Source organism: Malaclemys terrapin, chromosome 2 (genome assembly GCF_027887155.1).
Source record: "Malaclemys terrapin pileata isolate rMalTer1 chromosome 2, rMalTer1.hap1, whole genome shotgun sequence".
In the NCBI taxonomy this organism is placed as follows: Eukaryota; Metazoa; Chordata; order Testudines; family Emydidae; genus Malaclemys; species Malaclemys terrapin.
In genome coordinates this window covers 126498893-126625185 of record NC_071506.1, presented here as the reverse complement: position 1 = coordinate 126625185, position 126293 = coordinate 126498893, and the positions used below count along the sequence as shown (strand labels likewise).

Sequence of the window (126293 nt, the reverse complement as noted above, 5' to 3'; positions counted from 1 at the left end):
ATTCTAGCTCTTTTCAAGGAGAGCGATGGGGAAATCACTGCACACGCTCAGGAGACAGGCAGCATCTCTGCCTGGAAAACAGAGGAGACTGCAAGGGACGTGCCAAGTACCGGAACAGAGAGCGGCTCAGCAGCATCCTTCTTGAGCGGCAAGGGGAGGGGAGGGATCTTGGCTGTGAATGGAAGAGAGAAACCATGGTTTCTATCTGCCTTTGGTTACACAGCCTCAGAAAAGTAAACCGCAGTCCGGCTGGCTCCTGCCCTGCCAGGTGCCACCCAGCAGAGCACGAGCCCTGGCAATGAGTGCCGCTGGGAACTTTCCGGGATCCCCAGTGAGCGCCAAATGTGTCAGCCCCCTTCACACCATTCATAGATTCCAAGGCCTGGAAGGACCATTGTGACCAGGAGTTTGACCTCCCGCACAACGCAGGCCAGAGAACTGCCCCATAATAATTCCTGCAGCAGACCTTTGAGATAAACATCCACTCGTGACTTCAAAATGATCAGTGAGGGAGAATCCACTGCGGCTCTCGGGAAAATGTTCCGTGTGCAGGTTTCACCTCTGTTCACCTGCCAAAGCTCACAGCTGCGAGCATCCCCATGTAGGGAGCTGGGTCCCCAAACCAATCAGCCCCAGGACCTGGGAGCCCCTTAACTCAAGGCCTTGCAAACTTTTCCACAGTCTGGACTCACTTCTTAACAGAGACAGTGTCTCACGGACACCTCTGCTCCCAGTCACCTGTCACTCTGTTAGCCAAATGGGCTCGTTTCCCCCTGGAGCTGCCCAATTACCCCAAGGAGGCACGGGAGTCTAGAAGACGGCTTCAAGTTCTTTATTGATCAGTCAGCTGAGCGGGTGTCCCCCTCGACTCATGCCAGAGGGAGGAGCACACCTTACAAGCGGAGAGCAAGCCTTTTTATACCCAGTAACAAATGACTTAACGTGCATACATTCTGCTGACCTAAGGAATTTTAAATTCCTTTCTAGGGGTATATAGGATACATCTGTTGGGTCCCCTTGATTGATTGCCCTTCCAGGGTCCAGGGGTAGGGGTAATGGGATACATCTGCTGGGCCTCCTTGCTGTTGGGCCTCTTTGATTGATTGTCTTGCTATACCTTTATATATGGGAAAAACAGCTGGGATAATAGGCAAGTATTTGGCCTTTATTCTAACAAGGTTCTCCCCCCTTAAAAGCATTTTGAGAGCCTTATGGCCCCCAATCCTCAGCTTTTACCGGTTGATATAATGCCATCATGCGTTGGCATACAATTTGATTAGCCATTCGTCGGACTAATGCAATTACACAGGGAGCCACTCTTGAGCCCCCCACTTTTGGGAGCTTCCAGCAGTCAATGCGGAATCAACGAACCGCCTCTCCCTAATCAAGTCGTCATATACCTTAATTCCTAATTTATTTCCCTGGATTTGGGGTAGTAGAAAGAATAAGGGCCTAATGTACCCAACATAACATATTCCTGACCAATTTGGAGGCAAGCTTCGATAAGCGTATTGCCCACATATCCAGTAATGGCCTTTTAGGGCCCATTGTCCATTCGCAAAGGGGCCATCCCAGGTTTCGGGATAGTCCTTGGGGCCTGGTTCTTCGTAATACAAAGAGTTACCCATCTCCAGGGGTCCCCCTAATACAATAGATGTACCGTCAGGATTACAATAGTCACATTTCCAAGGCCCAGCCCCTTCCTTCCAAGCGCAATTACAACCAAATTTAGGGCTATTGGTAGTAGACCAAAAATGATTAAAATGGGTTACCTGAGTTCCATTAGAATGTTGCATGCCCACTGATACCAGCGTACCACGTGATCCTTACTGTCGGTATTATCTCGCTGGCAACTTAGAAAGAGGGCATCAAAGAACCCATCTTGTCCAACTGCCTTACAGCCCTCGCCGGTATGCTGTTGGTAGGAACAACTTACCCAGCTATGATTAGTGAGTTTTACGTGGGTATGGTTCCACCGTCCTTGATATTTAGAACAGTCATACGTATGGCAACTAGGGTGATCATAGCAGTCAAATCCTAGAGATAGGGTCCAGTCACATCGGCTTTTGCCCACATACACCCCTTCTGGTTTTGTTCGGTTTAGACAAAGGATCCCCATCTCAGAGGAATAGAGTCACCAAGGGCTACTATCCTCATCCCAAACTTCTGTTCCTTTGTGGACTATACTTAAATTACTGATCCACCATTTAGCTTGCACTGGCTGGGCTACCCAAGGCCATTCATTTCAATCCCCTGGACCTCCACAAACCCAGCAGCTACTAAGATTGAAGGAACTCGCTATTATTTCTCCCAGTTGTATAAACCTATTCTCCCAACCATAACCAAGATAGACACCTATGAACAGAAATATTAATAATGAGTTCATTATTGCTTTTTCCTAAACAGTCCTTTTAGCCCATCGAGTCCTTGATACTCCCAGACGGTGTCTTCGCCCGTGCCACCCCGGACTTCCGGGGCCGGGGTGGGCAGAGGGCCGGTGTCCTCTTCCGTGGGATTGGTTCCCTGGTCAGGATTCAGAAACCGCTTTACCCGGGTGTGATGTGTCCATTTGTCGCTCCCGAGAATTTTAACTGCGGCCTGGCTAATGAGCGAAACGGTGTGTGGACCGTCCCACCTTGGCGTAAGGGGGTCGCGTTTCCACTTCTTGACAAGGACCTGGTCATCGATCCGGAACGGATGCACGGTCTGGTCCAAGGGGAGAGCCTGGAATGGCGCCGCGTCGATGCAGCTGTAACAAAACAGATTGCAACCCGGAAACCTGTTTCCATAGTAAGTCATTTCCCACTTCCCAGGTTACATCCTCCCGGAATCCTGGGATAAGTATTCGGGGAGGGAACCCAAAGACCAGTTCAAATGGTGAAAGCTTAAGACCCTTACGTGGGGCCCTTCGAATGCAGTTAAGGGCGAGTGGTAACGCATCAAGCCACTTTAAACTAGACTCTGTGCATAGTTTAGTGAGGGTATCCTTGAGAGTTCTATTTATTCTTTCCACCTGACCCGAGCTTTGCGGCCTCCAGGGTGTATGTAGCTTCCATTGTATACCGAGTGCCTGGGACACCTGTTGCAAGACTTCAATACAGTCATGAGTGGGGCTGGTCTCATAGGAAACCCAAGGGTCAGGCAATAGGGTAGCTAGGTTGAGGGAGCTAACTGTCCTAAAGGTTAAGTTAGGGGCTAGCAAGGGCCCTACCTCATATCTGGTATGTCGACTGGGATTTAAATGCTTTTCCCCAGCGCCCGTCCCCAGTATTTGAGGCACCCCGTGAGGAACCACAACCTCAGTGTCCCCTCCCAGGGTTAATTTTTCAGCCTCTTGTACAAGAAGAGCGGTTGCTGCAACGGCCCGTAAACAGGCAGGCCACCCTTGGCGACAGGGTCCAACACCTTTGAGTAGTATCCAATGGGTCGCCAGGTTGGTCCCGACCTTTGGCATAGAACTCCAGCAGCCACCCCTCCCCTTTCATGAACGTATAGAGTAAACGGCCTCCGAGGGTCGGGGAGGGCTAGAGCAGGAGGCTGAACCAAGGCTTCTTTTAGCTCTCGAAATGCTTTTTTCATCTCTTTGGTCCACGTCCAATGGAGCAGACCCTCTTTAGTTAAGGATTCATACAGCGGTTTGGCTCTTCCCCCGTAGTCAGGGATCCAGAGTTGACAAAACCCAGTCAACCCCAGGAAAGCCCTCAACTCTCGGGGGTTTTGAGGTCGAGGGTTATTGAGTATCACCTGGATTCTTTCTTTACCTAGACTACGACTTCCCTGGCACAAATGATACCCAAGAAAAGTGACCTGTCGCCTAACCAATTGTGCTTTTTCCCTTGAGACCTTATACCCCTGTGCCCCAAGGTAATTAAGGAGCTTTACAGTCTGCTCTTTACAAGCTGCCTCTGTTTCAGTACTTAAGAGCAAATCATCGCAATACTGGACTATGTTACATGAGGGGTGTCTAGCCAGGAATGGGGCAAGGTCCCTTCTCAACTGGCTGCCAAAAATCTCAGGTGCACAGGTAAGTCCCTGTGGGACCACGGTCCAAAGGTATTGGGCCTTATAATGAGTATCTGGGTCCTCCCACTTGAAGGCAAACAGTTTTTGAGATTCCAAATCAAGGGGGATAGAAAAGAAGGCATCTTTTAAGTCTATTACAGAGAACCAACTGTGCTCTTTGGGAACTTGGCCCAAAATAGTATGGGGATTTGGGACGACTGGATAGGGAGCCTCTATTAACTTGTTAACCTGTCTCAGGTCCTGGACCAACCGATACTGCCCATTAGGCTTAGGCACTCCCATTATCGGAGTGTTGTACGGGGACGTGCCTTCCCTGATCCACCCACACTGCAGAAACTTTTGAATCAGAGGTTTTAACCCGATTCTAGTGGTCAGCTTAAGAGGGTATTGTCGAATTTGGACCGGGCTGCTTCCTTCCTTAAGGGAAATATGCACTGGTGAAGCATTCCGGGCTCAAGCGACACCTCCCTCCTCTGCCCAAACCTCAAGGTTAACCCCTGACAGCTGGCTTTCTTCATTCCTCCCCAGCATTCCGGGAGGTGATTTCCAGCGCTTATCAGGGTCATCTGGTAATTTGAAGACTGCTGCTTAGGAAGTCTAACTTCCATAGTCCCTTTATCAAACGAGATTTCTGCCTGTAGTTTAGTAAGAATATCTCGTCCAAGCAGTGCGATGGGGCAAGAGGGGCTGCAAACAAATTGGTGGGAAATTTGGTGGTCCCGTACCTTTACTAGGAGAGGCAAAGTTTTTTTTTCAAAACTGTAGTTTGTCCCTCTATCCCCTGTACCATGGCACATTCCCGAGCTCTACCTCGGGGAGCCTTACTAAGGGGGAGCAAACTAAGAGTGGCCCCAGTGTCAATAAGGGCTTCAATTGGGCGGCCCTCCACATTAATTTTTACCGTGGGATCCAGACTGGCAGCTTGCGCAGCCAGGAGGGGCCGCTGGGTCCCTCGGCTTCCCTATGGGGAAGATCCCTCCCCTGAACGTCCCGTGTTGTTGTAAAGGATGGGAAGGGACGGGGTTTTGTTTTTACGTTCCTTTCCCATGGCCTGTCGCCGGGGGCATTCATTCTTCCAGTGCCCCTCTTCCCTACAGATAGCGCACTGGTTTTGACCCAGGCGGGGGTCCCGTCCTCTCCCAGGTGGCCCTGGCTTCTCCTTAACCTTGTCCCCCCTTTCTGCATATCCTTCTCTCAGGGCCATGGCCAAAACACGGGCCTCTTTCTTTCGCTCCTCATCATCCCTCCGATCATAAACCTTCATGGCTATTTCTAAAAGTTCCTCTATATTCTTGCCCGAAGCCCCTTCCAATTATATAGCTCACTAGTGGTAAAGGGAACATATACCATAGTGAGATTACCCTCAGGGGCTACAGTTTCCTGCAGTGGACACAAATAATTCTGTTGCAGGGGCCCTTGGAGTACCGGGCCACCCTTGCTCCTGGTGTGGTTAGACACCGGGGAGCTCAGAGAGATCGGAGGGGGGTCCCGTTTGGAAAAATCCTGGTTGCTTGGCTCACTCCTTTCAGCTGAGGCATTATCCTCAGAGATGGGGGGGGGGATTTCAATTGAGGGTACCGGAGCCGGGAGGCCAGGATACAAAGGGGGAGGGGGCATAGGATCAGGGGCAGAGGGAATCACAGCCCGCAGACAAGATTTCTTAACAGGGAAACAGGGTTTCCTAACAGGGGCACGGGCCATTAAGGTTTTAATAGTTTGTGATCTACATTTTTGCAACCATGGGGGATGATTGGCCACAAGGTCCTGCCAAATATCTATATAGGGATATTGGTCCCAATGCCCATCCCAGATCACAATGCTATGTACTGCTTGTACAACCCCTGGTTTCAGCGTCCCGCCCTCGGGCCATTCCACCCCGAATGTCATCCATTCAAGAGTACAGAATTTTACAAGCTTGTCTTTACATAATACAATTCCATAATTAGCCTGGCGTCTAAACGCCTTCCAGTTATGCAGCATACATCCCAGGGGTGTCCAGGAGAAGGTGCTTTGTCCGGACCCCATTATGCTTTACCCAGAGTTTTCCGAGACAGAGATATCAAGAGGGGGAAGAGGTATAGATCTAGTTCTAACTCAGATATCCGCTGGGTCACGAGGTTCGGCTGACCCCCCTTGCAATCAAGATATCCTGGTCATCGGGTTTCCCCTTGCAGGAGTCTTGGGGCGGCTGAAGTCAGCTTAAGCCTCAGACCTGTCAGCAGCACTCATTCATCTTTCACACAGATCCTTTAATCAGTTACAATCTCGGTTTCCAACACACCATTAAGAGGAGAAACAAGATTACCCTTCCTATAGACAAGAGTAATCCCTGAGGTTGCTCCAAGTCCCAATAATTGTTAAAAACGGCCCATGGACTTGTGGAGTTAGTTACGTTACTCATTGGCCGTTATTTGCTTACCCTTTAACCAAAAACACAACAACAAGACATTTACAAAGCTACAATAATGTTAACATACCTTCCCGTATACAGGCTGCCTAGGGGATTTCCACTGTCCAACCCACACCTCGGGGGCGTTATTCCTCAAACCCAGGAGGTAAACGCACTTACCGCCCGAAGTGGCCGCGTCCGGCAGTCAGACTTCCCCTCCTTCTGAAGCCGTCTTGCTTCCGTGTCCTTCAGAGTTCTCTTTAGAGAGGACACAGCCGCCCCGGCCGATTATGACGATCCGAGGCCCGAGCAAAGCAACAGCTCGAGGTGGCCACTCCTCGGAATCGCCCTCGGCCGTCGGTCAGTGCCCTCTACAGGGAGAGAAGTCCCGGCGGAGTCGCCATTTGTTAGCCAAATGGGCTCGTTTCCCCCTGGAGCTGCCCAATTACCCCAAGGAGGCACGGGAGTCTAGAAGACGGCTTCAAGTTCTTTATTGATCAGTCAGCTGAGCGGGTGTCCCCCTCGACTCATGCCAGAGGGAGGAGCACACCTTACAAGCGGAGGGCAAGCCTTTTTATACCCAGTAACAAATGACTTAACGTGCATACATTCTGCTGACCTAAGGAATTTTAAATTCCTTTCTAGGGGTATATAGGATACATCTGTTGGGTCCCCTTGATTGATTGCCCTTCCAGGGTCCAGGGGTAGGGGTAATGGGATACATCTGCTGGGCCTCCTTGCTGTTGGGCCTCTTTGATTGATTGTCTTGCTATACCTTTATATATGGGAAAAACAGCTGGGATAATAGGCAAGTATTTGGCCTTTATTCTAACAACTCCTCCACTCAAAGCTTCCCCATCAGCACCCCCTTGCTTCTCTACCGGTGGTTCCGCCATTGTCTCCCCCTCCCTCTATCTCCCCATCCATCATGTGCCACCCACCCCACTCCTGGCCTCTGCACCCCATCGCCTGGGCCCCCCCACTACCACTTCTCCTCCTGTTCTCATCTGCCTGCCTGCCCTCTGTTCGCGATCACGCGGGTCATGGAAGAGTTGATGGAATGGAAAGATGCATAGCTCGGAGTTTTCCAGATGGTCTCTGCACTGCATGGGTATCTAGAGTGCACCCACTGACCTCCCAAAGTCCTGCCCCAGCCTGCACAAGGATCAGTGTAAAACTTGGGACGGACCTTTTGGGGCAGCCTCTTGGGTTAGGAACATGGCGGTGACGTTGCTATTAAACCGGGGGCCAGCTTCTATCTTTGTCCATCCAGCAGGGGCTTTTCAGGGACCCTTCTCATTAACCAAGGTAAAAGTGACAAATTAACCCTTCCCAGAACAGATCCTTCGCTGCAACTCCTGGATTCGAGCCCCTTTGTCCAGTAGGCCTGGGCTCCGCTCTTCAGAAGCAGCTCCCCGTCCTGGCGGCTCCCCATGTAGTCAATGCCTGTTTGCATGCCCCCTCCCCATGCTCTGGGATTCAGAGGGACATCGTGGAATGCTCCGAGCCACGGGGTCTGCATGCACTGCGCTGAGAGAGGAGGGATCAAGCCCTGCAGTCCCTGCACCTGTCTCCTCATTACACTTGGGCACTTCACAGACAAATGACAGGCCCCAGCCCAACCAGGAAACCTCATTCCTGGAGCCCACTGCCACCAGAGCCAGGGAAAATCCATTGTTCCTCAAGCTAACCCTCCCTCCAACCCGGGTGTTGCCTGGCGCCTTTTCCTACCATCAGGGCACAGGTCACTTGTCTGCAACCTCACAGCCACTGCCCATGGAGTTGGGTTACCAGACAGCAACTGTGAAAAAATGGGACAGGGGTGGGGGTTAATAGGCGCCTATATAAGAAACCCCCCCCCCAAAACAGGACTGTCCCTTTAAAAACAGGAAATCTGGTCACCCTACCCCAGTGCAGTCCTGGCCTCTGCAAGCCAGGAACCCATTCACCAGGATGGGTAGAGTGGAGCCTCCATAGCACCAGTGAAATCACCATGCAGGGCTCAAGCTCAGAGAGGGGAAGCATCTGCATGTGACTGTAGCTACTAGCAGCTGCAGGAGCAGGATGCTGCAAAGGATGATTTAGGAGCCTTCTGAAGAAGGCAAAGCAGAGCTGATCAATCCCAGACTGATTCACAGCCTCCGTGCGTGCTGCAAAGGGGCTCTGGCACTGTCCCTGCATTAGCAGCGGCCGCTTTCTGATAACTGTTTTAGTGAGAGAGAAAGTGAAATTGCCGCTGCAGCAGTCACCATCCCCTAGGCCCTGCAGCGTGAAGCTGGAGCAGCAGCTGCACCATTTAGCTGCATTCTCACTTGCTCCCATCTCCTGCAGCAGCTGCCGTTAGCCTATACAGAGCCCAGGACAGGACTCCCTGGGCAGACAGATGTTAACAGCGTGGCTGCAAGAGGACAAATGGCCCCAGTGAGGCACCTGCAAGGCTGAATTCCACAGTCCCTCTCCCCATCAAACGCAAGCTGCAATTCGGAGGGTTGCATTGGTTACAGAACAATCCCACAATGCATCATTCCACAATAACAGAAAGAGAAAGTCACCTGAGGCCAGTTCAGGTGGAAACCTCTGAATGCTGGCACTGGGGGCTGGGCTCTTTGCACGTTCAGAGGTGGCCGGGTGAATCGGGGCAGTGGTGAGTTGAGACTGGACAAGGACAGAAATAGAATTCTGGAGACTCAGCAGGCGTCAGGGCTCAAACTGCTGAGGTCAGAAGCCTGAAACTCAAGATTTGTTCTCTGTAGCGCTTGCCCTAGGTTTTTCCTTAACTGGCAAATAGTTCACACTCAGAGCCTCTCCTGGGGCTGGCTCATTATGCACACTCATCACATCCCAACAGCTGCAGAACTGGCTCCCCTGTCTTGTGATGTGCTCCCTGGGCTGCTCCAGAGGAAAAGCCCAGTGAAGAAGAGCTTAACTTGGGACAGAACGGGAAGGAGGCCCCCAGCTCCAGACATGGGCTGCAGGCTCTGTACAACAGTGAGAATGGGATCAAAGCAAGCCGGGCTCAGCTTGATCCTCCTGCCACAGCGAGATGGCCGACAGGCCGAGCCTCAGGAAAATGTTGCAGCAGGAGAGCTGAGAACAACCCTGGTCACAAGCCGTTTGCTGAGATTGGAAATGTCCTGAAACACTTTTTATGTTTGCGTTTTGTAAGTCTGCTGGCCCCTGGCTGGCTCTTGCACCTCGTCCCTGGGGCACCAGAACTGTCTTGTTCCCTCAGTCTGTGTCACAAGAGATGTTTGTATGGGAAAGCCACCCTGCTCCTCAGCCAGTCCGCTGCTCTGCTCCCCGCTCAGCAGTCACACCACGCTCGCTGCAGGATCCAGAACGCTCACGGTATTGCAATTAGTGTTATAGCAACCCAGCATGACCCGAGAGGTGCTGAGCACCTGGCGCTCTGTTACACCTTCCCAGCCCCAAGGCTCAGCTCCGGTAAACCTTCCTCTCTCTCTTCTCTGTCCCACCAGAACTCCGGCTCTTGATTCCCTGCCCCTTCATACTGCCCCCACCCCATCACCAGCCTGCCTCTCTGCCAATTGGCCTGTTAGAGACAGCTCTTAGCCTCCCTCTCTTCCTGTTCTTGGCATCCTACTGCCTGCCTAAGGTGCCAGCCACCCTCTCCCAGCACAGCCCACGGCTTCTTCTCCAGCCCTGTTCTTCCCACTCCCCCTGCTGTATTCAGTGCTGACAGGTCTCCTCCCCAATTCCCATGACTCCAGGAGCTCCTGATTCTCATCCCCACCATGCTGTCTTCTTCCTGAGGGGCTCCTCACCTCCCCTCGCTCAGAGCCCCTTCCCTCTTCACTCTCTGCCTTGGCAGCTTTATGCATGGCTCGGGCACCAGCAACCGGCTTTGTGTAGCGAACATCAAACCCTGCCTCTCAGCCCAGCCTGAGACGAGTGGGGCTGTTCGGTGCATCAATGTGACAGAGAATAGGCACTGGGCCAGGGAAGGTCTCATGACAGACGAACAACAGGGACAGCTAATGCACTTAACACTAAACTTCAAAGGCAACACATTTAAAACAGATTAAAGGAAGCATTTTAAACTCAGCAGTTACTCTGTGGAACTCATTGCCACAAAATACCATGGCGGCCCAGAGCTCTGTAGGTTCAAGAGCGGATTGGATGTTCATATGGACAATGAGATCACCCTGGGGGGACATGACATAGGATATTTTATAGAACAGATTAAAAAGCCTCTTGCTTCAGGGCAGGATTAAATCACTAAGTGACATGGGCTACTGACCTTATGGGCAGGTTCCACCAGCATTCAGAGCGTGGGGCATCTTTCACCTGCTCCTGGCCACGGTTAGAGACAAGACCGGCCTGGATGCATCCCTGGTCTGACTGGGATAGCAGCTCCTATATTTTTGTGCACCTCTGCCCTTTCTCCAGTGTTTCACCTGCAGAGGCCGCCGGCCACCTCTTCCTTCGAGGCTCAGCTTCCATCACACTGTCCAAAGGAGAATAAAACATTAACCAAAATAGAAAACAGGAAAGAATTAAACAAATTAAAAGAGAGTTAAAATAGAGCCAGGCAAGGGAAAACCCCCCCCACCCCCCACACACACGTAAGGGGCTAACACAGGGGTACACATAGGATGAGGCCTATAAGCCAATATGAGATAACGTACTGAAAGGCAAAGGATAATAAAAATAAATGGGAAAAACAGGCATGAAAAGGGGAGAAAGAAGCAATGGAGCAGCTGGAAGCCTGACTGAGGAGGTACAGGAATACAGCCGCACCTCGCAGGGCACCACCCCGCACCCTGGCAGCTGAGCAAGGGGCGCAGGTTAAGGAGTTATCCCCTGACCAGTCACCAGCAATGTCATCAGAACCCTACCTACTTCTGTCAATGGGCTGAAGCCTTGGGCATGACCAAGCATGTGAATGCACAAACCACCGCGTACATCTACACTGCAGAAAGAGGGGTGCTCATAACTTGGGTCATAAATGGCAGTGAAGACACAGCAGCTCAGCTTTTACTTTGGGTTAGCCCCTTCAGTTCAACCCCAGGCCCAAGTAGGCCTTAACTGGAGCCCCTAACTCAAGTCAAAAGCTGAGCTGCTGTGTCTTCCTTGATACCTTAACCTGAGCTAGCTAAGCTGAGTTGGGAACACACCTCTTTTGCAGGGAGACATATCCACGGCAGGGTTTCCATCCACTGTGCATTTCAACCACGCTGTCCTTGCCTTTGTCCTGGCGTCAGCCATGTTGTAGCCAGTGCCCTCCCCCAGCTGCAGTGGTAGGGTGCACTTGGATCAGCGATTAGCACCAGCCAAGCCATTGCTAGCAAAAGAGCGAAGCAGCTAGAGCATTTCATTTGCTCCCTGTCCAGATCCTGACAGTCCCTGCTGGGAAGGAGAGAGACTCAGGGGCCCTGCTGGGAGCTTTTCAACATCACTGATTAACCTGAATATGCATCCGAAGAAGTGAGGTTTTTACTCACGAAAGCTTATGCCCAAATAAATCTGTTAGTCTTTAAGGTGCCACCAGACTCCTTGTTGTTTCTGAATATGAAAGAGAAGGTGCCACACGTGGGGAAGCATTATAGAAATCTTCCTGAGTGTGCACCATGGGGACAGAGTGGGTGAGAGTTAGGGCAGGTCTTCACTACGGGGGGGGGGGGGGGGGGTTGATTTAAGATACGCAAATTCGACCTATCAGAGCCAACTTACCCCGCTGTGAGGACAGCGGCAAAATCAACCTCCGTGGCTCCCTGTCGACGGCGCTTACTCCCACCTCCGCTGGTGGAGTAAGAGCGTCGATTCGGGGATCGATTGTCATGTCCTGACGAGACACGATAATTGGATCCCCAAGAGATCGATTTCTACCCACCAATTCAGGCGGGTATTGTAGACCTAGCCTTAGAATGCTGGAGCAGAAGTTGTGAGATCAGGTTTCTCGGCTCTTGATTGCACTATGTGATCTGGGCTGTCAAGGCTGTTTCCCCACTCTGAACTTTAGGGTACAAATGTGGGGGCCTGCATGAAACTTCTAAGCTTAACTACCAGCTTAGATCTGGTCCGCTGCCACCACTCCCAAATGTGCTAATTCCCTTCCCTGGGTAGCCTTGAGAGACCCTTCACCAATTCCCTGGCGAATACAGATCCAAACCCCTTGGATGTTAAAACAAGGAGAAATTAACCATCCCCCTCCTTTCTCCCACCAACTCCTGGTGGATCAAGATCCAATCCCCTTGGATCTAAAAACAAGGAAAATCAATCAGGTTCTTAAAAAGAAGCTTTTAATTAAAGAAAAAGGTAAAAATCATCTCTGTAAAATTAGGATGGAAAATAACTTTACAGGGTAATCAAACTTAAAGAACCCAGAGGACCCCCCTCTAGCCTTAGGTTCAAAGTTACAGCAAACAGAGATAAACACTCTAGCAAAAAGGTACATTTACAAGTTGAGAAAACAAAGATAAAAACTAACGCGCCTTGCCTGGCTGTTTACTTACAAGTTTGAAATATGAGAGACTTGTTCAGAAAGATTTGGAGAGCCTGGATTGATGTCTGGTCCCTCTTAGTCCCAAGAGCGAACAACCCCCAAAACAAAGAGCACAAACAAAAGCCTTCCCCCCACCAAGATTTGAAAGTATCTTGTCCCCTTATTGGTCCTTTGGGTCAGGTGTCAGCCAGGTTACCTGAGCTTCTTAACCCTTTACAGGTAAAAGGATTTTGGAGTCTCTGTCCAGGAGGGATTTTATAGCATTGTACACAGGAGGGCTGTTACCCTTCCCTTTATAGTTATGACATGGGCTAACTCACTTTCCCCTTTCTGTGCCTCAGTTTCCCATCAGTGAACTGGTAACAGCACTGGTCCACCCCACTGAGGTGGCAGGGAGAGGGGGATTGGATACATATTTATTAGATGTTTGTAAAGTGCTTTGGGCTTGCTCCTCACGGGGGCAAGGTTAGCAAAGGGTGACGTATTTATGGTTAATTATTGTCCCAGAGGGACCCCTTGAGACTGGTAGGTCCCCAGCTGAGGTCACGTAGAAGGCGGATTACTCTAATGCAAGGTGGATGACCACTGACTGTGAGAGGAGTCTTCTTCCTTACCAGCTCCAAGGTCTCTGACACCCAAAGCCACCAACCAAGAACATATTCAACTAATTTGAGGGGAGGAAAATCAGTGTGTCCAGATTCACCCCAGCAAACCAGGCATGACCAAGAGAGGGCAGATTCCTCTGGTGGCACTTGACTGTAAAAGCCATTAGCATTGCACGGTTCCTTATGAAGGTCTGTGTGACCCACACTAGGAAACCAGGGGCTTGCACACTACAGCAGCCAGCCATTTGCTTAGGAGCATTCAGAGACATGGCCTGCAGGGTGACACTGGATCAGCCAAGCGCCTGTCATTTCCCATAGGAGAGAGACCAGGTGGGTGAGGCAATATCATGCATTGCACCCACCTCTGCTGGTGGGCGAGAGGAGCTTTTGCACTGCACAGCACTCTCCTTCAGACGCCTGCTCCCTGGGGGAGCCAGAGAGAGAGAGCAGTGGAACCAGCAGCCGGAGAAGCCCACGCTCTCAGAACCATGATGTCAGTGGAACTGTTAACTGCACCCAATAGCGACCTGGCCTGGGGGATTGGGAGCAGCAGCCTGGGCGCATGCAGTGCAGAAGAGGGAGGTAACAGGGATCAACACGCTCGCTGGTGCTGATGAAATGAGGGAGGGGGGTAGGGCACAAGGGGGCATATGAGGTCAGTTGCAAAGATCTGACCTTGCAGATGTGCCGTCTGTCTGGCCAGCATATTTAAATTGTAGGTTCCTCCAGGCTGGAGCCATGTCTCCCTGTGCATTAGTGCCATGTGGTACCTGATTGAGCCTAGGGCACTGCTGGAATAAAAATGACAAACCACCCCTCTCCCGGCCTGCCCAGCAGGTGTCAAGACTCCCATGGAGCCAAGCCTGAGCTGGCATCTAGTGAGGCCCCAGGTAGAGACAGAGAATGCACCAGCTGATGGCAGTGCACAGACTCTCGCACTGGCCCTGCACTATTGGGGGATTCTGGGAAGGTGCAAGCTGGCTCTCCCTGATCTGGCTGTCTCTACAGGGCCATGGTACCTCCTGTGCCTTGGACAGGACTCCCCTCATGAGCCCCAGGAGGCTTCACTCCCTGGGCACAGAGACAGCTGTTGTGCCTGGTCCTTGTGTGGCATGTGCAAAATGTGAGCAAGAGGGGCTCCTCGTGCTCCTACAAAGACCTCCTGCCTCTGGGGCCTGGTCCAGTTGGGCCCCTCCCCCAAAGGATTCCCCCCACCTCCACCCAGCCCAGTCAGGCTCCTCCCCAAAGAGACCCACTCTACAGCTGAGCCCAGGACCACACTCAAACCCCTCCCACCAGAGTCCCCCCGGGGGGCACAGATCCAGTCAGGCCCTTCACTGTTAAATTAAGAGGAGAAATATCTCAAGGCCCAGCATCCCCCTTGCATGCTGGTTTGTCAGCGCTGAGGACAGAGTATTGACCTCATACCCCTGCTGGATCGAAGCTGTGGGTATAGGGACTATGAGGCCATCTAGGCAGCCTGTCTCCCTCCCTGAGCCTCACCTGCTCTGGGGGCAGGGACCGTGTCCTTCCCTTGTGCGACATGCCCGGCCTTGCATGCGAGAGCAGAGATACTGTCCTGACAGTGCAGCGCTGGCTTCGTTCCTCCCCCCACGGGCTCTGCCCTCTCTCTCAAGGCGCTTCCTGGAGGCCGCGTTCTCCGTGATCCTAAGCGTTCCCTGACACAAGCACAAGGCCCTGGGGGGACGGTCGCTGCGGTAACCAGCTCACTTCGGGGCTCAGGATCTGTGGCCCCATGCAGCCACGAGACCTCCTTGCCAACCCCCTCCTGGCGCTGGCTAAGGTGACTGGCCATTGCACAGGAGAGAGGCTGGACGGGGAGGTGCTCTGCTATTGTGGGCCCGTTTTGCTGCTCCCTTTGCTCACGTGGCCGGGCCGAGCGCCTCTAGGCCATGGCCGCTGGCTCCCTAGACACCTTGCAGCAGCAGTGGGCGCAGCCGGGGTTCTCTGCTCGCTGTCCCCATCGGGGCCCCTGATTTGGCCTCTGACCTCATGCCCGTCCCTGTTCTTCCTCTGTTGTCCCTTGAACTCGCTTGAGCTGCAGATCCAGTAGCTCCTCCCGTTTAGCTGGGGGAGGGGCCCTGAGATGTGGTCGGGCTTGTGCCCCCTCCCGCCCCACCCCCGGATGTCAATGGGGCCTGGCTCAGTGTCAGGAAACAAACTGTGAAGCTAAGAGGCTGCAAAGTGGCAGGCAACAGGTGACGGGCGACACTTTCTGTCCCACCAGCCCTGTTCTCCTGCTGCCACAGTCCTGCTCCCACGGGGGGTAGCTGGGCTTGGAAATTGGCCGTCAGGCATTCCCTCACACAAGCCCCAGGACAGTGAGGCTCAGCCCATGCCAGAGACGCCTGTATCCGCCGGTGAAGCCACGGTGGCTTGGAACAGCCGTTCTGCTGGGGAACCGGCCCCTCACGGGCACAGTGGGCTGGAGCTCCAGGTGAGGAAATCGGCCGAGTGTTCACAGCTTAGCCCCTCTCAGGTAGAGCTGAGCAGGGTTTCAAGTAGGCACACCTGCAGCGCTCTGGGGCCAACGGGCCCACGCACATGCCCCACCTCTCCCAGTGCTCTGAGTCCAACGGGCCCACGCAGGTGCCCTCCTCCCCTCCAACGCTCTGGTTCCAATGGCCCACGCACGCCCCCTCCTCCTCCCCAACGCTCTGGGTCCACACATGCGACCGCCCGGGTGCTCTGAGTCCAGCGGGCCTGCACATACACACACCCAGGACTACAGGTCCAACTGGCCAGGGTATGTGCACATCTCCACAATACTCCGGGTCCAAGAGGCCCACGCACACACACCCCCAATGCTCCAGGTCCAGCAGGCCTGTGCACGCACGTGCCTGCAGTGCTCCAGGTCCAACAGGCCCGCACATCCACGTCCCCACAGCACTCTGGGCCCACACACAGGCCCACAGGGATCCAGGTTCAACAAGCCCGTGCACGTGCCCCCATAGCGCTCTGGGTCCAACAGGCCTGTGCTGTGGAGCTTGGAGGCCAATGATGCATTTGCTGATGGCTCTTTTGGGTCACAGACACTGAAGTGTGTTTCTGGAACATCAGGTTTGCATTTTCACACCAAGACTCAAGTGTCTGTTGTTAGGTGTATCTCTCCATGTCACTGGACAGGGCATTTCCAGACTCTCTGATGCTGAGGGTTTATGAAATGCAACATGAAGTAGTGGATAACTGAAATTGGGTTTCTTTTGTGCTCCGGCCTCCTGGTCTGGGAGAAGTAGGCCACAGGGGCTGCTGTATGTAAGGGAAAAGAAACCTCCACAGTCCTTACTACAACAGCATGGCAAGGATTGAGGAGTGAAAGGGGGTAGGACTTGCAAAGTGTGCTTCCTAAGAGTTCTGTTTGTCAGTCAGCTCACCCTCCTCTACTCAGAAGGTATTTAGACTGATGAAAAGCAGGGTGGAGTAAGGACTTAGGCAGTGGATGGCTCATAGCTTTTTGCTGCTTGCTGTGACACAGAGACCCCTTGGCAAAGGATCCCCTGTTCTTTGCAAACAACTCTCACCTCATAAAGAATACCATGTAAGTATATCTACAGAAAGCTAATCACTTGTCAAGCTTGACAATCATTGCGAGATGTATGTACAGGTAATATCTCAGGAATAATGTATTTACATTGAGAGTACGCTACATGGATTTTGAAGTAAAAAGTAAAGATTAGTCAGCAGGAGGTCTCAATAACTGGACATTCAGGCAACGGGAGTTGTCACTCGGCCCTGTCGGGCCTGTGATGCAGAGCAGGGCACAGGTGTTTGGCCTGGGACACTCCAAAAACTTTGAACGGGAAACCAACAGAGGCAACAACAAACAGTCAAAACCACATAAAGTAAAAAATAAACTGTACAACAGGACAGTTGTTTGCCTCATCTATAATCAAAACCAAAGACTGTTTTCAGTGTAACAGTGTGGGGAATAAGTATCAGAGGGGTAGCCGTGTTAGTCTGAATCTGTAAAAAGCAACAGAGGGTCCTGTGGCACCTTTGAGACTAACAGAAGTATTGGGAGCATAAGCTTTCGTGGGTAAGAACCTCACTTCTTCAGATGCAAGTGTGGGGAATGATGCTGCACCCAGTCAGGGCCGGCTCTGGCTTTTTTGCCGCGCTAGGCAAAAAAGCTTCCGGCCACGCCCCCCCCCCCCCCCCCCAGCACGGCGAGCCCGCCCGGGGCTCCGCTCTCTCCGGTGGCCAGAGCGCCGGGGGGAGGGCGGCGAGCCCCGGCCATGGCCCCACTCTCCCCGGCAGCCGGAGCCGGAGCACCGCACCGCCCCCCTCCAGGTGCCGCCCCAAGCACAAGCTTGGTGGGCTGGTGCCTGGAGCCGGCCCTGTGCCCAGTCACAGAGGAGACCCCAGGAGGAGCAGGGGAGCATTCATGAATGCTTGGAACCTAGTTAGTCTGAACCCAACCAGCTCTTCAAGAGACTGAACTTTTGGTGAAAAAGATCTACTCCATTAGACAAGAAAAGTAACCATCAATAAGTGTCCACCCAGGTTTGCATGTTAGATTTTCTTTTGTATATAACCATTTGCTTCCACCACTCTCGCTCTTCTAGTCAGTCATTTTTCTTTCTTAAATAAACCTATCTTTGCTGTATCATAAGTGCTCACAAAGTGCTGTGGAGTTTACGGTAGAATTGGTAAGTTGGGGTACACTGCACTTTTGGGTGCAGAGGATCTGGAAATGTTGTGAGAAGCAGTGCCAGGGGCTGGATACCACAGGCAGGGAGCTAAAGGATCAGGGTGCACCTACTGTTAACCTACAAGGCATAAGAGGAGATTGTTTGAGTGGCCAAAGGGGTGGCAGTGTCTGGGAGTTGGCACCCAGCCACTACAAGAATGAATCTCTCTTGCTGGAGGTAGGAGGTAACAGTTCTCACCGTCCTGGGTACCCTGAGACCCATTACACCTGTTTCCTAGTGAGCAGAGATAAGAGCAGGCTAAAGTGCAGGCTGGAGGGAGGGGAGTTCGGAGAAATTAGGCAAATGTGCTTCTCTCCCTGGCCCAAACACACAAAGTGCAAAAAAAGCAACCTGTGGGTGGCAGTAGGAAATTGTTATTTTACAGGAACATTTTGGGCTCTAATTCAGAATAAAAAACTTGTACCGTTTCCCCCCCAAAATACAAAGTTTTAGGATTTGTATTGCAGTGACACCTAGGGACCCTAATCAGAGGTCACCAGGATCTCAGTGTGCCAGCCCCGGGACAAAGACAAGACAATGGTGTAAGCAGCTCCACTCGCTGCTGTAGCACTTCTGTGCCCTGTGCTAAACCTCTCTCTAGCTACATCTTGTGTGGCCCAAGCCCTTCATCCAGGTCTCCCTTTTTGTTCAGTCCCCTTTTGGAGTAACGATTCCAACTAAAGAATCCACACCAACGTCCAAACAGAAGATCCTTCTGCCCCTGGGGAGCTACATGGAAATTCCCTGCTCGTCACCACTACTCCCAGGGACTGTAGCAGTCCTTCTTTGCTCCTTCTGCTCAGCACTGCCTCCCTGCTTCTTACAGCCTCTATCCCAGAGCCTCCCACAGGAGCCTAACCTATTCCCTGTGGTTCTCTCCAGCCTGCCTCAGCACCGGCCCTTCTCAGAGAGCAGAAACTCACCTTGTCCCACTCTCATGGGTCTCCCCCTCACAGAGTTCTCGCTTCTCCCTACTGATCTTTCTGACCCTTTCACAGCTGGGAACTGTAACTGTAACTGAGTGCAGATCAGGATCAACAGGGTTTAGCTGCAGGGTCACAGGCAAGGCTGAGCGCATCTTCCCTTAAAGAGCCAGACAGCCTGGGATGGATGGCCTTGAATGGAAATAGTCAGACAAGGGAGTACAAAGAAACACAAACAAAAATGAGAAAGCCCAACGTGTGCTGCCACATACACTGATCTTCTCTGTGGACAAGAGCTCCTCTACTAGAAGAGGGAGAGGAGGAGGAAATTGTGCTTTGTGTGTTCAAGGTGCTGTGCAAATATTTAATTAATTTTGCAACTTGTGAGAGGGAAGCTGTAGCCTTAGCCCTGCCCTACCCGGGAGGGAGCTAGCTCATTCAATTAAATTGCTAGGGTGCCCTGTGTCAGGGCAAGAGGCTTTTAAAGTCTAAAGCTCAATTTCAAGGTGTTATTTTTAGCCTAAATTATTCTGGCTGACATGTTCTGAAGATAAAAGATGCTGCAGGCCAAACCTTAGCTGCTGTAGGCTTAGCCGGCCTCGGTCTGTCTGCATTGCCCAATTACTGCAGTGGCAGGACCTTGGTGAGGAACTCTCTCCCTGAGTTGGGAACCTAATTAAGATGGTTCTATTCTTTTTAGCCTTTCCATAATTATCTCACTGATGAGATTTGAGAGCTGTCAGCCCCCTTTAAGATCATTCTTCCTTTCTATTAGCCTCTTTCAAAGCCACACTATTGATATCCTGGGTGGAAGTTCATACATTGCTGCCGGGTTGCACTGCAGCTCCTCCCTGCAAATTGAAAGAGTTGAGTGGTGATGGTTTTGGTCCATGTATCAACGTGATTGAGAGAAAACCTGCTGACATCAAAGACCCCCCCCACAGAGTGCATATTTTAAACGCACAGCAATACACAGACTGCAGTGGCAGCTGATCAGGCCAATGCTGCAAGAGACTTACAGTCTTACTTTATTGCTGTCCAGTTTCAGCTCCAGTGCAGCTCTGGGTCCTGGGTGCAGTTCTGAAAAGCCTCCTTGATCTTGCTGTCACTGAAAGGTTTGATAATAGTTTGTACAATAAGATTCTAAAAGAAAAGGTCACCTGATAGAATCATAGAAATGTGGGATTGGAAGGTACCTCAGTAGGTCAGCTAGGCCAGTCCCCTGCAGTGAGGCAGGACTAAGTGTTATCTAGACCAGTGCTTCTCAAGCTATCTGATGTGGGGGACCGGCAATTTTTTTTTCCAATGTGCCAGCGACCGGTGCCATATTATTATCCTATTCGACACTCTTATGAGGAAAACTCGCCACGGACCGGCAGCCGATGGCTCGCGGACCGGCACCGGACTGCGGACCACCACTTTGAGAAGCACTGATCTAGATCATCCCTGACAGGTGTTTGTCTAACCTGTTCTTAAAAATCCCCAATGATGGAGATTCCACAGCATCCCTACAACACTTCAATCTGTTCCAGTGCTTAGCCACCCTGACAGTTAGGAAGTTTTTCCTAACGTCTCACCTAAATCTCCCTAGCTGCAATTTAAGCCCATTGCTTCTTGTCCTGGCCTCAGAGATTAAAGAGAACAATTCATCACTCTCCTCTCTGTAACAATCTTTTATGTACTTGAAGACTTATCATGTCCTCCCCTTAGTCTTCTCTCCTTCAAACTAAACAAACTCCGTTTTTTTTCAATCTTTCCACATAGGTTGTTTTCTAGACCTTTAATAAAGTTTGTTGCTCTCCTGTTGACATTCTCCAATTTGTCCACATCTTTCCTGAAGTATGGTGCCCAGAACTGGACACAATACTCCAGCTGAGGCCTCAGCAGTGCTGTGTCGAGTGGAAGAATTATTTCTCATGTCTTGCTTACAACATTCCTGCTAATACATCCCAGAATGATGTTCGCTCTTTTTGCAGCAGGTTTATTTTGTTGACTCATATTTAGTTTGTGATTCACTAAACCCTCACATCCTTTGATGCAGTACTCCTTCCTAGGCAGTCATTTCCCATTTTGTATTTGTGCAGCTGATTATTCCTTCCCAGGTGTAGTATTTTGCATTTGTCCTTATTGAATTTCCTCTTGTTTATTTCAGACCAGTTCTCCAGTTTAAGATAATTTTGAATTCTAATCCTGTCCTCCAAAGGCTTGCAACCCCTCCCAGTTTGGTATTGTCCACACACTTTATAGGTGTAATCTCTATGCCATTATCCAATAAATGTATGAAGATATTTAATAAAATTGGACCCAGGCCAGATCCTTGTGGGACTCATTCACTATGCCCTTCCAGCTTGACTGTGAACCATTGGTGACTACTCTATGAATATGGTTTTCCAACCTACCTTATAGTAGGCTCATCTAGGGTATATTTCCCTAGTTTGCTTATGAGGTCCTGTTAGACTAGATAATACTTAGGCCTGCCATGGGTGCAGGGGACTGGACTAGATGATCTCTCGAGGTTCCTTCCAGTCCTACAATATGATAGGATTCCATGAAGACAATATCAAAAGCCTTGGGAAGCCTCCAGTCCTTGCTCCCAGGATCACCCACTCCCATGCCCTGAATGTGGTAATCATCAAGTTAACAAGAAGCAGCCCCTCAACTGAGGATCCATTATAACAACAGATTGACAGAGCCAGAAGGGTACCCAGAAGTCACCTACTACAAGACAGGCCCAACAAAGGAAGTAACAGAACGCCACTAGCCGTCACCTACAGCTCCCAACTAAAACCTCTCCAGCGCATCATCAAGGATCTACAACCTATCCTGAAGGATGATCCCTCACTCACACAGACCGTGGGAGACAGGCCAGTCCTTGCTTACAGACAGGCCCCCATCCTGAAGCAAATACGCACCAGCAACTACATACCACACAAGAAAAACACCAACCCAGGAACCAAACCCTGCAACAAACCCCAGTGCCAACTCTGTCTGCATATCTATTCAAGGGGCACCATCATAGGACCTAACCACATCCGCCACACCATCAGGGGCTCGTTCACCTGCAAATCTACCAATGTGATATATGCCATCATGTGCCGGCTGTGACGAACTGGGCCTGTTCTCACTGTGGTCTGTGAATGCTGACAGGGGAGTGTGGCTAGGATGGTCTGCATTGGAGGATGGGAGACAGCCCGAGGGCGCATACCTGAGTGTGTAACATGAGAACCCAGGAAGGGGTTGAAGGCCAGGTGACTCCTTAGCCCGGGAAACTGAACAAAGGCTGTGGGAGGGGTCGCTGAAGGGAGAGTGTGGGAAGCAGGCTGGAGAGATGGCTGGGAGGCAGAGATGGCTCTGACCTCCCAAGGGGGGCTGGGCTGGGATGCCCGGGGACCCCAAGATGGACCTAACTGAGGGGGTCCCTGTTGTCTGTGCCTGCAAGACCTGTCTTGGACTGTATTCCTGTCATCCAAATAAACCTTCTGCTTTACTGGCTGGCTGAGAGTCGCAGTGAATCGTAGGAAGCCGGGGGTGCAGGGCCCTGAGTTCCCCAATACTCCGTGACAACTGGTGGCAGAGGTGGGATCTACTGCACCCCGTGGACGGCGCTTCCTGCAGTAAGTGACTGGGGAGCAGTAAAACGAAGGGGGATTGACGGGAACCAGGCGTGCTGAAGAGTGAGAGAGAGACGGTTATTACCCCTGGGAGTGTGTGACCAGCGAGAAGGACTTTTGCAGTAACAGGGTCCCCCGGGGGGATCGCAGCGAGTGGTCCCAGGGGCGGAGGAGTCTGCAGCTCGACCCTGGCAGAGAGGTGGTGACCTCGAGAAGGGCTGGCACACTAGGGGGCCCCCTGGGAACTGTGGGGAGCTGTGAGCACACAGGCCGGTGAGTGGCCAGCAGGAAGATGTATGCCAAGCGGCTTAAGAGCGACCTGGTGGAGCTGTGCAAGCAGAGGGGGCTGTGCATTGGGAGGCTCACCAAAGAACAGCTCATTGCCCGGCTGGAGGCGGAAGATTGCGCGAATGAACTGATCCCTGTGTCTCAGGGAAGCAGCCTGGCAAATGCAGCGCAGGCACCAGTGTCTGTCCCAGCTGGGAGTGGTCAGCCGGCTGCTGAGGGCTTCCCGAGACCCCTCCTTCCTATGCCTAGGGGAAGGGTGGGGAGGAGCCCAGCAAATACCGAAGGCGCCGTGACCCCCCCGGCCAGCAAGGGACCCTCCCGGCGAAGCTCGCCGGCCAGCAGAGGATCCTCCCGGCGACGTTCGGCATCCGTGGAGCGGAATTGGCTGGAATGGGAGAAAGAGCTAAAACTGAGAGAGCTGGAGGATCGTGAACAACAGAGACAGCATGAACGGGAGGAGAATGAGAGACAGCGTCAGCATGAAGAGAGACAGAGACAGGAGAATGAGAGACAGCGTCAGCATGAACTGGAACTGGCGAGATTGAAGGGCAGCGAACCCCCGGCTGTGGTGAGTGAGGGGGGACCCAGGACTGCACGGAGCTTTGATAAGTGCATCCTGGCCCCACGCAAGGAGGGGGAGGACATGGATGACTTCCTGGAGGCCTTTGAGACGGCCTGCGAGCTGCACCGGGTTGATCCCGCGGACAGACTCCGGGTCCTTACCCCCTTACTGGACCCCAAAGCCGTGGCATTGTACCGCCAACTGGGAGAGGCAGAGAAAGGGGACTACGAACTATTCAAAAAGGCCCTGCTACGTGAGTTTGGGCTGACTCCTGAAATGTACCGGGAAAGGTTCCGGAGTCAAAATAAAACCCCTGAGATCTCATATCTGCAACTAGCCGCCCGCATGGAAAGATACGCCAGCAAGTGGGCTGGTGGGGCCCAGACGAAGGAGGACCTGATTAAACTGCTGGTACTGGAGCAACTGTATGAGCGGTGCCCATCCGACCTGAGGCTGTGGTTGGTGGACAGAAAGCCAGAGAACCTGCGACACGCCGGGCAGCTGGCTGATGAGTTTGTAAAGAGCCGGTCAGGAGATAAAAGGGAGGAGTCCCACAGGAACAATCCCACCACAACGCAGAGAGAGAGTCACCATGGGACCCCCCCGTGGGAAAATACAGAAAAACCCATCAGAGAGGAGCATCCGGCATCAGGACCATCCGACCCACTCAAGGGGACCCATGGGACATGGGCTGCTACCACTGTGGCCAAAAGGGCCACATACGGGCCCAGTGCCCCAGGCTCAGGGACAGACTGAGCAGGCCGAACCCACAGAGGGTTGACTGGGTAGAGACCCAGCCCGGCGAGAGGCAGCATTCCCAGGGAAGGGGAGCTGGCAGAGTACCACCTGCTAAGGAGGGAGGAGAGCACCAGGCCAGCTCCTCTAGGGGGCTGGATGCTCCAGACTCAGGGTTTTTGGTTTATATGGTAGGCGGGGGGCTGTCCCTCCGGAGAGAGTACCTTGTTCCCCTGGAGGTGGATGGGAGGAAGGTCAATGGATACTGGGATACGGGCGCAGAGGTGACGCTGGCCCGGCCCGAGGTGGTGGCCCCAGAACAGGTGGTGGCCAACACCTACCTGACCCTGACGGGGGTGGGCGGAACACCAGTCAAAGTGCCCGTGGCAAGGGTACACCTGAAGTGGGGGGCCAAGGAGGGCCCCAAGGATGTGGGGGTACACCCGTATTTGCCCACTGAGGTATTGATGGGGGGGGACCTGGAGAACTGGCCAAGCAACCCCCCAAAGGCACTGGTTGTGACCCGCAGTCAGAGCCGGTGAGGGGCACTGCGCCCTGGCCTTGGCGGGGGTGCCTTGCCTGAGGCGCAGGACCCTAACCTGGTAGGGAGGGAATGCCCAGGGACACGGCTCAGGGAGGCTGTAGCTTCAGGCCCAGCGGGCGAGGAAGAGCAGGTGGCCATCCCTGTCCCAGCTGCTGAGTTCCAGGCCGAGTTACAGAGAGACCCCTCCTTGCGGAAGATAAGGGACCTAGCCGACCTCAATGCGGTACAGACCATGGGACGAGGTGGCCGGAAAAGGTTCCTGTGGGAGAAGGGGTTCCTGTACCGAGAATGGGCTCCCCCAGGGAAAATGGAGTCAGGGGGGATCAGGAGGCAGCTGGTGGTACCCCAGAAGTATCGCCGCCAGCTGCTGTGCCGGGCCCATGACATTCCCCTCTCAGGGCACCAGGGAACCTGACGTACCCAGCAGAGGCTGCTACGGAGCTTTTACTGGCCTGGGGTCTTTGTTACTGTCCGACAGTACTGCGGATCCTGTGACCCCTGTCAGAGGGGGAGGAAGGCCTGGGACAAGGGGAAAACAGCTTTAGGACCCTTGCCCAGCATAGAGGAGCCTTTCCGGAGGGTGGCCAAGGTTAAAAAGGCGGCTCTGAACCAAGAGAGCCCAAAGCACAGACCTCCAGACTGGAGCGCTGGGAGAAGACCACAGCCCAGTTGGAGCCCCAGAGGTATGGGGGTGGGGAAAGGGCACAGGCCACATAAACCTTCCCACATGCGAACTGCGAGTGCCATCAAGCACCCCCGACCTAAGGGGGGGCATGAAACTGAAGGGGCCTGGTGTAATTCTCACCAAGGAATGGGAGGGATGCGGGGGCATCCATGGGAACGGGGGTAGGTTCGAACTTCCCCGGGTCACTGGCTAAAGTGACCCTGCTCAGTTCGGTCTCGAAGGGGGGAGATGTGACGAACTGGGCCTGTTCTCACTGTGGTCTGTGAATGCTGACAGGGGAGTGTGGCTAGGATGGTCTGCATTGGAGGATGGGAGACAGCCCGAGGGCGCATACCTGAGTGTGTAACATGAGAACCCAGGAAGGGGTTGAAGGCCAGGTGACTCCTTAACCCGGGAAACTGAACAAAGGCTGTGGGAGGGGTCACTGAAGGGAGAGTGTGGGAAGCAGGCTGGAGAGATGGCTGGGAGGCAGAGATGGCTCTGACCTCCCAAGGGGGGCTGGGCTGGGATGCCCGGGGACCCCAAGATGGACCTAACTGAGGGGGTCCCTGTTGTCTGTGCCTGCAAGACCTGTCTTGGACTGTATTCCTGTCATCCAAATAAACCTTCTGCTTTACTGGCTGGCTGAGAGTCGCAGTGAATCGTAGGAAGCCGGGGGTGCAGGGCCCTGAGTTCCCCAATACTCTGTGACACCGGCATTGCCCCTCTGCCGTGTACATTGGCCAAACTGGACAGTCTCCACGCAAAAGAATAAATGGACACAAATCTGACCTCAGGAATTATAACATTCAAAAACCAGTAGAAGAACATTTCAGTCTCCCTGGTCACTCAATAACAGACCTAGAAGTGGCAATTCTTCAACAGAAAACCTTCAAAAACAGACTCCAACATGAAACTGCAGAACTGAAATTAATTTACAAACTGGACACCATCAAATTAGGCCTAAATAAAGATTGGGAGTGGCTGGGTCATTACAAAACCTAATTTCCCCCATACTAATTTCCCCCTACTGCTACTTACGCCTTCTTGTCAACTGTTTGAAATGGGCCACTCTCATTACCACTACAAAAGTGATTTTTCCTCTCTTGGGATCCTACTGAATTGTCTTAATTTAATTGTCTCATTAGACTGACTTCATACTTGGTAAGGCAACTCCCATCTTTCCATGTATTTATACCTGCTCTTGTATTTTCCACTCCATGCATCTGATGAAGTGGGCTGTAGCCCATGAAAGCTTATGCCCAAATAAATTTGTTAGTCTCTAAGGTGCCACAAGGACTCCTCGTTTTTATTATAACAACTGACACAGCTGTTTATAGAAAGAAGCCACTGCAGCCTATTGGAGCAAAGAATGCCCTTTTAAAACATTTCGAAGTAGGAGTTATTGTTATCAGCTCATTAACTCTGGAAATACAAATTTCTATAATCCAATACGAAGATATCCATAAACACTTATTTTGTGGGGGGCCACAAAGCTGGAGGGGAAGTTGTTACAAACTATTATGTCAAACACAGAGATTTGCTTTTCTTTTTAGAATTGATTGAACCACCTGGAGAACTGGGAAAACCCAGAAGCAGCTGAATTTAAATTCACCATTAGCAGTGACTCTACTCATTCCTGACCTGTTTCTGATTAAGTACTGAACGGATCTCATAAAATGAGGTGAGAGGTGTTATGTACCAGTGCATGTAGTAATACACCTAGACACAAGGAAAGTAGGGAAGGACTTGGAATGTCTTTACGCTTATCGTTTTTTGTTACAAACTTGTTACTTAAAAGTAACTGCACATCTGACTTGCAAAAAGTGATGATTTTACAAAGGAGATGCTAATCTTGGCCATTTTAATTTAAAATACCCACAGCAATTGGACCATGTTTTGGCCTAATCGCTCATCATATTTAATTATTGAAGAAAAAGCCAGTGAGAGTCGCTGGAGGGCAGATAAGTGTCCTCAATTGATAATTATTTTATTTTTAGATTTTATATTGTACTTTTAAAATGAATGATGGCTTTGAAAATTGATAAATAAAAGAGCTCCCAGGCAGAGTTATTTGCAAACAACCGTTCAACCCAAAGCACATTTTAATGGTCAAATTATAAACCCTATGAATTCACATGATGCTTGGTACACAATGCAAAAACATGCAACCAAATAAACAAACATTTTGAAAAACAGTCTTGTGTGCTTCACTCAAAAGGCCCTGAAACAGTTTTGTTTAAAAAATGGGGCTGAGACAAAGACCGAGAAGTTTTCTATAAGGAACATTTTTTGAGAAAGTGATGAAAGACAGAAAAGATTGCTTTATAATATAATGGCTCTTTCAACCTGAACGCTTGCATTGATACTGGGACACTAAATAGATAGCTATATAGGCGCACACACAATATCAGTAGAAATCCTGACAGCCGTTAGCTGTTACATTACTGGAGCACCTTGCTAAGTACAAGCAGTTACTGAAAGCTGCAGTGAGAACCTTTAACTCAGGTTAGCCTATTTCTCTCAAATCTACTTCATGTTTGACTAACCTAAAAACAGTCGGAAAAAAATTGAACAAATCTGTGTCCTGTAAAATTAATTTTTAATCTATATCTTTATTAATGTGTATCTTACAATCATAGTAACAAGTTTAAGGAGACAGTCTGTGACTTCAGGGGCTAGCAGCACCCTGTGTAATTCAGTGTTTGTTCTTATCAGATCTTTGCAGACACTGGAAAGTTTTATTTGAACAGTTTGAATAAAACTCACAAAATCACTTTACTGACCCTCCAAGTCCTTTTTGTTAATATTCCACAAATATTCACAAGAGGTTTTGTTTTTTGTTTTGGGTTGTGGAAAAATCATTCAAATACTTGTGCAAATGTGTCTGTGGAAAGGTTGGGGGTAGAAGTGTCTGAACTTTCAGATTTCCCTCTACTTCCTATTTATGAAAGATTGGCATCCAATTAGGGCACAGAATCCATAAATCATGCCATATGTGACCAGTCACACAAGTAATCAATAGCAGAGCACTGCAGTACTGTAAATAGCGAACAACTCATCAGAAATCTGTTCACATAGGATGTTCCAACAATTTGGAGTAATGAATAAAAGTTTGTGGATAAAATTAACAAACATAAAAAGAGGCCTAAATTAATAAAATTATTTTCTACATAATTTGCACCTGGGTGAAATTTTCATTATAATCACAAAGACGGTTATTGAAACTTTGCCTCCATCTAGTGTAGGGGTCTCAAACTCAATTTATCTTAGGGCCAGTGCCAGTCTTCAAATCCTCCCAGCGGGCCAATAATGTCACTTATGGTACCCAGAACCCGCCCCCCCCCCCCAAACTCTGCCCCCCACCTGCCTAAGGCTCTGGGTTTGGGTGCGGGAGGAGGTCTGGGGTAGGGGATTGGGGGGCAGGCTCTGGGAGGGAGTTTGGATGCAGAAGGGGTGAGAGGTTGGGCTCTGGGAGAGTTTGGGTGGGGGAGGGGGTCGGGGTGCAGGCTCTGGGATGGAGTTTGGGTGCTGGGTGCAGGCTCTGGGCTGCGGCAGAAGGTGGGAGTGCAGGAGAAGGAGGGCTTTGGGAGGAAGGAAGGGGAGGGGTGCAGGCTCTCGGAGGGAGTTTGGGGGTGGGAGGCGGTGTGGGTGAAGAGGGAGGGGATACAGACTCTGGGAGGTGGGGGCAGGAGTTTGGGGGTGGGAAGGGGTATGTGGGGAGGGGATGGGGGTGCAGTCTCTAGGAAGGGGTTGGAGGGTGAGGCGCTTACCTGGGGCTCCAAGGCGCCTCCATGCGCTTCTGCCCCCAAGCACCACCCCCACAGCTTCCCATTGGCCATAGGGGCCCTCAGGGTGGGGGCAGCGCGCAGAGGCACAGCCCTGTCCCGGGGCCGAAGGGAGGGGCCGGCAGCCACATTTAGCGAGCAAGCAGGAAGCCGCTCAGCTCTGCTGCGCTGCCAGTGGTGGGCAGGGCCCCGGGCCATTTTAAATCATCCGGGGGATGCACGGGAGGCGGCAGGCAGGGCCAAGGGAGAAACCCAGCCCCAAAATTGCTGGAGCCCCGTGGGCCACATTGAGGAGGTTACAGGGCTGCACATGGCCCCTGGGCTGGGCGTTTGAGACCCCTGATCTAGTGCTTTAAAAGCTCTTTAGGTCTGCAGGATGCTCATGCCCAGAGCTCTTCTTATATAGCCACCAAATCTAGTAATAGACAAGCAGGAACAGACACTTGTTGAAGGCTCAGCACTCTTGAACTGATCTAATTCTGTCTTAATGTGTTAGGGTCTTTTGCACAGCACATGTACAGTGCCAGTGATTGCTTGGACAGGATTTCTGGTTTTCAGATCCAAATTATTGTCTGTTTTTAATTACCAAAGGAAACTTGGAAGTTCATGAAAAGCTTAGATCACAGGTATTGAATTATTTCTCACTATACTGAGACTATTTTTCTTTTTTCCTCTTTTCTTTAAGCACAAATCAAACCCCTCAAGATGATTTTACCATTGAAAACTGATTCTTGACCTCATTTTTAAATCCATTATATGCAAGCTTGTTTGTATCCTCAACAAAATCTGCTTGTTCTTACAAAACCCCAACAAAGCTCTGAGTTTAAAATCAACAGTACCCAGGGAGCTGAGGGGAGAGTCAGTCAAGAACCAGGGACTGTTAATTGAATATTGCATTACGAGCCAGCTCAGGCCAGAAACTGGGTTCCTACTGATACACTAATTTTTAACTTGTTAACTTTTAGTAATGGTCTGAAAATCCCAGAGGCCACCATTATAGAGGAGGTACCTTCCCCATCTTTCCAGAGTTTATCAAGGTCTCACTGCAGTGCTGACCAGAGACCAAAAGCATTCCCCAAGCTGTAAAAAGGTCTAAACACAAAGTACAAAAACTGGCAAAGTGTCGGTCAGGAGGTTGTTCTCTCCAGATAACCTTCCTGAAGAGGGAGCACTAGGCCCGGTCTGCACAAGAGAGTCATTTAAAACACTTGTAAAAACATGGTCAAGTGGCAGAAGAGTATGGCCTTATGGCTAAGACACCACAGGGTGATCAGATAGCTAGTGTGAAAAATTGGGACAGGGTGATAGGCGCCTATATATGATAAAGCCCCATATATCAGGGCTGTCCCTATAAAATCAGGACATGTGGTTTCCAACATCGGTTTTTCTGTTCACACAGGCAACAGAAAACATGTTGTAACTCAGAGGGGCCACACCCATATTTTCAAACTGTGTGCAATCATTGGTATTTTGTAGCTGAGACATACCAATACCAGGCAGCTTGCAATACCAGGGAACCAACTGGCAGTTTTGTTCTCAATTTTATCATCTGTAGTGAATCAAGTGATTGTGGCTGACAAATATTTCTCGAAATAAAATGAAGTTGCCTATTGTTCTGGTTTTTGCTTTTTTGGGATGCAAATGCCTGTGCAGATAGGCAGCTGGGATGAACTCCTCATACATCTAAACTAGGGTGACCAGACATCCTGATTTTATAAGGACAGTCCCGATATTCAGGGCTTTGTCCTATATAGGCAGCGATTACTCCCCACCCCTCTCCTGATTTTTCATGCTTGCTATCTGGTCACCCCTACTCCTAACCATCCCTTTGGGCAGGAAGAAAGAAGCTGACCATTTCGGCAAATGATTTTCTAGAGCAGGGCTTACACTCTTGAGAGAAAGGTTCAGTTTTCTTTGGTGTGCAGCTTCTACTCAGAGGAGGTAACATTATGGGCAGAGATTGTTCTTGGATTTAGGTGCACAGTCTCCCTAAGGTACTGTACCTCTTCTGGATCAACAGTCATACAAGAGGGAATTAAATCTACAGACCCCTGGCAACAGTTACAGGATTAAATTCTCAAATGCTCTGGAGGAAGAAAAATTCCACATGCACAACAGACATCCAAAATGGCTCAACATAATTTATTTTTTTATGTTAAAATGTACAGAGTTCTTTTGAAAGTACTTGCTAGAAAGGGAAAAAAAAGTGATATTACATACAAGGAGAGGAAGGGAGGCCAGCCGGCCAGGAGCGCATGACATGGAGAATTACAAAGGCATCTAGGCCCCCCTTCCCCTTAGCTTACAAGTCACCATGAACAAAGTACAAAGAGGTTACAAAACAGGAAAAGCAAATATAAACAGACAGGAATAGACTTAGCTTCATTTGTACATGCGGCTTTTAGAGGCATCTGGAGCTCTATTCACACACTCTAGAGATCTCTTTAAAGAGAATTTTTATCTTTCTTAAAATAGTTTTTAATATTCTACAACAAAGATAAAAAATTTTAAAGATGGAATGAAATGAAAAAGCTCTTATTTTAAAAGGCATCAAAGTCACTAACAGTGATTTTTTTAAATTTCTTTTAGAAGATTACCCAAGTTATCTTGCTAAAAATACATTTTTTTTTTAAACAGAAGTGAAAAAATGGTAGGTACCAATATTACTTGTGTTGGATAATTTCTTTTTATAATATAGAAAAGAACTTTTTTTTCTACAATAGTTCTACAGTCACAAAGGCTTGTGGAAAAGGGAGCTGCCCAATTGATTAAAAAAACATACAAAAACCAAACCAAACATAACAGCAAACAAACTAAATTCACAGCCCTCATTTCAACAGTTTCTCCTCCTGTCTTTAACCCTCTCTTTCCCTGCTCCCCTGCCCTCCCTCCCGCAACCACGAAGCAATGACACAGCTGAAGATCTAGGAAGGAGAGGGCAGCACAGTGCGCTTTCTACATGGATGAGTTAAAACCGGAATAGTATATACAGAGAAACGGGATCCTACACAGCCTCGCACATGCTCAAAACAAAGAAATAAGGAGTGGAAGTCCTTGGAATTCTGCCTTTTTATATTTGGCAGTTATTGAAGAAAGGTCCGTTTTAGTGCATCTGAAGAAACCTCAAATCTTCATTTGGATGTTTTTTGTTTTGTTTACAACTAATTGTTTTTATTATTGTCTGTATCTCTACAGAATATACAATAAAAGAGAGAGTTTTACACTAACGGGTAAATAATGGCCCTTCTTTGTATATTTGATGGCATGCCAACAGGTGCAGTCACTCTCTTTTATGATACACAGTTGAGTAGCAGAAAGAGAATAGGAACAGTGGGAATAGCGTGGAACAAGCACACTATAAAATCCTGCTGACTAGGTCCCACTGCTGTTGCTGACTGTCCCACTCCCATTTCCTCCCTTGAGAGGAGCTGAAATTCCCTTCACTTCCCACACACAGACTCAAATGTGATGAATTTCTTAGGCAATGATCTCAAAAGAAACTGGGAAAGCAGGAATGTGCCTGTTTTAACACCATGACTCCCCTGGAAGAAGGACACACCCAGCAGTTTCCCCCCACATGCAGGAATAGTGACAAAGACTCTGTAGGTTTCTTGTCAAGTCACTTAAACGTACGCTTCATCTTCCAAGATTATGTGAGTAAAGGAACAGAGGCAGATCACTGGCAATGGCTGCTCTTGAGCTCAGTCAGACTCCAAGGCTCAGAACCAAGACCCTTAGCATTTCAAAGCAGATATTAAAAATGAGTTTGGGATCTCAGAGTTATGGCTGATTTGCAGGTTGTCAAAACAAGACCCTATAGCCATTTTCTTCTCTTTCTGATGCACAGTAACCATCTCTTATCCTTCTAGTGGCTGCATTAGGGTTCCGTACAGTTCTCCTTTGAGATGCTAATGCTAGTTCAGACTGACAGTGTGTGTGTGTGCTGGAGAACATTTTAAAGTGACATTATACTTTCAGAATGAAACATACAGACTGTATTTCAATTAATTCATCTATGAAGACATCAGTGTGAGAAGAATTTATGTTTACATATAATTCCGAATTGTACTGAGGAGTGAGAGGGTCAGAAAGGGTTAAGAGGAGAAATTTTCCTGCCTCATTGGAATAAAGAGGTAGTTTGTCCTCCATGTCCCGTTCTGAGTCTCCCATAAGTGCCTCCTGCTGGACTTAAGTAGGAAATGCAAGGTGGGGACTAGAGGGATGGGTTTTGTTGCTCTTTGAGATGTCTGACATTTTAATGACTGCAGCATTGGGAGCTGCACACAGAGGGACATACGGGAGGAAGAGGAAGGGGTGGGGAACATACACTTGAAAATAAAATTTAAAAAGATGATTCATTGTTACAGATATTCTGTCTGTGTGGTCAGCAAAGTAAGGCTCTTTTTAAATTATGAAAAGATTTTTGTGCACGTTTTCCCCCTAAAACCATTTTAAAATGACTTCAGCTGTAAAATGTTTCAGGATTCTGAAGGAAACAAAAACCCAAAATGAACGAACGAAAAAAGAATAAAGACCAGGCTTCCTAAAAAATAAAATAAACCAAAGAAAAATCCTCTAAATCTACAGCAATATTTTTAACTGGAAAAAGGTCCATTTTCTCTGGTTCGTCAGTATAAAAGGTTCCTTTATTTATATATATTTAAGTTTTTAGGTTGCAAGTTCATCTCGCTCATCTTCTCATGTACGGTCCGTTGAGCGACTGCTTGGGCACCCCAGCAGCATTCATGTAACTGTGATGGGAGGGGCCAGTATACATCATGTTTCCATGAGGGTTTGGCTGCATAGGCTGCTGGGTATAGGCCTGGCTCCCCATCATTCCCATCTGCATCTGCATAGGATACTGTGCTGTCTGGTTCATGTACGCAGGGTTACTATGGTAACTGCTGTTCATCATGGGCTGTGTCATTCTGTAGCTGTTCATGGCATTCAGGGTGTTCATATTCATGGAATTGACATTGTAGGGGGGAGTTGGCATCAAGTTAACCCCCATGTTCATACCTCGCTGAACAGCTAGTGCACGAGGGCCAGCCTGCATGGCAACTGCCGGTGGGCTGCGGCCATAGAGCTGCTGCTGGTGTGCAGTTGCAGAGGGCAGTGGTGCTGATTTAGAACGAATGGAAATATGCCCCTTAACGGGCATTTGCCCCTGCAACCTTTGTGTGTGGGGGATACCAATGTTGGTAGCAGACATGTTACACTGAAGCAGAGGTGATGTGAGGTTCATGGTGGTGGATGCCAAGTTTGGTGGAGGTGTCATGGTGGCTTGTGCTTGCGGTGTCCCAGCTAATGGATGAGATGGAGCTAGCTGAGCCAATCCTGTGTTGGACAGAGAAACACTGGTTGCATAGGACGTCACAGCAGGAGAATGGCTATAAGGCATGGCATGAGGGTCCATAATGGTGTTTGTCAGCTGCTGCAACTTGGCTAAACTGAATGTGGCTGATGGCTGAGAGTAGCTCCCAGCACCAAAATCTCCTGGAATCCTCTCATAGATACTTATGTTGCCAGTGCCTCCTGATTCAGGTATTTCCATGATCATAGGTGCTGGGGTGAAACTATTATTCATGCTACACTGAGACAGTGGAGGTTGCTGCTGGGGTGGAGGTGGGGGTTGAGGCTGTTGTGACTGAGGCTGCTGCTGTTGCTGCTGCTGCTGCGGCTGTGTTGCTGGTTGCTGGTTGCTTGGAGGCCTTTCTACCACACAGCTCTGAGGTGACTTAATGTTGCAGTTTGCAGCAGGCTGGACAGTGCTCTGTTGCATCATGCTGCAGCTGTTGCCAATGTTTGCCATTTGCTGAGTGACAACACAACTGTTCTGAGTTAGGCTACTAGAGGAGGACAATCCCCCATAGGAACAGCTGCTCTGGGAAGAGTTATTTCCACAAATGCTGCCTCCCATAGTGGAGTCATAACTGCTGGGGTTTTCGTAGTTCTCTGTGGTGCTCTCAATGCTGCCAAGGTCACTGAAGCCACTATCCACCACCTGCTGAGAGTGGTCTGATACAGAAGGCACATCCATCATGGGGCTGGTCTCCATGTTCTGCATAGAAGGTGCGGACAGGGATCCTTGTTCAGGGCTTATCTGGGTGTAACCACTCTCCAGAGCAGGCACGTTGGGACTGCTGACAGAACGCACAGATTGGCTAGGATGGGACTGAACAGAGGATATTGGACTGTTGTGTTCTGAGGCATGGCAATCTTCAACCATTGATATTTGAGGGTCCTCATCAGCTTGAGTGTAACTCTGCAGAGTCTGACAAGCTGCAAGAGTTTCCTCACAGTCCTGGTACGCTACATCATGTTCATTACTTTCCTCCTGCGTCAAGGACTGGACTGCTTGGACAGTTTCTAGATCTAGTTCACTATGAGGAATCTCTTCCTCTTCTTTTAATTCAATTAACCTTTCTTTAGTATTTTGCTCTTCTTCATGATCGTCTTCAGAGCCAGGGACATGTTCTGAGCCCACTGATGTTTCATGGGAAGCCTGCTCTTCCTCAGAATCTGCCTCTGCTTCATTTTTGCCCTTTACTTCTTCTCTACTGCTTTGTATACTTGTTTCTAAAAAAGACTCCTGGACATCAGGCTCCTCCTTTACTTCTTCTCTAATTGGCAGTTCCTCCAATTCTTTCTTCTTTGCAGATTCCAGATGGCCATCATCTTCATCATCTGCATCATGGTCTTCATTTTGGTTTATAACTACTGCAACCTCATCCTCTTCTTCCTCATGGTCATGCTCAGGTTCCTCTAATTCTTGCGGTTCTTCTTCTGATTGCCTTTGCTCTTCTAATACCCGTGGCTTCTCCTCTACTTCCTCCTCTACCTCAGGCTCCTTAACATCTGCTGCTGGACTGCTGCTGCTGTCCATAGGAGAAACTGCTCTCACTTCACTGCTGGTTGTATCTTCCTCTTCTCCCTCTCCCACCTCCTCTGTTTCCATTTGCACATCTTCCTCCTTCTTTTCCTCAGCGAGGGGCTGCTCTTCTTTCTTCTCAAGAGGCTCTTCTTTCTCCTGCATTTTGGGTTTACGCCCTGGTTTTGAATTAGTTACCATGGCATCAACTCCCTCATCCTGAGCAGACACTGGCACCTTTTCCCGGTTCAGTTTAAACCCTGGTTTTCTACCAGGTCTTTTCTTCCAGTGGATTGGTTTGCGACTTTTGCCTTTTGGCCATCCCTTTTTCTTTTTCATGGGTGTGGAAGTATCTGGCTCAAATGGAGAAACCTTTGCTTCACATTTTCTGAGCACAGATACTGGCTTCAAGGTAGGGGTGCCTGGAAACACAAAACAAAAATATCGCTTAAACTTTTCATAATTACTTCAATGTTTCCTTCTCCCTGCCTTCAAAGGAATCCTCCCCGCATTTCAAAGTCCCAAGCATTCCACCCCATTTATTAATTCAATGTTTATGAACAATAAAACAGAACAGATAATTTTTAACCCTTTCCTTCACTTCAATATTTGCTCATTAATAACATATGAAATGAATTGCATTTGCAAAGAACATATTTTTAGAGTTTTGAGCCTTTAATATATAATCCAAATTCAATGACATACTATACATTGGAAGAACTAGAAAGGACCACCATAACTTTGCAAGTACAATTAATGGAATGTGTTTTTAATAGGAAAATATTCCACTTAAGCAAGATACTTCCCACACCTATGAACATACATTGTTTACATTTAGTTCCGTTCTTCAAAAGAGATCTAAGATCCAGAACTATTTCCCTTTCCAGTCATTGCTGAAATTGATTAAAAATCCAAGTAATTATATAGATCCAGTAGAACATCAGAGTTACGAATTCACCAGTCAACCACACACCTCATTTGGAACCGGAAGTCAGCAATCAGGCAGCAGAGACAAAAAAAGCAAATACCCTATACAGTACAGTACTATGTTAAACAAAGTACTAAAAAAAATAAAGGGAAAGTCTTAAAAAAAAAAAAAAAAGATTTGACAAGGTAAGGAAACTGTTTCTGTACTTGTTTCATTTAAAATTAAGATGGTTAAAAAAGCAGCATTTTTCTTCTGCAAAATAAAATTTAAGAGCTGTATTAAGTCAATGTTCAGTTGTAAACTTTTGAAAAAACAACCATAACATTTTTTCTGAGTTACAAACAACCTCCATTCCCAAGGTGAGAATTCTGAGATTCTACTGTAATTTAATTTGGCAGTTGAAGAACACTTTGTTTCTGCATAAATAATAAAAGGAAGCCAATTTTTTCTCTCTTTTGTCTATTTTTTGGTGGATCAATTTTCACATTTAAGCTACATTCCAAATGTTATTATAGATTCATAGATACAAGGCCAGAAAGTACCATTGTGATCATCTAATCTGACCACTGGTATAGCACAGGCCCTAGGACTTCTTTGAATTAATTCCTGTTTGAACTAGAGCATTTCTCTTAAAAAAATATCCAATCCAGATTTAAAGTTTTGAGTGATGAAGAATCCAACACAGCCCTTAATAAACTGTTCCAATAGTTACAAATTTGCATCTTATTTCTAGTTTGACTGTATCAAGCTTCAACTTCCAGCTACTGGATCGCATTATACCTTTCTCTGCTAGACTGAAGAGCCCTCTATTTCTGCTCCCCATGTTGGTACTTATAAATTGTGATCAAGTCACTCTTAACCTTCTCTTTATTAACTTAAACAGACTAAGCTCCTTGAGTCTCACCATGCGGCATGATTTCCAATCCTTTAATAATTCTTGTCTAACTGATCACCGTATTTGAGGTCGGGAAGGAATTTTCCCCCGGGTTAGACTGGCGGAGACCTTGGGTTTTTTTTGCCTGCCTCTGCAGCATGGGGCACGAATCACTTGAAGGTTTTAACTAGAGTAAATGGTGAATTATCTGTAACTTGAAGTCTTTAAACCATGATTTGAGGACTTCAGTAACTCAGCCAGAGGTTAGGGGTCTAATACAGGAGTGGGTGGGTGAGGTTCTGTGGCCTGCAATGTGCAGGTGGTCACACTAGATGATCATGATGGTCCCTTCTGACATTAAAGTCTATAAATCTTGTGGACATCAGACCTGAACAGAATACTCCAGTAGTGGTCGCAGTACCAAATACAGAGGTAATGTAACCTGCCTATTCCTACTCAAGACTCCCCTGTCTATACATACCAGAATCACATTAGCTCTTTTTGCCACAGCATCACACTGGGAGCTCATGTTCAGGTGATTATCTACCTGAAGTACTTTTCAGTCACAGCTTTCCACGACAGACTTCCCCATGCTGGAAGTATGGCTTACATTTTTTGTTCCTAAAGCGTAATTTTATATTTGGCTGTATTAGCACACATATTGTTAGCTTAAACGCAGCTAACCCAAAGATCTAGATTGCTCTGTATCAGTAGCCTGTAGTCTTCATCGTTTACCACAGACATTCTTGCTCTTTATGGACCTGTTCCCACAAGATGCTGAGCACCGTCAAGTAGAGTTTGTGAAATCAAGGGGAAGTTGGAAGTTTTTGACACTTCTATTAGTCTCTCAGCACCGTGTAGGACTCAGTCCTACCCGCAGTAAATCGTTGAAAAATTATTAGTTCCTATATATTTTCATACTTTGAGTTTAAACCAATGGAGTCATTCTAAACAATTTTTCTCTCTCTCTCTTTAGTGTTAAATAATACAAAATTATTTGAAAGGTGTTGTCCTACTTCCCATTCAATTGACATTTAGTCATGCTGCCCCATTTGGTTCTTTAAAAAAAACAGTTACTAACATTCCATAACTGTTGTTCTTCGAGATGTGTTGTTCATGTCCATTCCATGTTAGGTGTGTGTGCTTGCCACATGCACTGGTGCCAGAAGTTTTTCCTGTAGTGGTATCCATAGGGGACTGGCTCTGGTGCCCTCAGGAATGGCGTGCATATGCACTGATATAAGGGGCACCGCCGGCTCTCCCCTTACTCAGTTCCTTCTTGCCGAAACTCCGACAGAGGAGAAGGAGGGCGGTTCATGGAATGGACATGAGCAACACATCTCGAAGAACAACAGTCACGGTGATGAGTAACCGTTTTTTCTTCTTCTTCAAATGCTTGCTCATGTCCATTCCATGTTAGGTGACTCCCAAGCAGTATCTGTGGAGGTGGGTAGGAGTTCATAGACGTGTTGATTGCAACACAGCTCTGGCAAAGCCAGTGTCATCTCTGGCCTGCTGGGCGATGGTGTAGTGGATTGTGAAGGTGTGCACCAAATACCACGTTGCGGCCCTGCAGATATCCTTGATAGGGACTTGTACTAGGAAGGCTGTTGACGATGCCTGAGCTCTCATTGAATGTGCCGTCACTATCGGTGGAGGTACAACCTGCGCCAAATCGTAGCAAGTACAGATGCAGATAGTAATCCAAGACGAAAGCCTTTAAGAAGACACTGGGAGGCCTTTCATCCTGCCAGCCACCGCAACAGAGTTGAGTCGATCTACAGAAGGGGTTGGTATGCTCTAAGTAGAAAGCCAGAGCCCACCTGACATCTAGAGTGTGCAAATGCCTCTCCTCGTTGGACACGTGAGGCTTTGGGCAGAACATCGGGAGGAAAATGTCCTGGTTAACATGAAAAGGCAACACCACCTTTGGAAGGAAAGTAGGATGGGGACGCAACTGAACCTTGTTCTTGTAGAACACAGTGTATAGGGGCTCCGAGGTGAGGGCTTTAATCTCGGAGACTCACCTCGCTGAAGTGATAGCCACAAGGAAAGCAATCTTCCACGACAGATGCGCAAGAGAACTAGAGGTTCGAAGGAGGGCCAGTGAGCCTAGAGAGGACTAGGTTGAGGTTCCATTGGGGCACAAGGTCCCGGACTGGGGGAAAAAGCCTTTCAAGGCCCTTAAGGAACCTGATCGTCATTTCATGTGAGAATACCGATCTGCCCCAGATGTGGGGATGGAAAGCCAAAATGGCTGCCAGGTACACCTTGATCAAGGAGAAGGCGGGGCCTTGATGTTTTTAGGTGAAGCAGATAGTTCAGAATGGACTGCAGAGAAGACTGGATCAGGGAGATCCTCTGCGCCGACGGCCAGCAGGAGAAGCACTTCCACTATGCCAGGTAAGTCGCTCTAGTGAAGGGTTTTCTACTCTCCAACAGAATGTGCTGGACTTGACTAGAGCAGGCCTGCTCCTTTGGGTTCAGCCACACAGCATCCATACTGTGAGGTGGAGAGAGGTGAAGTTCGGGTGCAGCAACCTCCCGTGATCCTGAGAGCAGGTCTGGACAATTGGGAAACGTCCATGGGGACTCTGTTGCCAAATCCACGAGCATGCCGAACCAATGCTAGGGCGATCATGATGACCTTGGCTCGGTCCTCTTGATTGTCAAGAGAGTCCTGCTGAGAAGTGGGACCAGTGGGAAGGTGTACATCAGGTCATTTTTCCAAGACAGGAGGAAAGCGTCTGAGAGTGATCCGCTGTCAAGCCCTTGAAGAGAGCAGAACTGGTGGGACTTCCTGTTCCGCCTGGTGGCAAACAGGTCCACTTGGGGAGTTCCCCAGCTCTGTAAAATCATTCTGATGACCTCCGAGTGGAGGGACCACTCGTGGTGAGAAAAAAATGACCTGCTAAGGCAACCAGCCAGCATGTTTTGGACACCAGGAGATGTAGAGCCTTGATTTATATGGGGTGCCAGATAAAGAAATCCCACAGCCGGAGGGCTTCTTGACAGAGGACTGAGCTCCTCCTTGCCTGTTGACATACAACATGGAGGCCATATTGTCCGTCAACACCTGTGCCACCTGATGGGATAATTGGGGAAGAAACAATTTGCAAGCCAAATGGATGGCCCTGAACTCCCTGACACTGATGTGCAATACCAGCTCTTCCTGGGATCACAACCTCTGGGTCTTTAGTGATCCAAATTGGCTTCCCATGTGTCCAACACTAGCACCATTGTGGGTTTCGGGCTCGCGAAGGGTACTTCTTCGGGCATATTTACTGGGTTGGACCACCATTCCACAGCAGTAAGTACTCATTGTGAAATTGTGAGGACTCTGTCCAGGTGGTACCTGGCTGGGGTGTAGACTGACGCCAGCCACATCTGGAGGGGTGTGAGATGTAGTTGTGCATGTCGAATTACATACATGCATGCCGCCATGTGCCCTAGCAACCTGATGCATACCCTGGCCGTGGTGATTGCGTGACTGATGGGTTGAGTGATTAGGCCGGACATTGCCTTGAATCTGGGTTCTGGGAGAAAGGCCCTGGCTCAGATAAAGTCCAGAACTGCCCCAATGAAATCTATTCTCTGCACTGGTATCAATGTGGATTTTTGTTCGTTTATCAATAGACCCAAGGCTCAGCAAGTGACTTGGACCAACTCGATGCTGCGATGAACTTGTACCCTCGAACGACCCTTGATGAGCCAACTGTCGAGGTAAGGGTAGATCTGAATGCTCTGGCGCCTCAGATAAGCTGCGACCACCCATGCATTTTGTGACCACCGTTGGCGCTGTAGCCAGGCCAAATGGAAGCACTACCAACTGGTAGTGAGCTCGTCCCACTACAAACCGCAGGAACCTTCTGTGTCCGTGGAAAACTGAAATATGAAAATACGTGTCCTTCAAGTCGAGGGCAGTGTACCAGTCTCCAGGATCCACGGAGAGGAGAATGGAGGCCAAGGAGACCATGCAGAACTTCAACTTTTTGAGATATTTGTTGAGGCCTCACAGGTCCAATATGGGACACAGACCCCTTTTGGCCTTCGGTATCAGAAAGTACTGAAAGTAGAAACTTTTCCTTCTTAGATGCATGGGGTCTTCCTCTACGGCCCCTACTCACAGGAGGGCTTGCACCTCTTGAGTAAGAAGTTGCTTGTGAGAAGGGTCCCTGAAGAGGGATGAGATTGCCGTTAGGCACACCCTCAAAATACCCGCTTGCTTCTGGCGGGTAGTGGGGAAGAGCCCATGTGGGAGGAAGGAGCTAATTGTTGGCCTTGACGGCGCTTTTAGCCCTTGCCCTTCTTACTGTAGGGCTCCGGTCAGGCCTGCCCACTTGGTCTTTGAGGTTGTTGTGGCTTAAACCTCTTTCTAACAGAGGCCGGTGTATAGAGACCAAGGGAACGTAGAGTAGACCATGAGTCCTTAAGCCCATGTAACCATGTCTGTTTGTTCTGCAAATAGGGCTAGGCCATCGAAAGGGAGGTCTTGAATTGATTGTTGAGCCTCTGTCGACAGCTGTAGTGATGGACCTGGCCGCTGAGTCCACTGTGTCAGAGGCGGCCTGAAGGGAGGACTTTGCCACATTTCTCCCTTCATCTAAAATGGCCAGGGACTCCTGCCTGGAGTCCTCTGGCAGTGAGTCTGTGAAGCTGGCCATAGACTGCCACACATCAAAATCATATCTACCGAGTAAGGCCTGATGGTTTGCCACTCGTAATTGGAGGCTGGCAGATGAATAAACTTTTCTGCCAAATAAGTCTAGCCTCTTGCCGTCTTTGTTTTTGGGAGTTGTCCCAGGTTGTCCCTGCCTCTCTCTCTCGTTGGCCGCAAAGACCATTAGAGAGTTCGGAGCCGGGTGGGAATATAAATATAAATATAAATACTCAAAGCCCTTCGCAAGGACATAATACTTCCTCTCTGCCCGTTTGGAGATAGGCGGGAGAGAGGACAGGGTCTGCCATAAAGCTTTTACCAGCTTTACCACTCCTTCGTGGATTGGGAATGCCACCCTAGACAGGGCCACCGGGGCCAAAATGTCAAATAAAGTATCAGAGGGTTCTGCCTGCTCCTCTGCTTCCCATTCCAGGTTTGCGGCCACCTGCTTTAGCAGCTCCTGGTGTGCCTTGGCATTGTCCTGTGGCACTGTTTGGGACGGTCCCACCACTGCCTTGTCGAGCGACGGTGGGAGGAGGGGCTGGCTCAGCGTCCCCCGCACTGCATGGGTGGCCTCCACCAAGGTCAGAGGATGCTCCTGGGCACCTTGCTCAGACCCTTCCTCTGAGTCCGGAGGGTGGTGGGAGACTGCCACGGACCTCCTCTCTGATGCCCCCGACACTGAACGGTGCATCTGGGTTTAAACAAATAAATATATGGAGATATTCCTATCTCACAGAACTGGAAGGGACCTTGAAAGGTCATTGAGTCCAGTCCCCTGCCTTCACTAGCAGGACCAAGTACTGTCCCTGACAGATTCCATCCCTCCCATCCCTAAATGGCCCCCTCAAGGATTGAACTCACAACCGTGGGTTTAGCAGGCCAATGTCAAACCACTGAGCTGTTCCTCCCCCACAATGCCATGGGTTCTAAAAGTGCCATGAGGTAGGCCACTGGCCCTGGGGCCATGCACCAGCTGGTAGCTCTGTTGGAACCCCTCCCAGATATGGCTGGGTGTGCCTGGCTTGAGGAACTTGCCATCTCCTCAGCTTCCGAGCCTGAGGAAGAAAGTTCTTTCCTTGGGGACCGGGCAGCACTGACACCATGTCCATGTCCCCTCCACGCCTACCATCCCGGCATCTGCGGCTGGGGGAGAAGTTCTGGGGCTCAGGGTCCCAGTGCTGCCTGTCCAGGGACCGGTGGCAGAGCTCGGTGGATCGGCAACGGTACACTAGCGATTGACGCCTTGTGCTCTGGGAACGACACCAGGAGTCTGGCGATCGACAATCGGGCAACAGAGAACAAAGTCTCTACTCCGGAGATTGGTGCAGAAAGTCTGGCAATCTGCGTCTCAGCTCCAGGGACCATTCACGTGGTTCTGGGGATTGGCGTTGTGGTCCTGATGATCTCCATTGCCCTGAGGAGTGGGAAGGAGCGGTGCCATGATCCCGGGGACCAGTGGCATGCTTCGGCTCTGCGTTGACTGTTCAGCGAGTGATGCCACACCTCGGGGGACCAATGCCAATAGTCTGGCAAATGGTGCCAGGCGCTCCGGTTGTTATGGGCAGGTTGGAAGTGTGTCCCCGGGAATCGCTGCTTCGACGCCAACTGCCGTGGTGCCAGGGAATGATGCTATGCTGATGGAGACCGTTGGCCAGGTCTCAGTGCCAGCTTCCCTCTGGAGATGACGATGTCTTGACGGGGCATTGGTGGCACCAGCAAAGACATGATGTCTTTTGCAGCCTGAAAGGCTTCTGGCCTGGATGGAATCTCCTGGTGGCGGGGACCTCTGCCACTACCTGGGGTGGCTGGTGGGTCCCTAGGAAGGCTGGATAGCCTAGCCAGCTATGCAGGTGCCTGGCTGAGCTTCGGAGATGTGCTATCCCGCATGGGCCTATGCTCTTCTCCGGACTTTCCCTTCCCAGTACGGGATGTCGAGGAGCGCCCTCTCCTGGGGTGCTTTCTCTGCTTTTTAGCAGGTACTGGGGACCGGCGCTGGCAGCGCACTTCGCACGGATGCCATGGTGCTTGGTGAGGAGTCCAATCTTGGTGGCTCAGAGACCAGTGCAAGGGTCAACTCCATGAGGAGCGCTCCTAGTCTTATGTTCCACTCCATTTTAGTTCTTGGCTTGAAACTTTTGCTGATGCGACACTTTTCAGTAATGTGAGTTTCCCCCAAACGCATCAAGCAGCTTTGATGAGGGTCATTGACCAGCATCGGCTTTTTGCGGTGATCACAAGGCTTGAAGCCCGGAGACCGGGGCATGCCACATCCCTGAGCTAAGTCCCTTAGGGGATTATCTAACTTATTTACAGTATTATTTAGCTAACTATTAAGAGAAGAATGAAAACTACTTATCTAAGAATTATTTACACAATGAGTGATAGGGAAAAAAAACACTTCCCAAAGCAAGGAGACCCTCCAGCACCATCACTGGTGGTAAGAAAGAGCTGAGGGAGGGGGGAGCCAGTGGCATACCTTGTACCGGCGCATATGCGCACCACTCCAGAAGGCGCCAGAGCCGGTCCCCTACAGATACCACTGAGGGAAAAACTTCTTGCACCAGTGCATGTGGTGAGCACACACCCCTAACATGGAATGGACATGAGCAACCGCTCTAAGAAGAACTTAAATTTTCCATAACTAGGAGACGTGATAAAATTAAGAGAAGAAAAATATAGGTCAAACATCAGGGAAAACCTGGAAATGTGATGTATTAGTTTATATAATAGTTTCCCAGGGAAAGTACTGGAAGTCTCATAGCTTAAAATGGACCGGATAGATCTTTTCTCATCTCTAATTTCTACCATCACAAAACAATGTTCAAGCTGTAAAATGAATTCCCTAAAACATATGTGATGTGAAACATGCTCAAGTTATTTTTTTCAATCTTAATTATTGCATGTTATGACATTTTGTTATTCTTTCTGCCCAATCCATGTTACATTAACATTTAATTTTAATGTAAGTGGGAATTAACACCATAGGAACACAATGGTGATTGGTGCTATATAAATAGCAAAGATAGACAGAATTGCATCATTACCTCTTCAGCATTTAAGTACTTTTAGGGATGATTCTCCTCTGCTAATGAGAGGCCAGTTGAGTACTATGAATTACTTAGGAAGTTCCAGTAAGAATCACTGAAGGTGGGATGAGAACAGCAAACATCTTTTTCTTATGGTCCTTTATTTTTATTTGGCTGTTTGCCCTCATACAATGTAGGCAATCAAAGAGCTCCCACAGGGTACATGCAATGTATTAGGCAATAATGGAGCATTTAACAACTGTGAATTAGGTTATTAGTGAAATACTTGAATGAGAGATGCTACGTCTATAGTGTTACAGCACACTAAATGCCACAGTTCAGACCAAATTTATTTTTCTTGTCTGTATTAAAGGTTTAGGACCAGAGCACTTTGGGGAAGGATGAGAAATGGAGGGCAAGTATACCCAATATTTAGTCACTGTAAGGGGATGCTGAGTAAGAGGTCGCTGGGATTTGCTTTGCTTTTATTTCTCTAAGAGACACCTTTGCGTAACCATTACTGCAGCCACATATATTTCCTTCACTAAGGAAGTGGAACAGATGAAATATGAAGATGACCTGTTATCTCTTCACATGCTGAGATGATATTTAAATATAAAAATACATTTTTCATATGAGTTATAAATATCAGAGGTTGGTTTGATTGGTAATCTGTGCCTAGTTAGATATTTTGTCTGGAAATTACAGGGCAGTGTATACCACTTCCTGAGGGATTAAGGCTATCACTCACTCAACACCCTTAACTATATCAAGGTGCCAATTCACAGTTTGCTCATGAAACATACCGTTAGTGTCATCAGACTCCTCTTCATCTTTGGACTTCCTCTTAGAGGAGGGTCTGCGCCTGAGGGTATCCTGGGGGGGTAAGTGGCGAAAGTAGCCCCGGGTGAACAGTTCACTCTCATCCTCTTCCTCTTCCTCCTCGATCTCAAAGGTAGGCTCTAATCGGGGCATTGGTCTCTCAGAGTCCGAGTCCTCAAAAGGTTCATCCAGTACCTCTGTGGTCTCAGAGATTGTTTCAGTGACAACACTGCTGTTGTGGTGCTTGCGCTTACGGACTCGCCTCTTCCGATGGAGAATTGGTTTCTGGGTGGAGGGGGGAAAAAAGGCATTTGATCACATACAGCAAAAATAAACCACTGAAAAATGGAAAAAACAAACTTCTGAACTCAACAGTCCGCGTGGGCTCAGGATAGCCTCCCCTCCAGAATCTAGACCAGGGGTCGGCAACCTTTCAGAAGTGGTGTGCCGAGTCTTCATTTATTCACTCTAATGTAAGGTTTCGCGTGCCAGTAATACATTTTAACGTTTTTAGAAGGTCTCTTTCTATAAGTCTATAATATGTAACTAAACTATTGTTGTATGTAAAGTAAATAAGGTTTTTAAATGTTTAAGAAGCTTCATTTAAAATTAAATTAAAATGCAGAGCCCCCCAGACTGGTGGCCAGGACCGGGCAGTGTGAGTGCCACTGAAAATCAGCTCATGTGCTGCCTTCGGCACGCGTGCCATAGGTTGCCTACCCCTGATCTAGACACTACTGAAACCATGGCCCAGATTCTGCCCTCAGTGATTCAGATGAAAATACAGAGGAATACTACTACTACTACTGCCCTGCTCTTGTATAGCAATTTTGTCAGTAGATCTCAAAGCACTTTGCAAAAGAGATCAGAGTCATTATCACCATTTTACAGATGGGGAAACTGAGGCACAGAGCAGTGACTTAGTTGCCCAAGCTTACCCTATAGGCTAGTAGCAGAGATGAGGCTAGAACCCAGCTATTCTGAGTTCCTGTCCAGTGTTTTATTCATTCGGCCACACTTCTATGAAGTTAACTAGATTTACACCAGTGTAACAGAACAGAAACTGTTTGTAAGAGCTGAGGATCAACAATCCATCCATGACCTGCTATTTAACTGTTCGGCAGGTTTACTGTCCAACAGGATCACAGCTAACTAACATCATTTCAGCATATGTGTATGTGAATTAAAACCAACTACACAGATCATGCAGAAAAGATGATTTCTACTTTTTGTTTGCAGCATCCTGCCACTAAACACAAGGTTTTCTTGGTCATGTTTATAGAATTCATATTTCCAAAGTCAGGCATGGTGAAGCCCTCACATTGCAATTTATTTTAAACTTGCTGATTAGTTAACGTTGTTTTGTGAAGCTTCTTTTCCAATTAATGCTATTTCCATGTTTATTGCATTGTATATGACATGACATAGATGTATTTTATAACAGAAGGGCGTTAAAAATAAAAAGCTTAGGGGAACATGGGAAAGCGTAACTTCCTGATACAATAGATGGTGTCTACTAAAAGAATTAGCAAAAGTGTTCTCCACACATTGCCTTCTCTACACATTCGAGAAACAAGGACAGTCTCTCAGATTCTTTGAAAAGATGCAGATCAGATGCTATATTGTAACTTGTGTAGCTTTAAACCAAGTCTCTTCAGCAATGGACCCCAAGATGGTACCAATCCAGGGAGAACACGTACTGCAGCATGCAGCCAGAGATGAAGGAGCACAAGAAGCACGTACCTTTCGTTTTAATGTTGGCTTGGTGAGAACAGGTGGAGAGTTTGAACGAGGACTCACAGGCTCATCCTCCTCCTCTTCGCTACTCTCACTAAAGCACCTCAGGAGAGTCCTATCCCCATCACTATAGCGCCGGGGTAATCTGTCACACTCCTCTGTGAATCTGCATTTCAGGGGCTCGGTGCTGTTCTTTAGCTGCCCCCTCCACATTTCCATGCCTTCGCTGTATCGCCTCCGGGGGGCTGATGACTTTTCAGCTTTGCTATACTGTCCCTGAGGGACTGCAGACTTTTCCTCATCTTCACCATAGCGCCCCCGTGCGGCTGGAGATTTCTCCTCACATTCTCCACATCGCCCCTGGGAGACTGCCGACTTCTCCTCGCATTCACCACATCGCCCCCGCGAGGCTGCTGACTTCTCCTCGCATTCACTACATCGTCCACTGGGGACTGCTGACTTTTCCTCCATGAGCAGTTTTTGTTCCTTCTCACTAAAGGGCTCCTGCAGCTTTTTGCCTTTTCGGCTCCATCGGCCTCTCCGTGATGTCTGGCTGTTTGCAGGAAGACTATCCAGGGGAAGAACTTGTTTATTTGGCCGTGCAGAATTGTCTGGAATTACGTTTGGCTTTTTTTCACTCTCTGTAGGAGAATAAGGCTCTTGCTCCTTCTTCTCCCACAATACAGATTTTACCACCTGAATTAAATAAAAACAAATAAATTTCACATATTTTATTTAAATTATGTTTCCATCCTGAACCCCACCCTAAAAAAGCTCTTGACAAGACAAGGCGACGTCCTGGAAACTGAAGGACTCAGAACAAGGTACCAGGGATGACTCCTGGGAGCTGCAGAATGGTAAATGGATAGCTCTCAAAGGGGTTCCAAAATCCCAGTTTGATAATGTTCTCCCACAAGCTGCCTGACAGCTTATTTCTACCACCAGTGGCCATTAGTTTACTGATACTTGCTGGAATGAAAATATAATAATCTTACACCAAAGCCCAGTATCTGTTAAACCTTGGAGGAAGTGGGATTTAAAAGCCCTTTTTCCAGCTATGGTATATGATCAAAGACAACAGAAGTAATTTTCTATAGCAATATAGAGTCAAGTGCATTTCATAGTTTAAATGCTATAGCAGCGTGCAATCAGCTTGTCAACAAGAGTAAGGTAATCTATTTGGGTCACTCCTCAGTGCTGTTACTGACGCGACAAAGTGCACTGCTTGAGGATATGATGGCCTCCTAGTTTCCCATTGCTTTGTGGGCAATGATACAAGGACAGAGTTACACTGGTTTGGTGCTCTTCACTGTGTATTTTCATACTGGCTAATGTCTTCTGCATTTTTAAGTGTAAACTTAACTTTGAATATATCTAGGTTCTCTAATGTTTTTCAAAAACCAAATATTATTTAAGGAAAAAAAAATCCATAGGAAAATTTCTAAATTACAACAACCTTGGTTCCATTTTTACAGGGTTTGGTCTGGGCATTTCTGTAGGTTAAAAAAAAAAAATAGTAATTGTTTAGTGACAGCAGTCCCTTTGTAATTTCCAACCACACTGCACCAGGATGGGTGCTACTTCCCTCCAGACTATGCCCCCTTTGGATTTCACTTTTCTGATCTGAAAATAGACAAGCAACCTAACCAAAATTCTGATGTCTTCTACCATTAAATAAAACCCCATAGCTTCCTATTTAAACTTCTAGACTTGAAACAAAACACCTGTATTGTCTGGGGAGGTACAAGAGCTGACTGAGTAGGACTCAAATGGCTATGGTCTACATAAAGAGAACAGATTCACTCTTACACTGACCTCTCTTTCCTTCTGGTGCTGCTCTTCATTTTCTCCTTCCTCAGTCTCTTCCTCTTCATCCTCAGAGACAACAGTGTTGGAAACTATAACAGGTGTCCAACGCAGACATTCTGGATCTACATCTACAGGCCGGAGATTCACCTGGAGCTTTGCCATATGATCCTGGATAAGTTTCTCCCGACGAACAATAACAAATCTGGGAATAGAGAAAAATCCCTCAGTCTGCCATACATGTGGTGCACGCTGTAGACACAGACAGAGAGAAACCGACGCAAAGCAAGATATGATAGAAGGACTCTGTACCCTCAATCGATGCCCATCATGTCAGGATTCAGGAAGGAAAGGTAACAGAGGACAGTCTGACAGGACAATATTTTATCATCTGAGATATCCTAAGACTGGGAGGGAGGGCATCTTCAGTCTTTAGAGCAGTGGTTCTCAATTTATTTATCATTGTGGGCCACATATGTGGCCCACAAAGTATTAGCTGGGCTGCAGGCTGAGAACCACAGGGCCCCCCAGCTAACTCCCCCGCCCACCTAACCCCCTATGCTCAGAGACCCCTCCACAGAGTGGGCAGAGAGCTGGTCATGCGGCAGGGACCCTGACCCCAGACCCTGCTGCATGGGGCACTTGGCTGCCTGGACCCCAGAGCCCACCCCACGGCAGGATTGCCTGGAGCCCGTCCCGCAGTAGGGCTGCCCAGAGCTCGCCCTGAGGCAGGGCAGCACGGAACATGGACCCCGCTGCACAGCAGGGCAGCCCGGAGCCTTTAGCACACACTTGAGTTGGGCTGCAGCTATGTGCTAATTGGGCCACATGTTCAAAGCAGCTGCTTTAGAGAGACAGCACTAATGTCTTTCCATTCCTTGCCACTGGTAACAATGATATTGTTAGCTACAGAGCAAACTGCAAGTTGAACATTACAACCTCATTTGATTTTAGGGGTAAATAGTGAGGTGGCAAAGTTTGCAGATGATACAAAATTACTTAAAATAGTCAAGTCCAAAGCTGACTGCAAAGAGTTACAAAGGGATTTCACAAAACTGGGTGACCAGACAACAAAATGGCAGGTGAAATTCAATGGTGATAAGTACAAAGGAATGCACATTGGAAAACATAATCCCAACTATACACACAAAATTATGGGGGTCTAAGTTAGCTGTTTCCACTCAGGAAACAGATCTTGGAGTCATCGTGGATAGTCCTCTGAAAACATCTGCTCAATGTGCAGCGACAGAAAGAAAAGCTAACAAAATGTTAGGAACCATTAGGAAAGGGATAGATAATAAGACACAAAATATCATATGATACTATATAAATCCATGGTATGCCCACACCTTGAATGCTGCTTGCAGTTCTTGTTGCCCCATCTCAAAAAATATATATTATAATTGGAAAAAAGTAAAGAGAAGGGCAACAATGATTAGGAGTACAGAACAGCATCCATAGGAGGAGAGACTAAAATGACTTGGACTGTTAATCTTAGAAAAGAGACAACTGAGCTAAGATATGATAGAGGTCTGTAAAATCATGAATGTGAGGAAAAAGTGAATAAGGAAGTGCTATTTATTCCTTCACTTAACACAAGAACCAGGGGTCATCCAATGAAATTAATAGTCAGCAGGTTTAAAACAAAGAAAAGGATGCACATCACACAATGCACAGTCAACCTATGGAACTTGTTGCCAGGGGATGTTGTGAAGGCTAAAAATATAACTGGATTAAAAAAAAAATTAGATAAGTTTATGGAAGATAGGTGCATCAATGGCTATTAGCCAAGATGGTCAGGGATGCAACTCCATGCTCTGGGTGTCCCAAAGCCTCTGACTGCCAGAAGTTGGAACTGGATGACTAGATGGATCACTTGATAATTGCCATTTTCTGTTCATTACCTCTAAAAGCATCTGACCCTGGCCACTGTTGCAAGACAGGATACTGGGCTAAATGGACCATTGGTCTGACCCAGTATGGCCATTCTTATGTTCTTAGATGAGGGTTTTAAGACTGTGGGATTGGGTGTATATAAACTGGGGGAGAGGCAGCCTAAAATGAAGGGAAGGAAAGGGTGAGAGAGAGACACTCATTACTTAGGGTACATATCAAAGACTTAATGTTACACAACAACACAGTCAAAAGGTTAAGTCCCAACTACAAAAATATGCTTTAACTGTGTTCGGGGACATGAGTGTTATAACCTGAGCAGCTGACCTGGTCACTTTTATAATGTAAACAAGACCTTTGTTGCGGGACAAAGAGTACCTTTGCTCATGTGATTTTGAATGACACCGTACCATACCACCTCCCCAAAGAAATAGGAAAAGTAAAAAAAAAAAACAACAAAACACATCACTGCTATTGTGTAAGAGCTGATGGTATTTTACTTGGCTTTGATATTCAGATTATATATTTGCCCTTCTCAACATTCAGCCAGATTATTGGCATATTACTGTGTGATCTCTCCTGTTAATGCTGTCTGAGCAGTCAGAGCTGGCCCCTGGGGAGCAGGAGAGATGTTACACCACCCAAGTCTATGAATGTGATCCCTCCCACAACTCTATACAGCTGTATCTGGATCCCAGCTGGGAACCAGTGGGATTGCTATACTCACTGGTCCTTGCGGAAGTCAAGCATTCGCAGGTGATGCAGAGTGGAAGTGATGTCTTGAGGGCAGATTCCAGTGAGTTTGCTTAACTTTTTGATGCTGATTTGCTTGTCGTTTTGATGATAAAGGCACTCCAATATTACACTTTTCCAATAAGCCATGTATGAGAGACGGCCCAGATCAGACAATGGCTTCTCTGGGGACCCTGCTTGGCCCTCACGCTTTGATAGCAGATAGCCTAAGGAAACACAAAGCAACTTCTCACAAATACTGGCATACGTAGATACCAACTATTACATCCTATCCCAATGCCAACATTATACTGAAGTTTGTACAGTGGCATTCTTCCAAAAAAGGGATGGAAAGTGTTTGAAAACCAAGACTATATCCTGCATCTACAGGAGACACCGAATACTCTGTCAGATCTTTTCCATCTCTAACCTCCATTATTCTATAGTGCATTCAGAGATTTATAAACTGCATCCTGCTTTGATTACAGATTATGGGGGGAGGGACAGTTCAGTGGTTTGCGCACTGGCCTGCTAAACCCAGGGTTGTGAGTTCAATCCTTGAGGGAGCCACTTAGGGATCTGGGGCAAAATCAGTACTTGGTCCTGTTAGTGAAGGCAGGGGGCTGGTCTTGATGACCTTTCAGGGTCCCTTCCAGTTCTATGAGATAGGTATATCTCCGTATATTTATTTATAAGCTATTACCACTAGATGGCACAATCTGCCTATTTTGAACCTAGAGAGACAAGATGGGTGAGATATCTTTTATTGGACTAACTTCTGTTGGTGAGAGAGACAAGCTTTTGAGCTTACACTGAACTCTTCTTCAGGTCAAGAAGAATATAATGAGAAAGTGCCTTGGAACTGGTCTCTGGATATTGAGCATGCAGTTAAAGTGCAGAAAGCCTTCTAAATATCCTTTTCAAATTTATTTTAGAGTACACTAATATAGCAATTACAAAACAGTGAACTGTTACTCTATTGTTTTTAATCATTAATGAAAGACAAGAGGGAAAAGAAATATTTCATAACTGACTTCAGCCTAAAACAATAGCAACCTTCTCCTCAGAGCACACCCAAATATTTTTGTGCTTGTAAAATTGAATATTCAGGCACAAAACTTGATTAAAATGATGACTGGGGATTTCAAGGGGAAGCACGTATTTCCACCACTTGGCTGAACTAAAAAAAAATCCAAAATTTTTCTTAAAAATATTATGTTGGGAAACTTCAGTTAGAGCCCTGAGCGTCTCATATTCTGGTACTGACCTAGAGAGCTCTAATGGGCCTAAAACTGCCTATCTTCCTGTGATATACTGCCATAGTTGTGATCAGAGGAGGCGAGGATGCTAGATATAACAAAGGCAGTGGCTGGCAGACAAGTCATTCCCTACCAGAGCCAGGGGCTCCCACTCCTAGTCTGAAATAACCCAGATTTGTTGACTTTCAGGGCATTTTGTATGGCCCATGTGTTTCACCTGGTCCTTGAAGAGAGTTAGGACTGGTCTACCCAGGGAAATTTATTGGCAGAACTATTCCAGTATAGTTGTACCACTATAACAACCTGTGTGGACACTAATTCTAGAATAAGAGTGGCCATACAGGGAGTTACCTCAGTAGAACTAGAGTGGTATAATTATACCAGTATCTTTGTGCTGGTAAGAGCAGACAAGCTGACAGTGGAGACTGAGGAACTGACCAATGTAATGGGATGTTATTGTTTGTATTTAGAGCCGCTGGTCAGTAAGAGGAGCTGAATGAAATATGTTTTGAGTTCATAATTTTATATAATTGACAGAATGCTCAGAGCCTGTGTATAGGTGGTTTTGATTACTCTAAATCAAAAGATAAAATAAACAAACTATTATTAGCATCTGCTTGAGAAACTATAAGTCACTTAGTTTAGCTGCTGACAGTTTCAACAAGCAATGTAGTTTTAGGGTTTACTTTATTTCAGAAAGAACTACTAAAGTAGGGTAAGCTTTTGCCAGAAACTCTCCACTGAGCATCTCTACAGCTTTTGGCATAAGGCACTTATGTGGTAAACATGGGAATCAAAGGGAGAATGATGTATTTGTTTTCAGCATTTAGCTTTCCACCAGTTTAAAGAGCAGAGCCCAGAAGTCTGAATGTTTTTTTTGTGCTCTCAGAACAGAGCTAATTCTGGAGAAGGTATTTCACCCAAGAAAGTTCCTGGATACCTGTACATCTGCCCCGTCTAGTCCCGTCTAAAAATATGAAAGGCCAAACAAATATGAAAAGATGAAAAAAATATGAATGTGAAAGTGATCCTTACTGAAGTCAATGAGGAATCTGCCATAGCCCTTACGCTGGTACTGGGGAAGAATCATTATACAGGAAACATTGTACTTCTGTTGGCAGTGCTTCTCCTGATAGAGAAAAGAGAAAGAAACTTGAAAAACAATGGTTTAGTGAGATAGAAAAGAAGCTGCGGTGTGTGAGCTAGTAATTAATCCTGAGCTAAAGGCTAAGAATGAAAGCCCCAGTCACAGCTCCTTGGGGACAGCAATGCGCATCAGCAAAGCATAGTCCCCAATGAGTTAAGATGGAACAGTACCAAGTCATTGTCATTACTACTGAAACAACCACCCCAAGAGGGTGAAAAGACTGAGACAGTGACATCTGCTACTTTCTTCAGCTTAGAAACAAAGATAAAAGTGACGGTCAGTGTAGGAATTTAAGTCCCCACCAGTCACTCAAAAGCACCAAAATGGAGGTGCTAAACACATTGAGATAGATTCTAATATCCAAGTAACATTGGTGTAAATCTAAACCAACCCAAGATTCACACCACTGTAACTGAAATCAAAATCCAAGTCATCGTGTGCTGGTCTAGAAGTTGAAAGATGACCATTGATTACAGCCACTGGGGTTTTTCTGTTTGGTTTTTGCTTTGTTGCTCTGATGGCTAGGATTGCAAGCAAAACAACTACTGCTGGGACAAAGAGATTTGAAAATGTAGCTATTTGAAATCTTATGTTTGGCTTCCTATGCTTGGCTTCTATATGGGGAACACTAAGACATTTTCAGCATCAGTGGAGTCTCCGCATTCCCAGCATACAAAATAAAAGGTTTGAAATGAGGTTCAAATTGCAGACCAAGAAAAGACTTTATCTGCTGAGGAAGAGCTTAGATAGCTTTATGTGGGTAACAATGTTTACTTCACAAGCCGTTCTACCTATCACCATCAAGGGAATAGGAAGTCATTTAAAAACTTCTCCCTTTGAGCTGCTAAGTGCTGTACTAGTTCCTTTGAGGATATGCTCTGTTCAACAATATTAAGAGGAAATTTGGTTTTATTAGTTGCTACATGTCCCTGAATTCTTCATACACAGTCTAAGGCCAGGACTGCCACAACTAACGAAAGATGCTTTGACAACACTATATCTCAAACTGACTCAGAACAGGTCCAGCTCCAAGTCCAAGTCCAAAATTACTCCATGCTAAAATACTTACTTTTGAGAAATAGCCTACAAGGTGGCAGCCCTTGACATCATTCTGTGTCAGCACATAAAAAAGAAATGGCTCCACATCATAATAGAGTGTCTTATGGTCCAGGAAGAGTTTTGCCAGCAAGCACAGGTTCTGGCAGTAAATGGTACTGACATTGCCATCAACCTTACAGAAATAGAGAACAAATGAAGTCATTACACTTATCATCATACAATTATATGATTCTGTTGGATATCTCAATTTATTCTAACCCTCAAACATTAATGAAAGGATTTCCAGATAATGCATAGTGGCTCAGATGATTCTCAAAGTGGTAGGGTACACTTTGGGGGCACTGATCACTCTGTTATATTAATATATCAGCTTGAAGGATAAATTAAACCCCATTTATGGCTTTTAACATATTTTGAGGTTACTGATCTACCCATGAATTTAGCACTATGACACTCAGGGCTATCATTCACTTCTTCATTCTTTATAGAGCTGACTGATTTAAGGACAAAGAGAGGGCAAGATTTTTAAGGGTATATGAAACCCACATGATCTATATGAACGTTGTAAAGGCATCAGTGTCACATTTTAAATGACACAGGAAAGCAGCAGTTATCACTCATTTTCCTAACTTACCTCAAAGACTGAAATATTGTTCTTTCTGTAAATTTCATTGGCTGGAGGATGAAACCAGCCACATTTCTTCATGTGCTGCTGGAGAATAGTTCTACTTTTCATATACTTTAGACAGAATTCACAAAGGTACAATTTAGGTAGCCTGTAAGTAAAGGTAAAGAAAATCAAAATCTATAAATACATTGTATGCTTTTGCTTATTAACTATAACAAAAGTACTAAATTCCTCAGTCCTGCTAATACAGAACTTGAGGGAAAAGAAAATGATAAAAGCAGTCTCACTAACCAAACAACATTACCAATATCTGTTTCAGCCAAAAATATAAAATATACCTCAAGCCACCCCATTTCCTTATTCTACTGAATACACATTTTACATTTATTCAGTGTTCCACGTACTGAGCTCTGCTAAAGTATAAAACAGTATCCAATAGAAGTGGTGAAGGTCTCACTGTGTGTGTCAGCTAAAACTCTGGAGAAATACTGTACTGTAAGGAACAGTTCAGCATCAGGAGGTGGGTGGGGGTGCTAGATGAGGGCTTTGTAATTTTCTTTCCTTTCAATCTCTAATTTCTATGAAGCTTTTCTCTATTCAAGTCATTCACTGTGATGGGGTCGATGGTGAGCCTGCTATTATTGACTTGACTCCAATTACTCTCTCCAGCGACAGTGTTAATTACAGTTATTTTAACTAATCCCTCAGCATTTGGAAGAGTCAGAATGATTTTTTATAGTGATCCCCGAGCCGCATGACTGGGTGAGAGAGGGTGTTTTGTGGTTTCAATCTTTCCCCTCTACAGTCTTATTTAAAGCTGGCCCACATTCTGAACTGACTTTTTTCTGAAGGTTGGACAGCTTGTGGTTTAGACAGTTTGCAAAGTTTTCACCGAATAGAAAACAATATAAAAGCGACCAAATAAATTTTACTGTCTCCTACATGGTAGTCTCCTAGGTCAGGAAACAGAGAGATTTACCATATTTGTGTTTGATAAATGTGAGGCATTATGCTGATAACTGTAAATAAATATCTAGAAGCAAAAATAATTTAGCTATAGTTCATGCAGTGTAATTTTAAACAAATTATTCTTAACAACTTTTCTGCTTATTTCTTTTCCCATCTCCTTCAAGAATATATACATACTATTTTGCAGCTCTAAATCAGATTATTTCAAAGTTCATCTCAGCACAAACTTTAACAGTTTATATTGTAATGTAAAACTAAAACTAAAGAACTGATGAGACCTCAAACCCAGCTTCTCCAGTCATCTACATGTTTAAGTAACAATGTATTGCCAGATCACTTAGCTTGGGAGTGCTCTCTCCCCTGGGAACACAGCATCTCAACTCTCTGCATATCCATCTTATGATATCTTTCAAATGCATTTCTAATACTTGCAGTACATAGGGATGTGAGAGAATTTATCAATTTTTTGATTAGGCCTAAACAGACCCCAAGACACTCGTTTCATTATTTATTATAAACCACATATATTTAAATACTCTTTATATGCTAAAATTCCAGTTCACCAGCCTGGGATTTCTGCACCTGCCAGAGTAACTATCACACAATTTGTAAACACTAATGACGGTGAAGAGTTTGCACACTGTACCTTGAGTATTCCTGTGGGTATGGGGAGGAGTACCAGGTGTGGATTTCATACTTCCCAAACTCGATAACCGAAGGGCAGCGGACTTGTGGATCAGGGGGCCCCGTCACCCCTACTTTCTGTTCAAGAAAAAATATTTTTGTACATTAGCAAATCAAATACTCATCAGTTTCAGGAATACAGTGGTGATGGGGGGGTGAAGGGGGGGAGAAATATGTTTATATCCATCTAGTCTGTCTTCCTCTACATGGCTCCATAGAGAAACAGAAAGATGCTGACATCCGCTTTTAAAGCCAGCAGCAATACCACTTACTCTTTATGTATGGCACCCAATCCAGAGACGGGAGGGCTAGCAAACATCTTCATGCCAATCAGATGCATTTAATATTACCCACATTTGCTGCAGGTCACAGCCCCAGATATAGCCAGCACACAACAAACACTCTTATAAATCACTCAATCTAATCTTCTTTCAGTCTAGGTGCTTCTGTGTTCCCATCACCGCAATATCTAAGCAGAGAAATAGATAACTGGTGATGGTGTTCGGACATACACATACATATATCCAGTGATAAGGTATACCCACACACACCACATGCACTGCTGAGAGTTACAACAGTGGCAAACAAATCTCTATTTAGGGTGTGGTCACTGGTTTAGGATGTTACCCAAACTCCTATTTACAGTTCCTTGTCTGAGTTTGCTGGCAAACATTCTCCAGGATATAAGCCTTGGAATCCGGGAATTGCACACCCTCTCCATTTTTTTTTCAACTTGTCAGTCCATGGCCACATTACTTCAAAAAGCTCCAACACTCACATGGTTAAAATCTAAAGGTTTTCAGTGACTTTGCATTGTCACATGTCTCAGCCTGGACTGCACAGTTATTAATAAATGAGACCTCTTACCAGTAGGTTGTCAGATATTAATGTGAAGAGTGTCAGTGAAATGCCTATAAATAAATGTCTTCCAGTAGAATGAAATAGCTAAAAAGATCCTTGGCAATTGGGTTATGGCATGAGATGCTACCATCCCAAATCCAGATTTTTCTATTTAGTATAACTCTATCTGTTAAGGACTAATGCAGAAGGAAGGAAGCTCAGATTATTATTCATTCAGCTCCCCTAGGCATACACATTTGAACAAAATACCTCAAGATACAGAAAAGAGCAAAAGCCTTCTGTCCTAGAGTTTTATCTAAAAGCACCACATGGGTTAACCAGTAATGGAGGTACTCGGTTCATAGTTCCTTCCATTCTTACCAAGTCTAAGTTTTTTCAGAGGTCGACCAAAAAAATTTCAAAAATTACAGTTTGGTATCTGTGTATGATCAAAAGTTCCTCTACCTGAAAAAATGCCTTTTCCCCTCAGCTTATTGATTCCATAGGCCCTTCCCTTTTAGGAAAAGCCCTGGGGGGTTGTCCCTAATAGAAAGGGAGCTAAATGAAGGAGTGACTTTACCTTCCTGTGGACAGTAAAAAGATTTTACTGAAAGACAAAAAAACCTGCGCTAGCTGGATTAAAACAACCTTTGGTGCTAAAAGCTAACTCTAGTGCTAGGCTAGTATTTGGATCCCATGGTGAAATGAAAGTGCAATCACCCAACACATTTCAGAATGGGATATATGCAACGTGAGAATTACACCTGTTGACAAAAGCTAATTTATGAAGAAAGGAGTAGGGAGCTTTTTATATCTATTCAAATCCAGTGAAGAATCTCCAAATACTGTATTCTGATAAGAATCTCTATTCTTGTCTAGTCGAACAGTACTGCATACTCCTCGTTCACTGCTCCTGAGAGCAACAATGCAGAGTTGGCAGTCAGTCCCAACACAATCATCCCAGGCATCACCAGGCATATTTCAAGGAAGAAGAACAAAGAGTAATGTGCACCTGTGGCAATGTCTCCTGCGTCTGTGCCCTCGCATCAGCAATCAACCTCTCCTCCAAATGAATGCCCAGTGTAAATGTGGAGACCCAGCTCCAGTACAGCTGCTTGCACATTGCAGTGGTCAGGAGAAAGCTCCCACCTAGAGACGTACTGAACAACTCGCAGGTTTGCTGCGGTCTGCCCCTACACTACTTCCGCCTCACGCACTTACAGATTCAGTCTCTTCCCTGTGCTACTTTATTCAGCTTGTGCATTTCCGTTTGCTCAGGTGCAGCATTTAGCTCAGCTCTACACAGGCACTCGCATCAACTGCATCTCAACCACTGTTTAACCCAATCCCTGCCAAAACCAATCCACAAGCTACTTCACTTTAAAATTACATTTGCCTTCACCAGATTATTTGCAATATCAAATACATTACATCTGAAGTTTGTTTTTCCAAAACTTGTTCCTTTTCTGGCCAGCAACTGTTTGACAATGGCATCTATTTACTAAATTTCTGTCCAAACTCCTGGAAGATTAGTTTCAGATTTTCATTTACTTTTCTAAGCCAAAATTCTCTGACTGAAAAAGCTAGTCATTATGGCACTTTATTATGGGGTTGGATTTTTTGTTTTGTTTTTTAAAGTCACCCATGTAATAGTATCAGAAACAAGCAATTCTGTACAGTACTGCTGCATTTGTGCTGGGATCTGAAGGGTTAATGGCTCTCATATTAGTTTGGTTTATCTCACTGCTGTGGTTTAGTGCAGACTTATCACAACTCATTATTCATTAACGCTCTTTGTATGTAGTGACTATATTTAGGTTGGGTTCATTCCAATTACTATGGAATAACAAAAGATAAACAAACAGAAGCCCAAATATCTGGAGTAAGAGGAACAACCTGCATAAGGATAGTTATACTTAAGGAAAGAGCAAAACTTGTCATTTTAGAAGGAACAGATCATTCAAGACTGTGAAAACTATAAAAATGGACAGAATAACACAGAGGCCCCAGCCAGATGGTGATTTTATATAGGCTAATGCGATTTTTATATAGGAAAACAGAGTTCAGAGAGCTGGCAATTTCTCAACGAGACAATATTGAAAGCACAAGTACAAACTAACCCCATGCAAAGGAAAACTAGAAAGAATAGTAAGAAGCCAATATGGCTCCATTAGGAGCTTTTTAATGACCTGAAAATCAAAAAGGAATCCTACAAAAAGTGGAAACATGGATGAACTGCTAAGGAAGAGCACAAAAGGATAGCAAAAGTATGTAGAGAGAAAATCAGAAAGATTAAAGCACAAAATGAGTTATACCTAAACAAGAGAGATAAAAGGCAATACGAAGAGGTTCTTTAAATACATTAAGAGCAGGAGAAAGACAAAGGAAAGTACAGATCCTCTGCTTAACAAGGAAGGAGAGCTAATAACCTATGACATTAGGAAGGCTGAGGTGTTTACTGTCTATTTTGCTTCAGTCTTCACTAAAAAAGTGAATGATGACCACATACTTAACACAATCAATATTAACAACAGGGGGAAGGAATAAAAGCCAAAGTAGGAAAACAACAGGTTAAATAATATTTAGATAAGATAGATGTATTCAAGTTGGTAAGGCCTGATAAAATTCATCATAGGATACTTAAGGAACTAGCTGAAGCAATTTTAGAACTGTTCAAGAATCCATGGAGGATGGATGACGGCTAAGAGGACGGGAGACGGGCAAACATAGTACATATCTTTAAAAAGGGGAACAAAGAGGACCCAGGGAATTATATAACAGTCAGCATAACTTTGATAACTGGAAAGTTACTGGAACAAATTATTAAACAATCAATTTGTAAGCACCTGGAGGATACCAAGGTTATAAGGAATAGCCAGCATGGACTTGGCTAGAGCAAATCATGTCAAATCAACTTAATTTCCTTCTTTGACAAGGTTACTGGCCCACTGAATAGCGGGGAAAGCAGTAGATGTGATACATCTTGATTTTAGTAAGGTTTTTGACACAGTCCCACATGACATTTTCATAAGTAAACTAGGGAAATGTAGTCTAGATGAAATTACTAGAAAGTGGGTACACAACTGGTTTAAAGACTGTACTGAAAAAGTAGTTATCAACTATTCATTGTCAAACTGGGAGGGCGTATTTAGTGGAGTCCCACCACAAGGGTAAGTCCTGGGTCCAATATTATTCAATCTAATTAATTAATTAGTGGGATAATGGAATGGAGAGTATGCTTATAACATTTTCAGATAAGATGGGAGGGGTTGCAAGCAGTTTGAAAGACAGGATTAGAATTCAAAACAACCTTGACAAATTGGAGAATTGATCTGAAATCAACAAGATGAAATTCAATACAAACAAGTTCAAAGTACTTCACTTTGAAGGAAGGAAAAATCATATGCACAACTACAAAATGGGGAATAACTGGCATGACAGTACTACTGAAAAGGATCAGGCGGTTACAGTGAATATAAGTTAATGTGATGTAGTTGTGAAAAAGGCTAATATTTTGGGAAGCATTAACAGGAATAAACATAAGACACAGGAGGTAATTGTCCTGCTCTACTTGGCACTGGTGAGGCCTCAGTTGGAGTACTGGGTCCAATACCAGGCACCACACTTTAGGAAAGATATGGACAAACTGGAGAGAGTCCAGAGGAGAGCAACAAAAACTATAAAAGGCTTAGAAAACCTGACCTATAAGGAAAGGTTAAAAAAAATTAGCCATATTTATTCTTGAGAAAAGATGACTGAGGTGGACCTGATAACAGTCTATGGGTATGTTAAGGGCTGTTATAAGAGAGTGGGGATCAATTGTTCTCCATGTCCACTGAAGGTAGGACAAGAACTAATGGGCTGAATCTGCAGCGAGGGTGATTTAGGTTAGATATTAGGCAACACTTTCTAACTGTAAGGATAGTTAATCTCTGGAACAGGTTTCCAAAAAAGGTTGCAGAATCCCCATCATTGGAGGGTTTTTAAGAACAAGTTGGACAAACACCTGGCACGGATGGTGTAGGTGTACTTGGTCCTGCCTCAGCGCAAGGGGCTAGATTTGTTGACTTCTCAAGGTCCCTTTCAGCCCTTCAGTTCTATGATTCTATCATCACCCTGGGCCAGACGCACTGGCCGCTGCTGGGGCAGTCTTGGGCCACGCTCCCCGAGCAGCAGCAGGAGTTTGGCTGTGGGAGGGGGCTCAGGGCTGGGTCAGTGGATTGGGGCACAGGAGGGGATGAGGGCTCCAGACGACGCTTACCTCGGGGGGCTCCCTGGAAGCGGCAACATGTCCCTCGGCTCCTAGGCAGAGGGGCAGCCAGGCGGCTCCGTGTGCTGCCTACGTCCGCAGGTTCCATCCCCGCAGCACTCCCAGGAACCACGGCCAATGGGAGCTGCGGAGCCGGCACTCAGGGTGGGGGCAATGTGCTGAGGCCCCCTGGCCACGCCTCCACCTTGGAGCTGAGGGGCATGACGCTACTTCCAGGGAGCCGTGCGGAGCCAGGTAGGGAGCCTGCCGTCCCTGCCAACCTCCTTTCTCCCCACCCACCCCACCCCCAATAAGAGTACCCCCGGGCCGCTCACCCCGAGAGTACTCAAGATTTAGTCAGGGGTATATAGTACAAGTCATGGACAGGTCACGGGCTATGAATTTTTGTTTACTGCCCGTGACCTGTCCATGACTTTTACTAAAAATACCCATGACTAAAACATAGCCTTACTAATGATGCTATAGGAATAACTGCACTACATTCAGTTACAGACAAACAGCATATATGGACAAAGGTACTGAACTAATCAGATGGGGCAGGGCAGTGCCAGACAGATACAAACCCCCAAAGCACTTAAGTATAAATTTTCTATTTCCTTAGGCCCAGATCTCTGAAACTTTGCAAAGAATGATTAAGGAGACATGCAGGAAAAAAATACTACTAAAATGTGCACAGATATTCCACACAAAGATAGTTTTACAGAGTAAAACAGACATTGTTTATATTTTTTTAGATCAGTCTCTCACTCACTCTGCAAGGGATCTTTCTCAGTTTGACCAAAAATACCTAAAAATATAATTGGAGAGACAAGGTGGGTGAGGTAATATCTTTTATTGGACCAACTTCTGATGGTGAGAAGAACAAGCTTTTGAGCTTACACACAAACTTTTCTTCAGAAGCTCTGTGTAAGCACGAAAGCTTGGCTCTCTCACTAACAAAAGTCGGTCCAATAAAAGACATTATCTCATCCACCTTGTCTCTCTCATATCCTGAGACCAACATGGCTACACCTACACTACATACAACAATAAAAATGTAATGATTTTTAAGTCCAATATCTCAAAATCTTCCAAAGCCAGAAGCTATGATGATCTCTCCTTTTCAATGCCAAAATATTTCAGATTCCTGCATTGCAAAATCTGAAATATCAGATTTTATCAAAAATGTGGTCACTGGACTACAACTGAATCCTGACCATGTTGGGCTTCAGGCAGAGGCTTTTTTGTTTTGTTTTCTGTGGGTGTTTTGTTGTTTGCTTTTTTTTGGGGGGGTGGGAGGGGGGGAGTGTTTGAGTGGAAGGGAGGGCTTCCTTATTTGCGGAAGAGAACATTTACCTTGCAGGTGATTGTTGTTGTTTTTTTTAAATGATTGCTGGATCTTAGAATGTTAGAATAAGTCTCAGGGGGGGTGCATTAGTGACTGGACAGAGGACAAGTAAGATGGTCAAAGGTGCATGATAAACAATAGTATAACTATAACATACATTATTTTAGAACATAAACCTCTTCTCATGAATTTTTTGCAGTTTGTGAAGCTAATCAGCCACAGCTTTCATCCTCCTTGAATCAACTACCCATTACTATACATCCTCTCAGAAAGGGGCAATTAGCTGCTCTGACAGACTGATTCAGCAGTAGGAGTTCTTTTTCTCCATGTTTTTATTTATAGCACAGGTTTAAGATTTCCCAGACACTAATAATTTGACTTTACCTGCAGCGCTTGCTCCTGAATATCTCGGAACAACTCCATATCTTTTTCGGTCATGACATCCTGGCTCCCAAGAAGCCGCTCCTCATTTTCCTGTTTTCCATCCCAGCCATCCTGATTGTCTGTGAATAAGAGAGAAATTTCTCACTGATCATTAGCAAAGCTATAAGTGCATTCTTTTCCTCTAGTAAGAAGAGACAACTGCATTTAGGCTATGTCTACACTAGCACTTTTGTCAGTAAAACTTATGTCGCTCAGGGGTGTGAAAAAAGACACCTCTGACCAACATAAGTTACACTGACAGAAGCACTGACGTGGACAGAGCTAAGTTGACAGGAGATGCTCTCCGGCTGATATAGTTACCGCCGCTCGTTGGGGGTGGTTTAATTATGCCGACCAGAGAGCTCTCTCCGGTTAGCTTAGGGTGGTTACACGGGAGACTTTACAGTGGCGCAGCTGCAGCGGTACAGCTGTGCTGCTGTAAGGTTTCTAGTGTAGACATAGCCTTAGTCTCTTTGCCACATTTCTGATGGGTATGTTTTTGTTTGAGACCATACCAGAATAGATAGTTCTGGATTGATGGCCCTGAAAGAGATAATGCAAACATACTGGACCTGGTTAAATAGCTGGTCTCTTAAGCTTTCATGTTATTATAGTGACGTGCACACAATGAGAATTTAGAAACAAAGGAAATTACATATGGCTTACTGCCTATTTCTGGTAAGCAGGGATCCAGTCAGCCAAACATGGGCTTTCTCTGCGCCTCCCAAAACAGACTGAGCTATACACCCCTCAATATTTCACTACATGAAAAATCTGAGTGAAAGCTGTAAGGCTTGCATTTTGCAGAAAGCACCTTTTCCCATCTTTTCACCAGCACCAGAGAAGGCATTTGAACTCCAAAGAGCCACAACATTCTCGGTTCAATATTCAAGTAACCGTCTCTGCAGCCACATCAGCAATTTAAATCTGCTTGCTGGGGATTATTTGAGAGTGGTGGAGATTACTGCACTCATCCCATCCCACAACCATCAAGTGCCCATTTTACACTTCCAAAGACAACCAGTCTGATGTTCATAATTAAGGATACAATTTGGTCACAGAGGTCACGAATTCCATGACTTTAACAGATTTCCATAACTTTTTCAGCTCTGGCTGTCAGCCCCGTGCATAGTGAGGCTCTGGCTTCATCTTCAGCCCTGTTGGGACCATACCCTGATTTTGTCCTTTTCCCCCCTCCCCCCCATGATTGTTCTGTGAATTTTGCTTAATTTTACTGTGACAAAACTGTATCCATATTAATAATTATTGCTAAAGAGAGATTTCCTGCATGGCATTGCTGAATATTATCTACTGGTTGTAAAAGGGTAGTTAAAGTAATCAATGACTAAGTGATTAATCATCTTATTGGTTTGGGGTGCTTTGGAAAAGGGGATATTACTTGACATATAATATAGGAAATTACACAAGACTGAAAAGAGCATAAAAACTGTCACTTGATTTGCAATCCAGACTGCATTCTTTAGCTGAAAAAAGTGCTTGAAACTTGGAGACAGAGTGAGCGGAGTTAATGTTCTCCAGAGTGCCATCTAGTGGCATATAATGTGTTCAGGACTGCTCAAAGCAGGATCTCTCACATTCCACAACAGTACAGACCTTCTACAGGTGGCCTATGCCACACAAAAGAAACTCACAAGGGTTCTTTCTATCATACAGGTTTGTTTTTAGTTGCTCTGTTTCATACTTCCACCTCCCTATTTATAAGAAAACTTCTATTTAGTCCCTGCCTCCGAATCACTCACTCTTCCCAAACAATATTTGACATTACTTTACAGATTTCTCAGGCCACCCTTAGCCTCTTCCTTTTGGACTGGAACTGTATCTATCTATTTAAGTACTTCTTTGCTTATATATATAGGAAGCCAAGGTCTCCAGCTCACTTCCATTCTCCTATTCAATCATGACATCTATGCAGTGTTGTTGTAGCGTGTTGGCCTCAGGATATTAGAGACAGAAGATAGGTGAGGTAATATATTTTATTGGACCAACCCCTGTTGGTGAGAGAGGCAAGCTTTCAAGCTTATACAGAGCTCTTCTTCAGGTTTGGGAAATGGACTTGGTCTCGCAGCTAAATACAAGGTGGAACAGATTGTTTAGCATAAGCAAATATCGGGGGTAGCCGTGTTAGTCTGTATCCACAAAAACAACAAGGAGTCCAGTGGCACCTTAAAGACTAACAGATTATCTGTTAGTCTTTAAGGTGCCACCGGACTCCTTGTTGTTTTTTTTAGCATAAGCAGTTAACAAACACTCCAAGGGACCATTCAAGGTGAAGTGACCCATTAATACCTCTCCAATCATAGGAGGGAAAGGAAAACAAAAACAAAAAGCAAACAAAAAAACTGGGGGAACCTGCGTAACACCTTCAAAAGACAAGCCTGGGAGCTTAAATTCATAACATTGCTAGATACTAAAAATAATGGACTGAACAGAGACACTGGATTTATGGTTTACTACAACAATCTATAACCCACTTAACCCCCCCTCCCCACTTCCTCCCCCGTCCCCTCTATGACTGGAAAGGTGTTAACTGGCCACTTTGCCTTGAACAGTCCCTTTAAATATGTCTTAACTACATATGCTAAACAATCTGTTCCATCTTGTATTTAGCTGTGACACAGAGTACATTTCCCAAACCCGAAGAAGAGCTCTGTGTAAGCTCAAAAGCTTGTCTCTCTCACCAACAGAAACTGGTCCAATAAAAGATATTACCTCACCTACCTTGTCACTCTATTATGATGTCTAATTGATTTTTGCACTTGAATCTGTTACTCTCTAGATCAAATTTCCACCATCTACCAGCTCTTATCTGTTCAATATCTTCTACCTCCGTGAACCCTTTCCTGGCTTAAAAGAGGCTGCCTTCACTGGCAAGGGGACAGATCCTTTACCTGTGGGCCAGTCTGAAGTGCTAGATCTTCTGGTGCCCTTTTTCCTGATCCTATATTGCTGAGAATAGTCCACCATTTCCCCGCGAGCTTTCCGCCCATCAGGGGAGGGGGTGAAGAATTTGGTAAGGCCATCAATGAGCCCTTTGGTTTTCTTGTTAAATTTCAAGGTGGTGCTGCCGTCTCTGCAGAAGTCCAGGGCCTCTATCCGTTCCAGGTATCCTCCTTCTGCTGATGACGCTGACTGGCTGGATAGAGTGATCTTGCGCTTCCGGCCCCGACCAGGGCCAGTTCGAACTTTACTGAAGGTGCCTTTCGATCTAAAGAACCAGTAGGCGAAAAAAGGGCCAGTCAGTAGATGTGGCAGAGAGAGAGAGAGATTTAGGTAAGGTAATAAACTGGCTTAACATCTATGTACCATACCAATCACCATGGTATATAGACATCAACTGCACAATTCAATAAGTGGTAATCACAGCCCTGTTTACTGCATGACAGTCTAGGCCTAAGTTGCACAGCAAAATTCCTAGACTATTCCTGCTTACTGGAAATTCTCTAGCTGATTCATTTAAATATAAAAATGTAGGTTTTTACTGAATGAAAAATGAAATTGAATTATACAATCTGTACAGCAGCCACAGTATTAGTATTGTTCATGTATCAGAGGGGTAGCCGTGTTAGTCTGAATCTGTAAAAAGCAACAGAGGGTCCTGTGGCACCTTTAGGACAAACAGAAGTATTGGGAGCATAAGTTTTCGTGGGTAAGAACCTCACTTCTTCAGATGCAAGTATTGTTCATGTTAAAGTCAGTTTATTTATGCTGTCCCCACATCTTCATATTTTGATATGCCAAAGATTTTATATTGCCAGCACAACTGCATTGTAGAAAGCATCAGGAAGAAGCTGAAGGCTTTGACAGCTGAGCAAACAATTAAGAACTGTGGGATATGCACATTAGCTGGCTGTTTCTGCTAAAACAATCACCAGTGAAAAAATTAAGAGTGTTGAGATTTAAACTGTCATCTTTTAGGTTTTAGACTTAAAAACCCATTGAAATGGATAAGGCAGTTCATGCTTCTCAGAGCTATTGCTTCAGAATGTCTGTTGACTCAGGCAGACATCAATGAAACAACTGCTATTTTCTTCACAGGTTTACTTTGCAACCTAATGTTATGTCTACACAGCAAAGAAAAACTCAGGCTCACGGGACTCTGGCTGCAGGGCTATTTCATTTACACACACACACCCCCATACTGTCCCCTCCTCCAAGGTCTCAGAACCTGGGTTCCAGCCCAAGCCTGGAAGCCTACACAGCTATGAAACATCCCCGCAGCCCAAGCCAGAGGTGGCTGGCATGGGTCAACCGCAGGTTTTTCTTTGCTGTGTGGACATACCCATAGAGGCTAAAGACATGGTTTTTTAAATGCAAGCTTGATATCTGAATTTTGCAGCTAAGTTTGCAGTCATGAAATTGTGAAATACACATGACCTGCCTTTCTGGTACTCTATTAGGTTTTAGAGTGGTCTCATCTAAGCCCATTATGTTGTAGGACTTCCCACTACAATGAAGGAACAAAAGAGAATGCTCCCTCCACTGACCTAAGCATCAGTGCCCCTTTAAGACCCTCACAAAATATCACCTCGATGGGATGCTCATATTCATCCGCTTCTGTTTCAGATTTCTCATTAATTGTGGCAATGTATGTAACCTACAACTTTTCTAACTCCCAGCAATATTTCCAGAGGACTATAGAGTGCAGCTAGCCTACGTTGACAGGAGCAGTGCCATGCTGCAATAGAATCCTGCAGTAAACCAGCAAAGCTAGTCTGAAGTAACAATCTAAATACTTTAAATCTAAACATCTAGTTACGGCAAAGGGAGAAAGAAGAACTGAACAAATGCCCCAACACTCCTTGACTGTACACAGTAGTCTGAGAAATTAAATTCTGTGTAAAACAGTTAATATTAGTACTGTGGAAAAATTATGTACTAAGGGTATGTCTACACTTAAAATGTTACCGTGGCACAACTGCTTCAGTGTAGACACTACCTACACGGATGGGAGGGATTCTCCTGTCAATGTAGGTAATTCACCTCCCTGAGAGGTTGTAGCTAGTTTGACAGAAGAATTCTTCCATCAATTTAGCGCAGGGGTTAGGTTGGAATAACTACATCTCTCAGGAGTATGGATTTTTCACACCCCTGAGACATAGCTATACCAATATAAGTTCCTAGTGTAGACCAGGGCTAAGAGATATTCACCCTAGGTAGGACACTAAGCCCCCCACAGAAGGCCCATTTATTCCCCCTCCCCTGCACTCCCTTTCCTTTTCTCCTTAAAGCAACTTACGTTGTGTTTTGGTTCTTTAACCTGTTTTTGGGACGTCCTATTGGGTTGGCATAGCGTCGTTTTATCTGTGCTGCCTTCTTGTGTAGAAGTTTTCTTCCTTTCTTCCGTGGCCGGCATATCTGACATATCCACATACCTGTAAGACACAAAGCTTCATCACGGATGGAAGGAAAAAATTGAGGCAAGAAAGAGTACAGGTCCCTTCCAGCTGGAGGGAAGAACAATCTGACAGATCCCCATTACTATAAGATTGTAAGAAAACTTTCTGTCCTAGCAACCTAAACTCAAATCCTGTCTTGGTGGAAGCACTCACTCCAGAAAGGCTCTATAGGTAAGTTTTTAAGCATGCTTCCTGCAAGTACAGAGGAGCCCAGGCATCAGATTATTAGAAAAATAGTACAGAAGGACATCCATTTAATGAGTTCCTACTGTACTTAAGGATAGTGCCTCCAAACTAGGTGGAGACATCACCACACCACGTGGGAAGACTTCGACAGACTTCCCTTATACATGGCTTTTGAGTTATGAGAAGAACAGAATAAATTGAGCTTATGCTCCAGGAGCTACTAACTACACAAACAGAAATATCTGCTGCCACTTCAAGGACCGCATATCAGTTTCTTTCTTCTACACAAAGCTACTCACTCACCCAAAGAAGTTGATAATGATAATCTGCTACCATAACCTCCATCCCCTCAGACCTCTGAAAACTTTTAAACCAGGAATTTAACATTTTGATTCTTTCTATTGAAAGCAGGAGAGGAAGAGAATAAAGGATTCTCATCTGCAGGTTACATGAAGTACAGATTCTCCTTGTGCTATGGCTTTTAATACCTGAAAAGTGGTGCAATGAGTGAGATAAAGATGGGTAAGGAGGAGAGGGGAATTCTCTTATTTTCTGATATGCCAATACATTCAATTCACCTCTCCCCCAACATCTCTTTTAATTCCCCTATTTGTTACACAGAGTCCTCACCTTTCGGCATCCTGGTGAGAGGTGGGTCACAGCACTCCATGTGAAAACCTCGGTCACATGAGTCACAAAATAGCATATTATCCTGTGGAAGAGACAGATCTGGTTAGCTTCACACCAGAGGACTGCATCAGGTCCAGCTCTCAGTTACCACTGATCCCAGACAGGCTATGTCAAGTTCCCAACCATAAATGTATACAGTACTGGTTAGTTCGGAGTCTCACTAGGTAACCAAAGATAAGCCAAGCAGAAGCTGTAAATGTTTGGTTCCAGAAGTACTCACTGCATTTTTGCCCTGATCTCGACAGGAACTGCAAGTTTTGCACTCAATGCACTGCCATCGTAAGGCCTTCACTCGAACTGTTAGCTCTGGAGAGAACTTCAAACAGGACGGATGACCTATGAAAAAAGGATAGATAACCCCAAGGAAGCAATTCTGCTGCTGTCACTGCTCCGGGACATACATAAGGAGGTCTAATTAGTCATATCTTTCACATACAGTTTCAGATACCCAGAAGCTCCTTCTATTTCAACACAGATCTCACCAGGACTTGGTACTCCAGCTCATACTTACTTACAGCTCAAAATCAGATACATTGCATGAAATTTAGCAGCCCCATTCCTAGTTGAATACATTTGGACTTAACTGAAGAAATTTTTGTGCATTGATTTACTCTATCTTTTTTAAAGCTAAATTGTCCTTTATATATCATTTTGAACACATGAGCAGATGACTCTCTTGTGAGGTTTCTGTCTAAAGTGAACTTCTAACTTGATATTTTTTGTAGTCGTTTGTAACTAATTTTAGATCAGAGCCAGACTGCAGGCACGTTATAACTACATAACAAAAAGGCTGTCCCTACCGCCAACAATTTACAATCTAATTATAGGACAAGGTACAACAGACGGATACAAAGAGAGAGGGAGCACAAGGAAACAATGAGATAGTAATGGTTGCTAAGTTAAGCAGTGGTCACAGTACATCAGCTACCTAGCCACTGTCAAGTTTTTTGCAGGCATCATGGCAGAACAGTTTTAAGGAGGGATTGGCAAGGGGACAATGAGGTGGCTTTGTAGATGTTTATTGGGAAGTTCTCCCAGGCATATGGTGCAGCATGAAAGAAAAAATGTCAAATAAGCTGGGTTAACAAATGGACAATGAATGCTGGCATCACTGGTGGTAGAGGAAATAGATTATAGGCGGTGAAGTGAAGATAAGTAGTTTGCATTTGATGTCGTGTAGAGAAGAAATAGCAGTGAGTCTGAAAATTGATGTTTGCAGCAAGCGTTCTGAATGGATATATATGAGGCAAGATAGGATTAGTCAAACTCAGAGAGGAGGAGGTTGCTATAGACAAGATACGAGATGAGGAGAACTTGGATAAGAATTTTTACTGTGTGGATGGAGAGGAAAGGTTGGATCTTAGAGAAGTTATGCAAGAAAAAGTGGCAAGATTTAGAGTGGCCATTATGGTCAATGAGAGAGCTGATCCAGTGCTGCAGGTAAAATGAGGTGAGGGCAAGGAGATGAGCAGCTAAAGGATCAAGTGAGTCATCAGCATAGAACAAAGACACAGAGGATGACTGTGGGATACTAAGATGAGAGACAGAGACAGATTTTGGAGAAGTCCTACAGCATGTTGTTATACAGGAGGTTGGACCAGATGATCACAATGGTCCCTTCTGGTCCTGGAATTGATAAAGAGACCACTGTGATCATCTAGGCAGACTTCCTGTGTAACACTGGCCATAGAACTTCCCCAAAATAATTCCCAGAGCAGATCTTTTAAAAAATATCCAGGTCTTGATTTAAAAATTGCCAGTGATGGAGAATCCACCATGAGTCTTGGTAAATTGTTCCACTAGTTAATTACTCTCATCGTTAAAAATTTACACCTTCAGGAGGTCTTGGATAAGTGTGGTATAAATGCCTCAGTTAGCAAAGCACTTAAGTACCTACTTAAATGCCTAAGTGCTTTGTTGAACTGGGGTCAAAGAGATGACAAAATTGGCCATACAGAAGACAGCTTTCTAAAAATTTTACTAAGGGCTTACTGAACTAGTTATGTGGCAGTTAAATGCAACTGTCCCCCAAACTGAAGGAGCATAAAGATCAGCTAGCCAAACCCTATTGTTCCCCATCCAGACAGTTATGTGGGGACATCATACTAGATTAGAGAGGTTCTCAGGACAAAATTTTTGGTGGCCTCAGAATACGGCCACCAACTCTTGCTGGTGGCTGCTCTCACGCTTTTTCCTAAAATACTTAATTAGCTTTAGGAAAACCAAATAAATATGCACAAATTATAATGATCTGGATGTGTATATATTTACTGATAGCTAGTAAGTCTGTTGTGAAAAGTGATCTTAAACATACAGGTATCACTTTTCACAGCAGACTTACTCAGCCCTGGCAAGCCTGGAGACAAATTAATCCCTGGATGGGAGGGTCGGGGGAGATGGGGGTTGAGGGAGGTAGCAGGGGGCTGGAGCCTGAAGCCTCATGTCCAGAGACTGCCACCGCGCCACCCCAAGGCTGAAGCCCAAAGTCTGAGCCCCAACACTCCTGAGAAGGTGGGGAACTCATTGGCTGCCTGCTTCTACAGCATTGTGCCCCAGGTGACTCCAGAGGGGGGCAGGGCCCAATCCCTACTGGTAGCCCCAGCAATCAACACCAAGGTGGTGCATCCAGGATCAACAGGGAGGGGAAACGGGTGCGACTTTGCCCGCCCTCCCTCCCTCCCACCCCCACCTCCCCATCACAGCCCAGGAGGCTGTGGCCGCAAGAAAGGCCCCTGGTGGCCGCATTTGAGAGATACAGTTGTTTCCAGGAGCACTATAAGTGGTCACCTACCACTGTTGCCACAATCAGCACACGAGATGAGCTCCTCAGGTTTTTTCTCACGATTCTGTTCTTTTGTACCAAGGCAGAAACTGCAGATTGGGATTGGTTCAGCAACTGGCTGTGAGGGAAAAGCAGAGATCAAAGTGCTCAACCATTAATCAATCTATAACCCGTTGAACAAATTTTCAACTAATTATACAACTTACATAGCATGCAGAGGAAAAATTACATAGAATTATATTCAACTTAGTGCTAACCCCATGATACAACATACATTATATGGATGTGTCTGGGAATTGTAGCTTTAAGAGCAAATTAACACACACACACAAACCATTAAAAAACTGTATCAAGAGAACACTAAGGTTGCAGGTTAAGCACTCAACCTTAATTTTGGCATTTCCCAACTTTAATTCTGTACTTTCAGTATGCCCCCCTTTGTACATCTGCATTATGATACAGTTTTTAATTACACAATGACACACTAAGTGCTCCAATATATTATACAATCTTAGATGTTCATCACATCTAACTACTGGATGCAACTCTATGCCAGAAAGAGATGCACAGATCTCATTTATATACCAGATGCTTCAATGTGGCTGGACCAATCCAACAGTGGTCTTATTGCAAGCAAAAGACTGATTTTATGTAGCAGTAATACAACCTGGAGGATTCAGTTGCTATGTCACTTCTCTCTACCAGTGCAGACTTCAGTGCACACCACACACCAGATAGAGACTGAGCTGTGTTTTCTACAGTGTCCACAAGATGGAAACACTCAAGACAAATGTTGTAGAAAATTACTACAGTGTGTATCTTGGGGCTAGATGCTAACTGCACAGCAGGACCTGGAAAGGCAGGATTACTTGGGAAAAAACAACAACAAAAGTATGGATAAGATCAGATGTTTTAACCCGCACCCTCAGATTAAGGAGATTTTAAGAATAACCTACTGATAAATCTCCAAGTGCTTATCCCACTGGTTCTGTATCTAATTATATCCCTGGGATGAATTAGCTAAGGGATTCCTTTCCATTTCCAGTTAGAATTCTGGATAAGAGATCAAACTACACAAGAATAGATGGACACAACACACAGACACTTTCTTCTCTTGTTTGAAGGAAGAAACTAGGCAGGATCTGACATGTTTCTTGTTGGAAGGGAAAACCAGGTAGTATGAGCCAGGTGTAAATATCTCCCTCCACAGTTAGGATGGTGATGTGCATGGATCCCTTATCTTCTCCTCTCCCAATTTTAAACGAAGACAATACTAAGCTCCCACAAACCTTATCTTTTCATTCCTGGTTAGGCTTAGGAACCAGACAGTTAGTTGTTCAAGGTTAGTTCTGGGAACTATGTGATCTGCTGGTGCATTGATGTTATGTTATGTGAATTGAGATATTTTAGGAAATTGCCTTTACTCTCTTCGTTTTAGTATTCTCTTGTCAGGTGTTTTTATCCCACTGCCTCTCCTTAGCTGCAGTGTCCTCTTTCTATGCAGCACTTATTCCGCTAAGTGCAAATTACCTTATTATTAAACAAACATGATCTCTGCCATAACATTACCACCTCTCTCTTACATACTTATTTTCATCAGATCTCATAGCACAGAGGAGGCAAAGTATCATTATCTGCATTTTACAAATGGGGATACATAGGCACAGAGAGGTGAAGTGACTTGCTCAAGGTCACCTAGCAGGCCAGTGGCAGAGCTGGAAACAGAACCCCCATCCCTCCAGTCCTAGTCTTGTACTCTATCCTCTGGGCCACTGCAGCTCCTACTCAATAAGAATCCCAACAAGAACAGCTGTCCTCCTCTTTCAAGCAATGGTACATGCAGTACAATCATTTTAGGGTTTAAACTCAAACTCAGAACAACCATTACTTACATTTTTAATTCATTATTTATAATCAGTGATAGATTAGATCAATCATTAACATTTTTTTAATCAGAAAATATTTCTCATTCATGAACTTCTTTTAAACCTAGTATGTTAATTTGTTTTGAATTCTGCCTGTCTAATTCTGCCAGCAACCTGCTCACTAAATAAGACCATCTCACATCTTGGATTTCATTGTGCCCCTTCTCTCATCTCCCCTCCAAAGCCAGATTTTGTTTCAGACTGAAGTCCTATAGTCCATTTGCATAATGAATCTGAACTATATCAGAATAATCTTTCAGACACAAGTTAGTATATGAAACAATAAATGCTGTTGCTAACAGAAAATTATTTAACATAACTGACCATTAGACAATAAATAATGATATCTTTATGCTAACATCTGAAATTGTATAGATCTCCAATTCAGTCAGAATTAAGGGCTAACAAGATGCTAATGTTCCTTTGGTTAAGTTCTATTTGACAGAAGCAATGTAATCAGAAGAGAGCTCTACAATGACATCCAAGTTGTGATTTTATATTATGCTACCTTGTTTCAAAGGTGGCAAAACACCACCAACTCAGAAAGTAGAATTTAAGCAATTAAAGGTACTTACATATTTGCTTTGGACATAAAAGCTCTGTTCTGTTAGAACAGAATAACTCAATATAAACAATAAACTTCATTGTTTTAGGACTGAATTCTGTGTCAGATCCTAATCTCAGTCACTCACATATCTCAAGAAAAATTTTACAGGCTACTGTTTAGTGAAGCCTCATCATCTTTAAAGGACTGTAGGATGATAAAATTACTCCATACATTCAAATAAGCCTGAAGGATTTCTGATCTACTCTTCAAAGCCACATGAGTGTTCAAGTCTCACACTAAGCTGTCATCTGGAAATATGAATTGCTAATGCAAATTACATAGAAAGAAGTCACCACTACATATACAATGTCAAAAGAATGCAGAGCTGTGATTAAAGTACTAGCAGCCTGCTCTCCCACTCGTATGTATATGTGCGTATATGTGCGTCACAGAGGCACCAGAAGACTGCAGGTACATACATCACACCAGTACCCAGCACACACAAGATAAAGAAACAGGAAATCACAACTGGAACACTGTGCACAGTTCTGGTGATTACAGTAAAAATCTATGTACTTTCCCTGACATTCAAGAGTTACATCAGGGATGTATTTGGCCCAGACTCTAAAGTGGTGATCTAATGGACTAAACACCTGGCTGAGAGTCAGAAGACCTGTGTTGTATTCCCATCTTTGCTACCAACCCATAGTACGACCTCAAACAAGTCATTTAACCCGCTGGTAATATTAGTTAGCCCATCTGTAAAATTGGGATGCCACCACTCACTTTTAGAAAGAACTCTGAGATCTATAAAAAGAACAGGAGTACTTGTGGCACTTTAGAGACTAACAAATTTATTAGAGCATAAGCTTTCGTGGACTACAGCCCACTTCTTCGGATGCATTTTTACAAATAATACAGCACCAAGAGTGCTAAGTGATTTACAGACAAAAAAAGAGAATTCCAGCCTGAAGAAATTACTCTCTAAAGAGACAACATAGACAAGGGAACAGAAGCAACAAACAGGTGATGGAGTGACACATCATGCCATAGCTCTGATATCAGATACACCAGCATGAACTCCTGCATATGTGCAATGCCTCACTCAAGTCAAATCAGGCTTAGCATATGCACAAAGGTCCTGGTACACAAAGCTAACTGCAGAACTGAAATCTATGTTAGTTCACTCTTTCCCATGTATTATAACACTATGCACAGAAGTGGACTAAAAATTTACTGCTATTGCTTCATTGTACTGATGACTGGTTGCAAAACCGTTTCAAATAAAGACCTCTGCTGCTTTCATACACAAAAAACTTCTTAACACTGTAACCTTGAATCAAATTTTCTGTACTTGATCTCTGCCTAAAACTGCACTTTTTTGCTGCTGCAGGTTTGAGCAATATCCCTTCAAACTTTCACCATGAAAAAAAAAATCCCATTTCAAAAAAATTCTCATCACACTTAAGATAGGTCTTCAGCCAAATAGCTAAATTTGAAACATGAAACTAAGGAGATAATCCGCAATGAAAACCAGCAATCTGGATTGATTTTGTTTTAATCAAGGTATGGCTATTTGAAAACTACAAACTCAGCCTATACAGCAGAAAACCACCTTAAACCTACATGTGGCACATTTAAACAGATCCACTGCATATGCACAACTAGTTAAGTGCACATACATTAGTTTCAAGAATTTTCAAGCACCTCTGGTGAAGCTCAAAGAGAATGTAAGCAGTGGTGAGCTGGAGCCAGTTCGCGGGAACCGGTTGTTAAATTTAGAAGCCCTTTTAGAACCGGTTGTCCCGCATGGGACACTGGTTCTAAAAGGGTCTCTAAATTTAACAACCGGTAAGTTGAAGTGACAGGAGCGTAGCTAGGAGGGGAGCAGGGGAAACGGCTGCTCCCCCAGGCCGCCCAGAGGATTCAGGGGGCAAAGCAATTTTGGGGGCCCCCTTCCATAAAAAAAAGTTGCAATACTATAGAATACTATATTCTCATGGGGGCCCCATGTGGGGCCCAGGGCAAATTGCCCCACTTGCCCCCCACCCGGGCGGCCCTGTGCTCCACCTGCTCCCCCCCAGCTATACTTACCCGCCCCTAGGAGCCAGCGGGACCTGCCGGATGCTTCCCAGGAGCCGCCCCAGGTAAGCACCGCCGGGACTCCCCACCTCGCCCCCCGGCAGGTCCCTCTGGCTCTTAGGGGTGGGGCGGGTGGGCACCCACTCCGGTGGCCCACGAGACCATCCTGCCCGGCCCCTGAGCTCCCGGCTGGGGAGTCTAGTCCCCAGCTGTTCCCCCTCCCCCGCAGCTTCAGCTCGCCCTGCTGAAGTTAAATTTAAGTTAAATGCATCTATGATGCAACTCCACTGTAACCCATAATTTCAGTAGCCAGGGCTCTCACCTGAGAGGTAGGAAACCCCTGTTCAAATCCCTTCTCTTCATCATGCAGAGGAATTGAATCAGGGTACCCACATCCTGGATATGCTCCCTAACTACTGGGCTAAAGGTTATAGGGAGTCTTCTTTCTCCTTCCCCCTGCCATTTTTTGAATCTAGTTCTCCTTTGTTTTTGTCAAATTGCCCAAAATTGAAACAAAAAATTTTGAGTTGGGTCACCTTCCTCTGCAGCATGTGGGTGTGGCTCACTTGCGAAGATTATCTGGGTGGGTATATCTCACTTAATTTCCCTGCCATTGCAGGGCCTTGAGCACTTTGCATTGTAGTCCCTCCTATTCTCTGCCTATAGCACATAATAAGTTAGACGAAAGGAAGAACAGTCCCTGCCTTTCTCACTTTACCCCATTCTAGAGCCTCCTGGTGGGAGGCCAGTGTACATCTGGTGTACATTTCATTGCTACAATACTTCTCCAAAGTGAACAGCTCCAGGGTCAGTCTCTGCTGCTGCTCAATTTTCTCAAGCTACACAAGTTTTGAAACTGACTTCATTCTTGTCAGTTTCCATACCAACTACTTAGAAACCTGTAGGTGACAGTGATACTGGCAAGATTAGGTCAGTTTACCCTCTACTGCAGCTTGGGAAAACTCAAAAATAGCACAGAAACTGAGGGCTAGTTTACACTGGCAACGCTAAAGCGCTACCACAGCAGCGCTTTAATGTGCCTTGTGTGGTCGTGGCGCAGTGCTGGGAGAGAGCTCTCCCAGAGCTCTAAAAAAACCCACTTCAACAAGGGGCATGGCTCCCAGCGCTGGGGCACTGTTTACACTGGCACCTTACAGCGCTGCAACTTGCTGCACTTAGGGTTTTTTTTTTTTTCACACCTCTAAGCAAGGAAGTTGCAGCGCTTTTAATTGCCAGTGTAGACAAGCCCTGAGAAAATTTGTCTACAGACTTAGGAAGATAGCATTGCACTGGTTTACATTCTGTTTGTATTGGAAAGATTACCTCCTCCTCTAGATATGGCTCCCACAACAGCTCATCAATGGTGGTCTTTCATACAGCCAAAGGACAACATGAAGCACTCAAGCCTAATCTTTGATATGTTGCCTCTAAAGTACCAAACCAATTTCCTTCCATTTTTGTCCTCCCTTCCACCTTGTGATCCTGTTTGATGAGCACCCCACAGTGAAGATTCAACCTGTGCCAGCAGGAATGGCAGAGGGAAACTGAGGAGAATCATCAGTTTTATAGGGTTGCTGCTAGCAACATTGGGGAAATGCTATGTGTGACAGCAGCACACAATCTCCTGTAGGTTTCTCCTGCTTGCTTTAAGTTATTTGCATTTCTAAAACATTGTTTAATCATGGTATCTGGTCTCTTCTCCCCCCACACCCTCCCATACGTCTTGTTTGTATATGGGTTGCTCACCAACAGAAGCATAGCTCTCCTACCAGATCTCTTCAACATGCTCCTGTCAGAAGGACCAGATTCTGTAGAGCAAGTGAGCCTGCTCTTCCACTGAAAAAAAACTGAACTAAAGCGACATCTTGCAATTTGCTCTTAACATGGTAAGACTGGCTCAGAGGTGGATATGCAGCCCATCTAGATCACAAAAGATCAGTGTGATACATTCAGTTGATTGTATTGATTAGTATGCAGTGTTGTTGTAGCTGTGTTGGTCCCAGGAAATGAGAGAGAAAAGGTAGGTTAGATAATATTGTTTATTGGTCCAATAAAATATATCACCAGACCCACCTTTCATTGTATCGGTTAGTAAGCATGCTGCATGAGCTTTAACGTTTGGGAGACCTTTAAGACCAGCCCCTGGTATGATATGTCACAACAGTAAGAGACTAGATACGGTGGTGAAAAGTCCTTTAGGAAAGCTCTCAGGTAGACAATACATTCTGGAGGTGACAGAAGCTTATCATCATGGCTACCACCTCATTTGACTAAGGCTACATCTATGCTTAAAATGCTATAGTGGCACAGCTGCAGCTGCTCGGCTGTAGCACTTCAGTGTAGACACTCACTACAGCAATGGGAGTGACTGTCCTATCACTGTAGTTGATCCACTCCCTAAGAGATGGTAACTAGGTCCATGGAAGAGTTCTTCTATCGACCTAGCAGCGTCTACAGCCGGGATTAGGTCAGTGTAGCTTCTTCACTCAGGGGTGTGGATTTATCACATCCCTGAGAGACACAGCTATGTAAGTTTTCAGTGTAGACCATCCCTAAGGAGTTCTCAATTTTGAGGGTGAGGGGAGCATTTTTGGCTGCCACTCTCAGGGATTCAAGGAGTGAAGAATCTGGGTACCATAAAGGTGTGCACCACTTGGACAGAAAGAGTAGAGTTTCTGGGATGCTGCACACAATATAAACACTGAAGATTATGCAAGAAAAGTCATCTTTGAATTGAATACCTGAAGTATGATGACCCTATTTACCTATCTACTAAATTAGCAATAAACAATCTTGACCCTGGAGTCCAATCTTGTTTGTGTATCGGGTAGAGGGGAGGCAGACAGTTTTCATTTAGCAGTGCAAAGACAGAAGGACAAAAAACTTTGTGGGCCAGGAATCGCACGATTCTAAACTATGTGGAAAAGGAGCTCATGGCAATTGCCATGGGTTTCATACTCTTAATATGTAGATATCTCCCAAACACAAAAATACTATTTCACTCTCTGATGAAGATAACAGATTCTGAACGCAGTCGTGGATCATGTAAGTTCTGCTACAAGCAAGTTTAATAGTCACTGGAGAATAAATGCCAATTTGCTAGAAACAATGACCCTTTCTGGCAGGAAAAGCTTGTAGCAAGGGAATCTTCAGCTTTCCATTCTTTCTAAAGCAATCAGCTCTAACTAAAATAACAAGGGGGAGTTGAATATACGATTGTGAAATAGCCTAGATCACTGGTGTCAAACACCAACCCCACAGGCCAGATCCAACCTTTAATTTAAAAATTAAAAAATCATTTTTAATACCAAATTTATTTTAAAAATAATAAGGTATATTTCTAGCTCTTCTTGTTGCAGTTTGAACCTTCCAAAAATGAATGTGACCAATGTAAAACCAACACAGAGTTGTTCTCCAAAGCCCACAGAAAACCTGAAAAGAGAGCTGAGAGGTATGAACTTTTATTGTCTCATTGTTTCTCTCTGTTTCCTTCTCTGTTTGTTTCATTCGCCTTTTATTTTATCTTATCTTATATTCAAGTTCTCTGGCAGAAGGGACTATCTTGATGTTAAGTGTTTGTGGGGACCTAAGCTGGCACCCTGGACACTACTGTCATACAAATAATAAAATAATAGAACCCCGACCAGGGGTATTCTATTTGCTACCCAAGATCCATAAACCTGGATATCCTGGACGCCCCATCATCTCAGGCATTGGCACCCTAACATCAGGCTTGTCTGGTTATGTAGACTCTGTCCTAAGACCCTACGCTACCAGCACTCCCAGCTATCTTCGAGACACCACTGACTTCCTGAGGAAACTACAATCCATCGGTGATCTTCCAGAAAACACCATCCTGGCCACTATGGACGTAGAAGCCCTCTACACCAATATTCCACACAAAGATGGACTACAAGCTATCAGGAACAGTATCCCTGATAATGTCACAGCTAACCTGGTGGCTGAACTTTGTGATTTTGTCCTCACCCACAACTATTTCACATTTGGGGACAATATATACCTTCAAGTCAGAGGCACTGCTATGGGTACCTGCATGGCCCCACAATATGCCAACATTTTTATGGCTGACTTAGAACAACGCTTCCTTAGCTCTCGTCCCCTAACGCCCCTACTCTACTTGCGCTACATTGATGACATCTTCATCATCTGGACCCATGGAAAAGAAGCCCTTGAGGAATTTCACCATGATTTCAATAATTTCCATCCCACCATCAACCTCAGCCTAGATCAATCCACACAAGCGGTCCATTTCCTGGACACTACTGTGCTAATAAGCGATGGTCACATCAATACCACCCTATACCGGAAACCTACTGACCGCTACACTTACCTACATGCCTCCAGCTTCCATCCAGGACACACCACACGATCCATTGTCTACAGCCAAGCTCTAAGATATAACCGCATTTGCTCCAATCCCTCGGATAGAGACAAGCACCTACAAGATCTCTATCAAGCATTCTTAAAACTACAATACCCACCTGCTGAAGTGAAAAAACAGATTGACAGAGCCAGACGAGTACCCAGAAGTCACCTCCTACAAGACAGGCCCAACAAAGAAAATAACAGAACACCACTAGCTGTCACCTTCAGCCCCCAACTAAAACCTCTCCAGCGCATCATCAGAGATCTACAACCTATCCTGAAAGATGATCCTTTACTCTCACAGATCTTGGGAGACAGACCTGTCCTCGCTTACAGACAACCCCCCAACCTAAAGCAAATACTCACCAGCAACCACACATCACTGAACAAAACCACTAACCCAGGAACCTATCCTTGTAACAAACCCCGATGCCAACTCTGTCCACATATCTATTCAAGTGACATCATCATAGGACCTAATCACATCAGCCATACCATCAGGGGCTCGTTCACCTGCACATCTACCAATGTGATATATGCCATCATGTGCCAGCAATGCCCCTCTGCCATGTACATTGGCCAAACCGGACAGTCTCTACGCAAAAGAATTAATGGACACAAATCTGACATCAGGAATCAAAATACTCAAAAACCAGTGGGAGAACACTTTAACCTGTCTGGTCATTCAGTGACAGACCTGCGGGTGGCTATATTACAACAGAAAAACTTCAAAAACAGACTCCAAAGAGAGACTGCAGAGCTAGAATTGATATGCAAACTAGACACAATCAACTCCGGTTTGAATAAGGACTGGGAATGGCTGAGCCATTACAAACGTTGACTCTATCTCCCCTTGTAAGTACTCTCACACTTCTTATCACACTGTCTGTACTCAGCTAGCTTGATTATCACTTCAAAAGTTTTTTTTCTCTTAATTAATTGGCCTCTCAGAGTTGGTAAGACAACTCCCACCTGTTTATGCTCTCTGTATGTGTGTATATATATCTCCTCATTATATGTTCCATTCTATATGCATCCGAAGAAGTGGGCTGTAGTCCACGAAAGCTTATGCTCTAATAAATTTGTTAGTCTCTAAGGTGCCACAAGTACTCCTGTTCTTCTTTTTGCGGATACAGACTAACACGGCTGTTACTCTGAAATAAAATAATAAGCATTAATAAATGAACTTCCTCCATTCATCTCAATGGGGTGTTAAATCTTAAGGCTAATGATGACACTCAAAAAGCCAGACTTTCCAATAATTTAGGTGTGCATTTAAGCACCTAATTTACAAGGTTACCATAGCTATGCCCTTAAAATAAGTAACTGCAAATCCCAGTAAAAAGTGTCTTAAAGATTTTTTGCATCATCTTCCGACTAAGTAATGCACAACGCAACAGTAATTTACCTAAAAGTTTAGTTTTCAGATAAGGGCCATATTGTAATGCAAAGCAGGAGATCCACCACAGGCCAAGGGTGGTATATATGCTTTATATTTGTAGCTCACAGAAAATAATTTAAAATGTAATTTGATGTATCTGAAGAACAAGTTTGACACCACTGGTCTACGCTGAACTGTCATCTCTCCTAAATGTGTGATATTGCATAATGGGGCCCACCCTTCTGCACATGCCATGACAGTGGCATTCTCTTAGAGGAACTTAACTGGCGGAGCTCACAACACTGTACATGTAGGGAGTCCAGACAGCCTGAGTTAAGGACAGAGGATCTGCCATGTGGAAAGGTATGTAACCTAAACATCCTCCCCTCTGCTAGCAGTAGCAGATGTAGCCGAAGGTCCTCTACATACATGCTATCTCTGAGTCATCTGGAGGCTAAATAGTTTTCTTTGAAAAAAGAAAAATTCCTGTGTTAAAATAAAAATCTCTATAGAAGCCATCAGTAGATATTTGGAATTGGGATTTCCCAAACTGTATTCTGCACTTCATTACTAGGCTGATGTAAGGAGATAAAAGTGAAAATTTAGTATGGTAGGAACATTGAAAAGTGTTCTCTTAATTCAGCCATGTGAATGGAATCACACCAAACCCACAGGAACAAGGAGGCTAAAAGAACATTAACATACCCTGCAAATAGATTAACTGAAAATGACGGTCACCTGCATAGGATACTTCCTCAACAACTGTAGCTGGTGGGAGGCATTTTTTTATTTAAGTCCGAACAAATATATGTAATCGCACGCACGCACACTCCTTTTTTAATTCTGCTAAGATCTTCGTCTCAGTGATATTTTAATGGCCAGGAATTCCACAGGCTAATAGTGTTGTGTGAAGAAGAGTTTCCCTTTATCAGTCTTGGATTTGTAACCTTTCAATTTCATTGAATGTCTCTTTGTTTTTGTATTATGGGATTTGGTGAAGAGAAGATCCCAATTGGCATTCTCTACACCATTCATTATTTTGTATATTTTTATCATGTCCCCTCTTATTTGTCTCCTCTCCAAGGTAAACAGTTCCAACCTTTTCAATCTCCCTTAATATAAGAGTATTCCCCTGATCCTAACCTTTCTTGTTGTCAGACTCTGAACCCTCTCTAATTCTGTTATCTCCTTTTTTGAGATGCGATGACCAGAATAGGAATGTAAATATCATTTTAAAAGTTAACAGTTTAAACAATTAAAATTATATAGTTTAAATGGTTAACTGATTAAAAGGAGAGGGACTGGGGCCACTCCCGCTGACCGGGCTGGGGTCGGCCAGCGCGGGGCCACTGGAGTCAGCCAGGTGGCCTGGGGGTTAACTGGTAAGACTAATGCTTATCGGCTAACGTTTTACATCCTTAGACCAGAACTGAACAATTAATTTAGAACCCAGTAAGGTGTATGAAAAGTTCAAATAATTCCCTCCAATATGTATTATTTTGCATTTATGCATACTGACTTTCGTATGTCATTGTGCAACCATTTTACTTAGCTTAGTTAGATCTTTTTTGAAGTTCTTCAATCTTCTCCGGTCTTAACTAACCTCAATACTTGTGTCACCTGCACATTTTGCCACCTGACAGCTCATCTCCCTTTTCATATCATTAATAAATATATTTAACATCACACCACTATTAACTTTCTGCCTGGTGAAAACTAAACATTTAGTCCTATTTTTTGGTTTTTGTCTCAGTCAAGTTTCTGATCCATACAGTACTTTGCCTCTCACCTGACCCCTTAGTTTCTTTAGGAATCCCTTGTAAAAGACTTTTTCCGAGGTCTTTTTAAAATCTAAATAAATGTCAAATAGTTCCCGTCTATCTACCAATATCTTGACACATTGAAAGAATTCTAGTAGATTAGTGAGGTATGATTTTCCACCGCAGAATCTGTGCTGGTTAGACCCTATCATATCATGATTTAAGTACTTTATAATTCTATTTTTAATTGTAAATTCAACTGGTTTATCAGGTACAGCAGTAAGATTTACTTGTATAATCCCTGGGTCACCCCTACTGTCTTTTTTAAATATAGGTACAACAGCTGCTACTCTCCAATCCTTCAGTATTGTAGCTGATTTTAATGAGACTGGCTATTTTAGCTGGCAGCTTTACCACTTCATACCAAAGGGATGTGTGTATTTCCTGCTCCTTTATTTCTCTGTCCTCTCACCTCCCACAAAAACATGCTGACAGCCAGGAAGAGAGCCAAAGCATACAGAAAATGCAAAAAGCACACAGTATTTTTTTTTAAAGTTGAAATTAAAGCCTTGTTTTAAATAAAAATCCCTCACATATTTTAATACAAGAAGTCAGCAGCAGTGCATTCTAGAACTCATCCCTGCAAGAGGTCTGCCAGAACCCAAAACAGGTAAGCAAAATAACAGAATAAAGAGTGATTCTCTTTAACGGTAAGTGCTCAAATCCCTAGAGTACACTCCCAGAAGACATGCACCGTTTTTCTGGAACAGAAAGTGAATTCCCTCCTACTTACTAATGGGAAAGATGGCAAGTAATTTCACTAGTCTCTGGTTCAGTTTATTAATACATAAAATGGGGATAACACTTACCATAAAAATGTGCAGCATTCTTCAGCAATTGTCCAGACTTACTGTGTTACGACATTTTAGATTAGAGTAGTGTGTAAACTCAAAAGCTTGTCTCTCTCACCAACAGAAGTTGAGCCAATAAAAGATATTACCTTACCCACCTTGTGTGTCTATCTTTTTGATTGTTAAATATGACACTTTTATGATATAAAGAACACAAGGTCCAGATTTTTAGAAAAGCTGAGCACCCAGTACTCCAACTAAAGGCAATGTGAGCTACAGGCACTGAAAATCAAACACCTCTGAAAATCAAGCCCACAGTTACTAGGATGATGGATGCCTCAGCCATGCATGTAATTCATTGCGGGGTAATTCACAAAACTGGGTGACTGACAAAACTGTGTGACAAGGCAACAAAATGACAGCTGAAATTCAATGCTGATAAATGCAAAGTAATGCATATTGGTAAACAATCCCAATTACACGTACAAAATGATGGGGTCTAAATTAGCTGTTATTACTCAAAGATGTTGGTGTTATTGTGAAGAGGTCTCTGAAAAAATCTGCTCAATGTGCAGTGGCAGTCAAAAAAGCTAACAGTGTTTGGAACTATTAGGAAAGGGGTAGATAATAAGACAGTAAATATCATAATGCCATTATATAAATCCATGGTACGCCCACAGTTTGAATACTGTGCGCAGTTCCGGTCACCCCATCTCAAAAAACATACATTAGAAATGGAAAAGGTACAGAGAAGGGCAACAAAAATTATTAAGGGTATGGAACAGCTTCCGTGTAAGAAGAGATTAAAAAGTCAGACTGTTCAGCTTGGAAAACATACAACTAAGGTGAGATATGATAGAGGTCTATAAAATCATGAATGGCGTGAAAAAACTGAAAAAGGAAGTGTTATTTACTCCTTCACATAGCACAAGAACAAGAGGTTGCCCAATTAAATTAATATGTAGCAGATTTAAGACAAACAAAAGGAAGTACTATTCACACAATGCACAATCTGTGGAACACGTTGCCAGGGGATGTTGTGAAAGCCAAAACTATAGCTGGGCTCAAAAAATATTTAGATAAGTTCATGGATGATCGATCCATCAGTAGTTATTAGCCAAGAAGGTCAGGGATACAACCATGCTCTGGGTGTCCCTAAGCCTATGACTGCTAGATGCTGGGACTGGATCACTTGATAACTGCCATGTTCTATTCATTCCCTTTGAAGCCATCTGAAAAGTTCTCCTTTTCCAACAAATTTTGTTGTTGTTGTTGTAAATTTCCATGGATAAGTATATCTGACTAAGTGGCCTCTCCCCATTCAACATTTATGTATTAATGATAATACAGTATTCCAAAACTCCTGTGATGTATATTACATTAACACCATTCAGATGCTGTGCCTTATACCTCCTTACACAGTGTGATGACTAATATCGAACACAACATGGAAAATATTTCCTTGTCAAGGGCCCTATGCCCAATAGTATTTTCATTCACAGAATCACATTTCCACCTCATAACTCTTGTTTTATCTACGTATGAAAAATGTTACCTTAAAATTTCACATTACGCATATTGCTTTTTTCGTAAGGCATCTGGGGAGGCAATATTTAAAATCAGAAAGGGCTTGTGGAAGTCCTACCTTTCTGTAATTTTAAAATCCTACATAGGAGAGAACTGTACTCATTCCTCTGCACCACCACCCACCCGGTGCTCCAGGGCTGGAAGACAGGGGCCATGCTGCCCAGCCAGCGTACTGGGGGTGGGATGTGCTTGAGCGGCCCAGGGCAGGGGAGGCCTGGTGGCTGCACGGGGAAGGGGGTACCCCTGGGCTTCAGTGGGAGAGGAGGGGCCTCGGGCAGAAGGGGCAAGCCGGACCAGGGGGCAAGCCTCCCCGAGCCTGGGGTTCACCCGCCACCCATGTCTAGAACCTAAATTTTTGTAGCCGTCATGGTTGAGACAAAAGACTAAAATCTGAATCTCTGACCTAAGGCAAAATTTCTTTTCTAAGGGCTCTACCCATACAGTGCATCTGGTGAAGACACTCTATCCCAATAGGAGAGTTCTCCTGTTGGCATAATAAAACCACCTCCATGAGAGGCAGCAGCTATGTCGGCAGGAGAGGCTCTCTCACTGACATAGCGCTGCCCACACCAGGGTGTTTATGTCGGTGTAACTTATGTCACTTGGGGGGGGGTATTCACACCCCTGCATGACATAAGTTCTGCTGACATAAGCTGAACTGTAGACATAGTCTAAGTATGCAAACAGTCTGTCTGAAGCAATCACTGACAGGTGAAATGTGCCAATTCATTTCAGTATAGTTTTTATGCTGAAACCTATTGACAGTTTAAAGGCCATCATTGCTATTTCACTGTTCAATCATTTTAGCAGAAACAAGCAGTTAATGTTTATCCACCATTGCTGAATGCAACGGTGGCATGGGGATAGTTGGTTTATGCCAAGGGTTTCAGGAGCAGATAGCTCAAGCCACCACTCAAGTTTCTAGTCCTCTATGCTCCTACTCCAGGGCAAGGAAAGATGGATATGCATGTCCTCTCCAGTGTAAGAAGCTCCAGCACATTCTAAGTGCTAAAATCCCAAGCCACTTCTCAAAGTGTCCCCAACTAGCCCTTTATCAAGTAGCCAAAAGCTACATCTTTCGTCGGACAAATTCCTGTGTTTCCTGACTGCTTTCCCCTACCAGGAACGTTGCCAATAGAAGTCCAGTGGCACATCATCAAGTGAATATTGGAGGCAACGGTGGAAACATTCATAAAAACATTATAAAAACTGATCTGAGATTAATTTAACATTAAAATAAACACATGGAATACTAAATTGATTGTAGTATTTGTTTTCATTTTTAAATAAAAACCGGTTTCTGAATTTACTTGAAGTTATCAAAATGTCATGATATCTAGTGCAGTTGACCATAAGAAATTGAGGGTGGTTACTGAAGAATTTAGAGTCAGCAGGCTACACTATCGCACTAAGCAAGCAGGAGCAAACAAGATAAGTACAATCTAATGAGCAAGGGTCCAATTAACTAAACAGGTGGGTGTGAGAGGCATGTTGCAGTGAGTGTACTTCATTACATTGTTTATCCCAGCATCCTCCTCCCAAGGAACTAACTTCCAAGATCACCTCCACAGAAGAGAACTCCCACTTTACATGTGCTTTTCTCATACTTTACCCATCTACAGAGATCACTTCTCAGTGATTGGTAACCCTGCCTTTATCTCTGCCAAGGAAGCCACTTTGTTTTAAAATATTTCAGAATACTAAGTTTTGGGGTGAAATCCTGCCCCTACAGTACTGCAGTCAACGGGAGTTTTGCCATTGACCTCAATGAGGATTTCATCCATGGATGAAATATAGGTGAAACTTTCTGTCAGAGAGCAGAGACAACGGGATTTTCCTGAGAAGCTGAAAAGGGCCAAACCTCATGTAGAGGACAAACTTTTCTCCTACAGTATCTTGCTATCCCCTATATTATAACTGAATCTAAAACCACTCATTACCATTAAAATGTGCATATGCAACATGCTTCTGTTTATCTCCTACAAGAACTCTCAGACAGATGAAACATAGTGTAAGGTGACAGCCTGAAGCAACCCAGCATGTTATTAAAGATGAACTGCAAAACTAAAATAAAAATTGAATCCCAGATGTGTACTAAATACAACTAATCAGATTTTAAGGGGCCTTCCACAACAACTAACCTAAAATATTAACTAAATTTTCATTTGGTTTTGCAGTTCACTTTTGAATGGTGTCAGACAGTCTCATTAACAGTTTCTGTTTCGTATAAAAATATGCATGTCAGATTTCCAGCTACTCTATTCAAGTTCTTATACCATGCCTATCAAGGGGTATCTGCATGCTTTCCAGTGGTGCATGAAGTGACATGAAGCTTCTGTCACATGTGTTTTTCCTCTTTCCTTCTCTCTCTCTTCCTCGCATGTTTGGGACAGGGCAGGAGGAGAACTGGCAAAGCTTAAGAGTTGGTTGCACTAACTAGCTTGCAAATTGTTGGATTTTTTTGTCCTTAAATACAATTTTTTTTCTGCAGCCTAAAGTGGAGGAACTAAGTGTATATCCCTCCACTGAAAACAAGTTCACTCAGGATAGATGTGCTCAAGCAGCAGCCACTGCCCTTTGTGGATAATCCAATTTGGCAACCATGCCATGCCATTTATTAAAGCAACCCACTAGTACAGCAGGCGAAAGCGTTATGGTACTTCCTTTGGGAATAAGCATTGGTCTATTTCATGCAGCTGATGCCTGCAGAGAGTTCGCATAGAACTCACTTATCCTAAGAGAATTTTAAGAAATCTCAGTACAATTAAAAACCTGAGTTATCTCTTACTTGATCTTCTGTGCTGATCTTATCACTGATTCTTTCACTTTCTTGCGCAGTCTTGTAAGGGATTTTGTAAATGTAGCACTCTTTCAAAGAGAACAGAAAGAAAAATCTCTTCCTTCACAACTAGAAGACTTCCTGTTTTCATCAATTCTGAGATTCAAACAAGACACTAAAAGCAAACACTTTTACATGTCCAATCAGCTCCAATTTTTGTATTTAATATCCCACCCTATCAAACATTTTTATTATTAGGATAATTATAATAAGGCTGAATGGAGATGGGATCCTCGGGAGAGAATCCCTGTATCAGAGAAAGCAAAATTGTAAGAATGGAGAGATCTCACTGCTGGTCTGTTTGCTCAGCAAAGAAAATCCTGGCAAGTGAAGAATACAAGCACACAATAAGAGATCCGGGAAAACAAGATGAGAAGCAGCCAGCTTAGTGCTGTAGATTTTTGGCAGACATTCAACTCCTTCTGCTGTTTTTCTTGCAAGCACATCTATCTGTGTAATGTCATCAGATCCAGAGAGGGAGGGAGGCAGAGAGAGAGAGAGTGACAGTGTTTTATAGGCTGCCAACCTCTCAGCACACGCTGTTACTATACAAAGGATGTCTAGAAAATCAATGTGCCGTACAGATTCAGAGACTGCACCCCCTCTAAAAACATCTGCAGGAAGAGAACTGCCTATGGAAAGGAGAAAAGCCTTTAATTAAAAAGACTGTTTTCAGCCAGTGAGACAAGGTGGGCAAGGTAACATCTTTTATTGGAACAACTTCTGTTGATGAGAGAGACAAGCTTTTGAGCTTACACAGAGCTCTTCTCCAGACCTGAAGAAGGTGTTACCTCCCCCACTTTGTTTCTCTAATATCCTGGGACCAATACGGCTACAAAAACACTGCATTCTGCCAGTTGCTCAGTTTTGCAACTCGCATAATTCTTGGAGAAAAAAAATATATATCCTCTAACCCCACAGAAAAACCTGGGTTACATCAGTGACTCATAAGATCAGTGCAAGTCATGGTCAACAACTTGAATGTGCTATGCTTCCTACGGCTATTTCAGTGCTGTCAGATGCTCATCAGATATCAGCACCACCTCTACTGCATATACGTCCACATACACCAGAAGGTTTAGAACACAATGCTGCTTTGGAGAAGAAGGACCAACATAGTCATGTGGTTGGGAAATAGAAGTACTGAAATCACATTGTACAAACATACATTTAGGTGTTTACATTGCTCTTGTAAGAGAATGTATAATATACCACATAGTGACTATTAAGAGAACTGCAACAGCTATAGTATATTAAATTTACCAGATAGGACTAAGCCACAACCCATTTATTCTGGTTCAAAATACTCAAAGCTATTTCAAAAGGTACTTGCTGCTCAAATTGACCCAAAATCTGCCTCATGTGACAGCAACTGCAAGAAGAGGGGAAAGACTAGAACCAGAGAAGTAAATTCATGATTCCAGCTATTTAAATCTGAAATTTCACAGCGTTGCAATTGTAGGGGTCCTGACCCAAAAAGGAGTTGGGGGGTTCCACATCGTTATTGGGGGGGGGGGGATTGCAGTACTGCTATCCTTATTTCTGCGCTGCTATTGGCGGTGGGGCTGCCTTCAGAGCTGGGCAGCTGGCGGGGAGTCGAGCTCTGAAAGCAGAGCCAATGCCAGCAGCAGTGCAGAAGTAAGGGTGGTAATACCATACCATGCCACCCTTACCTTCTGCACTGCTGCCTGTGGAGGTGGGCCCTCAGTCAGAAGCCGCCACTCTCTGGCCGGCCAGCTCTGAAGGCAGCAGCACAGAAGTAAGCGTGGCATGGTATGGTATTGCCACCCTTACTTCTGCGCTGCTGCTGGCAGGGTGCCGCCTTCAGAGCTGGGTGTCCAGCCAACAACCGCTGCTCTCCAGACACTCAACTCTGAAGGCAGCGGAGAAGGCTGGCAATACCACTACCCCACTGCAACTCCCTTTTGGGTCAGGACCCCCAATTTGAGAAACGCTGGTCTCCCCCGTGAAATCTGTATAGTATAGGGTAAAAGCACACAAAAAGACCAGATTTCATGGGAGGAAACCAGATTTCACGGTCCGTGACATGTTTTTCATGGCCATGAATTTGATAGGGCCCTAGTGATGACACAGCCTAGTCACCTGAGCACAGACCTAGGGTTCTAGGGTATTGGGCAGGCTTGCATTCAGGCGGCTAGCCCATGCCACAAAGTATACTAAAAGCAGCAGCACAGAAACTTGAGCAAAGCTAGCGCATATATGTCTACGTGGCCTGGGAAGCACTCTCCCAGCTGCAGCGCAGACATTCTTATGGAGGACAAATTATTACACTGCACTACAAAGAAGATAAAAGAAAATACAACATTTATCTTTATGGCATTATACAAATAGACAACACATCCTGAACTTGAATACAGTTTGGTCACCTCATCTCAAGAGCTACATCAGAAAAAGTAGAGGTCCAAAGAAGGACAACGAAAATAATTTAGAGGCAGGAAGCGAGGACAGGGATTACATACAAGAAAAAGGAGAGATGACGATAGAAAAATAAAACAATGGTCACACAAGCTCTTTTAATTTATCCCTTCTCCTAATGGAAATGTAAGAGGCATCTGAAGCTAAAAGGATGAACAATACAAATACAAATATCTGCTCTTTTTATTTTTATGAAGAGGGGCTTACGTCACACTGGAGGGGACACCTGAAAGATTGCCATATTTGTGGGGCTGAGGTGACATGGGGAAGTTAATTGCTCAGATTTTAGCACGGTACATTGAGGCTGAACTCATGGCAGCTATGTCATCATATGAAAAGCCAACTGAAAAAATGGCAAAAAAGGTGTTGGGATGAAATTTCAAACATATAACAAAGAGAAACAAATTTTTATTTTGAAATTAAAAAATTATTAGATAGTCATCACAAAGGAACTTTATAGCATGAAAGATATTCAGATGCTATAATGATGGGGACAAAATAAATATCTAAATAAATAGAAAATCTTTTTTCATTTGCAATTCACCTTTGAAACACACCAATTCTAAACCCACGACATGAAGCAGGGTGCTTGGAGTGCTTGTTAATAATGGGCCTTTGTCTCATATGACTGGGACTCCTAAATTACCATCAGCACTATATAGCTCTGGATACATCTCTTGAACCATTCCAGAACCAATAAAACATCTGCTCAAATGCTGACAATCTTGTAGAGTAGTATGCCTAACAGAAGAGAAAATCCCAGGCTTATGCAAGCAGAACTTCTCCCAGGACCAGCATGTCCTTGATTAAATTCTGAGAATCTGGCATTTTGTTTGCAGAGGTCAGATTCACCTGGGAGAATTTTTCATCTTCAAGTTATCAGCCAATGAAGTATGGAGTTGCCCAATCTGCAGATCATATCTGGCCCTTTGATTCAGGACTCTAACAATACTAGTTACTGATAATGATATGAAGTTTCTCTCTACCCAAAGCAGCATTCTGCAAATATCCCCTGCCTTGCTCTTGTTGCAGGTACTTTCCCAATTTTTCAGGAAAGCTATTGTGTCATCTTTACGTGCGAGGAGTCTGAAAATTGTAGCTGGTCATAACACTCCTTTTCAGATAGTGAGATTTTTCGCCAAGAGTCCATAGCCTTATACAAACAATAGTAGAGATATACACCAACCAAACCAGCAGAATTATGTTGGTTCCAAATCCCAATCCCTGCTGAACACCAGTAAATAAATGTATTTTTATCGTTTCTAACAATAACAAGTTTTTTTCTAGTCATTATACAAATAATTTCCACAAGCAAAGTGACTCTTTCTAGCTTTGGGTACTATTAGAGCTTCACACCATGATTAGTCATTCCTGTCACAGGTAAGAAACAACACCTTGATCAGAGTCTGAATCTGAACTGCCATTAACACAGGAGCATCCAATATGATACAGAGCCCTACACAAAAACACTGCCTACATAAAGACAGAGTGGTTATAAAGGGATTAAAAAGACATTAGAATTCACTGCCTGGTGAAAAATTTGAACTCAAGAATTCTATTTCCAATTTACTCAGCCCTACCACACAGGTGAAACTATGTGATCCAGCGTCACAACTATAGTTAAGCTCTGATTACCTAATTATGCAATGCTATGAACTAACTCTGCATATACCCCTTCTCTACCAAAAGCCACTACGAACAGCTTTCTAAGGCCTCCCTTCACAGCAAGATTTAACAGAGTCTCATGTCCTTGAGCCATAGTCCTCATGAATATGTCCAACACAGAAAAAAAGAAAAAAATCCCACAACAAAACAAGTTCACAACCCTCAACACTTGGTGCTGTGCAAAAGACTTGAGACTTTTAAAACCAGACTAGACCAAACACTAGAAAACAAGGGCAAAGAGTTAGAATGGGTGACCCTTCCTATGATTTGTAGCACCTCTGCAATTTTCAGCAATATCCATTTATAGATAAGTAAACAGAGTGGTGGATTAAATTGCCCAGGGTTCAGCAAGGGAACTAACAAGTCAGGAGAGTCCAAACTCCCAGTCCCACGTTTAAGTAACAATACTCTATGTACGTAGCAGTACGGTGAGATATGGAATTTGTTCTGTCCAATTAATTCTTAAAAATGTGCTGAACTGATAAGGGAGTATGGACAGTTAAGAAAGCATAGGTGATTCAGAAGAATTCCAACATGTGTAGTAATCTAACACTGCCTACACTACCTACAGTGAAACTTCTTAAGCAGTCTACAGGCTTTATTGTATTATGGAGGTAGGGGTCCCTAAATACTGCTGGATCTCTGGATAATGAACAGGCTTCATGAACAGGCTTCATAACTAACACCATTCCTACAGTATCCCACCTGATATGGGAAGGAGTACTGGCATCTGCTCCGCAGAATATGTGAACACCTTTCTGTAAGATCCCTTAGGACAGGGGTAGGCAACCTATGGCACGCATGCCGAAGGTGGCACACGAGCTGATTTTCAGTGGCGCACACCCTGCCTGGATCCTGGCCGTCGGTCCGCGGGCTGTGCATTTTAATTTAATTTTAAATGAAGCTTCTTAAACATTTTAAAAACCTTATTTACTTTACATACAACAATAATTTAGTTATATATTAAAGATTTATAGAAAGAGACCTTCTAAAAATGTTAAAATGTATTACTGGCATGCAAAACCTTAAATTAGAGTGAATAAATGAAGACTCGGCACAGCACTTCTGAAAGGTTGCTGACCCCTGCCTTAGGAGAATAGGATTCTCACTGTAGTCCTCAGATTTGGAAAATAAAGGGACAAAGCGCTCTGCTAAATAAAACAGAATGGAGATTAACACTACTTATAACAGCTCTCCAGGTCAAATTTAGTTCATGATCCTTTGGAAATGCAAACAGCAATACACACCCACCTACCGTCTCTGCAGAGAGAGCAGAGGTCAAAGGAATCAGCAGTCTTCTGTCACACACAGGATTTGTATTGCCAGATTTTCTATTGCTAGCATATCAAGTATTTCTTTTTAATAGGAATTCAGAATTTTCTTTTGGTTAATAGGCAATTATTTTATCCAAAGTTTAAACCATTCTTAACCAGCTATTTCAACCACAGCAGCGACATTCAGGGAGTGGAAAAACAAAAGCAGTGCACCAATTCAGCCAGGAAACTGGAGGAGAGTCAGTGACCTGCTGTCATTCTCACTGCTGTTTGTTCTCCTTACATAACAGAGCTTTAACACCAGAATCAAGCTCTTGTGTACTTAGCAACGTACTCCAGCATGCACCCTCCCAGTCTGTCCATATTTTAAAGCTCTCTGATAAATAAGGTTCCTTTATTAACTGCACTTCAGGGATGTGTCATTCCACATCCGCCAACAGTCTCCTGGACAGAAAGTACTAACACTAGAGTTCCAGCCAACATGCTGGACCAATTTCATTTAATTAAAGACCGGTATCCTGTATTCAACTCCTATTGAAATTGTGTCAGAATATTCTGTTTAGAACCCAGTTTTTCTAACGTGCACAGCTGAGACAACCGTATCACCACAACACTCCAATGTCTTTCCACAGGCTCACCAACTTTTGGATTTTTTTTTTAGTACCAATATTCTAGAGTTAGCTACTTCCTTTGACAAAGTCCCACATAGACTATGCTACACTCATAGTGCATTGTCTCCTGTTACTATCAAGGAAACCCAAAAACGGAGTCCATTTCTGACACATTTGCTATTAGAAACTGCTTCACCTGTTCATTAAATCAAGCAAATCAAGTTCAGAGTAATTTTATGACACTTGGATTTCCAGAATTACACATAGTGCAGATGGAGGCCATCTGTTAGAAGCCATGACTTTCCTGTCAGAGGAGAACGGTCTCCCCTTTCCAAGGAACAAGCTGGAACAGAGCAAATCCTAATCCTGCTCCAGCTGGGAGCCAATGCCAGCAAAACTAGACTCTGAGTCTAATTACATCACTCTAGCTGCTGCAGATCCTTTGTGCACAGACTCCAGCAGAAAACCAAGCCACAAACAACTTTACTTACTAGCAATGGACTTGTGCCTCAAGACCCAGAATAGGCATTTATTTTAAAAGGTTCTACAGTACAGCAAGAGCAACATCAGTTATCATGTTAATGAAGTCCCCTCTCCCCCCAAGACCATCCACCGTGCATATCTGTCTTTGACAAGAGAATTTTCTTCTTGAATAAATGAAGTTTAGCTTCAATTTTGACAATCATAGTACAGTGGCCTAGAGCTGCCTCTGTGCTGTTTGCGATGGGGCAGGAGAGCCCCACAAGAACAAGACCTTAAGGATGCTGTGTCCATTATATTCTCCAATCAAGTGACAATCCTATAGTGCAATAAATATAGACATTTTGCACAGCCATATCAGCTATGTTCCTTATGGCAAACAGATAACTACAGCACTAAAGTAAACACTTCTCCGATGACACTATTCGGTGATAGAAACTCTCCTACTCTTCAGTGCCAGAATTGCTTCTGCATAGTTCTGTGATTATAGGGAGATCTCCTGCAGGACAGTGTTTAAATATTTGCAGAATAACACAGCCCTCTCTACTTTTAACTAACATAATAAAAATTCCAAGGAAAGTAGAAATGAGAATCAATTAACACAAGGGGTACAGATCCTTCCAGATTATTTTAAAAAAGACTGTCCCACTCTCATTCATGATGGAAATGCCAAGCTTTCTCACTAATAGGTTGATAAATTCAAAGTAATACGCAAAAAGAAGAACAGGAGTACTTGTGGCACCTTAGAGACTAACAAATTTATTAGAGCATAATTATTAGTCTCTAAGGTGCCACAAGTACTCCTGTTCTTCTTTTTGCGGATACAGACTAACACGGCTGTTACTCTGAAACTTGTCAAAGTAATACATATTGGGAAACAATCCCAATTACATATACAACATTATGGGGTCTAAATTAACTGTTACGACTTAAAAAAGAGATGTTGGAGTCATTGTGAATAAGTCTCTGCAAACATCTGCTCAATGTGCAGTGGCAGTCAAAAAAGGTAACATGATGTTAGGAACCATTAGGAAAGGGGTAGATAATAAGACAGTAAATATAATGCCACTATATAAATCCGTGGTACGCCCACACTTTGAATACTGTGTGGGTTCTCGTCACCCCATCTCAAAAACATATATTAGAAACGGAAGAGGTACAGAGAAGGGCAACAAAAATTATTAAGGGTATGGAATAGCTTCCATATGACTGGGACTGTTCAGCTTGGAAAACACACAATTAAGGTGGGATATGATAGAGGTTTATAAAATCATGAATGGTGTGGAGAAAGTGAATAAGAAAGTGCTATCTACCCCTTTACATAACACAAGAACCAGAAGTTGCCCAATGCAAACAACATGCAGCAGGTTTAAGACAAACAAAAGGAAGTACCTCTTTACACAACGCACAGTCAACCTGTGGAACACATTGCCAGGGGATGTTGTGAAGGCCAGAACTATAACTGGACTCAAAAAAGATTTAGATAAATTCATGGAGGATAGGTCCATCAATGGCTATTAGTCAAGATGGTCAGGGATGTATGTAACTGTATGCTCTGGGTGCCCCAAGCCTATGACTGCCAGATGCTGGGACTGGAAGGCCAGGTCTACACTAACCCCCTAATTCGAACTAAGGTACTTCGAACTTCAGCTACGTTATTCACGTAGCTGAAGTTGCGTACCTTAGTTCGAACTTACCTTGGTCCACACGCGGCAGGCAGGCTCCCCCCTCGACTCCATGGTACTCCTCTCGTCTAGCTGGAGTACCGCAGTCGACGGCGAGCACTTCCGGGTTCGACTTATCGAGTCCAGACAAGATGCGATAAGTTGAACCCAGAAGTTCGATCGCTCGCCGCCGAACTACCGGGTAAGTGTAGACCTACCCGAAGATAGGGGATGAATCACTTGATAATTGTCCTGTTCTGTTCCCTTTGAAGCATCTGGCATTGGCCACTGTTGGAAGACAGGATACTATGCTAGATGGACCATTGGTCTGACCCAGTATGGCCATTCTTACATTCTAACTGCTCATAAGAACATAAGGACAGCCATACTGGGTCAGACCTTTCTAACTATAAGACAATTGGACAATACTGTCAAGAACAGTCTAGGTTTTCTTGGTCCTACAATAGCACAGGAGGCTGGACTTGATGACTTCTCAAGGTCCCTTCTACCCCTACATTTCTATGATTCTGTGATTTCATAGTACAGTTTAATTCCTGAACACAGGCCATCAGGACAGGGGACACACTCCCTCCACTAAGCAATATCATTCATCAGGACAAGTTAAAAGTTAACCTTGAAAACATTATTCAATCAAGTCGAATAGTAATGCTGGTTGAAAATAAGGCAGCCTGCCATTTCTTTATGACTTTTGAAGAATCCTTAATTTTGGGAATCAGGACTTCGGAGTTCTATAGGAACTTTGCCACTAATGTGCAGTGTAACCCTGGGCATCAGTTCACCTGTCTATAAAATAGGGATAACACCTACTGGATCATAAAGAGACTTACAGTAACAGTCCACAGCACCACCTACAATTGTATTGCAACATTTTGCACCATTAGGGTAGAATATTGTATCTTATTAATGAAAAAAAACTACATTAATAGAATCTTAAAGTTACAGTTAAAATCAGGGTCATACAGCAAAAATAACTGACATGTTGCATATGAGATGAGTACATTTGATTCCTGTTGCTTGTTAAACATTTCTGTTATGTTTAGTAAATACAATAAAATAAGCAACATCTGCTATGTGGCCAACTCATAGTTGCTGTAATAAGATTATCTTCTGCATTTGACTTTTTTTAAACTATGCATCCTTAACACTGCATTAATAAAGTAATGCAATACACAATATACTGTTCTCCCCTCACCCTTATTAGCTTCTGACTGCAGTCTTGTGCAGACCAGGTACTGTGTTTGAGCTATAGTTCAATTATTCCCTCTAGCTCAGTGGTTTTCAACCTGTGGCCCATGGACCCTGGTAGTCCGCAGACTGTGTCTAAGATTTCCAGAAGGGTCCGCATCTCCATTTGAAATTTTTAGGGGTCTGCAAATGAAAAAGGGTTGAAAACCACTGCACTAGTTCAACCTCCATCCTTACTCCCAAATCCCTCAATCACACACTAGGCAACTTACAGATCATGCCAAAGGCCTGGTCCACACTAAGCCCCCAGTTCGAACTAAGATACGCAACTTCAGCTACGTGAATAACGTAGCTGAAGTCTAAGTATCTTAGTTCGAACTTAAAGGTACTTACCGCGGGTCCACACGCAGCAGGCAGGCTCCCCCGTCGACTCCACCTACTCCTCTCGCAGAGCAGGATTACCGGCGTCGATGGCGAGCACTTCCGGGATCGATTTATCGTGTCTAGACAAGACGCGATAAATCAATCCCAGAAGATCGATTTCTGGCCGCCGATCCATTGGGTAAGTATAGACGTACCCAAACAGCCCTCACAGAGGCCTAGGCTTCACTTTCTGTTAGGCTCAATCATGATAGTATATGTCTGCTATGTGTTTTGAGATCTTGGAACTATGGATGTAGCGTTTTGCTCCCACTGTTGCTAGGACAGAGTAGTGTCTATCAGCTATGACTAGGTAGCTAGTGTGCTGTGAAGGATGCTTATCACATAGATCAGAACAATCTTACTGATACCTTGTGCTTCCCCCCATATTTGTTGTAATCAACTGTTCTATGCTTAAATTGTAAGCTTTTTGGAGAAGGGACCTTATTTATGTGTTTTTACAGTGCCTAGCACAGTGAGTCTTGGGCCTGCAGGAGCTACCACACTATAAATAATTAATAATAAGCAGTCTCCTGTGACAAATGTTATCAGTTGATGAAGGGCCTTTAAACCAGAAACCTGTAGTCAGATGTGCAGATTTAACAGGTTGTTAGAATACAATGCAGTATCTTGGCAAGAAAAATTAGAAATCCCTACTTTTTGATGCAAAGTTGCTTATTTTCAGATTTTCAATACCCAGGGAAGACTCTCTTTTGAAATACTGCAATTCCCTCTTCAAACATCCAAAAGCTAGTGCATCTCTAGGAAATTTCCCAGAATTAAACACTGTACATAACACATACTTCATATATGCAAACTTACTTAGATATGAATTACTGTTTACGTTTCACAATTCAATCAAACAAACCACAGAGTTCAAACACAAGTAATCTTATGAGAAATTAACCTTTATTGCTAGACAACTGCAAACTTTTGTACCTGAAGTTAAGCAAAGGGGAGGGATAGCTCAGTGGTTTGAGCATTGGCCTGCTAAACCCAGGGTTGTAAACTCAATCCTTGAGGGGGCCATTTAGGGATTGGGGCAAAAATCTGTCTGGGATTGGTCCTGCTTTGAGCAGGGGGTTGGACTAGATGACTTCTTGAGGTCCCTTCCAACCCTGATATTCTATGATTCTAAATAAAAGTATTACTGCACAGATATGAGGTAAAGAAATAGCAGGTAGGACAGAAACTCATAATGTAATAACTAAAACAATCTTAAAACTGCCATTTCAACCAAGCTCCAGTTATCCCAGAATATTTCAGCCTGTTGCTCTCCAAATTCCTCTCTCTGCACTTTACCGTACAAGCCTACCCCAACAGAAAATAGGGCCAATAGAAGCTACAGATTAAAGCATAGAGAAGTGAACAATAACAAAAAAGACAATTCTTTCCATCTACCAGAGAACAGAAATGAGGGCAAGCACAGAACTTTAGAACTTAAAGGTGTCTATCATTAACTATCATCATATACAGATAACCAAACTTCAATGCTGAATTCTGCACCGAAAACCCATTTCAAAATCTAGGTAATGTTTCTGGGAGACTTCCGACTTAGCAGTTAGAAGGGTGTTTCTATTGCATTAATCTCTGAAGCCAAAGTTTGTGTTTTGGATTTTTCCTTGCATTGAATGCTGTCATGTGGTATTAAAAGTACACACTGCTAAAATTTGGCATAAAAATTATATTTTATAAAAAGAGGTTTTCGTTACATGTCAACAGAAACATTTTTAAATAAACATTCCCCCGGAGCGTTTGCCACCCAAACATAACTGTGCACTTAACATGAAAACCGGAAGGTGAAATTGACTAGAAACTAGTTCTAGACAATTGATACTTGGTTTTCAGTTTCATTGTTCAAGCTAAGAGAAATGCATATACTAAATTGCATAAGATGTAAATTAGATTTGTCAAGTGTTCTGTTTCTAACTTAAAGCATTATCAATAGTATAGCAAAGAAGTTAACTGAAAAATTCCTGGGTAAAATTTTCTAAATCAAGTACCTACACTTGGCTCCTAAATCCACATTTAAGCAACTAAATAAGTATGGCACATTCATCAAAGATGCTGAGTACCTGCAGCGTTTACTGACTTCAGAGGAAGCTCTTATTGCTCAGCATCTCTGGAAGTCAGGCCAGCGTTATTTAGACGACTAAACATTACTTTAGGATCCTAAATTTGAACCATATGATTCTTTAAACTGGCAACACCCCTTTAACAGTTATTTAAATACAACGAACGGTTAAGAGAAAGTGGTAGTGGGGAAACCCAAATGATCTCTTTTATTCATAGTTTTTCTAGATTGACTGAGGTTCATCTGTTGCAAATAAATGTTAGAATTATACAATTATCACTCTTCTAAAAACATAGGTGGGATGAACAGCTCAGGGGATTAATTATAGTATATTGAGCCTTTCACATCTGGATTGCTAGTTCAAATCCAGCCCAGAACAGCAGTGGGTGAAAGTTATCACCAACTAATGGCTATTCCACACATGGTCTACAAAGGAAATAAACTGTGTCTCAGATCATTTCCTACTAGACAGTTCTTCACACTCAAAGGGTATGATTACATTGAAATTAAACACCCACGACTGGCCCATGTCAGTTGACTCAGGCTCGGGCTATGGAGCCATTTAATTGCAGCGTAGATATTTGGGCTTGGGTTGGAACCTGGGCCCTGAGACCATGCTCCCTCGCAGGACCCCTGAGCTCGGGCTCCAGCCTGAGCCCGAGCATCTACACACAAATAAATGGCCCCAGAGTCCAAGTCCAAGTCAGCTGACACAGGTCAGCCGTGGGTTTTTAATTGCAGCATCGACATAGTCTCAGTTATGGTCTCTGGGTAATTAACTACCTTGTTGATAGTTTCAGCAGCAAATCCATGCCCTGAATTGGGTATGTAGGCTGAGCTCTCTTCTCAACCTGAGTGGTCTCACTATGTCAAAGTTAAAGGCTATGAGGTGAACGCTGCACTACCATTACTCGTACTGTATTTGTTCTGTGGATAAAGGAACTAAAGTCTCCAGTGCTGACAATAAACATCAGATTAATTAAAACAAAAGGGCAACAGAAACAAAGAGTATCTTTCTCAACCTTTAACATTCAAATAAATGTATTTAAGGTTTGCCATGCTGGCATCTACTGTAACTGTTACTATATCAGACAAAAAGTTGGATGCCCTGCCTTTGTCACATCACAAGTACATCCCTCCCAGTTACCCAAATGCCTGTGGCTTTAACTATGTCATGACTTGCAGACCAATTAGAACTGGCAGAACTTTGAAGGCATGCTAACAAGACAACACACCTTGACAGGCAGTAATGACCCTAGTGAAGCCAGTTAGAAACTCAGCATGAGTTATGCAGTGTACACCAAGAGTATTTGAAGAGAAACATCATGGAGTTCAAGAAGGAGCATGGTTAAAGTCAGCAGGATTAGTCATTATAGTTTTCTTCAGTACATGGCCAGATGAACTTTCTGTCATAGCTCCAATGCAAAGGTTACAGAAGAAATCCCAGATCTGAGCAGTTACAAGGAAGTGCATGTTTGTAATTCTAGCGGGGGTTGGGCATTTTTAAACATCGTTATTGAAATTTTTATTAACGTTTTACTGGGGGATATACTTGGGGGACAAAAAAAAAATAAGAAATAAGACACAGGATTTGTGGTATTCCATATTTTCCTTCACTGCATTTAGACAACCTCATTTTAAGACACTGCCATGGAATAATTCCACTGAAGAATCATACTGATGCCACAGTATTAATACGCAACCAGCTTCAGAGCCCAGACATTCTCTTTCAGACAGTTGACACTAAGATGTGCTACAGTTTCCCCACTGTTACTACTATCGGTTCAGCTGCTACTGGTTTTACTGCTTGTGTACACACAGTTTCCATACTCCTGAAACTATTTTGGTTTAGTAACCGATATTGTTAAAGTAGTACAAAAAAAATGTAGACCAGTCTTTACTAGTGGTAAGAACATTAGTTTAGACTAGACTAGCCAGAGCTCCAGGAAACCACAGGGATTAAGTATACTGTTCTCTAATTCTACTCAGTGCAGGTCTATGTCCTACAGTGCTGAAAGTAACAGGGCTCTGTTTACAATAGTGCTCTCACCTGTACAGTCATTGATGGATTTTTACTAGTGGTAGCAGTAGTTGGAAATTTTAGAAAAGAAACTTCCTAATGCCATCAAGGCCTCAAAGCTTGTAAAGACCATAGGAAAGAACCCTGCCTGGAGTGTGAAGCTGGTTAGAGAGGCACTGAGCTCTCATCAGTAACAAAAGGATGTCAGCAACAAGACCCCCTCTCCCCCCCCATCAGAGTTGAAAATAAATTTAGCCAGTAGTGTGGATGGGACAAAGTCACTTTCAGCACTGTTGCAGAAGGCATTAGAGACTTGCAGTGCAAAGGGACCCTTTGTTGGCAACTTTTGTCTTTACTTGAAAACAAACTCATTGACATAACATCCCCAGTGGTAAAACAGGGGCAAGAAAGAACTGAACTGGGTGTCAATTTCACTCTGCCAACTCCAACTTGAAGTTGGAGAGGTCAAAAATCTTATACAGGGAGAGGGATAGAAAGAAACAGGCCAAAAATGTGCACAGAATAGGAGACACTAAAACACAGAAAATAAGCGTTTCATTTTACAACGAGTCTATACCTGAGTTTCTTTATGATACAATATAAATAACTTGGTTTCATTAAGATACATTAAAAGTGTTCACTCCACTATTACCTTCCATGTAGTCCATCCCTTCCCCCATTTGCTCTATCCATCTGTTGACTTTTCAGAAGCTAAAACTTAATTATTTGAGGCAAGAACTGTCATTCATTATGTGCGTGCGTTGAAAACACTTAGCACAATAGGGCTCAGATAGCTGATTAGGACTTCTAGATGCTATCAGAATACACATAAATAATAAAATAATAGGTCCGAAATAGTGAATTGGGCTGGTAGCTAAATGAAAAAAATAAAACCTTGAATTTTTTCTCTCTTTTTTATAATCCATCCAATTTGAATGCGTGTGAGGATAATTCCCTGTTTTTCCTGTTGATATAAATGGAGTTAAACATATCAGACAAACACAACCTTATATTCTGGAGAGTCTCCAACCAACCCTTTGATTCAACACCATGAATGTTGGGGAGGGAAGTTTGTCATTTGCAGTTTCCAAGCAGCAGGCACAAATTACCAACCATGAGGTTTTCTCTGCTTATGCTCAGAAACTGGGAAGAAACAGAACTATTCATTTGCTGCAGACTTCTCAAAGCCTCCTGCCCATTTTCAACTTACCAGTTACATATTAAAGAGAGTGACCTCAAATTTTGAGCCTGTATCACCATGTTTCATCAGCTCCAAGGAAATGTTGGTGTATACTTGGCTCTTACCTTATCCTTTTCATGAGGAAGGAGCGACACTGGAGGCAGACAGGAAAGAGACTCACAACTCTCTTTCCCATCAGCATTGATGGCTGCTTTAGTGTTGAGTTGGTACAAAGGTCCATCTTTAAGGAGTCTGCCATGGCCAACAGCACGCTTGACAGCCAGTCGCAATTGCTGGTGAAAGATGGAAGTGCCACTACCTCCAAACAATGTAGACACATCCTTCTGACCTTTCAAAAAGCGTTCAATATTCTTCAAGGATGAACCACTGGACTCTGCCAAGCCCTCAATTGCCCGTTTGATCAGTTTATTCCAGTCCACGTTTGGTTTACCATCCAACTTTCCATGGTTTCGAGGTTTAGGAAGTGCTATTCTCCCAGGATTATCAGGATCCTTGTAGGAATTGAGACCTTTGTTGGAGACTTTTAATATAGTTCCATCTTTAACACTCAATTCTAGTTGTTCCAGAACAGTTTTACGGTCCAAACCATGGGATGAAGACACTGCATTGCATATCCTCTCCTCTGAAGGGCGTTGTTTTTGCTTCTTCACCTTTTTGATTGCCTCCAAAATCCACTCCGTATACAGCGGGTTAGCGAGTTTTACCATGGTGAAGAATTCTGTATATCCATAGAGTCGTTATCCTTTATCCCGATGCTGAATAAGCTTCACACCATGGGAAAACAGATTTTTGGAGGATGGGAACCAGTTAACCATAGCATACACGTTTTTGGAGCTGAATTACTCTCTGTTTCTCAAACATTAATATTTTTAAACTGAAAGTAGAAAAATGATATATTCTGTTAGGAATTTCTTCATGCTTTCAATAAATCCATCAACAGCTCCAGAGAAAGGTTTTCACAAAGTTGTAAAGAACTCAGCACATCTCACCTCAACTTTGGATTTCCAATCTCACATCAGGAAAACTGGAACATTAAATCTGAAAGAAAATCAGAAAATAGTCACGCCCACAAAGAAAGTCACAAGTGTCCCATTCTAGTTTGTATAGTCACAAATATACAAGAATATTGTAAGTTCTTCTAATCTATCACTGAAGTTTTGAAGCACATTTTGTAACAATGCTGAAGTAACACTTATGCTATGTCTTCACTTAAAAACAAAGTTTGGATTTTACATCGAGACAGCTAACAATGTAAAATCCTACTGGAGACAAAGCACTGTAGTTTCTGCCTAGATGTAGCTAGCCAACATAACTCCCAGGTGGGAGATACAGGGTTGACCTCAGTTAGCTACATCAAGGTAAAAACTACGTGGTGCCTTATCTCCATTACAATTTTACATCATGATAGCTATCCTGATGCAATAAACACACCTAATTTGGCAGTGAAGACATAGCCTTAGCCTGAAACTTCAATACAAAGTAACTAAAGGATTCCCAATGCCACAGGCAGATGATACATTTTGCCTCTTGCATTTATATTCAAGGAGTTGTAGACAGTTTATTGAAACCTTCACCATTTTTATAGGAGAAATTTTGTAAGTTCCAAGTTAGTTAACCTAGTACCGCTAGCTCTTCCATCCGGCATCCTGCTTTCTAGTAACTGTTAGAGAATCTACCAATAACAAAGGATTTTAAAACATGAAATTTAGATCATCTACACTGTCCCCCACATACAGGTTTAAGTTTAATAATTAGGTAGAAGTTTAGAACCTCTGCTTAAAACAAAATCTACACAAAAGGAAAACAGTATTTAAACAGGGGTTGTATTACCACTATAACAGACGTAAGGGTAGGTATGACTGCACATACATCTGTCTGCACCTTTCTATTTAAACTGTAGCTGACAGGGAATGCCTCTGAGGCACCCCATACCTGGACCCCGGGGAAGGGGACCCTGCGATCTCCCATCAGGGCATTTCACTGTCCTACAACATTCTTAATAGCGAGGCCAGGCTGAGGCTGGTGTCACACTGGGGTGATGGCCCCTCACTCATTCTCCAGCTGCATGACAAGTACCCCTGCACCTGTCACAGCCGGTCCCCACCCGTGCTATAGGATAGCCCACAGCACAGAAGAGCTCGCGGGATGGCGCCCCCGGCCGGACCCCCTGGACCCTGCTCGGGCGCACGGACTCCGCTCCCGGGGAATCAGGGCACCAGCCCCAGCGGCAGAGGGCACCCCAGTGGGCAGCGCGCTGCCTCTCCCTGGGAATAGGCAGCCCAGCCCGGACCGGTGTTCCCGCATCGCCGGGCCCGCCTGAGCCGCGCTACCAGGAGCCGCAGTCGGAGGCCGACTCAGCCCGAGCGCCGCGGCCCGCGCCGCCGGCCTCATCCGCGGCCTCCCGTGGGCGCCGCCTCCTCGGTTGCTGGGCTCGAGCGCGCTGCAGGGGAGTGGGGCGGCCGGGCCCGGGCTTGGCGCAGAGCGGCGGCGGGGCCGGAACAGGCCGCGGGGCCTGGAGCACCCGACGGGCCTCCCGCTCCCTGGGGCGGCAGGGCCCGGCCAGCCGCCTGCCCTCGGCCCCCTCGGCGCCGGGCACCGGAGCCAAGAGCGGCCGAGACGACGCCACTTACCGGGGCCTGCGAGAGACGCAAACCGCGAGCCGGAGGCCGGACGGCGGCGAAGCCCCAAACTGACACGGCGGCCATCTTGGGTCCGGAGCGCTGCGGCGGGGGGAGGGGGCGATGGAGGGGAATAGCCTGCGGCGGGAGGGGGATTCGCCGAGAGAATAGCCCGGCTACGAGGGGTCGGGGAGCCGTCGGGGTGCCGTGCCGAGAGCAGCGCGCCTGAGGGGACCGAGAGGGCCGCCAGAGGAGGGAAGGAGTTGGGGGAGGGGTTGTGAGGGGCTGGGGAGATAGAGGGACTTGGGGAGGGGCACGGGGGTTTGGGGAGAAGGGTCTAGGGGAGGATAGAGGGGGATGGGGAGGGGGTGTTTGGAGGGACTTTGGGGAGGGGGTTATTTATGGGCGATAGGAGGGTTGGGGAGGGGGTTATTTATGGGGGAATGGAGGAGGTTGGGGAGAGGATTGTGGGAGGGATGGAAAGGCTTGGGTGGGGGTTGGGGGGATGGAAGAGTTTGGGGAGAGGATGAACAAGCAGGAGGAGTTATAGGGGTTGATGGGGTTTGGGGAAGGGTTGGCAGGAATGGGGCAGGGGATAATTGGAGAGAGGGATGGGGGGGGGGGTTAGAGGAAGAGGGGATGAGGAATAATGTGTGATCAGATAATTAACAGGACTAGAGGAACCCCGCAATGATATAGGCCCAGTACTAGGCAGGGATGGTAAAATGGACAAGTGTTCAATAAATATTTCTGTCCTGTATTTGTAAAGAAGCAGCATGGCATATTCATGTCGTACAATATTAAAGAAATGCTTTCTGTTTCAACAGTAACTGTGGAGGATGATAAACAGCATCAGATAAACTTAGAGCTCAGCTACACTTGAAACGCTACAGTGGCACAGCTGCAGCGCTTCAGTGTAGACACTCACTTCTGCAACAGGAGAGGTTCTCCCATCACTATAGTTAATCCACTTCCCCCAGGAGATGGTTGCCAGGTCAACGGAAGAATCTTTCAATTGACTTAGCACTGGTCTACTCCGGCGGTTAGGTCTGCTTAACTGCAACACTCAGGGGTGTGGATTTTTCACACCCCTGAGCGATGTAGCTGGGTTGACTTAACTTTGTGTAGACCTGACCTTAAACTTTTTAAATATGTAGGAGTGGGGCCATGTTTACACTACAAACTTTGATCCACATGAAGTGATGTTGGCATAAAACTGCCACAGTTAGTATAGCACTTGTACTCATGCATACTTGGCTTCTTGTGTCAGTGCTTCACATACTCACCAGGAGTGCTTGTGTCAATGCACAGTGCAGTACACCATGGGTAGGTATCCCAGTGTGCAACCTGACACCATCCAGCACACTGTCTTTTGGAAAGTTTTGGCAATGCATTGTGGGGCAGAAAGGGGTTGTGCAGGGGTGACTGGGAGCATGGGGTTAACCTCCCAGCATGCAACTGTCTCCGTCCCATAATGTCACCTTTTTTAAAAATCCCACAAACCCACGTAGCCATCCTCACTGTCAGTCATCTCTGACAGTTGCATGGAGCTCTCCACTATTGTCATAAGCATTACAAGCACAGGACACGCATTCCTCCAGTATTGGCAGAGCTGTAAGAAGAATGGAATGAGCAGGGAACATGATGAGTTATTGGAGGACAAATTGCTGAGGGACATAGAAAGAAACAATTCAAGGTTGTTGATGGCATTCACAGAGCAGCTGCTGATGGTGGAGCACTGCATCTGCATGGGATTGCATCATAATACAAGCTTGGGATGAGGAGCATTGGCTGTAGAACTTTCAAATGTACCATGTCCCATTTCTGGATGTGTGTGCCAAGCGCGCCCCAGACCTCCAGTGCAGGGACACCAAAATGAGAGTTGCACTGGCAGTAGAGAAGCTAGTGGCAATTGCACTGTGGAAACTCGCAGAGCCGGATTGCTACCAATCATTGGGAAGTCATTTTGGAGATGGAAAATCCACTGTGGAGTCTGTTGTCATGCAAGTGTGCAGGGCCATTAATCATCTCCTGCTATGCAGGACTGTGACACTCAGCAATGTGCAGGACATAGTGGATGGATTTTCAGCAGTGGGGTTCCCAAACTGCGGTGGAGCAATAGACAGCAAACACATCCCTATTTTGGTACCAGACCACCTTGCCACAGAGTATATCAATAGAAACGGCTACTTTTGTATGGTTATGCAAGCATTGATGGATTGCTGGGGATGCTTCACTGACATCAATTTTGGCTGGTCAGGGAAGGTCAATGATGCTTGCATCTTTAAGAACACAGGACTGTTCAGAAAGCTACAAACAGAGACTTTCTTGCCCAACTGGCAAATTAGCTATGGTGATGTTGAATTGCTAGTAGTGATCCTGGCGGACCCAGCCTACCCCTTGCCCCCGGCTCATGAAGCTGTAAACCAACCACCTCAATAGCACCAAGGAAAGAGTCGACTACCAGCTCAGGAGGTGCAGAATGACAGTTGAATGTGCTTTTGGTGGATTGGAGGGACACTGATGTTGTTTACTCACAAGAATGGATCTCAGTTAAAAAAAAAATCCCAATGGTTATAGCTTCCTGCTGTGTCTTGCATATTTGTGAAGCAAAGGGGAAAAAGTTGCCACCAGGGTGGATGGTTGAGGTAGAGCGGCTCACTGCTGAGCTTGAACAGCCAGACACAAGGGCTATTAGAAAAGCTCAACGCAGATCTATACGGCTCAGCGAGGCTTTGAAAGAGCTCTTTAATGGTAAGCCATAGTAATGTATTGTTTTGTACTGTGCTCTACCTGGCCCTGCTGTTTTAGGGCCTGTTAGGAATTATGTGGTGTACGCTTATGAATATAGTGCTGTTAATTCACCTATGCATTTTTCGATGCTTGCTGTACATTTAGGATTTTTACACTGTTACTGGTCATATGAGTTGTGTCATACCTGTAAAGTAACAAGTGGGTGCTTTCAGAACTGCTCGGCACTCCACAGCATATGCTGTGAACTAATAAAGATTAATTTCCAAATAATAGAATTGTATTCAGTAACAATACCAGTGCAAAGAAAACTTTGTGCCGTTTAAAAACAAATACATTAAAAACTTAATACATTAATGGGACGGACCTTAACAAAGGGAAAAAACATTCATGCCATTTTACCTACACATATAGCAACCATGGCTTTCACAGGTCAGTGCCTGTGAAGCTGTGATTGTCCTTAATGTCCCATGGGATGGAATGGTGGGGTAGAGATGTGGCCCCTGATATCACGATGAATGTTGAGGGCGCTTTAGGGAGATGATGTAATAAAGTTCTCCATGGACTGCTATGGGAGGCGAGCCTATAACTGTTGAACATGTAGGTCCACAAGAGTCTGCAGCATCTGTGTTTGCTGCCGGAGAAGCCCCATAACATCCTGGTGCATCTCCCTCTCCTATTACTGCTGAAATTCTTAGTCCTTCTGTTTGCTCTTTCCTTCTCCAGGCTGTTTGCAGTGTTCACCCTCCAGGCACTATGCTCAAGTCTGATGCAGCACCGGCTTGCAGGATCGCACTGAACATGTCATCCTGAGTCGTCATCTTTTTTCTCCTTATCTGACTCCCCTTCCCACAGGTGTGGAATGGGAACCCCTTAAGGCCGCAACAGCAGCAGCTGCAGATAAAACACACAGAGGTAGCATTGTCAATATAGTCACAACAGAAAGTAAAAGTTAAGATTCAGAGCTTCCCTCCCTTGCTCCCCTAAAGATTTAAATAAGACATGCTTATTGACACTTCTGCTTCAGAGTGCTTGTGCATGGCCCCACTCACAGCACCAGTCTCGTGGTGAGTATAGCCTACCAGGAGTAAGGGAGATGAGGAGGGAATTGCTCGGTTGCATGCAACTATGAGTACTGAGCAATGGTACTGAATACTGGCACCATTTTCTACAGGCAGTGGTCATTTTAGCTGATATCTCACTCCTGAGTGTAACAGAGGCATAGAGAACACAGCTGCTGCTGGCATCCCGAAGCTGCCTGGGCCCATATACTGCTAGCCTGTGTACTACAATGGTGCCTGCCGAAGTTACAGCTGACTAACGTGGGAAAGTGTCCTACCTTTGAGGAAGAAATAATGCTGCCATCCCTAGAAACCTTCAGGAGAGGACTGCAGAGTACCTCCATGAATGTTTCAACGAAATCTCTCAGGAGGATTCAAGGAACCACCCCTATGTACACAGGCAAGAGGGGGCCATGCAGAGCAGTTTGTCTGAATGAATGAATGTTGTTGTACTACTACCTCTTCTAGTACAAGTAAATTAATGAAAAGTCGATAGCCAGTTTGGGGCAGGGCAGCAGGCATCAAAGTCAGGGGAAGGCTCAGCCTACCCAAACTGCCTGCATGGCCCCACCCACACTCCACCCCCAGGCTCTCTCCTGCTACCCACTGCACTGTGCTGCGGCTCTTCCTTCCCCTGTGGCCGGGGCCCCGGGCCAGTGGTGCCAGAACCAGCAGGTCATAGCCCTCCTACTTGTTGAAAGTGGAAGGGCCTGGTCCTCCCACTTTTCCCCCAGGCAGATCGCGCCCCCTTCTCCTCCTCTTCCCCTCGAGGCCCCACCCCACGGCCAAGCCAGTGTGGAGCCTGGCCGGGGAGCCTGGGCAGCTGTGGGGAGCTGTGGTGGACACTCCACCTGCCCAGGGAGTGGGGGGCTGAAAGCAATCCCCGGCCCATGTCCCCACTCTCCGGCCACCCGGGGCAGGAGGAGGGTCTGCAACTCCACGCTGGCTCCCAACAGCTGCCCGCGCAGCTCTCCCCAACCTGGCTCCGGCCAGCGGAACAGGCCTTGGAGCTGCAGCCTGGCCATGGTAAGAGTTGCGTGGGCAGCTGTGAGGAGCCATGGAGTCGCAGATCCTCCATCTGCCCCGGGCGGGCGGGGAGCCCTGGGAGCAGGGACACGGGCCAGGGGCTGCTCGGGCCCCTTGCACCACAGGCAGATAGAGAGTCCGCCGTGGCTCTCCACACCTTCCTGCCTGGCTCTTATCCTCTCGTCTGTTAGGAGGAGGAGTAATATTGCTCAGAACTGGAAGCCATGGGAGTGGAGTTGGATGCAGGGTGCCGGAGATGATACGCATGGCAGCATGAAACTGCATATCCACCAGTTTGGTGTGTGATGATCGACTCCAAACTGGTGCACAGTACTCCACCACCGATTACAAGGTGGCAAGAGCTGACGTCTGCACAGTTGGAGCACGAGCACCTCATGATGAACCTGCAGTTTGCTAAGAACATTGTAACTTTAGCTGCTGTCTTCTTCAGGTGAGCATGGTAACTCAGTGTGTGGTCTAAGGTCACACCTAGATAGACCAGTTCTACTTCATGCTTCACCTTTTGACCATTGAGATAAACATTCAGTTCTCGGGTTGCGCTGGCATGATGAAGATGGAACAAATTGGAGACTGTTTTTACCTCCCTGAGCAATGGTAACTAGGTCGACGAAAGCATTCTTCCATTGCCCTAGCTGCATCTACACCGGGGGTGCACTCTGCATAGCTACGGTGCTCAGAAGTGTGGATTTTTCAGACCCTGAGCAGCCTTGCTGTGCCAGCCTAAGTTTTAAGTGCAGCCCAGGCCTCAGTCTTTTGTTGCAGAGGGTATAAAAGAGTAAGGCCTGATCTACAGTTAACTTTTAAGTTGACACAGGTAGAGTATTCAGAGGTGTGAAAAATTCACACCCTTAACATCATAGTTAAGCTAATCTACCCACCAATGTAGACATGGCTAGATCGACAGAAGAATTTCTCTGTCAATCTAGCTACCACTGCCCTGGGAAGTGGATTATCTACATTGATGGAAAAACCCTTTGCATTGCTGTAGGAAGCATCTACACTATGGCACTACAGTGGTGTAGTTGCAGCACCGTAGTACCCATAGTGTAGGCATGGCCTAAGAGTCACAATAGAGAATGTTTGGGGGATGCTCTCTGATGTCACATCATCCTTTTATTTTTTTTTTTCCTGAAAAGGTAATACATTACAAGCTGATGTGTGTTACCAGAAAGACAAGCCTTCTGTCCTGGAAACAGGAGCGTAGCTGGGGGGGAGCAGGGGGAGCGGCTGCTTTCTTCAAAAGTGGCGCCTTAGGCACCGACTCTCTGGGTGCTCTGGGGCTCGAGCACCCATGGGGAAAAATTGGTGGGTGCTGAGCACCCACCAGCAGCCCAGCTCCCCAGTCCCTACCCCCCTGCCCAGTTCACCTCCGCCTCCTCCCCTGAGGGCCCCCTGCCTTCTGCTCCTCACCCTGGCTCCCAGCTCTTGCGCCACCAATCAGCTGATTCGCGGCAAGCCTGGGAGGGAGGAGGGGGAACGCAGCGTGCTGGGGAAGAGGCGGGGCCAGGGTGGGGATTTGGGGAGGGGTCCAATAGGGGCAGGGAGGGGGCAGAGTCGGGGCGGGGCAGAGGGGCGGGGATTTGGAGAGCGGTCCAATAGAGGCAGGGAGGGGCGAGGCCGGGTGGAAACAAAACAGAAATCTGGTAGGAAAGAACATTGAATATTAGAAACATAAAGCCTTTTAAAAATCCATTTCACCTGTCACTATTTTTGTTGTTTGCTTTTTGCATTTCTCTCAATGCTGACAAGGGAAATAAATAAAGTCAGTTCCACCTTTGTTTACAGTCAGGTTCGCAGGGCTGTGAAGTTTGGGTTGCAAACACTGCAGGGTAACCTTTATTTGTTTGAAAACCCAAACTGTTTCAATTGGAATGCTCAGAAAAATGCATCCCAAATATCTCTTCTCGCCTTGTTTTTACAAATCTAATCTTGGGTCAAAATTTGAGTTGTGTGGTGGATCACTGTTCTCTCCCACAAACAACCTTTGTTCTGTGTCATAGCTTTCAGAAGTTGGCACGTATTCCATAATAATAAAGTCTGCCCCTGCTACCAGAGGATCTGAACCTGCAAACACTTACACACAAGCTTAAGTTTGCACAGGTGAGGAGTCCCATTGAGTTCAAAGTTATGTATGTGTGTATTTGCAGAAACTGGGTCAGAGTTCCCTCTATCACAATTTCAATAATGTCAGGGCAAGCTACAAGGCAATGATTTGCTACCAATACTTCAAAACAGGGGTTCCCAAAAAATCTCCTTAGCTTGTGAAAAAACTGGGTATGTGGGTGGTTGCTGAAAGGACATTTATTTGCTTCCTTCCTTATGGAAAGGTCTCAGAATTAAATAGGGATTAAACCAATACAGGGAGGACATTAAATAGGTTTCTATAGAAATTGCTATAAAAACTTATAGCTAAGAATAAAAAACTAAAATGTTTTTTTGTAGATGGTTCAAACAATTGTAGCCCACAGAGCTAGCTTTACCATTTATTTTATTTAGCGATAATGCAAGTAACCTACAGGACTGTATCCTGTAAGACATTAGCTTAAGCAGTTAGGATGAGGCTTGAGGCCTATGAACTTCGTCCGCCACACTTAAGTTTTGGGGAACTGTGAATAGAGTGTTTATGGGGGAAGTTTATACACAACAACACCAGGCAACCACAGGAATATGAACTAAAACAAGCTTTTGGATATTTAAAGTTTTTTTGTTTTTTGTTTTTTTTTACTAAATGGCGCACTGGAGAGAGGTGATGGATTGATGGCTCTGGTACCTAGAGTCACCTCTGTTCCTGTAGAACAGGAGAGCAGCAGGGCCAGCCAGCCAGCCTGCCCCACCCCCCACCCCCATCCATGATTCCCCGAGATAAATCTCTGATAATTTTCATATGACTTTACATTGTGCCTCTTCCTATAACTTTGTAGTGGGTCTACCCATGTGTGACCTCTGTTTTCATGAAACTTTGTATCAAAGCCTCATATGGAAACCTTGTACTGATGAGCCTAGGTATATGAAAACTTTGTATCAAAGCCTCATGTAGAAACTTTGCATTGCCCTTGGTATAATGTTATAGCCCCTAAGGATAGAATAAAATAGAAGATAAATGTCTCTTTGCTAAGAATAGACTAAGATTTCCCCCCACCCCTTAATCAATTGCCCTGTTGAATGAATGAGGAAGGCGTGACAGGCAAGCACCTCCAGACAGCTGCAACAGTTGGAAAGGGGATGGAAGCCAGACCCAAGGACAATAAAACTTGTCAACTGGGCTCACATACTTGTAAAATAATATAATTCTTGTGTTTTTATTTTAAGTACAAAATAAATATGTATAACAAATTTAAAAGTATGTAATTAGTAATTTGATATGTCGGGTGGTGCCTTTTTTTATGTGTTCATTCCCCCTGATGTTAGAACCTGGCTACGCCACTCCCTGGAAAGACTCAGGATCTGTATACAAACTTAGGTCTCAAAGTCAGTGGGGCTCTTTGTGAGCACAAGGACTCTTCTTCATGGCTCTAATTGCAAGATTGGGGCTTGGTTTTTATCTGTGCTGCACCTCTATGATGCTGAAGCAGCACATGTAAGATTTGAGGAAAATCTCATTTTCCAGGATTAAGGACATTCACTCTAGATAATGTCGTTTGCCTTTGCAAGTTTGATCTGCTTTTTTGTTTTGCGTTGCATGTACTGTATGCTCTCATTCCCTGTGTTATTCACAGTTCCTTAGAAAGTTTAGGTTTCAGAATAGCAGCTGTATTCATCTATATCTGTAAAAAGAACAGGAGTACTTGTGGCACCTTAGAGACTAACAAATTTATTTGAGCATAAGCTTTCATGGGCTACAGCATCCGATGAAGTGGGCTTTAGCCCATGAAAGCTTATGCTCAAATAAATTTGTTAGTCTCTAAGGTCTGGTCTACACTACGAGTTTAGGTCGAATTTAGCAGCGTTAAATCGAATTAAGCCTGGACACGTCCACACGACAAAGCCCTTTTTTTCGACTTAAAGGGCCCTTTAAACCGGTTTCTTTACTCCACCTCCAAAGAGGGGATTAGCGCTGAAATCGGCCTTTGCGGGTCGGATTTGGGGTAGTGTGGACGGAATTCGATGTTATTGGCCTACGGGAGCTATCCCACAGTGCTTCATTGTGACCGCTCTGGACAGTACTCTCAACTCAGATGCATTGACCAGGTAGACAGGAAAAGCCCCACGAACTTTTGAATTTCATTTCCTGTTTGCCCAGCGTGGAGAGTGCAGGTGACCATGCAGAGCTCATCAGCACCGGTAACCATGATGGAGGCCCAGGATTGCAAAAGAGCTCCAGCATGGACCGAACAGGAGGTACGGGATCTGCTCGCCATATGGGGAGACGAATCAGTGCTAGCTGAACTCTGTAGCAGTAAACGAAATGGCAAAATATTAGAAAAAGTCTCAAAGGCTATGAAGGACAGAGGCCATAACAGGGACACACAGCAGTGCCGTGTGAAAATTAAGGAGCTAAGGCAAGCCTACCACAAAGCCAGAGAGGCAAACGGAAGGTTCGGGGCAGAGCTGCAAACATGCTGCTTCTACGTGGAGCTGCATGCCATGCTAGGGGGTGCAGCCACCACTACCCGAATCGTGTGCTTTGACTCGATCAATGGAGAATCACACAACAGGGAAGCGGGTTCGGGGTACAAGGAAGATGATGATGAAGACAATGAAGATAGCTCACAGCAAGGAAGCGGAGAAACCGGTTTCCCCAACAGCCAGGCTATGTTTATCACCCTGGACCTGGAACCAGTAACCCCCAAACTCACCCAAGGTGTGCTCCCAGACCCTGAGGGCGCACAAGGGACCTCTGGTGAGTGTACCTTTGTAAATATTACACTTGGTTTAAAAGCAAGCGTGTTTAATGATTAATGGTTAATTTGCCCTGGCAATCGCGGCCAGTACAGCTACTGGAAAAGTCTGTTAACGTGTATGGGGATGGAGCGGAAATCCTCCAGGGACATCTCCAGAAAGCTCTCCTTCATGTACTCCCAAAGCCTTTGCAAAAGGTTTCTGGGGAGGGCTGCCTTATCCCGTCCGCCATGGTAGGACACTTTACCACGCCAGGCCAGTAGCACATAGTCTGGAATCATTGCATAATAAAGCATGGCAGCGTATGGTCCCGGTGTTTGCTGGCATGCAGACAACATCCATTCCTTATCTCTCTTTGTTATCCTCAGGAGAGTGATATCATTCACGGTCACCTGGTTGAAATGGGGTGATTTTATTAAGGGCACATTCAGAGGTGCCCGTTCCTGCTCGGCTGAACAGAAATGTTCCCCGCTGTTAGCCACATGGTGGGGGGAGAGGTGAAGTGATCATCCCAGAGAATTGGGTGTGTGGGGGAGGGGGGGGTAGTTGGGTTTGTGCTGCATGTTAACCCGGGAACCGCAGCCCCTCCTTTTACATTGCAAACCCATTTTAAATGGCCAACCCAACGGGTGCTTGGTATGGGAAATGAGGGCGCTGCTGTTTGAAATCATTCCCACATGTTATGAAGGTTAAAAAAGTCAAAAGACTGTGGCTTACCATGGCTGCCTGCAAGCCGAATTCTGTTGCCTGGCACTGCGTGAGTGATCTCTCACACCAAACCGGCAGGTCCTCAATATAAGAGGAAAAATGCGACCTTGTAACGAAAGCACATGTGCTGTGTAATGTGAACAGCAAAATTTAACGTGAAAGAGTGTACCCATTGTTCTCTAAAATGTGTCATTTTTAACCACCTCTCCCTTCTCCTCCACCAGCTGCAAATGTTTCTCCTTCGCAGAGACTAGTGAAGATTAGAAGAAGAAAACGGCAGACTCGGGATGATATGTTCTCGGAGCTCCAGATGTCCTCCCACACTGACAGAGCACAGCAGAATGTGTGGAGGCAGTCAATGTCAGATTGCAAAAAAGCACAGTATGAACGAGAGGTGAGGTGGCGGGCTAAATCGCAGGCTGAAGAGAGCAAGTGGCGGGCTGAAGATGATAGGTGGAGTCAGCTTGCTGACAGAAGGCAAGAGTCAATGCTCCGGCTGCTGGAGCATCAAACTGAAATGCTTCAGCATATGGTTGAGCTGCAGGAAAGGCAGCAGGAGCAGAGACTGCCGCTACAGCCCCTGTGTAACCAACAGCCCTCCTCCCCAAGTTCCATAGCCTCCTCACCCAGACGCTCAAGAACACGGTGGGGGAGCCTCCGGCCACCCAGCCACTCCACCCCAGATGATTACCCAAGCATCAGAAGGCTGGCCTTCAATAAGTGTTAAAGTTTTAAACTGCAGTGTTTTCCTTTTCCTTCCCTCCTCCCCCACCCCTCACGGGCTATCTTGGCAGTTATCCCTCTAGTTGTGTGATGAATTAATAAAGAATGCATGAATGTGAAGTAACAATGACTTTATTGCCTCTGCAAGCGGTGCTCGAAGGGGGGAGGGGAGGGTGGTTAGTTTACAGGGAAGTAGAGTGAGCCAGGGGGCGGGGGTGAGGGTTCATCAAGGAGAAACAAACAGAAGTTTCACACTGTAGACTGGGCAGTCACAAAACTGGTTTTCAAAGCTTCTTTGGCCTTGTCTACACTACGAGAGTAGTTCGATTTTACTTAAATCGAATTCTTGGAATCGATATTGCAAAGTCGAACGTGTGTGTCCACACTAAGGTCAGTAATTCGACTTTGTGAGTCCACACTAACGGGGAAAGCGTCAACATTGGAAGCAGTGCACTGTGGGCAGCTATCCCACAGTTCCCGCAGTCCCCGCTGCCCATTGGAATTCTGGGTGGAGCCGCCAATGCCTTCTGGGTAAAAAAAATGTGTCGAGGGTGCTTTTGGGTAACTGTCGTCATCCATCCATCACTCCCGCCCTCCCTCCCTGAAAGCGCCGGCGGGAAATCAGTTCGCGCACTTTTCTAGTCAGTGACAGCGCGGACGCCACAGCACTGCGAGCATGGAGCCCACTACGACCATCGCTGCAGTTGTGGCCGTTCTCAACGCCTCGCAGCTTATCATCCATCTTTCCCTGAGGCAGATGCAGATAAGTCAGGCGAGGAGGCTACGGCACCGCGGTGAGGGTCTGAAGTCTGAGAGTAGCACAGACCTCTCAGAAAGCACGGGACCCAGCGCCGAGGACATCACGGTGGCAATGGGTCATGTTGATGCCGTGGAACGGCGATTCTGGGCCCGGGAAACAAGCACTGAGTGGTGGGACCGCATAGTGCTGCAGGTCTGGGATGAATCCCAGTGGCTGCGAAACTTTCGCATGCGGAAGGGAACTTTCCTTGAACTTTGTGAGTTGCTGTCCCCTGCCCTGAAGCGCAATGACATCCGGATGCGAGCAGCCCTGACTGTCCAGAAGCGAGAGGCCATAGCCCTCTGGAAGCTTGCAACGCCAGACAGCTACCGGTCAGTCGCGAACCACTTTGGCATGGGCAAATCTACCGTGGGGGTTGTTGTGATGCAAGTAGCCAAGGCAATCGTTGATGTACTGCTGTCAAAGGTAGTGACCCTGGGAAACGTGGAGGCGATCATAGATGGCTTCGCAGCGATGGGATTCCCAAACTGCGGTGGGGCCATAGATGGAACTCACATCCGTATCCTGGCACCGGACCACCAGGCCAGCCAGTACATTAACAGAAAGGGCTACTTTTCCATGGTGCTGCAAGCACTGGTGGACCACAGGGGACGTTTTACGAACATCTACGTTGGATGGCCGGGCAAGGTTCATGACGCTCATGTTTTCAGGAACTCTGGTCTGTTTAGACGGCTGCAGCAAGGTATTTACTTCCCGGACCACAAAATAACTGTTGGGGATGTGGAGATGCCTATAGTCATCCTCGGGGACCCAGCCTACCCGCTAATGCCCTGGCTCATGAAGCCCTATACTGGCGCCCTGGACACTGAAAAAGAACTCTTCAACTACCGGCTGAGCAAGTGCAGAATGGTGGTGGAGTGTGCTTTTGGGCGTCTCAAGGGGAGATGGAGAAGCTTACTGACTCGCTGTGATCTCAGTGAAACCAATATCCCCATTGTTATAGCAGCTTGCTGTGTGCTCCACAATCTCTGTGAGAGCAAGGGGGAGACCTTTATGGCGGTGTGGGAGGTTGAGGCAAATAGCCTGGCTTCTGATTACGCCCAGCCAGACAGCCGGGCGATTAGAAGAGACCAGCGGGACGCGCTGTGCATCCGGGAGGCTTTGAAAGCTAGGTTCCTGACTGAGCAGGGTAACCTGTGACTTTTAAGTTAGTGTACAGAGAAGCTGAACCTGCCCCCGTTTCTTTACCCAGTTAATGTTGACTATCCTCTCCAGTTACATACCCCCTTCACCCCCTTCCAACACACGTTTAGAAATAAAATCACTTCTACTTTGTTAATGAACACCGTTTTCTTTATTACTGTTTTCGCGGGAATGTTTTAAACCTGGGACGCAGACTGTGGTGGGGAGCGGGTGTAGTGTAGTGACGCAAATGACGCTTCTAAACTCCAGGATTGACAGGCTCCGCTGTGGTGGACTGGTTGTTTCAACGGAGCCTGTCACCCCTCCTGATCGGGACTGTGTATATGGGGGGGCTATGTGACTTTGTGGCAGGGGGAGGACGGTTACAGATCCCCTGCTGCGTGGCTCTGTGATCCAGGATAAGGACTGCCGCATAAGATCTGTAACTGCCCTCCCCCGCCACAAAGTCACAGAGCAACCCACCCCCCACCACAGAACATGAAAACCACCTCCTAGACTGACCAGGGTAACTAGTGACTGCACTGTGTATGTGCCCTGCTGCTGGACCTGCCCCCGCCTATGTACCCTGCCAAAGGTGACTGTCCTGTCCAATTACCAACCCCCTTCCCCCCCTCCTCCAAAAGAACATGATGGAAACAGTAATTAACAGAAACGTATTTTTTATTAGCAACTACACATGGAACTGGGAGGTGAAACTTGGACGGGGGCTTGTGTGAGGCGGGAAGGAAAGAACTTGTCAAATTTTGGGGAATGAGAGCCTTCTACTACTAGAGCTATCTGCAGGGGTGGAGTGAGAGTTTGCACGGACTCTGCCGCCCCTCCTTCTTTGCACTTTGAGTGAGGGGGGTATGGGACTTGGTGGCGGGGGAGGGCGGTTACAGATAGACTGCAGCGGGGCTCTGTCCTCCTGCCTCCGTTCCTGCAGAACATCCACAAGGCGCCGGAGCGTGTCCGTTTGCTCCCTCATTAGTCCAAGCAGCGTTTGAGTCGCCTGCTGGTCTTCCTGCCGCCACCTCTCCTCCCGTTCCATGTGTGCTTGGTGCATTTGGGACAAGTTCTCCCGCCACTGGGTCTGCTGTGCTGCCTGGGCTCGGGAGCAGCCCATAAGCTCCGAGAACATGTCCTCCCGTGTCCTCTTCTTCCTACGCCTAATCTGCGCTAGCCTCTGGGAGTGTGATGCCAGGCTAGGTTGTGAGACAGTCGCAGTTGTGGCTGTGGGAATGGGAAAAAGGGAGTGAATTCCTCAGAAAGATAAATGTAGTTGTGAACAAAGAACATAGTCTTTCTCTGTGAACAAGACCATGCACAGCACCTATCACATGCGCACTCAGGACAAGGTTGAATTCTCGGCCTTCGCATTCAGTGCCTGGGGTCTTGCACAGCAGATCTGAGAAGCGGGGCAGGACACCGGAATTTGTGTAGCAGGCAGACATGGTAAGCCGTAGACTTGTGGCAGCTTAAAACTTTAATATTAGCACTGGCCTCCTTTCACATTGAAAGCAATGTCAGTCCCTGCTGCCAGCAATCCGGCAAGCAGGAACTCTGCCCCTGTCCCACCCCCTCGCGGCTGTCCCCAGGAATGATCCCTGTATGCTGCCCCTCTCCCGCCTCCACCGCGTGGCTGCAAACCAGCGGTTACAGTTCTGTAAAGGAACGGGCAAGCAGTCCCAACACTAACATTCCCCTACCTAATTCAAAGCAGGTCACCATGAGCGACATCACCCTGATGAGGATCTCAGACAGTGATAAAGAAAGAATGCTTCGGGAAAGCCTCCAAAGACCAGGGCCGTATGCCGCCCTGCTGTGCAGGGCAATGATCCCTGAGTACTTGATTGTCTCATGGCGCAGAAACGTGTCATACTATGGAGGACCCAATAAGGCCGCTCTCCCCAGGAACCTGATGCAACGGCTTTCCAATTACCTCCAGGAGAGCTTCCTCGAGATGTCCCAGGAGGATTTCTGCTCTATCCCCGGACATATAGACCGCATTTTACTGTAGCTGCACTGGCAGGGACTAAACAGTAGAGCGGCTTGGGCAGAACAATCATGCTAAACCGGACATTGTTAGATTTTTTTTCAATAGTTGCACTGCCCAGGACTGAAACGTTAAGCGCCTAGGGCAAACTAATCATGAGAAACCCATTGTTGTTATTCTTAATATTCCTGTTCTGTTAAAAATAAATGTTTAGATGTTTAAAACACTTACTGGCTGATCCTTCCCCAGATTCTGTGTCCGGGTTAACGGCTGGGGACGGTTGGTAGGGGATCTCTGTAAGGGCGATGAAGAGATCCTGGCTGTCGGGGAAATCAGCGTTGTAAGCGCTGTCGACTGCCTCGTCCTCCTCATCTCCTTCCTCATCTTCCCCGTCCGCTAACATGTCCAAGGAACCGGCCGTGGACAATATCCCATCCTCAGAGTCCACGGTCAGTGGTGGGGTAGTGGTGGCGGCCGCACCTAGGATGGAATGGAGTGCCTCGTAGAAATGGGATGTCTGGGGATGGGATCCAGAGCGTCCGTTTGCCTCTTTGGTCTTCTGATAGCCTTGTCTCAGCTCCTTGATTTTCACGCGGCACTGCGTTGCATCCCGGCTGTATCCTCTCTCTGACATGTCTTTAGAGATCTTCTCGTAGATCTTTGCATTCTGTTTCTTGGAGCGCAGCTCGGAAAGCACAGACTCATCGCCCCACACAGCGATCAGATCCAAGACTTCCCGATCAGTCCATGCTGGGGCCCTCTTTCTATTCTGAGATTGCACGGCCATCACTGCTGGAGAGCTCTGCATCGTTGCCAGTGCTGCTGAGCTTGCCACGATGTCCAGACAGGAAATGAGATTCAAACTGCCCAGACAAGAAAAGGAATTCAAATTTTCCCGGGGCTTTTCCTGTGTGGCTGGTCAGAGCATCCGAGCTCGGACTGCTGTCCAGAGCGTCAACAGAGTGGTGCACTGTGGGATAGCTCCCGGAGCTATTAGCGTCGATTTCCATCCACACCTAGCCTAATTCGACATGGCCATGTCGAATTTAGCGCTACTCCCCTCGTCGGGGAGGAGTACAGAAGTCGAATTTAAGAGACCTCTATGTCGAACTAAATAGCTTCGCGGTGTGGACGGGTGCAGGGTTAATTCGATGTAACGGCGCTAACTTCGACATAAACGCCTAGTGTAGACCAGGCCTTTGATGTGCAAGACGCCCTGCTGTACTCTTCTAACCGCCCTGGTGTCTGGCTGCGCGTAATCAGCAGCCAGGCGATTTGCCTCAACTCCCCACCCCGCCATAAATGTCTCCCCGTTACTCTCACAGATATTGTGGAGTGCACAGCAAGCAGCAATAACAATTGGAATATTGGCTTCGCTGAGGTCTATCCGAGTCAGTAAACTGCGCCAGCGCGCTTTTAAACGTCCAAATGCACATTCTACGACCATTTGGCACTTGCTCAGCCTATAGTTGAACAGGTCCTGACTACTGTCCAGGCTGCCTGTGTACGGCTTCATGAGCCATGACATTAAGGGGTAGGCTGGGTCTCCAAGGATAATGATAGGCATTTCAACATCCCCAACGGTTATTTTCTGGTCCAGGAAGAAAGTCCCTTCCTCCAGCTTTTGAAACAGACTAGAGTTCCTGAAGACGCGGGCATCATGTACCTTTCCCGGCCATCCCACGTTGATGTTAGTGAAACGTCCCTTGTGATCCACCAGGGCTTGCAGCAGCATTGAAAAGTACCCCTTGCGGTTTATATACTCAGTGGCTTGGTGCTCCGGTGACAAGATAGGGATATGGGTTCCGTCTATCGCCCCACCACAATTTGGGAATCCCATTGCAGCAAAGCCATCC

General features: G+C 45.5%; 1 protein-coding gene and 1 long non-coding RNA gene across 2 annotated transcripts; both read right to left on the bottom strand.

Annotated features, from left to right (window-relative positions):
• Positions 1-816: 816 nt before the first annotated feature.
• Positions 817-6967, bottom strand: LOC128832939 (uncharacterized). Its single transcript, XR_008444087.1, has 2 exons — positions 6593-6967; positions 817-2749 (listed from the first exon to the last, which is right to left on the bottom strand). It is a non-coding gene; the product is annotated as an uncharacterized LOC128832939 (long non-coding RNA).
• Positions 6968-31431: 24464 nt separating this feature from the next.
• On the bottom strand, positions 31432-109468 carry KAT6A (lysine acetyltransferase 6A). Its single transcript, XM_054017502.1, has 18 exons — positions 109383-109468; positions 107742-107790; positions 106857-107626; positions 74353-74461; positions 71782-71897; positions 71502-71583; positions 70526-70661; positions 68178-68494; positions 65230-65348; positions 58371-58486; positions 56762-56903; positions 56138-56299; positions 54957-55050; positions 52658-52889; positions 50047-50242; positions 48238-48927; positions 46479-46779; positions 31432-36603 (listed from the first exon to the last, which is right to left on the bottom strand). Exons 3-18 carry the CDS (start codon positions 107457-107459, stop codon positions 34001-34003), a joined length of 6018 nt encoding a protein of 2005 aa, XP_053873477.1. The 5' UTR covers positions 107460-107626; positions 107742-107790; positions 109383-109468; the 3' UTR covers positions 31432-34000.
• Between the last annotated feature and the right edge of the window lie 16825 nt (positions 109469-126293).

Coding starts and splice junctions, on each gene's coding strand:
- KAT6A (XM_054017502.1), bottom strand. CDS start 107,459: ATGGTAAAACTCGCTAACCCGCTGTATACGGAGTGGATTTTGGAGGCA. Junction 71,584..71,781: donor GAGATCAGGGCAAAAATGCA/GTGAGTACTTCT, acceptor TCTCTTCCACAG/GATAATATGCTATTTTGTGA. Junction 46,780..48,237: donor AGCCAACATTAAAACGAAAG/GTACGTGCTTCT, acceptor CCCTCCACCCAG/AAACCAATTCTCCATCGGAA.